Here is a 135,909-nt window from a genome sequence, read left to right as displayed (position 1 = left end):
TGTCTCCAGAAATGACAACTGAGGGTGTCCCCAGTCCTCATGATTGATGCTATGGGGGTCACATATGGCTCCTGCTTTTCCCCACCTCACCCCAAGTCACCAGTCAGTCCTGTCACCTCTGACTCTGAAATGACCCTCAATCCAGCAGCCTCCACCTCCTGACACTGCCTGGGCAGGGCCAGCATGGTCACCGGGAGCTCCTCTCCTCAGACTCCCCTGCCGCATCTCCCCTCCCCCCACTCCCCCGGCCTTTTCTCTCCCCCCTCAACCCACCCACCACCACCTCTGCTGCCCTTAGCCTCAGGTGAGGAGTGCATCCAGGCTCAGGGCCTTCGGCCTTGCTCTTCCCCTGCCTGGAGCACCTTCCTTCAGAGCTCCAGCTCTTGTCGGCCTCCTCAGCACCTGTGCACTCCTCAAGTCCTCCCAAATGGCTCTCTGGCTCCTGCCCTCACTCAGGAGCCCCTGCCACATCTGGCTTTTGTTTCAGTGCAGGTCCGTGTTAGTTTCTTGGTGGCTGAGGCTGTGTTTCTTCAGTCCACAGCTTCGTTCTGAGTCCTTGGGACAGTGAACAACACAAGCTGGGGGATCAATCCGCAGGTCATTTGTTAAGTGACAGATCACGTGGCCACAGTAGCCCCCTGCAAGCCCTCCTGTGACTTGCAGACCTCCAGTGGCTCCACTGCCCTCAGCAAGCCCCACTATGCAGCCTGGTCCCTCAACATGGCTGCCCCTACTGATATTCAAGGATGGGAGTTCTGGTGAAGACCCCAGGAGAGTCCTCCCCAGAGTTCTAAAAGGGACATGCCCTTGGGCCATGAACTCCTGGGGTCACTGCCCCTAGGAGGAGGGAAGAAGGACACATAGGCTTCAAAGGGTGAATTTGCTCCGTTGCTTGCATGTCTTTGTACATATTGTTCCCACAACTCGGAATGGCTTTCCTGTCTCTATCACATCTGGCCTATCAAGCTTTCTAGAATCCACTTAGGAATTTCCCCTAGGAAACCTCTCCTCATCTCTCCTGGTCTGGCTGAGAGACCTCATGTCCATCTCTTGCTGGCCATATGGAACCTCAATGTTTTGTTCTGAATAATGACACTCACCTCATGAGCCACCCCCAGGATTAAGTGAGAGACCCAAATAAAAGAAAGTTTATAGTGTGCATGAACTTGTCTATTACTTTATACAAAAATGGCTTGATAGTTTTTCACCACATTCAGAGGGCATAGTTAGGGTCGTGTGAGTGAAAATTAAGGCTGTGAGGCTCATACATGACTCATTCAACTGGCGCTCCTTGGGGGCTCGTCCCTGGGGCCCAGACTCCCTAGAGATGGAAAAGGGGAGGGAACAAGAGGCCCGGGTTCGCATCTGGGGAGTGGGGGGTGTGGGGCAGTACTACTCCATCTCCTGGCCCACTTGGTGATTGCTGTGAAGGCCTTTTTCTGAAAAATATCTCAAACTCATCCTGTGAAAGCTGAACTCATATCTTCCCTCAGTATCTGTTTCTTGCATCTTCCCTGGGTTGTGCACGCTCCCCTCCCCCAGCCTGGAGTCACCCTTGGTGCTCCCCCACCCCCACATCCAGTCCGACAGCTAGTCTTCTTGTACCGTGCATCTCTCATTTCCCTCCAGCCAGCAGGAGCAGAAAGCAAACCAACGTCATGACAGACACAGGTCAGTGGGGCGGGGGCGGGGGGGAGGTTAGTGCAGAGGGCCTCGTGGCCAGCAGGGCTTGGAGGCGGTCTGGCCAGTGGCAGCTTTCAGGAAGCTTCCTTGCAGACATACCCCTCTACTTCCTTCTCTTCTCCTCAGTCCTGCAGGCTAGAGCTTGCTTGGTGGCTGGAGCCACCCAATGAGGACAGGAACGTGAGGGTCACGCCCTGGTGAGGGTGAAGGGGGAGTTGGAAGGGACGAGGTGAGGTGTGGAGAGCTCCTTGGGGCTCTTACTTCAAGGGGCTCTCATTCTGTGTCTGTCCAGTCACTGCCTTATCTGATCCTGAGACTGAGAATCAGATGAAAATCTACTCATAATTAATCAAGGGTCCTTGGGTAAGTTGCTGAGCACAATAGAAAACATCAAAATTGTCTTCCTGTAGAAGCTAGATCATTGGTTAGATGACATCTTTGGTGGCGACCACATTTACATTTACTATAGGAAATGTAACATAGAATAGGGACATTTCATCTCAAGTGATGCTAGTGGCCACAGAGCCACTTCTGGTTCTCGTGACCAGCTGAGAGCACGTTGTCACTCTCTTCCTCACACTAAATCCACCACAGTGATTTAAAACAGGTATGGAAATCATCTAACAAATACATGCTCCAAAACAAGAACACTGGCTGAGCCAGAAAACGTGTGGATTCCTGGGAAGCAAGAGAAAAACTGGATCGGGTTGAAGATGAAACCCCCGCTTAGGTAGGTATGACCTAGAACATTCCACAGTGAAGGCACTCTCACTCAGGAGAGCTGTCGCCATGGAAGAAAACAACAGATTAAACTAATGTGAGAACTTTCCCTGAAGAGCCCGATTTACTAGATCAATCAGGAGAGGAATTATTTTATGATATTGGAAAATTAGTATCTTTAGAGATAAGGAAGGATAGCACTGTGAAAATAAGAATTAGCGGTTATGAAAAAGAACTAATTAGGGATTTTAGAAATGAAAATAGCTGATCACTGAATAAAGCAGGGGCTCACCCATGGGCCACACAGCAGGGTAGAGGGCACTGGAGAGCAAGTCCATCCGTGGCAGCAGGCGAGACGCCAGGTTTGGGCAAAGGCCCCAGTTTCATGCCCATTAACGGTGTCCACCTTCTGCCTTTGGTCTTGAAACATGGGTCAGCCAGGGGCCTAGCTGGTGTGCGACAAGCCAACTCCAGCAGACTAAAACAGAAAAGGAATTTATCGAAGTTCCTGGAGTAACATGTAGCCAGGTGTGGGAAGCGGGCAGACCCGAGTCTGCTTCTCCGTGAGATCCGGCCAGCTCCTCATCCCTTCCTCTTGCTCAAAGCAAAGTGGTCCTCCCCCCAGACTAAACTCTCTTTCCTCTCTCCATTAGGATGTGGGATGAGTGAGTCACTCCCTCCTGCCCTTATCTGTTCCTGTTGGCTTCTTCCTGGCAGGAGAAACACACCCCCTTCTTAACTTGCAGGTGTTACTCTCCCTGCCACAGCTCATCAGCTTGAAAGCATCACCAGAGTGGCATGGAGGGTCCATCTCCCTGTCCATCTCTAGAGGTGGCCTCCTTGGCTAGACTGAAGCCCGGGACTGAAGGGTGCCCGGAGCCCAGACTCACCTGCTTTGTAGCTCCTGCAGAGGCACATTGAGGGAAATAACGCCCCTTCCCGGGAATCCATGCACCTGCTCCTCTTATGGAATAGAGTGTCTTGAACACAGAAGAGGGAATCCCGGGGCAAAGGGTTTCCAAGTCTTATTCTGACAGATTTGACTTCCCAAGAGGCTGTACTAGTTGATGTTTAACGAGTGTTGATACATATATATTTATATATATACCCCAACACCCATCTTCGAACTTTGCACACCCAATCAGTGCAAATGTTAGACCAAGCTTCTTTCCATTTAATTTTAAAATTATCAGTGAGGTGAAACATGTTGTCATGTGTCCACTGGTTATATTTTTTATATCTTATTCAGTTGAGGATCTTAATATTTTTCAGTGAATTGTTCCTTTTCTTCACATGCACTAACCCTTGTTAACCTTAATAACGCTTTGTTGGCTTAAAGTCTGTTTTGACTGATGTAAAAATAGTTATACATAGGATCGGGTTGTAGGGGTGGAACTCAGACCTTGCAGTCCTTAAAGCTCCCAGGTGATTTCAGTGTGCAGCTGGGGAGCCCACGTCCCTTCCACCGCACTCTCGCTCCGGCTTAATGAAGCTGCTCTTTGTCCTGCCTATGTGACGGCACTGGGTAGACCTCCCCACGGCTCCCCAGGTGCATGTCAGGCTCAGCTGAGCCCCCTCATTGTCTGAGTCTTTTGATGAATGTGCATTAATCCCCGGAAGGATGCTTTCCTATTCACCAACCTCCTTCTCCGCACACCATTCCCAGACCCTGACAATGTTATCCTTCCTTCTTCCTCCCCTTCTCTGTTACAAGTTCCGTTTCCACACGAAGATGAACCCCTTCATGCATGTAGCTCCCTCCTGTCTACACATCACTTCTCATCTTTGCTTTTCTACGCCTCCCATCACGACGTAGGACCTTCATATTATTTGGTAAATGACAATGTTCACCGGGCACGTGCTCTGGGCTGAGGATTTCACAAACATCACTCACTGGATTCTCACCTTCGGAAGTAAGTACTGTCCCTCTTTTACAGATAAGGAAATTGAGAAGCCTCCCCCCACCAGAGGTAAGTTTTTTAAAGCCTCCCCCCAGCCGCACCCCGACACAGCTTGTAAAGGGAGCTTCGGCTCTGAGTCAGGCTCTGGCCCCTTCAGATCTGATGTGGTCCCCCCACCTCATTCACTGTGGCACCTGCTAAAGGCCCCCTTTTAGGCAAGGGGCAAAAGAAAGAACTTCAGGTGGGTGTGAGTTAGTCTGCTCGGGCTGCCACAATAAAATAGCAGAGACATTTATTTTCTCACGGGTCTGGAAGCTGGAAGTCCCAGACCAAGGTGCCAACATGGTTGGGTTCTCGTGAGATCTGTCCCCTTGGGCTGCAGATAGCCAGCCACCTTGTTGCTATGCCCTCACATGACCTCTTCTTTGTGCACAGGTGGGGAGGGAGTGAGTTCTCCAGCGTCTCTTCTTAGGGACCTACCCTAAGATTGAACTATGATTGAACATAGTTACTTCCTTAGAGGCCCCATCTCCAAATACAAGGGCCTAGGGCTTCCACATATGAGTTTAGGGGACAGAGACACTTGGGTCATAGCAGTGTATGCGCAAGCCTATGTGTTTCAGGACAGAAAGCCTGTTTGGCATAACTGTCGGGTGACCATGCCTCCCAGATGCTGAGAAAAAGCTCTTGGTTCCTGAGTTTCAGGGCCTATGGCACTCGCCAAATGTAGCTGAAGTGTTCAAGCAGTGAGCTCAGTCCCGGCTGACCCAGCCTAACACCCGGTTGGCCTTTGGGGGCTTTGGCTGCCCACCTGCATTAGGCTTCTGCCTAGGTGTCCCTTTCCAGCCCTCTGGGTCAGCGATGACCTGCTTTTGGCCATGACCCTGTCCTTCACCCCACCCAGGTACAAGGACCCCAAAGCCCTGACCCACTCAGGTCTCATCAGGCCCCAGGTGCATAGGCCTTTCCAGCCAGGATATGTGGCCCTGAACCCTCAGCCCCTCCCAGATGATGCTGGCCTGGCCCTGCTCCAACGGCGAGTCTCCTAGACACACCTTTGTACCACCAGCTAGTCGTGTGTCTGCCAGGTGCTTTGCCTTTCTGAGCCCCAATCTCTCCACCAGGAAGATGGGGGGTGACTCCCTCAGCCCCACAGAACTGTGCCCAGGGTTCTGAGCTTGTGCCTGAGGAGTGCTTGGGGCTGGAGCGCAAGCTCTTCCCCTCATTATCCAGGCTGGCTCTGATCTCCTGCCTCACCTCTCCCCAGAGTGAAGAGTCCCCAGGGGCCTGAGGGTTCAACCCGGCCCGCCAAGGAAGCCCAGAACAGGCCTCTGCCAGGGGAAGTTAATGACTCTGACCAAGCAATTATTTTTAATGAGTCCAACTCTCCCACAGGCAGGTCTGGGCAGGGGTCCTGCAGCCATAGGAAAGGGGGCCCACCAGGGATTCCTGAGAAGGGACCAGCACCCACTGGACTGCACCCCTCCTGCCTCTCCTGACATTTCAGAAGAAAACTATATATGACTGTTGGTAATAGAAGCACAATATCAGGTGGCGGAGCAAGATGGCGGAGGAGTAGGAGACCTGGATTTCTTCTGGTCTCAGGAATTCAGCTGAATAAGGATCAAACCGTTCTGAACACCTATGAACTCAACAGATCGAAGAGGAGAGTAGCAACAACTCTCTGAACAGAGAAGTGACGACTTACTGAAAGGTAGGACGTGCGGAGAAGTGAATCCGAGACGATATTTGGGAGGATAGATGGCGGGGGAGGGGGCCTCCGTCGGCCACTTCTGGCAAGTGCTAGAGCCGCGGAGCACAAAATCAGAACTTTTAGAAGTCGGCTCCGCAGAGGGACGTCGCTCCAGTGGCTAAGCGGGGGGTGGAACCCTCGCGGGACAGTGGGGTCTCAGGACCCTCGGGGTCACAGAAAGACCAGGGGTGCCTGAGTGCAGCAGAGCTCCCAGGTATCGGAGCAGGGAAGCCGGCTGCAGAGACGGAGCCAAGGCGCGGGCTCTGAGCTCGGGGTTGCCATAAACTGTGCTCCGCGGCCCAGTCGGGCCACTGCTCCTCCAGCAGGGACCCAACAAGCGGCAGATCCGGGGAGACTCCCCTTCCTCCACCCGGAGAAGTGGCGCAGGAGCGCACCGCAGGGATCAGCTGGGTTTGGAGACTCCACACAGGGTCAGGTGCCAGGATAGAAACGCTCGGTCACAGGCCGGGTGAGCACGGAGTGTGGCCGGAGACCGGGGAGACGGGAGTGACTGGTTTTCTCTGGGGGCGCACTGAGGAGCGGAGCCCCGAGTTCTTGCCTCCTCTGGGGCAGAGATTGGGAGGCCGCCATTTTCACTCTCATCCTCCAAAGCTGTACAGAGACCTTGCAGGGAACAAAAGTTCCTGAGAGCAAACCCGAGCAGATTGCTTAGCCCAGAACAACAAGGGCGGGGCAATTCCGCCTCCAGCAAAGACATTTGGGAACCACGGCAACAAGCCCCTCCCCCAGAAGATCAGCACCAACAGCCAGCAAGCCAAGGCCAGGATTACCGATCAAGGAGAATGGAAGAACTCCAGCGCTAGGGGAACACTGCACATAGAATTCATGGCTTTTTTACCATGATTCATTAGTTTTTCAAAGTTAATTTTTTTAACTGGTTTTTTTTAATTTTTCTTTTTCCCTTTTTCAGCCAACATCTTATCAATACCCTTTTTAAAAAATTTTTTTTTATTTTTTATTTTTAGAGTCATATTTTATCCCTTCATAGTAGTTACCCTTATTTTTGGCATATATATATAAGTCGTTCTCTCTTTAAAATTTTGAGATACAGTTTCTTCTAACACATCAAAATATACCCTAAATTACTAGTGTATGGCTTTCTTCTAGTTTCCTGCCTGATCACATTCTCTCCCCCTTTTTTTTTAAAATCTTCTTTCTTTTTTCAAACTTCTTATCGTATCAATTCCTTTTATAAAATCTTTTATAATTTTCATCTTTACAGTCATCTTCCATCCCTTCATTGTATCAACCCTTATTTTGTACATATATGTCTTTCTTCCTTTAAAATTTAGGAGGCACGTTTTTCTAACAGACCAAAATACACCCAAAATCTAGATCTACGCACTAGCCTGATCATATTTGATCATATTCGGAATTTTTTGTATTGTTCTGTTTTTGTTTTTATCTTTTTCTTTTTGTTTTTTTTCTTTCTTTCTTTTCTCTTTCTTTTTTCTTTCCTTCCCTTTCGTTTCCCCTGGTTTCAGGTCTTTTCTGATATGTATAGAGTATATTTTCTGGGGACTTGTTAACCTGTTAGCATTTTGTTCTATCATTCATCTCTTCTCCTCTGGACAAAATGACAAGACGAAAAAAATCACCTCAGCAAAAAGAACAAGAGATAGTACCGTCAGCCAGGGACCTACTCAATACGGACATTAGTACGATGTTGGGCCTAGAGTTCAGAATCATGACTTTAAAGATACTAGCTGGGCTTGAAAAAAGCATGCAAGTTATTAGAGAAAGGCTTTCTGGAGAAATAAAAGAACTAAAATCTAACCAAGTCGAAATCAAAAAGGCTATTAATGAGGTGCAATAAAAAATGGGGGCACTAACTGCTAGGATAAATGACGCAGAAGAGAGAATCAGTGATATAGAAAACCAAATGATGGAAAATAAAGAGGCTGAGAAAAAGAGAGAGAAACAACTACAGGATCACGAGGGCAGAATTCGAGAGATAAGCGATACAATAAGACAAAACAACATTAGAATATTTGGGATCCCAGAAGAAGAAGAAAGAGAGAGAGGGGCAGAAAGAATATTGGAGCAAATAATGGCAGAGAACTTCCCTAATGTGAGGAAAGAAACAGGGATCAAAATCCAGGAGGCCAGAGAACCCCTCTCAAAATCAATAAAAATAGGTCAACACCCTGACATCTAATAGTAAAACTTACAAGTCTCAGAAACAAAGAGAAAATCCTGAAAGCAGTTTGAGAGAAGAGATATGTAACCTACAATGGTAGAAACATTCGATTGGCAACAGACCTATCCACAGAGACCTGGCAGGCCAGAAAGGACTGGCATGATATCTTCAGAGCACTAAACGAGAAAAATATGCAGCCAAGAATACTATATCTGGCTAGGCTCTCATTGAAAATTGAAGGAGAGATAAAAAGCTTCCAGGACAAACAAAAACTAAAGGGATTTGCAAACATGAAAACAGCCCTCCAAGAAATATTGAAAGGGGTCCTCTAAGCAAAGAGAAAGACTAAAAGCAGCACAGATCAGAAAGGAATAGAGACAATATACAGTCACAGTCACCTTACAGGCAATACAATGGCACTAAATTCATTCCTTTCAATAGTTACCCTGAATGTAAATGGGCTAAATGCCCCAATCAAAAGACACAGGCTACCAGATTGGATTAAAAAACAAGACCCACTGATATGCTGTCTGCAAGAGACTCATTTTAGACCCAAAGACACCCCCACATTGAAAGTGAGGGGGTGGAAAATCATTTACCATGCTAATGGACACCAAAAGAAAGCTGGGGTGGCAATCCTTATATCAGACAAATTAGATTTCAAAACAAAGACTGTAATAAGAGATGAGGAAGGACACTATATCCTACTTAAAGGGTCTATCCAACAAGAAGATCTAACAATTGTAAATATCTATGTCCCGAACATGGGAGCAGCCAATTATATAAGGCAATTCATAACAAAAGCGAAGAAACACATTGACAGCAATACAATAATAGTGGGGGACTTTAACAGCCCCCTGACTGAAATGGACAGATCATCTAAGCAAAAGATCAACAAGGAAATAAAGACTTCAAATGACACACTGGACCAAATGGACTTCACAGACATAGTCAGAACATTCCATCCCAAAGCAACGAAATACACATTCTTCTCTAGTGCCCATGGAACATTCTCCAGAATTGATCATATCCTAGGTCACAAATCAGGTCTCAACTGGTACCAAAAGATTGGGGTCATTCCCTGCATATTTTCAGACCACAATGCTTTGAAACTAGAACTCAATCACAAGAGGAAAGTCGGAAAGAACTCAAATCCATGGAGGCTAAAGAACATCCTACTAAAGAATGAATGGGTCAACCAGGAAATTAAAGAAGAATGAAAAAAATTCATGGAAACCAATGAAAATGAAAACACAACTGTTCAAAATCTTTGGGATGCAGCAAAGGCAGTCCTGAGAGGAAAGTATATAGCAATACAAGCCTTTCTCAAGAAACAAGAAAGGTCTCAAATACACAACCTAACCCTACACCTAAAGGAGCTGGAGAAAGAACAGCAAATAAAGCCTAAACCCAGCAGGAGAAGAGAAATAATAAAGATCAGAGCAGAAACCAATGAACTAGAAACCAAAAGAACAGTAGAACAGATCAACGAAACTAGGAGCTGGTTCTTTGAAAGAATTAACAAGACTGATAAACCCCTGGCCAGACTTATCAAAAAGAAAAGAGAAATGACCCAAATCAACAAAACCATGAATGAAAGAGGAGAGATCACAACCAACACCAAAGAAATACAAACAATTATAAGAACGTATTATGAGCAACTCTAGGCCAGCAAATTAGATAACCTGGAAGAAATGGGTGCATTCCTAGAGATGTATCAACTACCAAAATTGAACCAGGAAGAAATAGAAAACCTGAACAGACCTATAACCACTAAGGAAATTGAAGCAGTCATCAAAAATCTCCCAAGAAACAAAAGCCCAAGGCCAGATGGCTTCCCAGGGGAATTTCATCAGACATTTAAAGAAGAATTAGTACCTATTCTCCTGAAACTGTTCCAAAAAATAGAAATGGAAGGAAAACTTCCAAACTGATTTTATGAGGCCAGCATTACCTTGATCCCAAAACCAGACAAAGACCCCATCAAAAAGGAGAACTACAGACCAATATCCTTGATGAACAGGGATGCAAAAATTCTCACCAAAATACTAGCCAATAGGATCCAACAGTACATTAAAAGGATTATTCACCATGACCAAGTGGGATTTATCCCTGGGCTGCAAGGCTGGTTCAACATCCACAAATCAATCAACGTGATACAATACATTGACAAAAGAAAGAACAAGAATCATATGATCCTCTCAATAGATGCAGAAAAAGCATTTGACAAAGTACAGCATCCTTTCTTGATCAAAACTCTTCAGAGTATAGGGAGAGAGGGTACCTACCTCAATATCATAGAAGCCATCTATGAAAAACCTACAGCGAATATCATTCTCAATGGGGAAAAGCTGAGAGCTATTCCCCTAAGGTCAGGAACGTGGCAGGGATGTCCACTCTCACCACTGCTATTCAACATAGTATTAGAAGTCCTAGCCACAGCAATCAGACAACAAAAAGAAATCAAAGGCATCCAAATCGGCAAAGAGGAAGTCAAACTCTCACTCTTTGCAGATGATATGATACTGTATGTGGAAAACCCAAAAGACTCCACCCCAAAACTGCTAGAACTCCTACAGGAATTCAGTAAAGTGGCAGGATATAAAATCAATGCACAGAAATCAGTGGCATTCCTATACACCAACAACAAGACAGAAGAGAGACAAATCAAGGAGTCGATCCCATTTACAATTGCACCCAAAACCATAAGGTACCTAGGAATAAATTTAACCAAAGAGGCAAAGGATCTGTACTCAGAAAACTATAAAATACTCAGGAAAGAAATCGAAGAAGACACAAAGAAATGGAAAAACGTTCCATGCTCATGGATTGGAAGAACCAACATTGTGAAGATGTCAATGCTACCTAGAGCAATCTACACATTCAATGCAATCCCCATCAAAATACCATCCACTTTTTTCAAAGAAATGGAACAAATAATCCTAAAATTTGTATGGAACCAGAAGAGACCCCGAATAGCCAGAGGAATGTTGAAAAAGAAAAGCAAAGCACTCGGCATCACAATTCCAGACTTCCAGCTCTATTACAAAGCTGTCATCATCAAGACAATATGGTACTGGCACAAAAACAGACACATAGATCAATGGGACAGAATAGAGAGCCCAGAAATAGACCCTCAACTCTATGGTCAACTCATCTTTGACAAAGCAGGCAAGAATGTCCAATGGAAAAAAGATAGTCTCTTCAACAAATGGTGTTGGGAACATTGGACAGCCACATGCAGAAGAATGAAACTGGACCATTTCCTTACACCACACACAAAAATAGACTCCAAATGGTTGAAAGACCTAAACATGAGACAGGAGTCCATCAACATACTAAAGGAGAACACAGGCAGGAACCTCTTCGACCTCAGCCGTAGCAACTTCTTCTTAGAAACATCACCAAAGGCACGGGAAGCCAGGGCAAAAATGAACTATTGGGATTTCATCAAGAGAAAAAGCTTTTGCACAGCAAAAGAAACAGTCCACAAAACCAAAAGACAACTGACAGAATGGGAGAAAATATTTGCAAATGACATATCAGATAAAGGGCTAGTATCCAAAATCTATAAAGAACTTCTCAAACTCAACACCCAAAGAACAAATAATCCAATCAAGAAATGGGCAGAAGACATGAACAGACATTTTTCCAAAGAAGACATCCAAATGGCCAACAGACACATGAAAAAGTGCTCAACATCGCTCGGCATCAGGGAAATCCAAATCAAAACCTCCATGAGATACCACCTCACACCCGTCAGAATGGCTAAAATTAACAAGTCAGGAAACGACAGATGTTGGCGGGGATGGGGAGAAAGGGGAACCCTCCTACACTGTTGGTGGGAATGCAAGCTGGTGCAACCCCTCTGGAAAACAATATGGAGTTTCCTCAAAAAGTTGAAAATAGAGCTACCATACAATCCAGCAATTTCACTACTGGGTATTTACCCCAAAGATACAAACGTAGGGATCCGAAGCAGTACGTGCACCCCAATGTTTATAGCAGCAATGTCCACAATAGCCAAACTGTGGAAAGAGCCAAGGTGTCCATCGACAGATGAATGGATAAAGAAGATGTGGTATATATACACAATGGAATATTATGCAACCATCAAAAGGAATGAGATCTTGCCATTTGCAACGACGTGGATGGAACTGGAGGGTGTTATGCTGAGTGAAATAAGTCAATCAGAGAAAGACATGTATCATATGACCTCACTGATTTGAGGAATTCTTAATCTCAGGAAACAAACTGAGTATTGCTGGAGTGGTTGGGGGTGGGAGGGATGGTGTGGCTGGGTGATAGACTTTGGGGAGGGTATGTGCCTAGGTGAGTGCTGTGAATTGTGCAAGACTGTTGAATCACAGATCTGTACTTCTGAAACAAATAATGCAACATATGTTAAGAAAAAAGAAAAAGAAGAAGATAGCAGGAGGGGAAGAATGAAGGGGATTAAGTCAGAGGGGGAGACGAACCATGAGAGACGATGGACTCTGAAAAACAAACTGAGGGTTCTAGAGGGGAGGAGGGTAGGGGGATGGGTTAGCCTGGTGATGGGTATTGAAGAGGGCACGTTCTGCGTGGAGCACTGGGTGTTATGCACAAATAATGAATCACTACATCAAGAACTAATGATGTAATGTATGGTGATTAACATAACAATAAAAAATTTTTTTAAAAAAGCACAATATCAACTGCCACAGGTGAAAAGCAACCCTAAAAACAGTACTAATCTTATGACAACAAAGCCCAGCTCTGGGCAGTTCGGCATTTGGGCCACACAGTGGCTGATGTCCACCCTCTCCCAGGCTCGGGACCAGAGGCCTGGGCGAGGTTTGAGGCCTCATTACCCAATTTGCTCTGAGCTTGAGATTTCCTCTCATTCCTTCTAAAGGGTGACTCACAAGTTTTAGGAGGATGGGATGGCAGCCCACTCTGCCCTGCTCCCGGATGTAACAGAAAAGCCATTTTCTCTCACAGTGAAGGTCATGGTCACTCAGTGCAGAAGCTGTGATTCCCCCTAACTTTGCTTGGTGTCTCCCTGGGGGCTTGAGCCCTACAGGGATGAGGCAGGGATACATGCATTGTGGAGGGGCTCAAGAAGCAGTAATTGCTCAGGAAGAGATAATTCTGGTGGGGAATCTGGCAGGGCTTGGAAGGTGTCACACGTGAGCTTTAGAGAACGAAGAGGATTTCTGAGCTAGTAGCCAGAGAAGCACCTCTTGGGAGAGAACACAAGTGAAGATGTAAGGCAGAGGAAGGCAGACGGCCTCCCTGGAGCTGGGTGGGGGGCCTTGGGGCCTGAAGAGGCTGCACTGGGTGCAGGTAGGGGGCTGTGCCCTCCAGGAAGTACAGCCACATCCAGAAAGGCCCCTTGATGGAGCCTGAGCAGAGTGAGTTGGTCATACTGTATCCTGGAGATGTCATGATAAATGCTGTGGGTGGAGAGCACAAGGGGCCAGGGGCACAGCGAGGGGGGCCAGGATGGAGCTGCCCTAGGGACCCCTTTTCTTTCTCTTTGCTGAAAGCTTTTGCCCGGTCCAGCTCCAAATCCTCCCTGGGGCTTCCTGGCTGTCCCAGCTGCAAACCAGCTCTCCCCCTACAGGCTCACTCCCATGCCATTAGTCTCTTTTTCCCTTCCTCCTCCTCTTTCCAGGACTTTCCTTCACAGCTGGGGCCACTGGGGAGACAGGGAGGGTGTGATGGGGCCAGGGAGAGGGTTTGGTCCCTTCTGCGAATGGTTCAGCCTCTCCAGGGGAGCTGGCCATCCACTGACTCCTGACCCAAGCCCTACACTGACACTTGATCCAGCCACATAGTGACTCCCAAACCCAGATATTCTGACCCCTAACCCTAGTTACACCCTGACTTTGACCCCCGCCACACACTGGTCTCTGGCAGTCATGCTCTGACCCTTGACCCCAACCCACATTGACAATTGAACTGACCACACCGACCCTTGACATTAGAAAGGCCATGATGGCCAAGCTTGGCCCTAAGCTAAAGCCACAGCCTGCCTGATCTGGACCTTGCTGACTCTGACTAGGCATGCGGCAGCCAGCAAACCTCTTACTCAGAGGCCTGGAGCACAGGTAGTCACTGGCAGAGGAACCATCACAGCAGAGAGGAGACTGAGGTCACTATTCCCTGCGCACCAGGCTCCCGATATAGGTGTCCAAGGACCCCAGTGCTGGAGATGGAACCTTGCTCACCACCGACTTGCTAGATGACCTTGGGCAGTCAGTGTTCCCACATTTGGAGCTCAATTTGCTCAAGTGCAAAAACCAGAGTCCCATGAATTCTAAAGACTCTTACAAGAAAATAAGTGCTAAGGGAGCTGCACAGTGCGGATCAATTGAGATAATGTGTTTAAAATGCTCAGCACAGTGCCAAGTACATCATAAGCATTCAATAAATGCTAGTTATTAATGTTACTATTAATAACTCCCGCCTGCCCACTTCACTAAGCAGACAGAGGATCAGACGAGCTGCAGAGTGCAGGAAGGCACTGCCCATGGGGCAGGAGGACATTTTAATGAAAGGAAGCAGGAGAGGAAGGTGGGGTGGGGAAGAGGTCATGTCCAAACCTGAGAGTCCAGATCATGCAGGAGGAAGGCAGATGTGGGGTCCTGGATAGGGAAGGAGAGCATATACTTACATCCAGAGTGTCAAGGCCAGGTCCTCTTAGATGAAGACGATGTAAACTCCTCCTTTCCCAAGACTGGTTACCATCAGCCATCACAGTGGCCCTCTATGGGAATAAGGACACTGGGAATTGCTGGATTTGGTAATGTGCTCGTGTGCACATGGCTAGCCCAGGGCCAGATTTGTGTTTAAGTCTGCAGGACCTTCAATGCCACACCCACTCATTCCGTCACAGTGTTGGCAATTAAGGAGGTAGGTGGGAGGGTAGAATGGCAGCCCACATGTTGGGAGAGGGACAGGTAACAAGCTCTCCCTTCCTGGCAGCCTGGCTCTGAGTAAGGGGTCAGTGAGGGACCATTAGTTGATTCCCAGTCCCTCTGTTGGCTGATGCCATTCCTGCTATTCCACACTTGAGATTTGGCCTGCACAGCAGGAGCCACCTGCCCTTCCCTACCTCCTCCTTCCCCAAATTATTCCCTGCATCCCACAGGCCTCAGTTTGGGCATCTGAAAAAAAGATAACCTCACTCAGTGTTCCTGGGAGGACTGGAGGTAGTCAATCTTTATAGATGCCAGGCAAGATACTAAGCCCTTCACATGCATCTTCTTGTTTCATTTGTGCCTTCTGTAGGTCTTTTCTAAAGGGTGGTGGAGCTACCACTTGTGGCATGTGAGATGATATTACACAGGCACGAGTCAGGGGTTGAATAACAGACCAGAACGGTAAGGTCTTAGAGAGTATGTCAGAGGCAGGATGCCCTAAAGAGGGGATGAGGCAGTAAGTGGGGCTGGAGAAGCCAGTGGAGGTCAGCTCATGCAGGTTCCTTTACAGGCCCTTCAGGAAGGACAATTGAAAACCATCAAAGACTTTTATTAAGAAACAGAGCAATTTGATATTTTATATATTTTAGAAAGTGCACTCACTTAAGAGCTGGAGAAGATTAGAAGAGGGCACAGCTATGGGAAGGAAGACAAGTTAGGGGACAGTAGCTGTAACTGGGAGGCAGATGATGGTAACCTGAATTGGGGAACATTTGGTGAATGAGCAGTAGGAAAGGAGAGAAGTGGACAAATCTAAGATTCTTTTGGGAAGTGGAATGTATTGGAGGTTGGTGACTAGAGAAGAGGAAGAGGGGAATTATGTCAAGGTTCCTGGGTGGACAGGGGAGACATTGATGGACACAGAGAATGCTACATGCAAAGGAGCTTTGTGGCAACAATGATGTGTTCATCTTTGAAGGAGTTTCTGTGTGATGTTCTGGGGAGATCTTGCATGGTCATTTGGATACATGGCTCTGAGTCAGGGGGAGGGTTGGGATGAAAGTAAGTCGAGGAATTGTCATCCTCACTGAAGTTATGTCCATGAATAAGATCACCCAGGGAAAATGGTGAAGAGGATTCTATTTATGCATTCTCCTTAAAATCAGACAAAAGACAAGAATGCTCAAAACCACCACTCTGATTCCATAATATTAACGATCTTAGACCATGAAATAAGATAAGAAAAAGTAATCGAAGCATATGAATTCTTTTTTCGTGCTGTATGACCTTTAATTAAGTATATATAATGTCTTCCAATCACATCACCTAGGGACCATTTTACCCACTGCTCTGTTTGGCAGCCAGTCTCTTGTCTCTCTCTTCAGCGATGGTGAGGCGGATACCCTTTCCACGGGAAAGAGAAATCCACGGTTTGTTGCCTTTGCTAATAACAAAAATGTTGGAGAGTCGGGTGGCAAAGCTGTTGCCATTGGCATCTTTCACGTGAACCACATCAAACGAACCAGGATGTCTCTCTCTGTTGGTGATCACACCAATTCTTCCCAGGTTGGCACCCCCAGTCACCATACACAGATTACCAGTATCAAACTTGATGAAATCAGTAATCTTTCCAGTCTCCAAATCAATCTGAATGGTATCATTCACCTTGATGAGGGGATCAGGGTAGCGGATGGTGAGTGCATCATGAGTCACCAGATGAGGGATTCCTTTTGTCCCCACAAAGATCTTTCGCACTTTGCACTACTTATACTTGGCCTCCTCAGGTGTTATCCGATGAACAGCAAAGCGACCCTTGGTGTCATAGATCAGACGGAAATTCTCCCCAGTCTTGTCAATGCTGATGACATCCATAAAACCAGCAGGGTAGGTTATATCAGTTCGGACCTTGCCATCAATCTTAATAAAACGCTGCATACAGATCTTCTTTACTTCATCTCCTGTTAGGGCATACTTAAGTCTGTTCCTTAGGAAAATGATGAGAGGGAGACATTCTCTCAACTTGTGGGGACCAGTAGATGGGCGAGGAGCAAACACACCAGTCAGTTTATCCAGCATCCAATGCTTTGGAGCTGCTACACGCTTCAGATGCTTCTTGGGACCACGAGCCATGGCTGCGCTGGGAACGAAAAGAGACCCGCCTCCTTCCGGTACCCCGAAGCATATGAATTTGAAAGGAAAAAAAGAAATGAGTCTTTTGGGGTGGGCAGATGATATGATTTTTTATTCAGAAATTCAAAATGAATCTGGAGAAAAATTACCAGCAATAATAAGAGTTTTAGCCATGTAGCTGAATGTAAAATCTATGTACAAATTACATATAGTAATTGTCAAGTGTCAATTGCATTTTTATACATCATCAGGAAACTTTAAAATGTTACTACCATTTATGTAGTGACAGAAACTACAAACATAACTGGAAATCAATCTAACAAAAGTTGTAATGACCTCTATGCAGAAATTTGTAAAATTTTCCTGAAGGATATGAAAGAAAACCTGAATAAATGAAGAGATATCCTATGTTTGTGAATTAGAAGATTTAATATTAAAATGTAATCTCCCCCAATTTAATAATTTAATACAACTCCAATCAAAACTTAACAGGATCCTTTGTGGAACTTGACAATCTGCTTCTAAAATTATAATGGAAGAACAAATGGCTAAGAACATCTAAGACAGTTCTAAAGAAGGAAGGTAGGTTTGCTCTGCCAGATATCAAGATTTATTACAGAACTTTAGGCAGGGATACTATGTAGTATTAGTGCAGCGTAAGTACATTGACCATTGGAAAAAACAAAGCATCCTCAAACAGATCCATGCACATAGGGAATTTCTATGTGTGACACAGGTCACATAGCAAACCAGCAAAGAAAGGAGTGACTTTTCAATAAATGTACTTGGAATAATTGGGTATCCATATGGAAGAAATTATACACTAAAATCCACTCCAGTCAGATTAAGAACTTGGGTCAAAGCAAATGTCTAAAGCAAAATTTTTAAAGTTTTAGAAGAAAATAAAGGTAAGAATGTCTGATTTCAAGGTAGGAAAGGATTTCTTAAAGTACAAAAAGTGTTCACATAAAAAAAATACTGGTATATTTGAATACACTGTGATTAAGAACTTCTGAAAATCAAGACAATTCAAATCAATTAAAAATAAGTCAGGGGTGCCTGGGTGGCTCAGTCATTAAGTGTCTGCCTACGGCTCAGGTCATGATCCCAGGGTCCTGGGATCGAGCCCCACATTGGGCTCTCTGCTCAGCGGGAAGCCTGCTTCTCCCTCTCCCACTCCCCCTGCTTGTATTCCCTCTCTCGCTGTCTATCTCTCTCAGTCAAAATAAATAAATAAAATCTTAAAAAAAAAGTCAAAGTATGAGAATATATTTGCAAAACATATTACTGACAAAGAATTGGTATCAAGATGAAATAGAGAGCACCTCAAGTCAGTAGGAAAAACAAGAAGGAAAACACCCAATAGAAAAGACATTTAAAAACAAAAAACAGCTTCTTCACAGAACAGAAAACACATGCTAAGGTCCTGAGTAACACTAGTAATTTAGACATGCAATACAAACTACAGCAAGATTGTTTCATTGACCAAAAATAAGAAATCTGATGATCCTGAGTATTGGAATTAGAATGTATTACCTTACACATAGCTAAGGGAGTGGAATTTAGGGCAATAACTTTGGCATAATGTTATAAATTTGAGCATTTGCATGCCCTATGACCCAGCATTTCTACTCTTTGATGCACACCCAAGACAAAAACTTGCACATATCTACCAGAAGATATGTACCAAAATGTTCATGGCAACACTCTTCATAATGGGAAAGAAAGTAGAAACAATTCAAAAGCCACCTACAGGACAATGGATAAATAAATTGAGGTATAGTCACATACTGGATATGATATAGCAATAGAAATTAATGACCTACAGCTATGCCTGTGAGTGAGTATAGAAACCATGTTGGAAGTGGATCAGTCAGTAGTCATAAACACACAACTAATGCCACATGGGTCAGAGATGAACTGTCCAGCACAATCTTTCCTGCATTCCTGACATACAAAATTGTGAGTGAAATAAAATAGTGGTTCTGAGATATTAAGTTTCAGGGCAGTTTGTTACACAGCACTAGGTAAACAAAATCTTACATTATTTCTACCTGTACAAAAACATCCAATTACTTTTTTCTTCAGACTTTTGCATGCCATTCCTTCCAATAAAGTGATTTGGTGCCCTGCACCCCACAAAATAAAGCCAGAGCCCTGAAAAGCTTTTTTTTTCCATGCAGAACGTGCCATCTTTAATACCCATCACCAGGCTAACCCATCCCCCTACGCTCCTCCCCTCTAGAACCCTCAGTTTGTTTTTCAGAGTCCATCGTCTCTCATGGTTCATCTCCCCCTCCGATTCCCCCCTTCTTCCCCTCCTATCTTCTTTTTTTTTTCTTAACATATATTGCATTACTTGTTTCAGAGGTACAGATCTGTGCTTCAACATTCTTGCACAATTCACAGCACTCACCATAGCACATACCCTCCCCAATGTCTATCACCTAGCCACCCCATCCCTCCCACCCCCCAACACTCCAGCAACACTCAGTTTGTTTCCTGAGATTAAGAATTCCTCATATCAGTGAGGTCATATGATACATGTCTTTCTCTGATTGACTTATTTCACTCAGCATAACACCCTCCAGTTCCATCCACGTCGTTGCAAATGGCAAGATCTCATTCTTTTTGATGGCTCCATAACATTCCATTGTATACATATAACACATCTTCTTTATCCAGTCATCTGTCGATGGACATCTTACCAGAGCCCTGAAAAACTTGAAGCATATCATTTATGCCATAAACAACAATCATAAAGATTAAATATTAGACACAAAGAAGCACTAAGAACCACCCTGCCCCATTTAAAAATAATAGTAGAAGATATTAGGTAATATCTTTTGGGTGTTCATTATGTCCTAGGCATAATTTCAAGTCCCTAAAATTTATTAATTCATTTGATAGTCCCATGAGGCTGGTGCTTTTCTATGTCCATGTAATTGCTGGGAAAGCTGAGACCCAAAGAGGAACTTGCCTGTAGTTACACAGCTTTTAAGTGTTGGTGCCAGGATTGGAACCTGAGTAGTCTGGCTCCAGAGGCTTTTCTTCTGTACTGCCTAAGCAGACCCATGCATGAAACAAAAGACAGGGAAGAAAAGATGATGCCCATGTGCAAGGGCTAAGAGGGAAGTGAAAGCAGAGTGGAGGGCATGTAGGCTCATGCACCAGTAGCTCTGACCAGTTAGGGACCCCACAGATTAGAGGCTTAAGTATTGCTGCACACACAGGAAAAAAAGATGAGGTATTTGGTCCATAGAAGGTAAAGAATGGAAGCTGAGAAGGCTCCAAAACGCCAGGACTCCTACAACTCCGGTGGGGGGAAAAATGAATAAACTTCATACCTGTGCCCTAAAAAAGGAAGCCTGACTCTACTATGATTGTGTGAGGGATATAATACTAAATGAAAAAAGAAAGCCCGGGGATTTCCCTTCCTGAGGGCCTGGAATCTGGCTTTTAACTCTGGCTCTTGGTGTGGTGACCAAAGGCTGAGAAATTAACACAGAATCTCTTCCTGTAGTGAGACACCCACCTACCCCCCAATACCCGGCATAAACCACAATAAAGACACCAGGAAAGGTCACTTTAACAATCCAGGTACCATAAAATTCCCACAGCAAATATAAATTTTGCTTGGGATTAGCTAACTATGTTCATACACACTCAGGTACATGGACACCCAAAAAGAAATGATTCCATTACAAGTGAAGTTACACTGGCAAAACTAAACAAAACAAAGCAAAAAAGCCAGGAAGACTTGTTCCTTGAAAAAATGCTAGTTAACTGAAAAAATCAGAAATTATAAAACACCAATATTCAAAATGATTAAAGAAATAAACTAAGCCTTATAAAAGTCAGGGCAAATAATCCTCCTCACAGTCCATTTAGAAAAGAACAAAATGGATTACTAGAAATCAATTAAATCAAAAATCAAAGAGTAGACTGAATAAGCAGAAACATAGTGAGACAAAAAACAGATCTGAGGAAATCAATCAGGAGACAATATAGTATGGTGCAGTTACAAGACACGTAGATGAGAATGACATGACCCTATATACCTACAAGGGGTTTTAGAAGGAAGGAAAAGGAAAAAAAAAGTGGTAAGAGCTTGCAATTTTCCACTTTTTTAATTTAATGTATTCTCAGATGGAAGACTCTTAATGAATGAAGAGAAAGATTTGTAAAATGTCTCTAAATGGACATCTCTGAGGGAAACTTCAGAAACTAAAGACTAAAAGGAATTTGTGAAGGAATCAGAGAAGGACAAAAGTTTACCTCCAAAGAACAACACTTGAACTATAGGAAGCTTCTGAACAGCAAGAATGGCCTAAAACAAAGAAAATATCTTCAAAGCGCTGAGAGAAAATTGGTGTCAAACTAAGGTTTTATACCCAGCTAAACTGTTATTCAAGAGTGATCACAAAATAAAGACATTTCGGACAGGCTGAGAGAACTGCTCTAGAACATCAGTGAAAATCTCTAAAGAGCGTACTTGAGGCAGAAGGAAACTGAACTCTGGGAAAAGGAGGAAAGCATGAAAAGACAGATTGGTGAAATGTGGAAAGATAATGAAACAAGTATTGACAGTAAACATTAATTGTGTTGATGATTATTTTGGTGATGGCACAGTGGAACTGAAAGTAGACAATAATATCAGGTAAAATGGAAATTGTAGCACAGTAAACGTATTTGAAGGTCCTTATAGGATTCAAGGGAAGGGTAGAGACTAACTAAATTTTGACTTTGTTAATTTAAGTGTGTGTTAAAAATTTGAGTAGCCATTACAAGAATAGTATTGCATTGAGCAATGTCCACAATAGCCAAACTGTGGAAAGAGCCAAGATGTCCATCGACAGATGAATGGATAAAGAAGATGTGGTATATACACACAATGGAATATTATGCAGCCATCAAAAGGAATGAAACCTTGCCATTTGCAACGACATGGATGGAACTGGAGGGTGTTATGCTGAGTGAAATAAGTCAATCAGAGAAAGACATGTATCATATGACCTCACTGATATGAGGAATTCTTAATCTCAGGAAACAAACTGAGTATTGCTGGAGTGGTGGGGGGTGGGAGGGATGGGGTGGCTGGGTGATAGACATTGGGGAGGGTATGTGCTATGGTGAGCGCTGTGAATTGTGCAAGACTGTTGAATCACAGATCTGTACTTCTGAAACAAATAATGCAACATATGTTAAGAAAAAAGGAAAAGAAGATAGCAGGAGGGGAAGAATGAAGCGGAGTAAGTCAGAGGGGGAGATGAACCATGAGAAACGATGGACTCTGAAAAACAAACTGAGGGTTCTAGAGGGGAGGAGGGTAGGGGGATGGGTTAGCCTGGTGATGGATATTAAAGAGGGCACATTCTGCGTGGAGCACTGGGTGTTATGCACAACAATGAATCATGGAACACTACATCAAAAACTAATGATGTAATATATGGTGATTAACATAACAATAAAAATTTTAAAAAAAGAATAGTATTGCATTGAACCATATGAAATTGCTGATGTTTGACCAACCTTGACTAACATGATAACAATTTCATGTGGTTCCACCTAATAGACTGTGTAACTTCTAAATGAGAAAAGATAGAATAGAGAAACCTCAATCATACCAACGGAAGGCAGGAAAGGTAGTGGGGACAGAAGCAAGGGAAAGTGAAGTGTTAGAAGAGTGAGCTCAGTGGTGAAGGTAGGTATTTGCACATAGATATGCATGTGTGTGTATGTATATAATCTTATAAATCTTACACAAATTAATACATCCCTGTGTGCACATATATGTGTGTGATGTTTGTATGTGCATGTATAAATGGTAATAAACATCCCAAGGTTTGTGGTTGGCCATACACATAGACATCAGTTTAAAAACTATCAGACCTCAGCTATAAAATAACACATTTTTGTTTAAAATTATTAAAGTTATACTTTTCTGCAGCATTTAGACATTCACCACATTTAAGTAAATTCCCCAAAAGAAGATGACAGAAATCAATTTAAGACTAAACCATCAAATTAAAAGACAAATTCTCAGATTAGATAAACTGTTTTTTCTTAATCTGCTAGTTATAAAAACCACATCCACAACAAAATTGACCCAAACTTTGGAAGCAAAAGGATGGAAAAAGTGGTAAACTAAGCAGATATTACATTTTGAATGTTGCTGTATTAACACAAGTCAAAATAGACTAAGCAAAAAAGTATTATTAAGGATAAAGGTAGGAAGCACATAATAATAAAAGAAAAAAAATTCACCAGGAATTAGCCAGAAAGATATAAAAAACCTGAACTTTTATGCCTCAATAACTAGCTTCTAAATTGCTAAAAAGAAAATTGACCAAAAGTGTAAAGGAAAAATGAACAAATCCCTAGTCATAGTGGGAAAATATAGTGTGCACCTCTCAGTAATGATAGATTAAAAAAATAAATTAAGAAATAAGAAATGAGTTAAGGATATAGAACATATAAATAATGCAAATAAAACCTTGATACAATGTATATACACATATAAGGTATGGCCTCATCTAAATAACAGTACCTTCTGAGAAAAGTAAAATTATTATTGCCATTTAGAGATGGTGGTATTTTGGGTAAGGAACGAGAGTGAGAATTCAAGAAGGAACAGGAAAGGAAATAATCATTTGAAGAGATGACACATCATTAGTAACTAGGGAAATGCAAAATAAATAATCTAATGGAAAAAGACTGATAACACCAAGTGTTGTGAAGGCCACGGGGAATGTGTTACTTGCTGCTGGTGGGGTGGTCAATGGGCACACCCATCTAGAAGGATAGCCTGGATGTACTTAGAAAAGCTGTAGATGCACTTTTATCACTACCAGAAATTTCACTTTTGGGGCATCCACACTACAGAAATTCTTTCCTGCTGTGCATTTTTTTTTTTTTGTTAACTTTCAAAATATACTCTTGAGATCCATAGCTGAGAATAATATTGAGTCCTAAAATACTAATTTTTGATTATCAAAATCCAGAACCCCAAAGCATTCTGGGGAGAAAGTTTTGCTACAAAGAAGAGGCATCAAAGCATCTTTGAGCATTCTGGACTACTGTCCCCACCCTGCCAGGCAAGGTGAGATCCTGTGAGCTGGAGGAGGAGGGGGAGAGGTGGTGAGGGCAGCAGGAGGATTGCGTTTGGGTGAGACTTGCCCCCCAGTGGCCAGCAGTGGGTGGAGGTGGGAGGGAAAGGACATATCCGAGAAAAACAGGAACGGTGAGTCATGAGCTAACATTCCTGCCATCTCTGAGTAGAGAGTGGAGGGAAAATGGGCTCAGTGACATTTTGGCAAGGGGATGGAAGTTGAATGTGAGTGGGGTTCCCCACCTGCCTGAGGGCAGAGGGGCGTCCATGTTTCTTCTGTGCAGACTTGAACCATCTGGACGAAGATCAGGTGGCTCAGTGACATGAATAGGCAGGAGAGAGATCCCAGAACTGGAGGTCCAGACGGCCAGGGTGTCCCAGTGTCCCTTACAGCACTGATACCATTTTGACAAGTGAACTTCCAGGTCCTGAAAGATGTCCTTGTTATCAGATGACTTTCAGGTGCAGAACAGGCTTTTTGATTCCTTGTTTAACATGAAGGTGCAAAGACGTATATACCCTGGTGATAGCAGCAAGTAGATTTTAATATAATATATATTAAATATGTATTTAATATATAGAGACAAGTGGTCTTCAAGTTTTAGGATAAACATCTCATTAATAAAAGCATAGCAACTGGGGGTGTTCTTGAAATGACCAAGAAAACAATTTCCACATTGTGCAAAGGGGCCACCTACTGCAACCGATGAAACTCTTGGGGCAGGGGGAGAAGGTGGTGAGCAGAACCCATTGCAGGAACTGAGGAGCAGCTTGGGGGCTGGGACACAGGGACGGGTGGGCTGTGGGCTGAGGCTGGACACAGGCAGACACAAGATAGCCTCAGCAAGTAAGAAGAGGAATGTTGGAATGGGAAAAATATCTGTAGGAAACACGAAAAATATCACTATTTCTAACATATAAGAAATTCCTATGAATTGATAAGAAAAAGATTTAAAACCCAATAGAAAATTATGCAAAGGCCAATAAATGCATAAAATGCAAAAAATGCATAAAAAGGTACTAAACCTTACTAGTAGTCCTGACAATTCAAATTAGAACAATAATGACATATTTTTATTCAAGAGATTAGCAAAAATTGTAGAGTGCTGACATTTATTGCTGGGAAGACTGTGGGGAAATTGGTGCCCTCATATACTGCTGGTGGGAAGTGACATTGATACAACCTAATTTGAATGTAATTTCTTAATATCTACTAAAATAAAATATGGCCGTTTGACATAGGAATCCCACTTTGAGAATTTATTTTATAAGATCAGAAGAACAGGTCCTTAAGATTGCATGTGCAAATGGTCAGCTAAGCATCTCAGTGGTAGAAACACCCTGGAATGGGATCCATCAGTGGTGGGTCGCTGTGTAACCTCAAGTTTGTGCATTTTTTGGAAAGATACCCAGCTACTGGGGAGATAGTGACACATGGGTTGACCAGAAGGGTGAAAGCTGGCAAGCTGGCACATAGGAGACATCCCAATAGCAAGGCACAAAGCAGATCCCACCACAGACATGCTCGTGGTGGTCTGTGCAGTGGTTCTATACCAAGGCACCTCTGCCCACTTCAGGTGGAGAATGGACTCCAATGAGGTGCCGACCCCCAGCCCCCACCATACCTGTGTTACCTACCTGGACCCTTTAGTCACTTCCTTGCAAACTTGGGTGGATAGTACATCCCATTTTTTAAAGTCAAACCAAAATAAAGCCTTTTAATGTACACTTATGTTTGTGTAGGCTTGTATGATTGTGGGAAAAGAACAATAGGAAAGAAGAAGAGAAGATATCTTTTCTTTGTCTTTTTGTGTGTTTCTTTTTCCAGTGATGGTAAATTCTTCTTATATTGGTAAGATGAAAACTGGAATTTTGATAAAAGAATCATACTACAATAAAAGCCAAAGAGAAGGATTTAAGAGGATGGTTGAGTACACAAGAAAAAATCGCTCATGGGAAAAATTTTCTTCATTTTTCTTGGACATTTTCTCTTACAAATGAGTCTTAAAATCAATCAGTCAAAGCCTACTTAGTAAAATACCAAATCCAATTCATAATAAACCTTTTATCAAACTCTGAGAGGTTGGGAACAATCTCAACTTGATCAAGCCTATCTATGAGAAACCTACAGGAAATGCCCTGCTTAATGATAAAACATTTAAAATATTCCCACTGAAGCCAAGAACACACAGGAGGCTGCCATCAAGTTACTTATTTCTTATTTAACATTTGAAATGTGTCATGCTTTCTCCTTGTTTCTATCAACCCCCTATGCCTTTTGTTTGATTCACCAAATTTTCTTTGATCTATTTTTTCCTCAATCTGTTTGAAATTTTGCATTCTAGTTCAGTTCATTTAGTGCTTACCAATGGGTTCACATACTTTAAATTTTTGAGTTCCATTGTTCCTTCATATTCAGCATCTATAAAATCTCCAGAAACTACACAAGAATTTTAGTAATTTTTAGCTCCTCCTGAACTTCCCCAGCCCCCACATTTCTATGCTAATGTTTTCTGGAATTTTAATTCCACGTTATTCATCTTTCTTCCAGAATCATACCTATTTAAACTTAATAATACAATTTACCATTTTCCTTGCTTACTGTTCCTTCTTGCATTCCACATATTCCTCCTGAGTTTTGTTTTTTTTTTTAATCCTGGCGGAGAAACATCTGTGCTTTCACTGCAGGTAACAGAAAACTCAACTCAAACTGGCTTTATTAGCTTGTGGACAATAGAATTCAGAGGAAGCTCATGCTTCAGGTCCAGTTTGATTAGTGTTCAGGCTCGTTTCTCATTGCTCTACCCTCCTCCCATCCCTTCACTCTCCTGAGCTGGTGAATTGGCTGCAGGAGTTCCAGAACCTCCTGTCTATGCACCACCTGGTCCTGAACTCAAGAGCATCTCTGACTGGTTATAGAACCCTAGACTCAGAGTTATTTACTCTCCAAGCTTTGAGGATGTCACCCCCATTGCTTTCTTAGATTTAATGGAGCTGCCAAGGAAAGTCTGATGTCAGACTAACTCTGTTTTCCTTGTAGGTCTCATCTCGCAGGTGATTTTTGGAACTTTCTCTGCACCATACTTCATCCAGGTGTATGTGATTGTTGCATCCTGCTCAGGATTCATGTTTTTCTTCAGTGTGGGGAAATCAGCCAAACTTCATATATTATTATTGTCTAAGTGTCCTGTGCCTCTTGATAGAACTCCTGTGTTAGACATCCCAACTTTGGGATCTACTGTTGGTGTGAAATACTTTCAAACCTTACACCTTCCTTTTGCCACATTCTGGAGGCTCTTGTCTGCCCAAACAACTAGTTTACTGATTTGTACCTCAGTCCTCTCCCTTCTGCAATTCAAATCACATAATTTTGTATTCCAACAACCTTATGCTTCATCTCAAGCATTTCTAATTGGCTTTTTATGTGAAGTGCATACTATTATGTCAGAGATAGCCTATCATCCCATATCTCTCTGAGGATATTAATTATATTCTTTAAGCCTTTTTCTGAATGTTCTATTGGTTCTTATTTCCTTGGATGTGACTTCTCCTTTTTTGCTCCTTCACTGTGTTCGTTTTCCTAAAACATTTCATGGTTATACATCTCAGGATTGGAAAAATGGTAGTTGTGGGGGCATACAATAGACTGAATGTGTCTTCCCAAAATCCATATGTTGAAATCCTAACTCCCAGTATGATGGTATTAGAAGAAGGAGCTCTCATAAATGGGATTAGTGTCCTTATAAAAGGGATCCCAGATAGCTCCCTCACCCCACCAGCCATGTGAGGACACAAGACAGCTATCTATAAACTAGAAAGGGGTTTCTCACAAAGAATCTGCTGGTGATCTGGGACTTTCAGCCTCCAGAACTGTGAGATACAAATGTCTGAGGTTTATAAACCACCCAGACCGTGCTATTTATTATAGCAGCCTGAATACACTGAGACAGAGGAGGACAAGAGGAGATTGCGGATTTATTTCAGTAAGTATTGAAGGATAAAATGCATGTACATCTTTGATAAAACAAAAGGAAGAGACAACAGAGGGGCATGGGCAGTGTACATGTGACCCTGCCAGGATCCTGGGAGGAGACTTGCAGTCTCAGTCTGGACAACATGAGATAAAGGCTAGGAATAAGACGAGTGAGTGGGGACAGAAATGGGGACTTGGGGTTGGGCTGGGAGAAACACCCAGGTCAGAACAGGGGCTGGTGGCAAGTGATGGAGGTCAGTGTGCAATGTGGGTGAAAAATTCTGGGACCCCGTACACAAAGGTACCAGAAGGGGTCTGTGTGAAGAGCAAAGTTGAGCCCTCCAAGGGTCTGAACCCTAAGCAGGGATAGATGGATGAAGTTGGGGAATTCATGAGAACCCAATACCCAGAGGCATCGGGTAGCTCCCGCAGTCCTGCCCCAGGCTGGATTGTGTGGAGGCGAGGGCCTTGCAGCCCATCTCTGTGCACTATCGCTGTTTCTGTAAGAGGGAAGGATGGGGTCCGCCTGGCTTCTGGCTCCACATGGTGGCTTGGCTCTTCACCATGGTCCGGATCCACACGAAGACCTGGTCTCAACATGCGTCTTGGCCTCACATGGAGGCCAGTGTCTCTGCGAAGGTCTGTCTCCCTAAGGTGGCTTCTTACTGCCTGCTGACTTCTTCTCCCATGGTGGCCTTGGCTTCTCTCTCCATGATGAGCTGTGAATGCTGGGGTCTCATATCTGATAGGTTTCACATAAGCAAAGGGTTTCAAGGGATGGCATGGCTTCACAGGGCCATCTGCTTTCATGGAGCCTTCACTTTCCATACCAGAGCAGTCTAGCTCCCAAGAATGCACATCTGAGGCAAAACAGAGAGGCAGAAAGTGGGAAGAAGAAATCAAAGCTTTTCCAGGAAGCTTTGGGACCAGGAGAATGCGGGGAGGATATGAGGTGGAGAGTCCCTCTGCCAAAGACCTGTTATGTGTAGCACTTTCCACTGGTCATTTCATTTGGCCCTCCCCACCACCTATCCAGAGAGGTAATTGTCATTCCCATTTTACTGGTGGGTAAACTGTCTCTAGATTCAATTTAAATTCACTAGATTAAATTTGAATCAAAGTGACAGTACCTGCCCTCACCAAGCTTAAACTTCAATAAAAAAGACCAATAAAACAAAACAAAACAAAAATGTAATGTCATTGATAGGTGATAAGTTGGAAGGTAAAGGAGTTAGGATATAACAAGGAAGGTGGTTTTGAATCCAGAGTGCCTGGAATTTTACCTTTTTTTTTTTTTAAGATTTTTATTTTTAAGTAATCTCTACACCCAACATGGGGCTCGAATTTACAACTCTGAGGATCAAGAGTTGCACACTCTGCCAACTGAGCCAGCCAGGTGCCCCATGGAATTTCATCTTAACTTACCTGTGATGGGCCTCAATTTCCTTTTTCATGAATTGATATGATACATCAACCCCTGGGGTGTTACAAAGACTTGGTTACTACAAGCAAGTGCTTAGATTAGTGTCATCTGAGCATGTACTTGGGGGCGGGAGGAGTTAACAAAATGCTGTAAGTCAGGACCTCAGGAATGAGCAGGATTTAGCAAAGCCAAGGCAGAGTGGGGAGGGAGAGGATTCCCAGGGGGGTGGAGACTGGAGTCAGGCTTCCAGAACTAAAAAAAGCCTGGACTAGCTGTAGGATAGCACAGCAGGAGGGAGAAGCTCATAAGGACCCCTTTAAGCTAAGTCAAGTTTTAGTTTATCCTAAGATCAAAGGAGAGCTATTGAAAGGTTTCAAGGAAGGGAACAAGTCATCATGTTTGGACTTTGGAAAGTGAAGGACATAGAAGGGAAGGGAGTGTGCCTAGAGGCGGGAAGGGAGTGTGCCTAGAGGCGGAAAGGCTGGGGAGAGCTGCAGCCATCTGGGGAGATGTGAAGAGTTAAGCAAAGGCAGCAGGAGCCCAGGGATACCCTGAAGGCAGGTTGGATGAAAGGGGGCGTCTGGGGTCCCAACTGACCCTGTTTGTCTGCAGGGCACTCTCCTATCTGTTAAGCACACCCCTGCTGCCATTTGCCTTCCCCCAACAGAGAGGGCATGAAACTGTTTACCCAAGGTAGAGCTCAAGATGCAAGTTTGGATGACAAAAATGTGTTCAGTATTGGACCTATGATGATGAGGTGTTTGTTTTCCAAGTGGAGATGTGAGTCTGGGGCTCAGTGGAGGGCTCTGCTGGAGCTGGATTTGAGTCTTCTACACAGAGTTGGTCATCACCACCATGGGGGCTGACAGGATCAGCATGAGAGAATGGAGGAACAGAGAACACCTCTGACAGAACCCTAAAGTCTACTGCTAACCTCTAATGGAAAGATAGAGAAAAAGTATCTTTCAGGGCCACTAATGCAGAGGAAACTGGGAAGGTGCACCCAGATCCAAGGTGGAGACAACAGATCAAGGAGCAGTGAACTGCCCACAAAGTTGGCTATGTGGGACAGAGCAGGCCTACAATGTGGCCAATCTTGTTGGCCACCTGGCATGGGTGAGAACAGCATCAGGACAGTGGTGGGGGCAGAAGTCAGCTTCCAGGGCAGTGTGGTAGGGAAGATGGCACGTGAGTGATAGTGGTGAGTAAGGGACAGCAGGGGCTTTTACCAGGGGTGCTTGAGTCACTATTGGGAGGCATTACTGGGACACAAGGACCCAAGAATTAATAGCGTCAGGAATAAAGAACAACTCCAACAGACCCACTGTAATGGAACAAATTGAGATTGTTTCAACAAATGCCCTCTTTCTCCATAATCATCATTCAAAAATTTAAAAAAACAGGATTAAATCATCTCACTGGTGAATTTTTTTCCAGTTCTTGGCTAGAAAAGCTCAAACTCATATTAATACCTTAAATTAATTTCAGAATGGTCAGAGGACCCACAGCACTGGGAAAGAGGGAGTGCATGCTCTGAGACATGGCCACAGCCCTGTTGCTGGTTCTTTTGACCCCATCTTCTCTGCATTCAGAAGTTGGCATAAACAGAAAGAAAGGAACACTATGGGAGAGTTTTGGAACTAAGGACAGATATAATAGTTAAAAACATTTGAGTTTTGGGTTTTTGAGCATCAGAAATCAAAGTCCTGGGAGATCGAGGCATATCAAGTCTATGCTTTATTCAACATTCTTAAATGACTTATGTGGGCCCTGCAAAGCTATTTATATCTGCTCTCCCAAACTCAGGCTCAGAGCTCAGTGTGACTCCAGAAGCAACCAAGAATGGCCTGGGTAAGCTATGGGAGGGCTGGTGGATGGCAGGGCCTTTGCAGATAAGACCTAGAGGGCTCAGAGTGACCTGCATGGACTGATGGCCAGACACCAATAGAAACAGAAATAAGGGGTGGCTGTGTGAACCAAGGACCAGAGCACTCTTTCCAATCATGTGATAATATGTAAACCATGTTCCTTTTGTTGACCTAGATTTGACTCCAGTATAAGTGGGGGAAGGGGGGTGGGATGAGAGATCCTTAATTGGCTAAAAAAAGTCTGAATTGATAAAGCCCCAAAATTCAAGAACACTAAAAATCAATAAGACAAACAACCAAATAGAGAAAAAGCAAAAAGCAGTCATAAGCAATCCGTAAAAGGGGAAAAGCTAACGGTCCCCATACATATAGGATGCTAAACCTCCCTTATAAGGAAGCAATGCAAATTAAAGGAAAGATTGTGCCATTGTTACGCATCTATCAGACTGGCAGAGTTAAAAAGATTTAGGACACTCAGTGTATGGAAGGAAATGTTATAGTGAACAATTTCACAATAGCTATAAAATTTTAATGCCCTCGAGAAAGAGAACATGATGGAGGTACCTGGTTTATCATAGATCATGAAGTGGCATCCAGCTACAGGAATGAAGACAGTGTGGTGTTCAAACAGAGATAAATGACTGAGTAATAGAATGGAATAGACAGCCCAGACTGAATACACATCTATGGAAATTTGGCTGAAGACAATGCTGGAATCTGAAGATTCTTTCCTGGGAAACCTGTGCAGTCTAAGAGAAAAGTCCTAAGAAACTGACACATGGGGTTCCCCAATTTGGCAGCCCAGCCATATAAATTCTGTGGAACCTACAGTTAACAGGCCCCACTCATTGGTTCAAAGCTGCCATTTAGCTTCCCAGGGTCCCCTTTTCAATATGGACAGCCAACAAGGGGTCATCAAACATTAGAGGAAGACTAACATGAGATAGGAAATTGATAATCAAACAGAAAGAAAGCAACTTGCAGGAAACAGTTCATGCCACCTGAGAAAATTTCACAAAAACATATCACTAATACCTTTTGAAAGAGATGATACCCATGAACCAATTACAAGATGCTTCTTAAAGAAACATTCAGGAAAACAAAACAAAACAAAAAAAAGCCCTTTGAAATCAAAATTATGAGAGCAGACATTAAAATCTCTATGGATATTTTGCAAGATAAAGTTGAGGAAATCTCCCAGAAAAGAGGACAAAAATGAAAAATAAGAGGCATAAAATATGAGAAAATTAGAGGCATAATATTACCAAAGCTAACTATTTTTAAAAAATTGAGTTCTGTAAAGAAAAAGATCCTAAAAACTTCCAGAGAGAGAGGGAGAGAGAGAGAGAGAAGGAGGAAGTGTCTTTAAAATTCTGAGGGAAAAGGATTTCCCCATCTAAAATTCAATACCCAACCAAACTATCACAAATCAGGAAGGGTAGAAAAAAAACACTGATGAATATGCAAGATCTCAAATAATTTTTTGTGGATGTATGTTTCCCTGGGAATGTTACTAAACCAAGAAAGACAAAATAAACCAGACTAAGAGGGTATAAAATTCCAAAGTGGGGAAGGAATTCAGATGATGGTGAAGGGAGATCCCAGGAGAGTGGCTCAGAGTTGTCTGAGAGCAGCCCGCCTGGATTGGAGCAGATTAGAAGGGTATGGCAATAATGCCACCAGAAGGTGAAATTGATAGGATACTTGATTGTGTTTGAATTTAAACAACTGGGGAAGAGTCTGAGAATGGTTTAGTGGTCAATAAGCAAATAATAGCCCAAGTATTAAGTCCTGGAAAATTCAAAAGTTATACAAGAGGGAAAGTGATCCTGATTGACTAGATGGCCCATTTTGAATAGTGAATTCTGCTGTGAGGTGGGGAGTTTGAGGTATGTGTGGGCTGGAGTGGGTGGGCAGGGGTGAGGGTGGCGAGTGGTGAGGATGGTAAGAATGCCGGAACTACAGCTAATTACTCCTCTCCCATGGAGGGAAGACCATAAATAAAGTCTAAAAGGGAAAAACAAGTTAGTGGTAGTGTAAGTATGGTATTTAGAGAACAGAGGGTAATGCTAAAAGAAACTGAACAGATGAAAATAGTTGTCTCTAAGGTGTGAGAAGTTGAGAAGGAGCAGGGGCTGCTGGTTTTCATAGTATGCCTTATGGGAATTTCTACATTACAGAAGTAAATACCAACAGTAAAATAAAAACCAGGAAAATATTAAAGAGAAAGTGACTGGCATTTGACTACCTTGATTAGGGGCCACTGAAGGAAGGCATTTGGGAAGTCCTCGCTTCTCCATGATGAATCTGCCCAAGAGATAAAATCAGGTGAGTTGGGGCTCAAACTGCACCCAATTTTCCCAAGCACCAAGCAGCAACTCAGTCTCCCTAGCACCAGTTCTGGTGGGCACTGCTGCCCTTGCACCCACCCTGCCTTCAAAGGGCCTGGCTGCCCAGGCAAAGAGCATGCTACACTGGCGGCTCAGGGGGACACAGTGTGGAGAAGGAAGTTTGGGGGGGTGGGACTGGGGAGACTCGACATATTTAAACAGCTTTCAAAGTAGAGCCAGTAGGGATTGGCCTAGAGGTGTGCTCACTAATTTATCCCAAATCCTCTAGGTAAAGGTCAAGGAAATGAAAAACTTTAGCCAAGTGGAAGAATTATCCCTCCCTTGGGGAAAAGAGAGGAGGAAGGTGGGGAGAAGAAGGGGGAATGTAGGGGCAATTTGGGAAGTTGTCCCTGGCTTTACTAGGGCACTGGAATATGCAAGAAGGAGTCTGTCCCCACCTGGACAATACAAAATCTACAGGTCCCCCAGGGGCACAGGACACATACCTGACCTCCTGCTGTTGAATTCTTGGCAGTCGGGTCTGGAAGCCTGGAGAGCAGGATCCCCTTCCAAGAAGAGAGGCCCAAGGGGTTAGGGGTCCAGAAGTGTCCACAAGTCACAACAGTAGCTCAGACCTCAGTGTTCACACGTTCTTCCTACAGGCCTCCAGGAAGCCCACTGTTGCTTTTTCATCCCAGTCCCCTTACATAAGACGGTGAGTGTCACCCTGGCATGTGATTGGATAGAAGTGGGTGGTGGGCAAAGCCAAGGTGGGTGGGTCCGGCTTGACTTGGGAGGAGTTTATTGGACTAGAGTTTTCCATTTGCCAAATGGGCCCACCATGATTAAATCGTTCATAGATGTACATGACCCATTTGTTGATCTAATCATTACAGAAAAATGCATAGTTACAGTTGTGTTAAGTGCCAGTAAAAGGAAGGTGTGATGCCATAAGAGTGACTAATGGGACTAGATTAGGTCTGGGGCTGTGTCAAAGAGAGGGATATTTGGGCTGAAATTGGAAGGACTGGTAACACATGAACCAGGTTGGGTAGGGCAGGGAGGGGAGGACAGGTGGGGAACAGTACCTGAGAGGGAGAAGGAAGCCCAGCCCATTCCAGGAATGGAGAGGAGGCTGGCCCAAACTGAAGGGGTGGTGGGAGATGCGGTGGGAAAACCCCCCGGGTGCTGCTTTTGTTCTAAGGGCAACAGAAAACCACAGGAGAGTTTTCGGCAGAGGGAGATGCCCTTGATGAGATTAACATTTCATAAGAGATCATCCTGGCTGTGAAGTGGAGAGCTCACCAAGAGTGCTAAGATTAAATCAGGAGGAGAAAGGAGGCCACTGCAGTCCTCTGTTTTGAGATAGTGTATTATTAAACTAGGGCTGTGAACAATAGAGAAGGGAGATGTTCCATGGTTAGAGAGTAATTTACAGGACAAGAACCAAAGTTGTGATTGTCTGGACACACCCTGGAGGGGAAGGAGACTGCCAAGTTGGTATTGCTGTTTATTAAGATGGAAGATGTGCCAGGAACCTGCTCTAGCAGGAAGATTGTGAGCTTGGTTTGCACATGCTGGGTTGAAGGGGCTTTTGAGCAACCAAGTGTGAGAATGTCAAGTGGCAATTTCTGGGTCTGGAGTTACAAAAGAGGTTGGGACTAGAGATCTGTGCATGAGACATAGGTCATTGGCATTTCAGCCTACAGGTATGAACACAATGGTCTAGGGAGAGAGATATGCCAGGACACAGGGGGGAAACCATAGGGTTGTTTTAAAAATTTTTCTAAAAATAGTTTATAAATAATGTAATTCCACTAAGACTCCCAATGTTATTTTTTCTTCTTTAAAAAATCAACTTTGGGGGGGAACAAGATGGTGGAGGAGTAGGAGACCTGGATTTCGTCTGGTCTCAGGAATTCAGCTGAATAGGGATCAAACCATTCTGAACACCTACGAACTCAACAGGAGATCGAAGAGGAGAGGAGCAACAACTCTCTGAACAGAAAAGCGACCACTTACTGGAAGGTAGGACGTGCGGAGAAGTGAATCTGAGGCGATATTTGGGAGTATAGACGGCGGGGGAGGGGGCCTCCGTCGGCCGCTTCTGGCAAGTGATAGAGCTGCGGAGCACAAAATTGGAACTTTTAGAAGTTGGCTCCGCTGAGGGACGTTGCTCCAGTGGCTAAGCGGGGGGTGGAACCCTCGCAGGACAGTGTGGTCTCAGGACCCTCGGGGTCACAGAAAGGGGGTGCCTGAGTGCGGCTGAGCTCCCAGGTATCGGAGCAGGGAAGCGGGCTGCAGAGACGGAGCCAAGGAGCAAGCTCTTAGCTCGGGGTTGCCATAAACTGTGATCGGTGACAGTTGGGCCACTGCTCCTCCAGCAGGGACCCAACAAGCAGGAGAGCCGGGGAGACTCCCCTTCCTCCCCCGGGAGGAGCGGCGCGGGAGCGCACTGCAGGGATCTACTGGGTTTGGAGACTCCACACGGGGTCGGGTGCCAGAGATAGAAACGCTTGGTCACAGGCCAGGTGAGCACAGAGTGCAGCCGGAGACTGGGGAGACGGGAGTGACCGACTGCTTTTCTCTGGGGGCGCACTGTGGAGCAGGGCCCCGAGTTCTCGGCTCCTCCTGGGCGGAGATTGGGAGACCGCCATTTTCACTCTCTCCTCCAAAGCTGTACCGAGAGCTTGCAGGGAACAAAAGATCCTGAGAGCAAACCCGAACAGATTACTTAGCCTGGACTGGCAAGGGCAGGGCAATTCCATCTCCGGCAAAGACATTTGGGAACAACAGCAACAGGCCCCTCCCCCAGAAGATCAGCAGGAACAGCCAGCCAAGACCAAGTTTACTGATCAATGAGAACAGGAGAACTCCAGCGCTAGGGGAATACAGCACATAGAATTCATGGTTTTTTTTAACATGATTCATTAGTCTTTCAAAGTTAATTTTTGTTAACTGTTTTTTTTTAATTTTTCTTTTTCCCTTTTTCAACCAACATCTTATCAATCCCTTTTTTTAAAAAAACATTTTTATTTTTTATTTTAGAGTCATATTCTATCGCTTCATAGTAGTTACCCTTATTTTTGGCATATATATATAAGTTGTTCTCTCTTTAAAATTTGGAGATACAGTTTCTTCTAACATATCAAAATATACCCTAAATCTCTAGTGTATGGCTTTTTTCCAGTCTCCTGCTGGAAAACATTCCCTCCCCCTTTTTTTTCTTTCTTTCCTTTTTTTTTAATTCTCTTTGTTATTTTTTCAAACATCTTCTGATCAATTCCTTTTTAAAAATATTTTATACTTTTCATCTTTACAGTCATATTCCATCCCTTCATCGTATCCACCCTTATTTTGTACATGTATAAGTCTTTCTTTCTTTAAAATTTTAGGAGGCACTTTCTTCTAAGAGACCAAAATACACCCAAAATCTACTGTGTGGCACTAATCTATGCACAAGCCTGATCATATTTGATCATATTCTGTTTTTTTGTTTTGTTCTGTTTTTGTTTGTTTTTATCTTTTTCTTTCTCTTTTTTTTTCCTCTTCCTTTTTTCTTCCTTTCCCTTTCTTTTCCCCTGGTTTCAGGTCTTTTCTGATTTGTATAGAGTATATTTTCTGGGGACGTTGTTAACCTGTTAGCATTTTGTTCTCTCATTCATCTATTCTCCTCTGGACAAAATGACAAGATGAAAAAAATCACCTCAACAAAAAGAACAAGAGGTAGTACCATCTGCCAGGGCCCTACTCAATACGAACATCAGTGCGATGTTGGACCTAGAGTTCAGAATCATGATTTTAAAGGTACTAGCTGGGCTTGAAAAAAGCATGGAACTTATGAGAAACTCTTTCTGGAGAAATGAAAGAACTAAAATCTAACCAAGTCGAAATCAAAAAGGCTATTGATGAGGTGCAATAAAAAATGGGGGCACTGACTGCTAGGATAAATGAGGCAGAAGAGAGAATCAGCGATATAGAAGACCAAATGATGGAAAATAAAGAGGCTGAGAAAAAGAGAGATAAACACCTACTGGATCATGAGGGCAAAATTCGAGAGATAAGAGATACGATAAGATGAAACAAAATTAGAATAATTGGGAACCCAGAAGAAGAAGAAAGAGAGAGAGGGGCAGAAGGTATATTGGAGCAAATAATAGCAGAGAACTTCCCTAATGTGAGGAAGGAAACAGGCACCAAAATCCAGGAGGCACAGAGAACCCCTCTCAAAATCAATAAAAATAGGTCAACACCCGACATCTAATAGTAAAACTTACGAGTCTCAGAGACAAAGAGAAAATCTTGAAAGCAGCTCAGGAGAAGAGATATATAACCTACAATGGTAGAAACATTAGATTGGCAACAGACCTATCCACAGAGACCTGGCAGGCCAGAAAGGACTGGCATGAGATCTTCAGAGCACTAAACGAGAAAAATATGCAGCCAAGAATACTATATCCAGCTAGGCTCTCACTGAAAATAAAAGGAGAGATATAAAGATTCCAGGACAAACAAAAACTAAAGGGATTTGCAAACACGAAACCAGCCCTCCAAGAAATATTGAAAGGGGTCCTCTAAGCAAAGAGAGAGCCTAAAGGCAGCATAGACCAAAAGGAACACAGACAATATACAGTCACAGTCACCTTACAGGCAATACAATGGCACTAAATTCCTATCTTTCAATAGTTACCCTGAATGTAAATGGGCTCAATGCCCCAATCAAAAGACACAGGCTATCATTGGATTAAAAAACAAGACCCATCGATATGCTGTCTGCAAGAGACTCATTTTAGACCCAAAGACACCCCCACATTGAAAGTGATGGGGTGGAAAACCATTTACCATGCTAATGGACACCAAAAGAAAGCTGGGGTGGCAATGCTTATATCAGACAAATAAGATTTTAAAACAAAGACTGTAAAAAAAGATGAGGAAAGACACTATATCCTACTTAAAGGGTCTATCCAACAAGAAGATCTAACAATTGTAAATATCTATGCCCCTAATATGGGAGCAGCCAATTATACAAGGCAAATAATAACAAAACTAATAACAAAAGCAATGAAACACATTGACAACAATACAATAGGAGTGGGGGACTTTAACAACCCCCTCAATGAAATGGACAGATCATCTAAGCAAAAGATCAACAAGGAAATAAAGACTTCAAATGACACACTGGACCAAATGGACTTCGCAGACATATTCAGAACATTCCATCCCAAAGCAACGGAATACACATTCTTCTCTAGTGCCCATAGAACATTCTCCAGAATAGATCACATCCTAGGTCACAAATCAGGTCTCAACCGGTACCAAAAGTTTGAGATTATTCCCTGCATAATTTCAGACCACAATGCTTTGAAACTAGAACTCAATCACAAGAGGAAAGTCGGAAAGAACTCAAATCCATGGAGGCTAAAGTGCATCCTACTAAGGAATGGAGGGGTCAACCAGGAAATTAAAGAAAAATTGAAAAATCCATGGAAACCAATGAAAATGAAAACACAACTGCTCAAAATCTTTGGGATACAGCAAAGGCAGTCCTGAGAGGAAAGTATATAGCAATACAAGCCTTTCTCAAGAAACAAGAAAGGTCTCAAATATACAACCTAACCCTACACGTAAAGGAGCTAGAGAAAAAACAGCAAATAAAGCCTAAACCCAGCAGGAGAAGAGAAATAATAAAGATCAGAGCAGAAACCAATGAACTAGAAACCAAAAGAACAGTAGAACAGATCAACGAAACTAGGAGCTGGTTCTTTGAAAGAATTAACAAGATTGATAAACCCCTGGCCAGACTGATCAAAAAGAAAAGAGAAATGACCCAAATCAACAAAACCATGAATGAAAGAGGAGAGATTACAACCAACACCAAAGAAATACAAACAATTATAAGAACATATTATGAGCAAATCTATGCCAGCAAATTAGATAACCTGGAAGAAATGGGTGCATTCCTAGAGATGTATCAACTACAAAAATTGAACGAGGAAGAAATAGAAAACCTGAACAGACCTATAACCACTAAGGAAATTGAAGCAGTCATCAAAAATCTCGCAAGAAACAAAAGCCCAGGGCCAGATGGCTTCCCAGGGGAATTCTATCAGATATTTAAAGAAGAATTAATACCTATTCTCCTGAAACTGTTCCAAAAAATGGAAATGGAAGGAAAAATTCCAAACTGATTTTATGAGGCCAGCATTACCTTGAACCCAAAACCAGACAAAGATCCCATCCAAAAGGAGAATTACAGACCAATATCCTTGATGAACATGGATGCAAAAATTCTCACCAAAATACTAGCCAATAGGATCCAACAGTACATTAAAAGGATTATTCACCACGACCAAGTGGGATTTATCCCTGGGCTCCAAGGCTGGTTCAACATCCGCAAATCAATCAACGTGATAAAATACATTAACAAAAGAAAGAACAAGAATCATACGATCCTTTCAATAGATGCAGAAAAAGCATTTGACAAAGTACAGCATCCTTTCTTGACCAAAACTCTTCAGAGTATAGGGAAAGAGGGTACCTACCTCAATATCATAAAAGCCATCTATGAAAAACCTACAGCGAATATCATTCTCAATGGGGAAAAGCTGAGAGCTCTTCCCCTAAGGTCGGGAACGCGGCAGGGATGTCCACTCTCACCACTGCTATTCAACATAGTATTGGAAGTCCTAGCCACAGCAATCAGACAACAAAAAGAAATCAAAGGCATCCAAATCGGCAAAGAGGAAGACAAACTCTCACTCTTTGCAGATGATATGATACTGTATGTGGAAAACCCAAAAGACTCCACCCCAAAACTGCTAGAATTCCTACAGGAATTCAGTAAAGTAGCAGGATATAAAATCAATGCACAGAAATCAGTGGCATTCCTATACACCAACAACAAGACAGAAGAGAGACAAATTAAGGAGTCGATCCCATTTACAATTGCATCCAAAACCATAAGATACCTAGGAATAAATCTAACCAAAGTGGCAAAGGATCTGTACTCAGAAAACTATAAAATACTCATGAAAGAAATTGAGGAAGACACAAAGAAATGGAAAAATGTTCCATGCCTATGGAATGGAAGAACCAACATTGTGAAGATGTCAATGCTACCTAGAGCAATCTACACATTCAATGCAATCCCCATCAAAATACCAACCACTTTTTTCAAAGAAATGGAACAAATAATCCTAAAATTTGTATGGAACCAGAAGAGACCCCGAATAGCCAGAGGAATGTTGAAAAAGAAAAGCAAAGCGCTCGTCATCACAATTTCAGACTTCCACCTCTATTACAAAGCTGTCATCATCAAGACAGTATGGTACTGGCACAAAAACAGACACAGAGGTCAATGGAACAGAATAGAGAGCCCAGAAATGGACCCTCAACTCTATGGTCAACTCATCTTTGACAAAGCAGGAAAGCATGTCCAATGGCAAAAAGACAGTCTCTTCCACAAATGGTATTGGGAACATTGGACAGCCACATGCAGAAGAATGAAACTGGACCATTTCCTTACACCACACACAAAAATAGACTCCAAATGGTTGAAAGACCTAAACGTTAGACAGGAGTCCATCAACATCCTAAAGGAGAACACAGGCAGCAACCTCTTCGACCTCAGCTGCAGTAACTTCTTCCTAGAAACAATGCCAAAGGCACAGGAAGCCAGGGCAAAAATGAACTATTGGGATTTCATCAAGAGAAAAAGCTTTTGCACAGCAAAAGAAACAGTCCACAAAACCAAAAGACAACCGACAGAATGAGTGAAAATATTGGCAAATGACATATCAGATAAAAGGCTAGTATCCAAAATCTATAAAGAACTTCTCAAACTCAACACCCAAAGAACAAATAATCCAATCAAGAAATGGGCAGAAGACATGAACAGACATTTCTCCAAAGAAGACATCCAAATGGCCAACAGATACATAAAAAAGTGCTCAACATCGCTCGGCATCAGGGAAATCCAAATCAAAACCTCCATGAGATACCACCTCACACCAGTCAGAATGGCTAAAATTAACAAGTCAGGAAATGACAGATGTTGGCGGGGATGTGGAGAAAGGGGAACCCTCCTACACTGTTGGTGGAAATTCAAGCTGGTGCAACCACTCTGGAAAACAGTGTGGAGTTTCCTCAGAAAGTTGAAAATAGAGCTACCATACGATCCAGCAATTGCACTACTGGGTATTTACCACAGAGATACAAATGTAGGAACCCGAAGGGGTACGTGCACCCCAATGTTTATAGCAGCAATGTCCACAATAGCCAAACTGTGCAAAGAGCCCAGGTGTCCATCGACAGATGAATGGATAATGCAGTGGTGGTATATACACACAATGGAATATTATGCAGCCATCAAAAGGAATGAGATCTTGCCATTTGCAAAAATGTGGATGGAACTGGAGGGTATGTTATGCTGAGTGAAATAAGTCAATCAGAGAAAGACATGTATCATATGACCTCACTGATATGAGGAATTCTTAATCTCAGGAAGCAAACTGAGGGAATGCTGGAGTGGGGGTGGGGTGGGAGGGACGGGGAGGCTGGCTGATAGACACTGGGGAGGGTATGTGCTACGGTGAGCGCTGTGAATTGTGCAAGACTGTTGAATCACAGATTTGTACCTCTGAAACAAATAATGCAATATATGTTAAGAAAAAAAGAAGAAGATAGCAGGAGGGGAAGAATGAGGGGGGGTAAGTCAGAGGGGGAGACGAACCATGAGAGACGATGGACTCTGAAAAACAAACTGAGGGTCTAGATGGGAGGGGGGTGGGGGGATGTGTTAGCCTGGTGATGGGTATTAAAGAGGGCACGTTCTGCGTGGAGCACTGGGTGTTATGCACAAACAATGAATCATGGAACACTACATCAAAAACTAATGATGTAATGTATGGTGATTAACATAACAATAAAAAAATTTAAAGAAAATAAAATAAACTTTATTGAGGTATAATCAACACATAATAAAACACACCCATTTTAAGCACACAGTTCAATGAGTTTTGATAAATGCATACACTTTGGGTAACCACCACCTCAGAAAGTTCCCTTGGACATTTTGTAGTCAATCCCCCTTCCCCAACCTCACCCCAGGTAAGCAATGATCTGCTTCCTATCACTGCAGATTAATTTTGCCTATTCTAGAATTTCATATTAATGGAATCATACATATGTATTTTTTAAAAGATTTTATTTCAAAGAGAGGAGGAAGGGGCAGAGGGAGAAGGAGGGAGAATATCTCAAGCAGACTTCCTGCTGAGCACAGAGCCTGACACAGGGCTCCATCCCAGGACCCTGTGATCACGACCTCAGCCGAAATCAAGAGTTGGATGCTCAACCCACTGAGCTACCCAGGCGCCCCATACATATGTATGTTTATGTCTGGTTTCTTTTACTCAGCATAATGTTGTTGAGTTCCCTCTATGTTGTAGGATATATAGGTAATCCTTCCCTCTCTACTGCTGCATAGTAATCCCATGGCCTGAATATACCACAGTATGTTTATCCATTCGCGGTTGATGGACATTTGGGTTGTTTCCAGTTTGGGGTTATTATGAATAAAGCTGATGTGAAGATCCATGTGCAAATCTTTCGGTGGATATATGTTTTAATTTTATTTGGTTAAATATTTAGAAGGGGGACTTCTGGGTCAAATATCAAGTGTTTGTTTAACTTTATAAAACCTTTTGAAACATGCCTGTTCTGAAGTGGTTGTACCATCTTATATTCCCTCCAGCAATGTGTAAAGGGTCTACTTCAACATCCTTGCAGCCTTTGGTAGTGTCCGTCTTGTTAATTTTAGCTAGTCTAGTGTCAGTGGAATGGGGTCTTATTGTAGCTCTGATTTACATTTCCTTGATGACTAGGGATGTACTTATTTTTTTAAGTAAATGTTTTTGTTTTAGAATAGTTTAAACTTACAGAAAAAGTGTGGAGATAGTACAGAGCTCCCATGTACCCCACATCCACTTTCCCCTCTTATTAACATTTTACACTGTATTACATTTATCACAATTAATAGACTGATATTCATACATTATTATTTTTTTTTATTTTATATTGTTATGTTACTCACCATATATTACAGCATTTGTTTTGGAGTAGTGTTCCATGATTCATTGTTTGTTCATAACATCCAGTGCTCCATGCAGAATGTGCCCTCTTTAATACCCATCACCAGGCTAACCCATCCCCCCTACCCTCCTCCCCTCTAGAACCCTCAGTTTATTTTTCAGAGTCCATCATCTCTCCTGGTTCGTCTCCCCCTCTCACTTACTCCCCTCCATTCTTCCTCTCCTGCTATATTCTTCTTTTTCTTTTTCCTTAAAATATGTTGCGTTATTTGTTTCAGAAGTACAGATCTGTGATTCAACAGTCTTGCACAATTCACAGCGCTCACCGTAGCACATACCCTCCCCAATCTCTTTCACCCAGCCACCCCATCCCTCCAACCCCCCACCACTCCAGTAACACTCAGTTTGTTCCTAAGATTAAGAATTCCTCATATCAGTGAGGTCATATGATACATGTCTTTCTCTGATTGACTTATTTCACTCAGCATAACACCCTCCAGTTCCATCCACGTCGTTGCAAATGACAAGATCTCATTCCTTTTGATGGCTGCATAATATTCCATTGTGTATATATACCGCTCCTTCTTTATCCATTCATCTGTCGATGGATATCTTGGCTCTTTCCACAGTTTGCCTATTGTGGACATTGCTGCTATAAACATTGGGGTGCACGTACCCCTTCGGATCCCTACGTTTGTATCTTTGTGGTAAATACCCAGTAGTGCAATTGCTGGATCGTATGGTAGCTCTATTTTCAACTGTTTCAGGAACCCCCATACTGTTTTCCAGAGTGGTTGCACCAGCTTGCATTCCCACCAACAGTGTTTGAGGGTTCCCCTTTCTCCACATCCCTGCCAATATCTGTCGTTCCCTGACTTGTTAATTTTAGCCATTCTGACGGGTGTGAGGTGGTATCTCATGGAGGTTTTGATTTGGATTTCCCTGATGCCGAGCGATGTTGAGCACTTTTTCATGTGTCTGTTGGCCATTTGGATGTCTTCTTTAGAAAAATGTCTGTTCGTGTTTTCTGCCCATTTCTTGATTGGATTATTTGTTCTTTGGGTGCTGAGTTTGATAAGTTCTTTATAGATTTTGGATACTAGCCCTTTATCTGATATGTCATTTGCAAATATTTTCTCCCATTCTGTCAGTTGTCTTTTGGTTTTGTGGACTGTTTCTTTTGCTGTGCAAAAGCTTTTTATCTTGATGAAATCCCAATAGTTCATTTTTGCCCTGGCTTCCTGTGCCTTTGGTGATGTTTCTAGGAAGAAGTTGCTGCGGCTGAGGTCGAAGAGGTTGCTACCTGTGTTCTCCTTTAGGATTTTGATGGACTCCTGTCTAACGTTTAGGTCTTTCAACCATTTGGAATCTATTTTTGTGTGTGGTGTAAGGAAATGGTCCAGTTTCATTCTTCTGCATGTGGCTGTCCAGTGTTCCCAACACCATTTGTTGAAGAGACTGTCTTTTTTCCATTGGACATTCTTTCCTGCTTTGTCAAAGATAAGTTGATCATAGAGTTGAGGGTCCATTTCTGGGCTCTCTATTCTGTTCCATTGATCTATGTGTCTGTTTTTGTACCAGTACCATACTGTCTTGATGATGACAGCTTTGTAATAGAGCTGGAAGTCTGGAATTCTGATGCCGCCAGCTTTGCTTTTCTTTTTCGATATTCCTCTGGCTATTCGGGGTCTCTTCTCGTTCCATACAAATTTTAGGATCATTTGTTTCATTTCTTTGAAAAAAGTGGATGGTATTTTGATGGGGATTGCATTGAATGTGTAGATTGCTCTAGGTAGCATTGACATCTTCACAATGTTGGTTCTCCCAGTCCATGAGCATGGAACGTTTTTCCATTTCTTTGTGTCTTCTTCAATTTCTTTCCTGAGTATTTTATAGTTTTCTGAGTACAGATCCTTTGCCTCTTTGGTTAAATTTATTCCTAGGTATCTTATGGTTTTGGGTGCAATTGTGAATGGGATCGACTCCTTGATTTGTCTCTCGTCTGTCTTGTTGTTGGTGTATAGGAATGCCACTGATTTCTGTGCATTGATTTTATAGCCTGCTACTTGACTGAATTCCTGTATGAGTTCTAGCAGTTTTGGGGTGGAGTCTTTTGGGTTTTCCACATAAAGTATCATATCATCTGCAAAGAGTGAGAGTTTGACTTTGCCGATTTGGATGCCTTTGATTTCTTTTTGTTGTCTGATTGCTGTGGCTAGGACTTCCAATACTATGTTGAATAGCAGTGGTGAGAGTGGACATCCCTGCCACGTTACTGACCTTAGGGGAAAAGCTATCAGCTTTTCCCCATTGAGAATGATATTCGCTGTAGTTTTTCGTAGATGGCTTTTATGATATTGAGGTATGTACCCTCTATCCCTACACTCTGAAGAGTTTTGATCAAGAAAGGATGCTGTACTTTGTCAAATGCTTTTTCTGCATCTATTGAGAGGATCATATGATTCTTGTTCTTTCTTTCGTTAATGTATTGTATCACGTTGATTGATTTGCGGATGTTGAACCAGCCTTGGAGCCCAGGGATAAATCCCACTTGGTCGTGGTGAATAATCCTTTTAATGTACTGTTGGATCCTATTGGCTAGTATTTTGGTGAGAATTTTTGCATCCATGTTCATCAAGGATATTGGTCTATAATTCTCCTTTTTGATGGGGTCTTTGTCTGGTTTTGGGATCAAGGTAATGCTGGCCTCATAAAATCAGTTTGGAAGTTTTCCTTCCATTTCTATTTTTTGGAACAGTTTCAGGAGAATAGGTACTAATTCTTCTTTAAATGTTTGGTAGAATTCCCCTGGGAAGCCATCTGACCCGGGCTTTTGTTTCTTGGAGATTTTTGATGACTGCTTCAATTTCCTTAGTGGTTATAGGTCTGTTCAGGTTTTCTATTTCTTCCTGGTTCAGTTTTGGTAGTTGATACATCTCTAGGAATGCACCCATTTCTTCCAGGTTATCTAATTTGCTGGCATAGAGTTGCTCATAATATGTTCTTATAATTGTTTGTATTTCTTTGGTGTTGGTTGTGATCTCTCCTCTTTCATTCATGATTTTGTTGATTTGGGTCATTTCTCTTTTCTTTTTGATCAGTCTGGCCAGAGGTTTATCAATCTTGTTAATTCTTTCAAAGAACCAGCTCCTAGTTTCGTTGATCTGTTCTACTGTTCTTTTGGTTTCTAGTTCATTGATTTCTGCTCTGATCTTTATTATTTCTCTTCTCCTACTGGGTTTAGGCTTTATTTGCTGTTCTTTCTCCAGCTCCTTTAGGTGTAGGGTTAGGTTGTGTATTTGAGACCTTTCTTGTTTCTTGAGAAAGGCTTGTATTGCTATATACTTTCCTCTCAGGACTGCCTTTGCTGTATCCCAAAGCTTTTGAACAGTTGTGTTTTCATTTTCATTGGTTTCCATGAATTTTTTTAATTCTTCTTTAATTTCCTGGTTGACCCATTCATTCTTTAGTAGGATGCTCTTTAGCCTCCATGTATTTGAGTTCTTTCTGACTTTCCTCTTGTGATTGTGTTCTAGTTTCAAAGCATTGTGGTCTGAAAATGTGCAGGGAATGATCCCAATCTTTTGGTACCGGTTGAGACCTGATTTGTGACCTAGGATGTGATCAATTCTGGAGAATGTTCCATGGGCACTAGAGAAGAATGTGTATTCCGTTGCTTTGGGATGGAATATTCTGAATATGTCTTTGAAGCCCATTTGGTCCAGTGTGTCATTTGACGTCTTTATTTCCTTGTTGATCTTTTGCTTAGATGATCTGTCCATTTCATTGAGGGGGGTGTTAAAGTCCCCCACTACTATTGTATTGTTGTCAATGTGTTTCTTTGCTTTTGTTATTAATTGCCTTATATAATTGGCTGCTCCCATGTTCGGGGCATAGATATTTACAATTGTTAGATCTTCTTGTTGGATAGACCCTTTAAGTAGGATATAGTGTCCTTCCTCATCTCTTATTACAGTCTTTGTTTTAAAATCTAGTTTGTCTGATATAAGGATTGCCACCCCAGCTTTCTTTTGGTGTCCATTAGCATGGTAAATGGTTTTCCACCCCCTCACTTTCAATGTGGGCGTGTGTTTGGGTCTAAAATGAGTCTCTTGCAGACAGCATATCGATGGGTCTTGTTTTTTAATCCAATCTGATAGCCTGTGACTTTTGATTGGGGCCTTTAGCCCATTCACATTCAGGGTAACTATTGAAAGGTATGAATTTAGTGCCATTGTATTGCCTGTAAGGTGACTGTTACTGTATGTTGTCTGTGTTCCTTTCTGATCTTTGCTGCTTTTAGGCTCTCTCTTTGCTTAGAGGACCCCTTTCAATATTTCTTGGAGGGCTGGTTTCGTGTTTGCAAATTCCTTTAGTTTTTGTTTGTTCTGGAAGCTTTTTATCTCTCCTTCTATTTTCAATGACAACCTAGCTGGATATAGTATTCTTGGCTGCATATTTTTCTCGTTTAGTCCTCTGAAAATATCTTGCCAGTCCTTTCTGGCCTGCCAGGTCTCTGTGGATAGGTCTGTTGCCAATCTAATATTTTTACCATTGTAGGTTACATATCTCTTCTCCCGAGCTGCTTTCAGGATTTTCTCTTTGTCTCTGAGACTCGTAAATTTTACTATTAGATGTCGGGGTGTTGACCTATTATTATTGATTTTGAGAGGGATTCTCTGTGCCTCCTGGATTTTGATGCCTGTTTCCTTCCTCACATTAGGGAAGTTCTCTGCTATTATTTGCTCCAATATACCTTCTGCCCCTCTCTCTCTCTCTTCTTCTTCTGGGATCCCAATTATTCTAATGTTGTTTCATCTTATCGTATCACTTATCTCTCGAATTCTGCCCTCGTGATCCTGTAGTTGTTTCTCCCTCTTTTTCTCAGCCTCTTTATTTTCCATCATTTGGTCTGCTATATCGCTGATTCTCTCTTCTGCCTCATTTATCCTCGCAGTTAGTGCCCCCATTTTTTATTGCACCTCATCAATAGCCTTTTTGATTTCGACTTGGTTAGATTTTAGTTCTTTTATTTCTCCAGAAAGGGTTTCTCTAATAACTTCCACGCTTTTTTCAAGCCCAGCTAGTATCTTTAAAGTCATGATTCTGAACTCTAGGTCCGACATCGTACTAATGTCCATATTGAGTAGGTCCCTGGCTGACGGTACTACCTCTTGTTCTTTTTGCTGAGGTGATTTTTTTCGTCTTGTCATTTTGTCCAGAGGAGAATAGATGAATGAGAGAACAAAATGCTAACAGGTTTACAATGTCCCCAGGAAATATACCATATACAACTCAGAAAAGACCTGCAACGAGGGGAAAAGAAAGGGAAAGAAAGAAAATAGAAAGAGAAAAAAGAAAAGAAAAAGAAAAGGATAAAAACAAAAACAGAACAATACATAAAAGCAGAATGTGATCAAATATGATCAGGCTAGTGCATAGATCAGTGCCACACACTAGATTTTGGGCGTATTTTGGTCTGTTAGAAAAAAGTGCCTCCTAAAATTTTAAAGGAAGAAAGACATATATGTACAAAATAAGGGTTGATACAATGAAGGGATAGAAGATGACTGTAAAGATTAAAATTATAAAAGATTTATATAAGAAGTTCTTTGAAAAAAAAAGAAGATTTTAAAAAAAAAAAGAAAAAAGGGAGAGAATGTGATCAGAAAAGAGCCATACACTAGTGATTTAGGGTATATTTTGATCTGTTAGAAGAAACTGTATCTCAAAATTTTAAAGAGAGAACAACTTATATATATATGCCAAAAATAAAGGTAACTACTATGAAGGGATAAAATATGACTCTAAAAATGAAAAATAAAAAATGTTTTTTTTTAAAGCGATTGATAAGATGTGGGTTGAAAAAGGGAAAAAGAAAAAAAAAGTTAACAAAAATTAACTTTGATGAACTAATAAATCATGGTAAAAAAAAAAGCCATGAATTCTATGTGCAGTATTCCCCTAGCACTGGAGTCCTCCCATTCTCCTTGATCGGTAAACTTGGTCTTGGCTTGCTGGCTGTTCTGGCTGATCTTCTGGGGGAGGGGCCTGTTGTTGTGGTTTCCAAATGTCTTTGCAGGAGGGGGAATTGCCCCGCCCTTGTCGGTCCGGGCTAAGCAAGCTGCTCAGGTTTGATCTCAGGAGCTTTTGTTCCCTGCAAGCTCTCCGTACAGCCTTGGAGGACCAGGGCAAAAATGGTGGCCTCCCAATCTCCACCCGGAGGAGCTGAGAACTCGGGGCCCCGCTCCTCAGTGCGCCCACAGAGAAAAGCAGTCACTCCCTTGTCCCCGGTCTCTGGCCACTCTCCGTGCTCACCCAGCCTGTGACCGAGTGTTGCTATCTCTGACACCCGACCCCGTGTGGAGTCTCCAAACCCAGCAGATCCCTGCGGTGCGTTCCCGCGCTGCTCCTCCCCGGGAAGGAAGGGGAGTCTCCCCGGATCTGCTGTCTGTTGGGTCCCTGCTGGAGGAGCAGTGGCCCGACTGGGCCGCGGATCACAGTTTATGGCAACCCCAAGCTGAGAGCCCGCGCCTCAGCTCCGTCTCTGCAGCTGGCTTCCCCGCTCCCATACCTGGGAGCTCTGGCGCACTCAGTCTCCCCCGGTCTTTCTGTGACCCCGAGGGTCCTGAGACCACACTGTCCTGGGAGGATTCCACCCCCTGCTTAGCCACTGGACCGATGTCCCTCAGTGGAGCCAACTTCTAAAAGTTCCGATTTTGTGCTCCACGGCTCTATCACTTGCCATAAGTGGTCGACGGAGGCCCCCTCCCCCGCCGTCTATCCTCCCGAATATCGCCTCGGATTCACTTCTCCGCACGTCCTACCTTCCAGTAAGTGGTCGCTTCTCTGTTCAGATAGTTGTTGCTACTCTCCTCTTTGATCTCCTGTTGAGTTCGTAGGTGTTCAGAATGGTTTGATCCCTATTCAGATGAATTCCTGAGACCAGATGAAATCTAGGTCTCCTACTCCTCCGCCATCTTGCTCCGCCCCCCCATACATTATTATTAACTGAAGTCCATATTTGATTCAATTTTCCCTAATTTTTACCCAATGTACTTTTTCTATCTGAAGATCCCATCCAGGATACCTTTGCAATTAGTCCTGTCCCCACTTGGCTGTGACAGGTTCTCACACTTCCTCTGTTCTTGCTGACTTTGACAATTTTGATATACATTTATATATTTTTAAGGATTTTATTTTATTTATTTATTTGTCAGAGAGAAAGAGCATGCTCACAGGCAGGGAGAGCAGCAGGCAGAGGGAGAAGCAGGCTCCCTGCTGGAGCCCAATGCAGGACTCGATCCCAGGACCCTGGGATCATGACCTGAACCAAAGGCAGATGCTTAACTGACTGAGCCACCCAGGTGTCCCCGACTTTGACAATTTTGAAGAGTAGTAGTCAGGTATACTGACACGTGTCCTCTATTGGAATTGTCTAATGTTTTTCTCATGATTAAACTGTGATTACATACTTTTGTGAGAAGACGACAGAGGTGAAGTATCATTCTCATAACATCATATGGAGGGGTGTAAACACTATCAACAGGTTTGTCACTGTTGGTGTTGACCTTGACCCTGGCTGAGGTCATGTTTGTCAGGTCTCTCCACTGTGAGGTTTCTCTTTTCCTCCTTTCCACGCTATCCTATTTGGAAGAAAGTCACTGTATACAACCCACACTTAAGGAGAAATGAGTTATGCTTCATTTCTTTGGGGCAGGGGAGTATCTACATAAATGATTTGACCTTCTTTATGGGAGATTTGTCTATTCTCATCTAGTTATTCAATCACTTATTTATACTGATATGAACTTATGGGAGTTTATCTGCTACTTTAAGTTATAATGCAATACTACATTAATTATTTTGTTACCGTGAGGTTTCAGCTTTGGTCATTGGGAGCTTTCAGTTGGCACCTGGGTCTTTTGGATATGCCTTCATCATTGTGGTTTTTGTTTGGTTTTGTTTCATTTTGGTTTTGAATGCCTCCTTACTTTTTTTTGCACCACAAGATGTTCCACACTCATATATTCCCCATCCTTATTGGGTTTTCATGTGCTTATTGACCATATCTAGAAATCCTTTTGTGAAGTACCTATTCAAAAATTTTACCGTTTTATTTTTGAGTTGACTTTCTATTATTGAGTTGTAAGAATTCTCTATGTGCTATGGATACAAGTCCTTTGGTGGATATATGTATGGTGAGTATATTCTCCCAGTCTGTGGCTTACCTTTTCGTTGTCTTAACAGTGTCTACCAAACAACAGAATATTTTAATTTTAATGAAGCCCAATGTCTCAGGTTGATATTTCCAGGGGGCTAAATCTGAAGGAAATTAGGGCTCAGGAGGTTGATGAGGGGTGCCTTTTAGGGGTGTGGTAGGGAAAGAAGCAGGACAAGGCGGTCTCAACATTATGCTTCCACTGACCTGTGGGAGCCCACAGCTGTCTGTGGGGGCTGAGAGCCAGCTGCCCGGTGCAACTCTAGCAGCTGGGTTCATAAATCCTCTATTTCTGAGGAAGTCTCTGGGCAGCAAATCACAGTGCCCACCACATAAAATGTATCAATATTTTCTTGTATAATTCATGGTTTTTTGGTGTCCCATCTAGGAGATATTTGCCCACGCCAAGGTGATGAAGAGTTTTTCCTATATTTTCATCTATAAGTTTTATGGTTTTAGCTTTTGCCTTTAGGTCAATGACCCATTTGTGCTCATTTTTGTTCAGGGCATGAGGTAAAGGTTAAGTTTTGCACAATTACATATGAATATCCGGTTTGCTCCAACACCATTGTTAAAATCAATGCTGTTTTTTTTTTCTTTTATGAAACTGGATGAAATAGTTTTAAATTTTATATGGAGAATTAAGTTCAGGGGGAAAAAGTCATGAATATTTATGAGAAAGAACCGTTCCCAACTATCAGAATAGTGTGGTATGATCAGGCAAATTAGTGGATGGAATAGATCAGAAATACGTAACAGCTAATGATGGCAACTAACATTTATTGTTAGCACTTCTCATATATTCATACATTCAGCTCTCCCAAAAATGTTAGCATGTAGGTGCTACTGTCTTTTTAAAAGATTTATTTATTTATTTTTATAGAGAAAGAGAATGGGGGAGGGGCGAGGGAGAGAATCCCAGGCATACTCCCCACTGAGCATGGAGCCCATCGCAGGACTCTATACCCCAACCCTGAGATCTTGACCTGAACTAAAATCAAGAGTCAGATGCTTAACCAGCTGAGCCACCTAGGCACCCCTGTAGGTGCTACTGTTATTCTCATCTTACAATGAAGAAACTGAGGCACAGGAAAATTAAGTAGCTTGTCTAATGTGGATGGATCAGGATTTGAACCTGACTCTCTTGTTCAAGGGCCCAAAGTCTTAACCTCTTCATTATATTGTTGACATCTGTAAGGGAAATTAATATCAAACCAAGATCATATTTTGATTTGATTGGAAATGTGCGTATTGGTTTCCAGTTGCTGCTGTAACAAATTACTACAAACTTAGAGACTTAAAATAACACAAATATATTGTCTTTGTGCTGTTGTGAAATTTTATTTTATATGCTCACATACCCTCTATAATTCTGCCCACTTTGGGTTGTGGTGCCTGTGTATCTGCCTGTCTGGTCTCCAGTTGGTAGAATTTTACCTTCTGTATATTCCTAATTCTGAGCATCTTTGAACTTTGCATAATGTGGCTTCATTCCAGCTTTTGTTGTAGGTCTATAATTTGTTGATTGTATTTAACTAAAAAGTTCTGTTGTGATGCTTACTGTATTATGAAGCCCCTAGGTCATATGATGGGTGTGCTATAAATCAATAAATAATGACTTAGAGGCTGGGACAAAATGATCTGGGGGCCAGAAGTCCAAAATAGGTCTCTGGGGGCCAGAAGTCCAAAATAGATCTCTTTGAGTTGAAATCAAGGTGTCGATGGGGCTTCATTCCCTCTGGAGGCTCTATGGGAGAATCTGTTTCCCTGCATTTTCCAGCTTCTAGAAGTTGTCTGCATTCCCTGACTCATGGCCATGCCCTCCATCTTAAAAGCCAGCAGTGTAACAAAAAACATTCTAGGGGTCCCCCATGCTGATTAACTGGGGAGCAGGTGAAATGAAGAGGAATTGGAGGATATGTCTTTCACCAGTTGCAAAAAACATATTTTCTTCTCCCATTTTTGAAAAATAATTTCATAAAAGGTTTTTTCTTCTTTTATGAATTTTTGTGAACCACTTTAAGGAAAATTGTATATAATGAAAATTTCCAATTATATCTACAGAAAAATAGATAGGCAAATATGTTGACTCCCTTATATGCCCATCACCCAGCATTAGTAGTTACCAACACATGGCCAATCCTACTTCATCTCTACCCAACTACTCCTTCAACACTAGGTTATTTTGAAGCAACTCCCAGGCACCATACCTTTTAAACCATAAATATTTCATTATGTATTTCTAAAAGGTAAGAGCTCTTTTCATAAAACATAGCCATGGTAAGGGTGTTTCAATAAAATAAAAGAAATGAAGAGGATCCAGTTAAGAGAAGGGGATTAAAGATATAAGAGACAGAGGAAATAATCAGAATCTGAGATTGAGGTGAGTGTGTGTATTTGTCACTGGAACTGTCACCTAGTGGTTTCTATTTTCTCTGTACAGGTAGGAGGGGAATGCTGGGAAAGAAATATATTAGGGTAATTAGCGTGAGCTGTCACAACAGAAATCCCCCTCCTCAAATCCAGTTTTATTCAATTTTATTCAGTTCAGTTTTATTCAGTCAAGGTTTATTTCTCATGTGAAAGCCAGTGTGAGTTGGGGAGCCTTCCCACCTGAAACACGTGGGCTCCATTTAACTTCCAGTTCCATATCACTGACCACCTCCAGTCACATGGCTAAACTAAGTGCCCATGATAGGGAGGAGGACCTGGATATTAGGTGTGGACCAACTTGTTATCCCACAGGAGATCTGTAGTGAAAGATCAATTTGGAACTTTTAGCCACTTCAATAACACACACACAAACACACTTTTTAAACAAATGTATCCTTTAGAGAGGTGCTATAGGGCAGAGGTTAACTGGAGTGTTTATACCTGGGTTGCAGTTCCAACTCTACTACATATGACCCTTGGTGAATCATCTAACTTCTCTAAGCCTTAATGTATCCATTTGCACAATAGAGATTAGTAATGGTATCCACATTACAGAGATTTTTCCCAGGATTATTTGAAATAATGGATGAAATAATGAAACAATAATGGATAATATTGTTTGTAGGCAAACAAATATTAATTATTATTTTTATTAACATGTTCAAGTGATATTGTCTATCTGGGAAACCCAAGAAGAAAATTAAGAAAAGTCTTTAGTTACAAATTTAAATGTAAGAAGCTCAATTATCTTCTATATACCATTAATAACCAACAACATGGCAGAACAAAACAATGTGGACACTGCCCTTCATAGACATACACACAAAATACAAATGTTAGAAAATGTATAAATATAGAACTGGCATTGAAAGACCAAACAGGGAATCCCCATGTGTCATTAATAAAATAGTTAATGTCATTGTGGCCTTCATAAGTATTGGTTCAGAAATAAATTTTCAGGGACAGAGGTAGAGCGTTTTAATTCTCTCTCCGGAATGGAGATTTGCTCTTGCACCTCCATGTTTGAGAGCCAGAGAAGAGAATTCAGTTGAGAACTGGGATCCTGGCAATACTGTCCTTTGGTGATGGGGAACTAAAGTAAATCTTCCAGCAGCCCAAAGAAGCAACAAGGAAGCTTAGGTCTACTCAGGCTTTAGATAAATTCTAGGGTCCTAATCATGGTGCGAGGTCTCAATTTATACTAAACAAATGTTACAGAAATCCCAAAGACAAGATATCAATTTAAAAAAAATCTTACCCAGTAGTCCTGAAATTAATGAGGCTAATTAGCTGAAGAAAACAAACATTTGCTTTATAGTAATACTTCCGCAACACAGAACATGAGAATTCCCAAAAGAAAAAAATAATAAATCTTGGTCAAGATGAGCTCTTAAGTGAAAACTACAAATCTCAAGGCCAATCTTACTTGTGTATCCGTGCTCACTTCCTCAACACTGGACTCCCATGAAGTAAACCCTAGACATCATTTCAATCATAAATATTCCAATATATATCTCTAAAAGATAAGAACTCTATCTAAAAGGTAGTGGAGTGGGTCTCTGAGTGGAAGATTCAGGAAGAAAAAAAAAAAGAAAGACTAGCATACCAAGAAATTGAAATAACAAATTGGTCAGAAGTATAAAGTAATATGCTTAAAATTATTAATAAGATAAAATAAGGAATAGAAGGCTTGAACAAAAACAGGGAAATATGAAAGAAACAAAAACATGGAGTTTTAAAAATGAAGCAAACACAATTTCAAGAAATAAATATAGTCATTGAAATTTAAAATTAGGTGGATATGACAGAGTTTAAAGGTACAGAAATTCAAGCACATGCCAGATGGAGAGGTGGAGAAGTGGGAAAAATGAAAGAGGTTAAGAGACATGCAGGAGGAATGGAAAGCATCCAACATACACCTGAGAGGAGGGAGAACAGGCAACATTCAGAGAGAACAGAGCCAAAGATTCTCTGGAATGGAGTAAGACTGGAATGCTCAGAGCAAAGAATCAGAAATTGCAAGCAGGATAAAAAAATAAGAAATTTACATCCAAACATTACTTGAGCAAAACTGCCAAAAACAAAAGGCAAAGAGAAAAAGCAGAAAAGTAACCAGATCAAGAAAAAGGAAACATATTATCTAAAAACAACTAATCGACTGACAAAGATTTCTTACTGGCAGCAGGGGAGAAAGGAAGGCAATGTAATAATACCTTCAGAGCACTGAGAAGATAACTGTCAATTTAGACTCCCCTACCCAGCCAAACCATCCGTTGAGAAGCTAAAATAAAGAATTTTAAAGAAAAAATATGCACAAAATTTATAGCTACATCCAGACTCTTGCTAAAAGAAGTTCTAAAGGATGCTGTCACGAAAAAAAAAAAAAACCCTCCAAAGGAAGGCATAAGACTCAAGAAGCAATGATGAATAAGTAATTGATAAATAAATGAAAAACCCACATAAGCCATAAGCATAAAAAATAAATAATAATGAGACTGGGAGGGGCACTTATAAATCAGAGTTAAACTCCTGAGCACAGTGACATGGCAGATGTGACAACGGTGGAAAAAGCTAAAGCACTGGAAGGCAGGATTTTTTTAAATGTTGCTGCACATTCAAATCACTTGAGAAGTATTTTAAATGCCTGGTGCCCAGACTGTGTTCCATACAACTAGGAACTTCTGGAAGTGGAAGCCAGGACACACAATCTTTTATAATCTCCCGGGTGATGCAATGTGCAACTTGCCTGAGTTGGTACTGCTTGCCAACCTTGGCTGTCCTGGAAATCACCTGAAGACTTTCTAAACCACTGAAGCCTGGGTCCCACCCTCAAAGATCGGGATGGAACATGGCCAAAGGGAAACCCTCACAAGGAAGTCACAAGCTTCACTTCCTAGCGGAGGGGTCTTTTTCACAAAAATAATGAGCCACAGGAACACCCCAGACATGGGAGATAGAGTTTGGGTTATTTCTCAACCATTCAGATTTCAGTCTCTCAATTCCACAGCCCATGGTGCAAAAGCAATGAAGTTGTTGCTGTGACACCGGGTTCTGTTTAATGTTACAGGCATCATGCAAGGGCTGCTGAGTAGTAATTTGGTCTGCCACCAACCAAGAAAATGATAAGGACTTGGAGAAAACAAGAAGAGCAGCTTTCAGCTGCTAGATGTGGCAAACACAATAATTATATGTTTTCCCTAAAAAAAAAAACAACACTTTAATATACTTTCAATACACATATATAAAAAGTACTTAAATGTTTTTCTCCCAATTTTTTTTCTCTCTCTGAAATTGGCATGTGGCACACTGTCTTCTGGCTCTAGAAAAGATGTCAAATTAACATGGGGCCACTGTTCCCAAAAATAGCCTTGGAGATGCCACCAAAGGCAGATGGGAGGTCAATGGATTTGTCAAGCCAATGCTAAAACAGTGAGAACCCCCCACCCGCACTCAGAGCAACTAGCTGTGACTCATCCTAGTGAATGGGTGGGGAGATTGAGCACTAGAAGTCCTGAGAGAAAGAGGGCTGCCCTCCTTGATAGAGAGAGGTGGGGAGGGGTACTGGTGGCTAACTCTAGTCCCACCACATTATCCTGAATAAACCATAGCCTGCTGATCCCCACAGTAAGGCAGAAAGACAGCACTCAGCCAAATGGGCTAATCTGGAATATACATGAGACTCTTGCAAATCAGAGAGAAAAAGACAGGAAATCCAAGAGAACAATGAACCAAAAATATGAAGAACCATCCATTGAAGGGGAACAGAGAACAAGAGGGAGTGGTACTCAATGCTTCCAGTTCTTAAATTAAAACATCACATTAATGAGATGCAACCACATACCCATCAGATTGCAAAACTGAGAAAATTCGATAATAAGAATGCTGGAGAGAAGAACAAGCTGGAAGAATTTGGTAAAATAAGGTATGAGTAGCTCTGTGACACTGCAACCCACCCTCCAGTGTATTAATCCTGGTGAAAATCATGCATGGATAAGAAACAGGAAAGAGAAGGTTCTTCTACCACAGTATTAGAGATAGGGCTGGGAGGGTTGAGGCAACCTATACACTCCTAGCTGGGGAAGTGGATAAATAAACATAGTGCTGTGAACTATGGAACACTACGGAGCAGTCCAACACATTAGACTACAAGTGTGGAGGGTGATATGGACAGATCTTAAAACACATCCTGTTGGGTTAAAAAAGGGGAGGAATACAATTAGACCTGTTGGACATTACCATTGATGTAAGTCGAAAATGCAATACCACCTGTTTTTCAAAAGTACTTGCATTTCTCCACACATAAACCAGACACATTGCATTGGGTGCCTCTAGGGGAGGCAAGGAGGGGAAAGTAATCAAGGATGAAGGGAAAGCAAAATCATGCCAGACAGAGCCTTGCAGGGAATGATGACCAGAGCAAGCCACGATCTGAGGAATGTGACTACCTTAACCTCTGTTCCTGTCTTTCATCCACATTGCTTTGTGATCAATTTTTCACTTTGGAAAAAAATCCTATTGGGGATTTTGAATTATGTTAAAATTAGTAAATTGGCTAAGGAAGAGTTGACATACATATATATATTTTTATTTTTTATTGTTATGTTAATCACCATACATTACATCATTACTTTTCATGTAGTGTTCCATGATTCATTGTTTGTGCATAACACCCAGTGCTCCACGCAGAACGTGCCCTCTTTAATACCCATCACCAGGCTAACCCATCCCCCCACCCCCTTCCCTCTAGAAAGCTCAGTTTGTTTTTCAGAGTCCATCGTCTCTCATGTTTCGTCTCCCCCTCCTACTTACTCCCCTTCATTCTTCCCCTCCCGCTATCTTCTTCTTCTTCTTTTTTTTCTTAACATATATTGCATCATTTGTTTCAGAAGTACAGATCTGTGATTCAACAGTCTTGCACAATTCACAGCCCTCACCATAGCACATACCCTCCCCAATGTCTATCACCCAGCCACTCCATCCCTCCCACCCCCTACCATTCCAGAAACCCTCAGTTTGTCTCCTGAGGTTAAAAATTCCTCATATTAGCGAGGTCATATGATACATGTCTTTCTCTGATTGACTTATTTCACTCAGCATAACACCCTCCAGTTCCATCCATGTCATTGCAAATGGCAAGATCTCATTCCTTTTGATGGCTGCATAATATTCCATTGTGTATATATACCACTCCTTCTTTATCCATTCATCTGTCGATGGACACCTTGGCTCTTTGCACAGTTTGGCTATTGTGGACATTGCTGCTATAAACATTGGGGTGCACGTACCCCTTCGGATCCCTACGTTTGTATCTTTGGGGTAAATACCTAGTAGTGAAATTGCTGGATTGTATGGTAGCTCTATTTTCAACTTTTTGAGGAACCTCCATACTGTTTTCCAGAGTGGTTGCACCAGCTTGCATTCCCACCAACAGTGTAGGAGGGTTCCCCTTTCTCCACATCCCCGCCAACATCTGTCCTTTCCTGACTTGTTACTTTTAGCCATTCTGACGGGTGTGAGGTGGTATCTCATTGAGGTTTTGATTTGGATTTCCCTGATGCCGAGCGATGTTGAGCACTTTTTCATGTGTCTGTTGGCCATTTGGATGTCTTCTTTGGAAAAATATCTGTTCATGTCTTCTGCCCATTTCTTGATTGGATTATTTGTTCTTTGGGTGTTGAGTTTGGTAAGTTCTTTATAGATTTTGGATACTAGCCCTTTATCTGATATGTCATTTGCAAATATTTTCTCCCATTCTGTCAGTTGTTTTTGGTTTTGTGGACTGTTTCTTTTGCTGTGCAAAAGCCTTTTATCTTCATGAAATCCCAATAGTTCATTTTTGCCCTTGCTTCCCTTGCCTTTGGCGATGTTTCTAGGAAGAAGTTGCTGCGGCTGAGGTCGAAGAGGTTGCTACCTGTGCTCTCCTTTAGGATGTTGATGGACTCCTGTCTCACGTTTAGGTCTTTCAACCATTTGGAGTCTATTTTTGTGTGTGGTGTAAGGAAATGGTCCAGTTTCATTCTTCTGCATGTGGCTGCCCAATGTTCCCAACACCATTTGTGGAAGAGACTGTCTTTATTCCATTAGGCATTCCTTCCTGCTTTGTCAAAGATGAGTTGACCATAGAGTAGAGGGTCCATTTCTGGCCTCTCTATTCTGTTCCATTGATCGATGTGTCTGTTTTTGTGCCATTACCATACTGTCTTGATGATGACAGCATTGTAATACAGCTGGAAGTCTGGAATTGTGATGCCGCCAGCTTTGCTTTTCTTTTTCAACATTCCTCTGGCTATTCGGGGTCTCTTCTGGTTCCATACAAATTTTAGGATGATTTGTTCCATTTCTTTGAAAAAAGTGGATGGTATTTCGATGGGGATTGCATTGAATGCGTAGATTGCTCTAGGTAGCATTGACATCTTCACAATGCTGGTTCTTCCAATCCATGAGCATGGAACGTTTTTCCATTTCTTTGTGTCTTCCTCAATTACTTTCATGAGTATTTTATAGTTGTCTGACTACAGATCCTTTGCCTCTTTGGTTAAATTTATTCCTAGGTATCTTATGGTTTTGGGTGCAATTGTGAATGGGATCGACTCCTTGATTTGTCTCTCTTCTGTCTTGTTGTTGGTGTATAGGAATGCCACTGATTTCTGTGCATTGATTTTATATCCTGCTACTTGACTGAATTCCTGTATGAGTTCTAGCAGTTTTGGGGTGGAGTCTATTGGGTTTTCCACATACAGTATCATATCATCTGCAAAGAGTGAGACATTGAGGGGGCGGACCAAGATGGCGGAGGAGTAGGAGACCTAGATTTCGTCTGGTCTCAGGAATTCAACTGAATAGGGATCAAACCATTCTGAACACCTACGAACTCAACAGGAGATCAAAGAGGAGAGTAGCAACAACTATCTGAACAGAGAAGAGACCACTTACTGGAAGAGTCATATTTAATCCCTTCATATTAGTTACCCTTATTTTTGGCATATATATATAAGTTGTTCTCTCTTTAAAATTTTGAGATACAGTTTCTTCTAACAGATCAAAATATACCCTAAATCACTAGTGTATGGCTCTGTTCTAGTCTCCAGCCTAATCACATTCTCTCCCTTTTTCTTTTTTTTAAACCTTCTTTATTTTTTCGAACAACTCCTTACCTTATCAAGTCCTTTTATAAAATCTTTTATAATTTTCATCTTTACAATCGTCTTCTATCTCTTCATTGTATCAAACCTTATTTTGTACATATATGTCTTTCTTCCTTTAAAATTTTAGGAGGCACTTTATTCTAACAGACCAAAATACGCCCAAAATCTAGTGTGTGGCACTGATCTATGCACTAGCCTGATCATATTTGATCACATTCTGCTTTTTTTGTATTGTTCTGTTTTTGTTTTTATCCTTTTCTTTTTCTTTTTTTTTTCTCTTTCTATTTTCTTTCTTTCCCTTTCTTTTCCCCTCGTTTCAGGTCTTTTCTGATTTGTATACGGTATATTTCCTGGGGACGTTGTAAACCTGTTAGCATTTTGTTCTCTCATTCATCTATTCTCCTCTAGACAAAATGACAAGACGAAAAAAATCACCTCAGCGAAAAGAACAAGAGGTAGTACCGTCAGCCAGGGACCTACTCAATACGGACATTAGTACGATGTCGGACATAGAGTTCAGAATCATGACTTTAAAGATACTAGCTGGACTTGAAAAAAGCGTGGAAGTTATTAGAGAAACCCTTTCTGGAGAAATAAAAGAACTAAAATCTAACCAAGTCGAAATCAATAAGGCTATTGATGAGGTGCAATAAAAAATGGGGGCACTAACTGCGAGGATAAATGAGGCAGAAGAGAGAATCAGCGATATAGAAGACCAAACGATGGAAAATAAAGAGGCTGAGAAAAAGAGGGAGAAACAACTACAGGATCACGAGGGCAAAATTCGAGAGATAAGTGATACGATAAGATGAAACAACATTAGAATAATTGGGATCCCAGAAGAAGAAGAGAGAGAGAGAGGGGGGCAGAAGGTATATTGGAGCAAATAATAGCAGAGAACTTCCCTAATGTGAGGAAGGAAACAGGCATCAAAATCCAGGAGGCCAGAGAACCCCTCTCAAAATCAATAATAATAGGTCAACACCCCGACATCTAATAGTAAAACTTACGAGTCTCAGAGACAAAGAGAAAATCCTGAAAGCAGCTCGGGAGAAGAGATATGTAACCTACAATGGTAAAAATATTAGATTGGCAACAGACCTATCCACAGAGACCTGGCAGGCCAGAAAGAACTGGCAAGATATCTTCAGAGGACTAAACGAGAAAAATATGCAGCCAAGAATACTATATCCAGCTAGGATATCATTGAAAATAGAAGGAGAGATAAAAAGCTTCCAGAACAAACAAAAACTAAAGGAATTTGCAAACATGAAACCAGCCCTCCAAGAAATATTGAAAGGGGTCCTCTAAGCAAAGAGAGAACCTAAAAGCAGCAAAGATCAGAAAGGAACACAGACAACATACAGTAACAGTCACCTTACAGGCAATACAATGGCACTAAATTCATACTTTTCAATAGTTACCCTGAATGTAAATGGGCTAAATGCCCCAATCAAAAGACACAGGCTATCAGATTGGATTAAAAAACAAGACCCATCAATATGCTGTCTGCAAGAGACTCATTTTAGACCCAAAGACACCCCCACATTGAAAGTGAGGGGGTGGAAAACCATTTACCATGCTAATGGACACCAAAAGAAAGCTGGGGTGGCAATCCTTATATCAGACAAACTAGATTTTAAAACAAAGACTGTAATAAGAGATGAGGAAGGACACCATATCCTACTTAAAGGGTCTATCCAACAAGAAGATCTAACAATTGTAAATATCTATGCCCCGAACATGGGAGCAGCAAATTATATAAGGCAATTCATAACAAAAGCAAAGAAACACATAGACAACAATACAATAATAGTGGGGGACTTTAACACCCCCCTCCCTGAAATGGACAGATCAGCTAAGCAAAAGATCAACAAGGAAATAAAGACTTCAAATGACACACTGGACCAAATGGGCTTCACAGACATATTCAGAACATTCCATCCCAAAGCAACGGAATACACATTCTTCTCTAGTGCCCATGGAACATTCTCCAGAATTGATCACATCCTAGGTCACAAATCAGGTCTCAACCGGTACCAAAATTGGGATCATTCCCTGCATATTTTCAGACCACAATGCTTTGTAACTAGAACTCACTCACAAGAGGAAAGTCAGACAACAATACAATAATAGTGGGGAACTTTAACACCCCTCTGACTGAAATGGACAGATCAGCTAAGCAAAAGATCAACAAGGAAATAGAGACTTTAAATGACACACTGGACCAAATGGACTTCACAGACATATTCAGAACATTCCATCCCAAAGCAAAGGAATACACATTCTTCTCTAGTGCCCATGGAACATTCTCCAGAATTGATCACATCCTAGGTCACAAATCAGGTCTCAATCGGTACCAAAAGATTGGGATCATTCCCTGCTTATTTTCAGACCACAATGCTTTGAAACTAGAACTCAACCACAAGAGGAAAGTCGGAAAGAACTCAAATACATGGAGGCTAAAGAGCATCCTACTAAAGAATGAATGGGTCAACCAAGAAATTAAAGAAGAATTAAAAAAATTCATGGAAACCAATGAAAATGAAAACACAACTGTTCAAAATCTTTGGGATACAGCAAAGGCAGTCCTGAGAGGAAAGTATATAGCAATACAAGCCTTTCTCAAGAAACAAGAAAGGTCTCAAATACACAACCTAACCCTACACCTAAAGGAGCTAGAGAAAGAACAGCAAATAAAGCCTAAACCCAGCAGGAGAAGAGAAATCATAAAGATCAGAGCAGAAATCAATGAACTAGAAACCAAAAGAACAGTAGAACAGATCAACGAAACTAGGAGCTGGTTCTTTGAAAGAATTAACAAGATTGATAAACCCCTGGCCAGACTGATCAAAAAGAAAAGAGAAATGACCCAAATCAACAAAATCATGAATGAAAGAGGAGAGATCACAAGCAACACCAAAGAAATACAAACAATTATGAGAACATATTATGAGCAAATCTATGCCAGCAAATTAGATAACCTGGAAGTAATGGGTGCATTCCTAGAGATGTATCAAATACCAAAATTGAACCAGGAAGAAATAGAAAACCTGAACAGACCTATAGCCACTAAGGAAATTGAAACAGTCATCAAAATCTCCCAAGAAACAAAAGCCCAGGGCCAGATGGCTTCCCAGGGGAATTCTATCAGACATTTCAAGAAGAATTAATACCTATTCTCCTGAAACTGTTCCAAAAAATAGAAATGGAAGGGAAACTTCCAAACTGATTTTATGAGGCCAGCATTACCTTGATCCCAAAACCAGACAAAGACCCCTTCAAAAAAGAGAATTACAGACCAATATCCTTGATGAACATGGATGCAAAAATTCTCACCAAAATACTAGCCAATAGGATCCAACAGTACATTAAAAGGATTATTCACCACGACCGAGTGGGATTTATCCCTGGGCTGCAAGGCTGGTTCAACATCCGCAAATCAATCAACGTGATACAATACATTAACAAAAGAAAGAACAAGAATCATATGATCCTCTCAATAGATGCAGAAAAAGCATTTGACAAAGTACAGCATCCTTTCTTGATCAAAACTCTTCAGAGTATAGGGATAGAGGGTACATACCTCAATATCATAAAAGCCATCTATGAAAAACCTACAGCGAATATCATTCTCAATGGGGAAAGGCTGAGAGCTTTTACCCTAAGGTCAGGAACGCGGCAGGGATGTCAAATCTCACCACTGCTATTCAACATAGTATTAGAAGTCCTAGCCACAGCAATTAGACAACAAAAAGAAATCAAAGACATCCAAATCGGCAAAGAGGAAGTCAAACTCTCACTCTTTGCAGATGATATGATACTGTATGTGGAAAACCCAAAAGACTCCACCCCAAAACTGCTAGAACTCATACAGGAATTCAGTCAAGTAGCAGGATATAAAATCAATGCACAGAAATCAGTGGCATTCCTATACACCAACAACAAGACAGAAGAGAGACAAATCAAGGAGTCTATCCCATTTACAATTGCACCCAAAACCATTAGATACCTAGGAATAAATCTAACCAAAGAGGCAAAGGATCTGTACTCAGAAAACTATAAAATACTCATGAAAGAAATTGAAGAAGACACAAAGAAATGGAAAAACGTTCCATGCTCATGGATTGGGAGAATCAACATTGTGAAGATGTCAATGCTACCTAGAGCAATCTACACATTCAATGCAATCCCCATCAAAATACCATCCACTTTTTTCAAAGAAATGGAACAAATAATCCTAAAATTTGTATGGAACCAGAAGAGACCCAGAATAGCCAGAGGAATACTGAAAAAGAAAAGCAAAGCTGGCGGCATCACAATTCCGGACTTCCAGCTCTATTACAAAGCTGTCATCATCAAGACAGTATGGTACTGGTACAAAAACAGACACATCGATCAATGGAACAGAATCGAGAGCCCAGAAATGGACCCTCAACTCTATGGTCAACTTATCTTTGACAAAGCAGGAAAGAATGTCCAATGGAAAAGAGACAGTCTCTTCAACAAATGGTGTTGGGAAAATTGGACAGCCACATGCAGAAGAATGAAACTGGACCATTTCCTTACACCACACACAAAAATAGACTCCAAATGGTTGAAAGACCTAAACGTGAGACAGGAGTCCATCAAAATCCTAAAGGAGAACACAGGTAGCAACCTTTTCGACCTTAGCCGCAGCAACTTCTTCCTAGAAACATCGCCAAAGGCACGGGAAGCCAGGGCAAAAATGAACTATTGGGATTTCATCAAGATAAAAAGCTTTTGCACAGCAAAAGAAACAGTCCACAAAACCAAAAGACAACCGACAGAATGGGAGAAAATATTTGCAAATGACATATCAGATAAAGGGCTAGTATCCAAAATCTATAAAGAACTTATCAAACTCAACACCCAAAGAACAAATAATCCAATGAAGAAATGGGCAGAAGACATGAACAGACATTTCTCCAAAGAAGACATCCAAATGGCCAACAGGCACATGAAAAAGTGCTCAACATCGCTCGGCATCAGGGAAATCCAAATCAAAACCTCAATGAGATACCACCTCACACCCGTCAGAATGGCTAAAATTAACAAGTCAGGGAACGACAGATGTTGGCGGGGATGTGGAGAAAGGGGAACCCTCCTACACTGTTGGTGGGAATGCAAGCTGGTGCAACCCCTCTGGAAAACAGTATGGAGGTTCCTCAAACAGTTGAAATTAGAGCTACCGTTCGATCCAGCAATTGCACTACTGGGTATTTACCACAAAGATACAAATGTAGGGACCCGAAGGGGTACGTGTACCCCAATGTTTATAGCAGCAATGTCCACCATAGCCAAACTGTGGAAAGAGCCAAGATGCCCATCGACAGATGAATGGATAAAGAAGAGGTGGTATATATACACAATGGAATATTATGCAGCCATCAAAAGGAATGAGATCTTGTCATTTGCAACGACGTGGATGGAACTGGAGGGTGTTATGCTGAGTGAAATAAGTCAATCAGAGAAAGACATGTATCACATGACCTCACTGATATGAGGAATTCTTAATCTCAGGAAAGAAACTGAGTGTTACTGGAGTGGTTGGGGGTGGGAGGGATGGGGTGGCTGGGTGATAGACATTGGGGAGGGTATGTGCTACGGTGAGCTCTGTGAATTGTGCAAGACTGTTGAATCACAGTTCTGTACTTCTGAAACAAATAACGCAACATATTTTAAGAAAAAAGAAAAAGAAGAAGATAACAGGAGAGGAAGAAAAGGGGAGTAAGTGAGAGGGGGAGACGAACCATGAGAGATGATGGACTCTGAAAAACAAACTGAGGGTTCTAGAGGGGAGGGGGGAGGGGGATGGGTTAGCCTGGTGATGGGTATTGAGGAGGGCACGTTCTGCATGGAGCACTGGGTGTTATGAACAAACAATGAATCATGGAACACTGCACCAAAAACTAATGATGTAATATATGGTGATTAACATAACAATAAAAAATTAAAAAAAGAAAGAGGAAAGTCAGAAAGAACTCAAATACATGGAGGCTAAAGAACATCCTACTAAAGAATGAATGGGTCAACCAGGAAATTAAAGAAGAATTTAAAAAAATCATGGAAACCAATAAAAATGAAAACACAACTGCTCAAAATCTTTGGGATACAGCAAAGGCAGTCCTGAGAGGAAAGTATATAGCAATACAAGCCTTTCTCAAGAAACAAGAAAGGTCTCAAATACACAACCTAACCCTACACCTAAAGGAGCTGGGGAAAGAACAGCAAATAAAGCCTAAACCCAGCAGGAGAAGAGAAATAATAAAGATCAGAGCAGAAATCAATGAACTAGAAACCAAAGAACAGTAGAACAGATCAACGAAACTAGGAGTTGGTTCTTTGAAAGAATTAACAAGATTGATAAACCCCTGGCCAGACTGATCAAAAAGAAAAGAGAAATGACCCAAATCAACAAAATCATGAATGAAAGAGGAGAGATCACAACCAACACCAAAGACATACAAACAATTATGAGCAACTCTATGCCAGCAAATTAGATAACCTGGAAGAAATGGGTGCATTCCTAGAGATGTATCAACTACCAAAACTGAACCAGGAAGAAATAGAAAACCTGAACAGACCTATAACCACTAAGGAAATTGAAGCAGTCATCAAAAATCTCCCAAGAAACAAAAGCCCAGGGCCAGATGGCTTCCCAGGGGAATTCTATCAGACATTTAAAGAAGAATTAATACCTATTCTCCTGAAACTGTTCCAAAAAATAGAAATGGAAGGGAAACTTCCAAATTCATTTTATGAGGCCAGCATTACCTTGATCCCAAAACCAGACAAAGACCCCATCCAAAAGGAGAATTACAGACCAATATCCTTGATGAACATGGATGCAAAAATTCTCACCAAAATACTAGCCAATAAGATCCAACAATACATTAAAAGGATTATTCACCACGACCAAGTGGGATTTATCCCTGGGCTGCAAGGCTGGTTCAACATCCACAAATCAATCAACGTGATACAATACATTAACGAAAGAAAGAACAAGAATCATATGATCCTCTCAATAGATGCAGAAAAAGCATTTGACAAAGTACAGCATCCTTTCTTGATCAAAACTCTTCAGAGTATCGGGATAGAGGGTACATACCTCAATATCATAAAGCCATCTACGAAAAACCTACAGCGAATATCATTCTCAATGGGGAAAAGCTGATAGCTTTTCCCCTAAGGTCAGTAATGCGGCAGGGATGTCCACTCTCACCACTGCTATTCAACATAGTATTGGAAGTCCTAGCCACAGCAGTCAGACAACAAAAAGAAATCAAAGGCATCCAAATCAGCAAAGAGGAAGTCAAACTCTCACTCTTTGCAGATGATATGATACTGTATGTGGAAAACCCAAAAGACTCCACCCCAAAACTGCTAGAACTCATACAGGAATTCAGTCAAGTAGCAGGCTATAAAATCAATGCACAGAAATCAGTGGCATTCCTATACACCAACAACAAAACAGAAGAGAGACAAATCAAGGAGTCGATCCCATTCACAATTGCACCCAAAACCATAAGATACCTAGGAATAAATTTAACCAAAGAGGCAAAGGATCTGTACTCAGAAAACTATAAAATACTCAGGAAAGAAATTGAAGAAGACACAAAGAAATTGAAAAACATTCCATGCTCATGGACTGGGAGAACCAACATTGTGAAGATGTCAATGCTACCTAGAGCAATCTACACATTCAATGCAATCCCCATCAAAATACCGTCCACCTTTTTCAAAGAAATGGAACAAATAATGCTAAAATTTATATGGAACCAGAAGAGACCCCGAATAGCCAGAGGAATATTGAAAAAGAAAAGCAAAGCTGGCGGCATCACAATTCCGGACTTCCAGCTCTATTACAAAGCTGTCATCATCAAGACAGTATGGTACTGGTACAAAAACAGACACATAGATCAATGGAAGAGAATCGAGAGCCCAGAAATGGACCCTCAACTCTATGGTCAACTTATCATTGACCAAGCAGGAAAGAATGTTCAATGGAAAAAAGATAGTCTCTTCAACAAATGGTGTTGGGAACACTGGACAGCCACATGCAGAAGAATGAAACTGGACCATTTCCTTACACCACACACAAAAATAGACTCCAAATGGTTGAAAGACCTAAACGTGAGACAGGAGTCCATCAAAATCCTAAAGGAGAACACAGGTAGCAACCTTTTCGACCTTAGCCGCAGCAACTTCTTCCTAGAAACATCGCCAAAGGCACGGGAAGCCAGGGCAAAAATGAACTATTGGGATTTCATCAAGATAAAAGGCTTTTGCACAGCAAAAGAAACAGTCCACAAAACCAAAAGACAACCGACAGAATGGGAGAAAATATTTGCAAATGACATATCAGATAAAGGGCTAGTATCCAAAATCCATAAAGAACTTCTCAAACTCAACACCCAAAGAACAAATAATCCAATGAAGAAATGGGCAGAAGACATGAACAGACATTTTTCCAAAGAAGACATCCAAATGGCCAACAGGCACATGAAAAAGTGCTCAACATCGCTCGGCATCAGGGAAATCCAAATCAAAACCTCAATGAGATACCACCTCACACCCGTCAGAATGGCTAAAATTAACAAGTCAGGGAACGACAGATGTTGGCGGGGATGTGGAGAAAGGGGAACCCTCCTACACTGTTGGTGGGAATGCAAGCTGGTGCAACCCCTCTGGAAAACAGTATGGAGGTTCCTCAAACAGTTGAAATTAGAGCTACCATTCGATCTAGCAATTGCACTACTGGGTATTTACCCCAAAGATACAAATGTAGGGACCCGAAGGGGTACGTGCACCCCAATGTTTATAGCAGCAATGTCCACAATAGGCAAACTGTGGAAAGTGCCAAGGTGTCCATCGACAGATGAATGGATAAAGAAGGAGTGGTATATATACACAATGGAATATTATGCAGCCATCAAAAGGAATGAGATCTTGCCATTTGCAACGACGTGGGTGGAACTGGAGGGTGTTATGCTTAGCGAAATAAGTCAATCAGAGAAAGACATGTATCATATGACCTCACTGATATGAGGAATTCTTAATCTCAGGAACAAACTGAGTGTTACTGGAGTGGTGGGGGGTGGGAGGGATGGGGTGGCTGGGTGATAGACATTGGGGAAGGTATGTGCTACGGTGAGCGCTGTGAATTGTGCAAGACTGTTGAATCACAGATCTGTACTTCTGAATCAAATAACGCAACATATTTTAAGAAAAAAGAAAAAGAAGAAGATAGCAGGAGAGGAAGAATGAAGGGGAGTAAGTCAGAGGGGGAGACGAACCAGGAGAGAGGATGGACTCTGAAAAACAAACTGAGGGTTCTAGAGGGGAGGAGGGTAGGGGGATGGGTTAGCCTGGTGATGGGTATTAAAGAGGGCACATTCTGCATGGAGCACTGGGTATTATGAACAAACAATGAATCATGGAACACTGCACCAAAACAAATGATGTAATATATGGTGATTAACATAACAATAAAAAATTAAAAAAAAAAAAGAGTGAGACATTGACTTCCTCTTTGCCGATTTGGATGCCTTTGATTTCTTTTTGTTGTCTGATTGCTGTGGCTAGGACTTCTAATACTGTGTTGAATAGCAGTGGTGATAGTGGACATCCCTGCCGCGTTCCTCACCTTAGGGGAAAAGGTCTCAGCTTTTCCCCATTGAGAATGATATTCGCTGTAGGCTTTTCATAGATGGCTTTTATGATATTGAGGTAGGTACCCTCTATCCCGATACTCTGAAGAGTTTTGATCAAGAAAGAATGCTGTACTTTGTCAAATGCTTTTTCTGCATCTATTGAGAGGATTGTATGATTCTTGTTCTTTCTTTCATTAATGTATTGTATCACGTTGATTGATTTGTGGATGTTGAACCAACCTTGCAGCCCAGGGATAAATCCCACTTGGTCATGGTGAATAATCTTTTTTAATGTACTGTTGTATCCTATTGGCTAGTATTTTGGTGAGAATTTTTGCATCCATGTTCATCAAGGATATCGGTCTGTAATTCTCCTTTTGGATGGGATCCTTGTCTGGTTTTGGGATCAAGGTAATGCTGGCCTCAGAAAATGAGTTTGGAAGTTTTCCTTCCATTTCTATTTTTTGGAAGTGTTTCAGGAGAATAGGTATTAATTCTTCTTTAAATGTTTGGTAGAATTCCCCTGGGAAGCCTCTGGCCCTGGGCTTTTGTTTCTTGGGAGATTTTTGATGACTGCTTCAATTTCCTTAGTGGTTATAGGTCTGTTCAGGTTTTCTATTTCTTCGTGGTTCAATTTTGGTAGTTGATACATCTCTAGGAATGCACCCATTTCTTCCAGGTTATCTAATTTGCTGGCATAGTGTTGCTTATAATATGTTCTTATAATTGTTTGTATGTCTTTGGTGTTGGTTGTGATCTCTCCTCTTTCATTCATGGTTTTGTTGATTTGGGTCATTTCTCTTTTCTTTTTGATCAGTCTGGCCAGGGGTTTATCAATCTTGTTAATTCTTTGAAAGAATCAGCTCCTAGTTTCATTGATCTGTTCTACTGTTCTTTTGGTTTCTAGTACATTGATTTCTGCTCTGATCTTTATTATTTCTCTTCTCCTGCTGGGTTTAGGCTTTATTTGCTGTTCTTTCCCCAGCTCCATTAGGTGTAGGGTTAGGTTGTGTATTTGAGACCTTTCTTGTTTCTTGAGAAAGGCTTGTATTGCTATATACTTTCCTCTCAGGGCTGCTTTTGCTGTATCCCAAAGATTTTGAGCAGTTGTGTTTTCATTTTCATTGGTTTCCATGGATTTTTTTCATTCTTCTTTAATTTCCTGGTTGACCCATTCATTCTTTAGTAGGATGCTCTTTAGCCTCCATGGATTTGAGTTCTTTCCAACTTTCCTCTTGTGATTGAGTTCTAGTTTCAAAGCATTGTGGTCTGAAAATATGCAGGGAATAATATCAATCTTTTGGTATCCGTTGAGCCTGATTTGTACCTAAGATGTGATCTATTCTGGAGAATGTTCCATGGGCACTAGAGAAGAATGTGTATTCCATTGCTTTGGGATGGAATGTTCTGAATATGTCTGTGAAGTCCATTTGGTCCAGTGTGTCACTTAAAGTCTTTACTTCCTTGTTGATCTTTTGCTTAGATGATCTGTCCATTTCATTCAGGGGGGTGTTAAAGTCCCCCACTATTATTGTATTGTTGTCAATGTGTTTCTTTGCTTTTGTTATGAATTGCCTTATATAATTGGCTGCTCCCATGTTAGGGGCATAGATATTTACAATTGTTAGATCTTCTTGTTGGATAGACCCTTTAAGTAAGATATGGTGTCCTTCTTCATCTCTTATTACAGTCTTTGTTTTAAAATCTAATTTGTCTGATATAAGAATTGCCATCCCAGCTTTCTTTTGGTGTTCATTAGCATGGTAAATGGTTTTCCACCCCTTCACTTTCAATCTGGGTGTGTCTTTGCGTCTAAAATGAGTCCTTGCAGACAGTATATCGATGGGTCTTATTTTTTAATCCAATCTGATAGCCTGTGTCTTTTGATTGGGGCATTGAGCCCATTTACATTCAGGATAACTATTGAAAGATAGGAATTTAGTGCCATTGTATTGCTTGTAAGGTGACTGTGACTGTATATTGTCCATGTTCCTTTCTGGTCTATGCTGCTTTTAGGCTCTCTCTTTGCTTAGAGGACCCCTTCAATATTTCTTGGAGGGCTGGTTTTGTGTTTGCCAAGTCCTTTAGTTTTTGTTTGTCCTGGAAGCTTTTTACCTCTCCTTCTATTTTCAATGAGAGCCTGGCTGGATGTAGTATTCTTGGCTGCATATTTTTCTCGTTTAGTGCTCTGAAGATATCATGCCAGTCCTTTCTGGCCTGCCAGCTCTCTGTGGATAAGTCTATTGCCAATCTAATGTTTCTACCATTGTGTGTTACATATCTCTTCTCCCGAGCTGCTTTCAGGATTTTCTCTTTGTCTCTGAGACTCGTAAGTTTTACTATTAGATGTCAGGGTGTTGACCTAATTTTATTGATTTTGAGAGGGGTTCTCTGTGCCTCCTGGATTTTGATGCCTGTTTCCTTCCCCACATTAGGGAAGTTCTCTGCTATAATTTGCTCCAATAGAGCTTCTGCCCCCCTCTCTCTCTTCTTCGTCTTCTTCTGGGATCCCAATTACTCTAATGTTGTTTCATCTTATTGTATCACTTATCTCTCAAATTCTGCCCTCGTGATCCTGTATTTGTTTCTCTCTCTTTTTCTCAGCCTCTTTATTTTCCATCATTTGGTCTTCTATATTGCTGATTCTCTCTTCTGCCTCATTTATCCTAGCAGTCAGTGCCCCCATTTTTGATTGCACCTCGTTAATAGCCTTTTTGATTTCGACTTGGTTAGATTTTAGTTCTTTTATTTCTCCAGAAAGCCTTTCTCTAATAACTTCCACCCTTTTTTCAAGCCTAGCTAGGATCTTTAAAGTCATGATTCTGAACTCTAGGTCCGACATCATACTAATGTCCGTATTGAGTAGGTCCCTGGGTGATGGTACTACCTCTTGTTCTTTTTGCTGAGGTGATTTTTTTTGTCTTGTCATTTTGTCCAGAGGAGAATAGATGAATGAGAGAACAAAATGCTAACAGGTTAACAACGTCCCCAGGAAATATACTCTATACAAATCAGAAAAGGCCTGAAACCAGGGGAAAAGAAAGGGAAAGAAAGACAAAAGAAAGAGAAAAAAAAGAAAAAGATAAAAAACAAACAAAAACAGAACAAAACAAAAAAAATCCACAATATGATCAAATATGATCAGGCTGGTGCATAGATCAGTGCCACACACTAGATTTTGGGTGTATTTTGGTCTGTTAGAAGAAATTGCCTCCTATATTTTCAAAGGAAGAAAGACTTATATATGTAAAAAATAAGGGTTGATATAATGAAGGGATGGAGGATGTCTGTAAAGATGAAAATTATAAAAGGTTTCATAAGCGGAATTGATAAGAAGTTGTTTGAAAGAAGAAAGAAGATTTTAAAAAAAAGAAAAAAAAAAGGGAAAGACTGTGATCAGGCAGGAGACTAGAACAAAGCCATACACTAGTGATTTAGGGTATATTTTGATATGTTAGAAGAAACTGTATCTCAAAATTTTAAAGAGAGAACTTATATATATATGCCAAAAATAAGGGTAACTACTATGAAGGGATAAAATATGACTCTAAAAAAGAAAAATAAAAAATGTTTTTTTTTTTAAAAAAACGATTGATAAAATGTTGGTTGAAAAGGGAAAAAGAAAAATTCAAAAAAGAACAGTTAAAAAAATAACTTTGAAAAACTAATGAATCATGGTAAAAAAGCCATGAATTCTATGTGCAGTATTCCCCTAGCGCTGGAGTTCTCCCGTTCTCCTTGATCGGTAAACTTGGTCTTGGCTTGCTGGCTGTTTGTGCTGATCTTCTGGGGGAGGGGCCTGTTGCCGTGGTTCCCAAATGTCTTTGCCGAAGGAGGAATTTCTCCCCCCCTTGTCGGTTCAGGCTAAGCAAGCTGCTCGGGTTTGCTCTCAGGAGCTTTTGTTCCCTGCAAGGTCTCGATTCAGCTTTGGAGGACCAGGGTGAAAATGATGGCCTCCCACTCTCTGCCTGGAGGAGCTGAGAACTCGGGGCCCTCCTCCTCAGTGCGCCCCCAGAGAAAAGCAGTCAATCACTCCCATCTCCCTGGTCTCCGGATGCACTCCGTGCTCACCCAGCCTGTGACCGAGCGTTTGTATCTCTGGCACCCAACCCCATGTGGAGTCTCCAAACCCAGCAGATCCCTGCGGTGTGCTCCCGCGCCACTCCTCCCCAGGGAGGAAGGGGAGTCTCCCCGGCTCTGCTGCTTGTTGGGTCCCTACTGGAGGCGCAGTGGCCCAATTGGGCCACGGATCACAGTTTATGGCAATCCTGAGCTGAGAACCCGCGCCTCGGCTCCGTCTCTGCAGCCGGCTTCCCCGCTCCGATACCTGGGAGCTCTGCCACACTCAGGCACCCCCGGTCTTTCTGTGACCCCGAGGGTCCTGAGTCCACACTGTCCCGCGAGGTTTCCACCTCCCGCTTAGCCACTGGACTGACGTCCCTCAGTGGAGACGACTTCTAAAAGTTCAGATTTTGTGCTCCGCAGCTCTATCGCTTGCCAGAAGCGGCCGACGGAGGCCCCCTCCCCCGCTGTCTATCCTCCCAAATATTGCCTCGGATTCACTTCTCCACACGTCCTACCTTCCAGAAAGTGGTCGCTTCTCTGTTCAGAGAGTTGTTGCTACTCTCTTCTTCGATCTCCTGTTGAGTTCCTAGGTGTTCAGAATGGTTTGATCCATATTCAGCTGAATTCCTGAGACCAGACGAAATCCAGGTCTCCTACTCCTCCGCCATCTTGCTCCGCCGACATATATTTTTAAATAAACTTTTTACTCTAGAGCAGTTTTAGGTTTACAAAAAAATTACAAAGATAGTACCGATAGTTCTCCTATGCCCCACACCCAGTTCCCCATTACTAACCTCTTACCTTAGTTACAGTGAATGCACATTTGTTACAATGAGTATAACAATATCAATACATTATTATTAACTAATGTCCATACTTCATTGGAATTTCCTTAGTTTTTATGTAGTGAAATTTCCTGTCCCAGGATCTCATGTTAACAGATAGTTGTCAGGTTTCCTCAGGCTCCTCTTCTTGGCTGGCACTTTCTCTCAGACTTCCCTTATTTTTATGACCTTGACAGTTTGGAGGAACACTGGTCAGTGATTTTATAGAATGTCCCTCAACTGAGATTTGTCTAATGTTTTTCTCATGATTAAACTGGGGTTATGTGTTTTTGTAAGGATGACCCGAGAGGTAAAGTGCCACTTTTATCATGTCTTATCAAGGGTGCCTGCAATCAACATGATATATCACTGGTGAACTGGTTACCTTGATCACCTGGCTAAGGTTGTGTTTCAGATTTTAGCCATTCTGATACGTCTGTAATGATATCTTGTTTTAATTTGCATTTCCCTAATGAGAGAGGATGTTCAGCATCTTTTTATATGCCTATTAATCACAACATTAAAGAAATATGTTAGATGCTCTTATCTAGAAATAGAGTTCTCCATTGATTTTTTTTGGCAAAATATAGTAAATTTATTTATAACATTCTTCAATTTTTTTAGTAAATGTTATTTTCAAACATTTTTAAAAATCCTTAAACACTTTAGTATTTACTATCCCTATAGTGAATGGGATCTCTTTGATGGCACTTATCCAACAGGTCTCTTCATTTATGAGAATCACACCTCTTATTTATGGTTCATATGTAATTGCAGTAGCTAGAAACTGCAGGAAAATGTTAAATAAAAATGATGAAAGCTAGTATCTACATTTTATTCCTAACTTCTATTAGACTTTATTGTGATGGTGCTGATTTGAGATTGAGTTTCTAAGGGCTGGATAAAAAAGAATCCTTCCAAAGACCCAGTTTCTACTAGGGAATTAAATAAATTACTCAATCAGGCATTGACAATGAAATTGCAGAAATATTTATATGGAAAAATGTCCACAATGTGTTTGGTCAAATGCAAGATCCAAAAACCAGGTAGGATACAATCTGATCCCGTGAGGAGGAGGGATATGCACGCCCAGTATACCGTGGACCTGCACTCACTCCACCAGCCACTGTAGGGGACAGCTCCATCACTCGCCCATCACTGCCCATCATGTGGTCTTCAGGTCTCGCTCCCCACCCCCTGGCCACATCTGGTCACTTTCAGGAATGAGAAAAGTCTCATCTTCAAGTAGGAAAAACCCAGCCAGTCTAAATCAAGACTTTCATCTCGTTTACAACTTAAAGCTCCTTCCTTCCCCACTCCCTTGGGCATAATGCTCTGCCCAGGACCTGTGACAGGGCAGAAGGAGGGCATAGTCTGTGCTTTTACTCCCCTCCCCAACACTCCCTCCTTTTCTCTGGACCCCCTAGGGACAAATGGAAAGGTGGCAAAGACCTTGTCATTTGCTGGTGATGCTCGTGACTGTCTAAGGCAACTCCTTTGTGGGGTCTTCTGAGACACCCTATACGGACCTTCCCATTGCTTCATTCCCTGGAATGAGCAATGCACATCCCCCTTGCCTCACCTCTGCTCTCAGCTCCTGTCCTCCAGGGACACGCCCACAGTTCCTGGCAGGCAGTTTTCTGGGTAGGGTGTCTCTGAGGAGGCTCATGACCAGATCTACTCCCTAGTGACCACTGACATGGAAGACATCAAATGTCCTTGCCTTGACAAGCTGCACCTGAAAGCTGCTTTCATAGTTCTCTGCACCTACCCACTTTTGGAAGCATCACAGTCAGCATTCTGGCCAATAAGGTGCCCAAGAATCATTAGATCCTTCAATCTAAGAGCTGTTGCAAGCTTCCACGATCAGGCAAACATCCAGCCATGGAGGAAGCTCGTCTCCCCTTTTGCACACCACCTCAATTTCTATATTGTGGCTATATGTGGCTATATGTGGCTATATAGTGAGGCCCCCCTCACACCTGGCCTCCTTGGCTATGGAGAGTGGAGAGATAGACAATGCCGTGCCCTCTACACCTAAGCATTTCCTGCAAATCACCTTTTATTCGACTGAACCACTAGCCCTCAACCAAGCGGAGTTGCTGGATGACCATGATGGACCCAGCTGGGCCATTATTAAACCCTATGTGGACAGGTCTTGCACCAATCTTTTGAATAAGGGAGCACGTCTCCAAAACAACAGAAAGTATCATCACAATCCTGTAATCAGATCACAAGGACCACACACAAAAGTGATATCTCCGAGAAGCAGAATACAAATGACTTTTATTTTATTCTTTATGCCTATCCCTTATCTGGTGGTCTGCCACAATTGGGAATGCCTTCCCTCTCTGACAGCAAAGTGCTCTGATTCTTCCCTTTGCCGTGAAACAGAAATCACAGACACCGAGAGGCAGAAACCAGCCAGAGGAGTGCACTCCCTGTTGCTGTCTTTGATATTTCAAATCGTGTCACTAAGCAAGCTTGACTCTGAAAGGGGCAGATAGAAGGCAAGATCATCCTTTCACACCTCTACCTTTATCCTCTCCTCCATGAAATCACGGGCAGGTTTCACAGCCTTTCTTGTCCCAAACAAAGAAGGAAAGATCTGGTCCTGCGTGATACGAGAACTCCAGGCTCTCATCTTATTTAAAACGTGTGCTCCTCCAACTTTAATCTCAGTTGGGCCTTTGGAGGTGGAAGGAAGGGTGGTTACGCTGTCCTCTCTTTCTCCTCCTCTCTACATGCTAGGTCCTGTGGCTGCAGAAGTCCCTGCAGTTGAGGAAGGCAGTGGGGCAAGGGTGCCTCCCTCCCATAGGCCTCCATCTGCAGCTTCCTGAACCAGCTAGTTTATCTGCAGGGGTCTCTCCATCCTCAACATCTCCTCCCTCCTGACCTCCCACCTCACTCAAACTGTCAGGCCACCCACCTCTGCATGTGGGACCTTTGGACAGAATCTCTCTCAAGGTGACCCAGCTTGGCTTCTTCCCATAGGGCCTTTTCCTGGCCTTCTGGATACACCGTCATGATGAGAGATGAGGTGGGAGGATGCTCAGTCCCAGGTGGCTGAGGAGCCAGGTGTCTTGGCTCTGCCTCTGGGGCCACCAGCGCATCCTGCCTCTCCCCTGGAGATGTCTCAGGTGTGTCAGGTATGAGTCAGTTCCGTCCCTGTCCCCCAGTTTGGGGTGGGGAGGCTCACCAGTCTCTCCGAGTTGTTCCCTTGGAGCTCCTCACTGGATGAAGGTGTGACACAATCCAGTGCACAGCCAAACTCATCACGGAGACGTGGAGTCTGCAGCAAGAAAAAGTTTATTCGAGAGGCAGGCAAATGAGGAGATAGGACCCTGGCTGAAATCTGTCTCGCCAACTGAGATTAGAACAAGTTTGTACAATCCTAGGGGTTGGGATTACATACATACATACTGATGAAAAAGGAGGGGAAACATGACTATCCATGCAAAAAGTTGGAGCATGTGCATTGAGCAAACATCTACAGAACCTACATCCGGTGTTCACTTTGGGGTGGAGACAGCATTAAGATGAGGCAGAATTCAACCCCTGACACCAGGAGATCATCTGTAGGACAAGGAGAGGGCTTGAAACTGGATGAGGTATTGGGCTCATTATCTCGGGCAAGGAATGCAGGGCCTGGCTTGTTCGCAGACTGGAGCCCCATCAGTGACCGTCAGTCCAGGTCTCTGCAGAGATGGCTGGTGGTTAGCGGGTTCGCTGGTGGGCTCTGAAAAGATACAAGAGCTGATTGAAGAGAAACTGGTCGCTGAAAAACCAGCTTTAAATGTCCTGTGAATCCACCGCATTAACCCTGTGGGACATGGCTTCCTGGGGAGAGAAAGCAGCCATGTGCCCACCCACACCCCCCCTGCCTCCCCCACCCTCCAGGGTCGCATCTGAGGGCCCAGCTACAGCCTTTGCAAGTCCAGCACAGATGTTGTATTTTCTAAGAAATGTTCTTTGTCTGTATTTCTGCCCAAACAGTGGCGTGGATAAATTACAAAGTTATTTTGCTTTCACCCAATAAAAGCCAGAGGACAGGAATTCGGGGCTGTCTGGTACCTTCATAAGATTCCCCCTCTGCCTCTCCCTAGCTCTGACCCACGCTCCCACATCCGCAAGACTGTGGCCAGAACGCTGGCTTTCATACCTGTATTTCCAGCAGGAAAAGGAGGAAAGGGACAGACTGGTAGGATCAGCCTCCCCACCCTCCCTTTAGGGTTGATCGTGTGGCATGTCAGGAAGTGCTTTCAGAGCGGGTTCCATCAGCGCTCCAGATCAAGGGGGCAGAAAGGACAGGGAACATCTGGAAGGGACTGTGTGTCTCTTCCACAGACGACCTAGCAACTGGCCTGAGGGTGGCACAGAGCACTGTGGCCCCGGGTTTGGGACCTCAGCCAAGATTGCAATGTCAGTGTAAGTCCACCTTCTTGTCCTGTTTTAACACCAAACCTGATACTTGCCACACAAATGCCAGTCACTCTCTGAAAGGTGGACTCCTCCAAGCCCTCAACTCAAGCAGCCCACTTGAGTGAGTCGGGGATAGCGATGTCTTTTCTAGACTCATGGCTGAGACTTCATACGCTCCAGCAGAGATTGAGGGATGACATCTATGGGGCAACAGGAGTGGCCAGTGTTGCCACGTTCAATCCCTTTTTATGTTTTCTCTTGAGACATAAAATAAAGACCCAAGCCAACATCTAATCAAAATATATTTTGACACCTTTATTGGGATCCCAATAACCAAAATTTCCCATAATTTTTATGTACACCAAACAAAAAAGCAAGAAAAATTAGATAAAAATTACTGAGATACAGCACAATGATAAAACAAAGAAATAAGCCCTTTGCACAAAGCTCTTTGGTCTCTGAAGACCCTTCTTTCTTCCCCACAGAAAGCCAAGTGGGTCCAGCTGACCCTGTTCCACAGAACGCAGTCCTGCCTATCCATTCCAGGCAACTCCCATGGAAAGGGCAGCTCCTTGGAAAGAAGAAACTTGTCTCCAGACACTTTTTCTCTCTTTTTTTCCCCTTTTCTTTTTAAAGATTTTATTTATTTATTTGACAGAGAGGGACACAGCGAGAGAGGGAACACAAGAAGGGGGAATGGGAGAGGGAGAAGCACGCTTCCCGCTGAGCAGGGAGCCCGATGCAGGGCTTGATCCCAGGACCCTGGGATCATGACCTGAGTTGAAGGCAGACGCTTAACGATTGAGCCACCCAGGTGCCCTTTTCCCCATTTTTTTTAAATCAAGATTTATTCTGATTTCTAAGCATACATCTTTTGTCTTCTAGAAGTAAAAATGTTTTGTCAAAATAAAGTTATTTCCTAGAGTATATGAATTTAATAAAGGTTTAAAAATTTTTGAATGTTCTCATGAACTTTAATATTCTTTTTTATTATTATTACTGTGTTAAGAACACTTAATATGAGGTCTACCCTCTTGACAGATTTTTAAGCACACGGTATTATTGACCATAGGTGCCATTTATACAGCAGATCTCTGGAACTGGCACTTTCATGGCTCCCCCCATCTTCTCATCCTGATAGTGCCTTCCTTGTGTATTTACACGTTTTTAGAAGAACTGGTTTATAAGGATTCCATTATGAAAAGTTTGCACTCAAAGCCAGTCTGCTCTCCAACGAAGAGCATGGCTCCACTGGGGAGACCCAACCAGCCCAACAGCCCTGCCCAGAACAGAAGAGAAATCAATAGAGTCTGGACAACAAACGATGATAAACCCAGACTAAACAAGGAAAGAAATAATTCTTGCAGCCAGCCTCGATGAGAGATTTTACTGGAAATTTATACAACTGAGAATTTACCCATTCTCTCAAAGTTTGGGGGGGAAAAAAATCTTCATACATATCAAACTTCAGAGCTGTCATGGAAGGTCATTTTTTTTCTTTTATTGGAATTTATCATCTTTGTTCACGGTTCCTGGTGTATTCCATCTTTCTGCCTTGTATTGGGTCAGTTTTGATCATTTGTAATTTTTTAATGAAATCTTCCAGTTTTTCAAGGTTTCAAATCTATCAGCCTAGAGTTTGATGTGGTGTGCATTTATGACACATGGATTGCCTCTGTTGGTTGAAATAATGTCTCTCTCATTCCAATGTAAAAATTCTCTCTCTCATGGCTTAATTATCTATAGCGTTAGCAGGCCACAGTCAGTAATTTAGGGGCCTCCATTTCCGTTGTATTGATCACTGGTCTCGCAGGGGTTTCTCCACCAGCTGAGCTTCTTACAGGCCACCATATCAGTGTTTCCTTGACTCCTTACATCCACTGCCATTCCTACTCAATGTTTTTTTAGATCCACTTACTTTTCTTTAAAACTTTACAAACTTGCTATTTTTAACTTGTGCTGTGTTTCTGCCCCAAGTGGGTGTACGTATTCAATATGATCCTGACACTAACTACCCTGAGTTAGCAGGCCCCACAGGGTAAAGGCAATGTCCTGCACAAGACTGACCCACTTCACATGCCACCTGCACCTCTGGTCCATCTTCTACAAATTCAGGGGTTCCCATGAACCCCTCAGTTTCAATAATTTGTTAGGACAACTCAGTAATTCATTGAAAATGCTCTACTTGGGGTCATGTCTTCATTATAAAAGGGGACAGACCAGGAGCAGCCAAATGAAGAGAGACATAGGTCAAGGCAGAGGGAAGAATAGGGGACACAGAGCTTCTGTGTCTTCTCCTCTTGGAACCCTCCCAGCACATTCCATCAGTTCAGCAACCAGGAAGACCCATCTAGCCACAGTGCAGAGTTTTTATTAAAGTCTCATTATGCAGGCACTAGTGATTAAATCATTGGCCACATGATTGAACTACCTCTCCAGTCCCTTTCCCTTCCCAGAGGTTGGGCAGGGAAGGTCCAACCCTCTAATTGAGTGCTTGGACTTTCTCATGACCAGCCCCCATCTGGAAGCTATCAAGGGCCCAAGAGGAATCACTCATTAGCATAACAAAGAAACTCCTTATCACTCAGAAAACTGGAAGGGATTTTTTTATTGTTATGTTAATCACCATATATTACATCATTAGATTTTGATGCAGTGTTCCATGATTCATTGTTTGTTCATAACACCCAGTGCTCCATGCAGAACGTGCCCTCCTCAATACCCATCACCAGGCTAACCCATCCCCCTACCCCCCTCCCCTCTAGAACCCTCAGTTTGTTTTTCAGAGTCCATCATCTCTCATGGTTCGTCTCCCCCTCTGACATACTCCCCTTTTCTTCCTCTCCTGTTATCTTCTTCTTTTTCTTTTTTCTTAAAATATGTTGCGTTATTTGTTTCAGAAGTACAGATCTGTGATTCAACAGTCTTGCACAATTCACAGCACTCACCGTAGCACATACCCTCCCCAATGTCTATCACCCAGCCACACCATCCCTCCCACCCCCAACCACTCCAGTAACACTCAGTTTGTTTCCTGAGATTAAGAATTCCTCATATCAGTGAGGTCATGTGATACATGTCTTTCTCTGATTGACTTATTTCACTCAGCATAACACCCTCCAGTTCCATCCATGTCATTGCAAATGGCAAGATCTCATTCCTTTTGATGGCTGCATAATATTCCATTGTGTATATATACCGCTCCTTCTTTATCCATTCATCTGTCGATGGGCATCTTGGCTCTTTCCACAGTTTGGCTATTGTGGACATTGCTGCTATAAACATTGGGGTACACGTACCCCTTCGGGTCCCTACATTTGTATCTTTGTGGTAAATACCCAGTAGTGCAATTGCTGGATCGAATGGTAGCTCTAATTTCAACTGTTTGAGGAAACTCCATACTGTTTTCCAGAGTGGTTGCAACTGGAAGGGATTTTGAAACTGTGCCAGAAACTGGGGATAAAGACTAGATATATTTATTATACCACAACTTAACTTCTCATCCTAAGCAACTCATTTATTTATCATTAACAAATATTTATTGAGTACCTACTACATACCAGGCATTTTTCTAGGCATTGAGAATCCACCAGGGAACAAAACCAACAAGAATCCTTGCTTTTGTGGAGTTTATGTTCTAATGTGGAGAGCCAGGGAACAGAGACATGCAAGTAAAAACATAGAATATGCTAAGTACTACAAAGACAAATAAAGCACATAAATCTTCACAGGGAGTTACTGAACTTTTAGAAAGTGTGGTTTAGGAAGACCATGAAATCTTAAGATGATGACATGGGGGAGGGGAGAGGCAATCTGACTGCCTTTGTGATTTTTGTGATTTTTAAAGTCATAACAATATGATAAAATGGGACAGCAATGTGTAAACGATTATGTTCCATGATAGGTGGTGAGGGCAAAAGGAATGGTGTAATTTTGAGCAAAAGCCGTTATAAAAAATAACTTTATCAGTGACACATAGGTATTTATAATTACCCACTCACACCTGTTAAAAATACCCTTATTTTTAAAATTTTTGTCAGAAAAATAATTTTGTCACTGTGAATTTGTAAGTCTCTAAGCTCCACCCACTTTTCACCTACTGGGAGGGGGCAACTCTTCCTAAAATCAAGTTTTCTCAAATTGCACAGTGACGTTCTCATGTTAATTTCTTTTTAATTTTTTGTTCTGTTTTGTTTCAATTTGGTGTGGTCAGAGGTTTGAATTATTTTTCTGGTATATTTAAATAACTAGGTCTTGCCCAACTAAATGCTGCCTGTACGAAATTTACATTAAATATAAAGACATAGGATAAAAGCAAAAGGATGGAAAGGATATATACCATGAAAGCAAAGTACTAATCAAAAGCTGGCATGGCTACACTAACATAAGACAAAGTAGGCTTCAAAAAAACCAAAAAAGGAATATTATTAGTAGAAAAAGGGACATTCTGCAAGATAAAGGTGTTACCTCTCCAAGAAGACATTAACAATCCTAAACACATATGCACCTAACAACAGAGCTTTAAAACACACAGAGCAGAAGCTCTTGGACTGAAAGAAGAAACACATGAGTCTACTATTATTGTTTGGATTTGTTCATCAATTCTATTTTTTAAATCCTGGGAGAATTTAAATTTAAATTTCTGTTTTTTAAATTCTGCTTTCATTGCTATTATTTCCTTCCTTTTACTTTCTTTAGCTATTTTTTTTTTAAACTTGAAATTGAATTCTTAGTTTCAGTTCTGGGTGTTTTTTTTTTTTTTTCCTTACTCTTGTTAGTATTTAAGAATATTCCTCTGAGTATAGCTTTAGTTCCTTCCATTTGTTTAAATATGAGGTGCTTTCATTATTGTTGCTTTGGAAACAAATTTTAAAGTCTTACTTTTCTTTGGAAAAACACTTTTTTTCCCCAGAAGATTGCAGATACTAGTCAAAGGAAAAAGTTTTTAAGGTACTGATAGACATTTAGAAAGGTAAGCATGTGAAGAAACACCCATGCCCTGAACACAAAGCCTAAGTAGTTCAAATATACTAATTCTTCTTAAGTTGTTGTAATATTTAATTCAAATCTGACAGAGTAGCTCCAAAGCTTATATGAAATAATACATGTAGAGGAATGATAAGGGCAAGTTTATGCTCCTAGATAAAAGAAAAACATTGAAAGACATAATCAAATGGTGATTTCTGACACCAGCACAGCTGAACAGATAAACAGCAAAGGACAACTGTCCCAGAAACTGACCCCTGCAAGAATAATAATTTTATGGATGATATAAGTGACATGGAATTGAGGAACAAAGAAAATTCAGAGAAATGCTAAGACGTCAGAGAAAAAGTTAGGATTTTTCAGTAAATGCTACTGGGACATAGACTTGGGCCAAAGTAAATTACAGATGGATTAAAGATTTCAATGAATAAGGCAAACCTTTGAAAGAAGAAATAAAAATTATAATTTACCTTAAAGCAGTATGGAAAGGGACTTCTAAAAGGAATTTTATTGTTTTAATCAAAGTAATACATATTCTATGTAAAAATTATAACATATGCATAATTAAAATAAAAATTACCCAGTTTCAGAAAACAAATATTAACGTTTTAATGTAAATCTTTTTAAATATCATATGTAAGTATTTATATGCTATTCTATTTTATATCCCTTTTTTACATTAGTCCATGTACAGTGTAGGAGGGTCATTCTGCATGCATTTTTGAACCCATTTCCGTCCTTCATCCCTACCCATTCTGGAAGGGGTAGGACTTCACAAACTAGAGCCACTAAGCTAGCTCTGGGTCTATTTTCAGTTGTCCCGTGTGCCATAGAACCCAGGCTGTGGGGCCAGCAAGCCATTGGTCCCTTTTTTAGATCTACCTTCAGGCATGGTGGGGCTCAAGAGCACAGATTTTTCCAAAGTAATCCCATTCAGTGTGTTTTTCAAAAGCCAATTATTATCCCTCTTATAGCACAAATATAGATGGGGTTAAGAGTCATATAAATGTATTTTACACTTTCACTACAAACTGCTCATAGTTGAATGTGTATTTGAACCACCTGGGGGTCTTGTTAGAATGCAGACTCTGAGTTTCTGTGTTTTAGCAGTTCCTTGGTCACACTCATTGCTTTGGGCCACACTGCACAGCAAAGGGCCCTGGGCGCTGGTTTTCAAGCTCTTTGGGGAGATTGAACCAGCCCCAGAGCTCAGAGCCAGCCTGGCAGTCTGGCGTCATTGGTCCAGATGTGGATGGGCTTTAGGAATTTTGAAAGTCCTCAGGTGACTCTGCTGCAACAGCCAGAGTCAGGAGCATGGTGTGCGCGCGCGCACACCACACACACACACACACACACACACACACACACACACACACACACACACACACACACATGCACGTACCTCCAGGGTAAGGAATGGGACCTAGTCTTCTTCGGGCCTTTACAGAGCTGCATCCTACCTGGGCTGTCGGGAACCCGTCTGTGGTTTGCCGCATTGGCTTCCTATCCTGAGGCTTCTAGGGTTTTGCTTTTGAGAAAAAGAAAAGAAAGAAATTTAGAAGCAGAAAGGATCTGATTTTAAATCTCAAGTGACTGACTTTCCCTGGAAATGACTAGATCAAAGTGACGGCCACCCTAAGAAGGAGCAAATTAAGGTAGAATTCAGTACAGACTGTACTCTACCTTGTCTACCTGAATACTCAAAATACCACATCTTCTGGAATTATGTCACTAAAGTGATAGACACGTGTCACAGCCATAATATATCAGGTAGGCTTTAAAAATGCGCTTCTAAAGAGTATGTGGTAATGTGTCAGGGAAATGTTAAGTAAAACTGTGTATATTAAAAACTTTATAAATAATGTAGTTCCAAGTTTGTTTATGATATGTGTGCGCATATTTGTAGAAAGAAAGGCTGCAAGAAAATACCCCAAGATATTAATAGCTGTGATGGGCTTATGAATGATTTTAATTTTGTTCTTTCCACTTTTCTGTGTGTTTGGGGATTTTTTTCTTTATTTCTTTGCCATGAACATATATTATTCTGTAATCAGAAAATAATATCAACTGGAAAACAAAACAAGAAAAAGAGATGAAGGAAGCACCATGGTGGCCGGGGGTTGCCTCTGGGGCTGAGGTCTGGGACTCAGCTCTCACAGAAGACAGACTTCCCTTATGAAGCGGGTGGGAAGAAGGAGGGGTGAAGGAGAAGTGACCACCATGACCTTAATAACGATATTGATCCTTGCTGGGAAAGGCAGCTCTGTGCAGGTTGCTCGAACCTTGCACAGTGGCATTGGGTAGCTGAGCTGGGCACGTCTCTTATTCTGGGAGTGTCTCTCTATTCTGGGCTTGATGTGTACTTCTTTGTTCTGCTTAAGTGCGTGTGTCATATGACCCCTGGCCAACCCCAGTGCTGTCTCTGTTCCCGATGTGGAGGAAGCAGCGTCCCTTGCTTGCAGCACAAGATGGGTGCATGCGGACCATGGCCCTGTGTCAGTTGCAGGGCAAGACCTGTTGCCCATGGTGGATGGACGCCCACTACCACAGCTGATCTTGCCCTGTCTCTTCGTGGGTAAAATGTTGTTCCATCTAGTGCCCCCGTAAGCCATGTCTTTATTGGTGACCCTGACACTTGCGAACCATGCTGTGGGTTGACAGCCCAGGACTGCTGCTCCTAGGGAGGCAGCCGTGTCACTTGCTCAACAATACCAATGGCCATGTTAGCGCCTTCTGGCCGAATGCAGTGCGAAATAGCTAATCATCTATGTGCCCTGATGTGGCCACGCTCATTTATCCCTATTTCACGGTTGAGGAAACAGGCTTCTCAGGGTTAAGGAACCTGCCCAAGACCACGCTGCTCGTAAGTGCAATGCCGAGACTCAAACTCATTTTTGTCTTATTTTAGATCCCCAAACGGAGAGAATCCAGACTGGGTCAGGCTGACTCGCTTTCCCTCAAGGACGAGTAGAGACATCCAGGGTCAATTGCATAAACTTCCCCATCACATCACCCAGGTTTGGGTGGAGCTGTATGTTTGGAAGGCTCTGGGGGAGGGTAAAGCTGTGTGTTCAAGATTCTGGATAAATCAGTTCCTGACAGATTGCTTCCCTCCTGCCCCTTGATGCTAGTTATTCATCTCCTGAATTTCAGACATTTTGCTCTCCAAGGAAGCCTGAAGTCGGAGCTTACCTACTCCTTCCTTTTTGTCTGGTTTTCCTACTCATTCATTCATGAATTTGTTCACCAATTCATCGAACAGGTAGTGAATCCTATTTTGTGCTGGACATCATGAAGGTTCACAGTCTTGACTAGTACCCAAGTGGTTAACCAGCCAGGAGTTAAAAATGAGACTCGCTGTCAAATGGTGGACACTCACCTTCTCCCCTGTATACCTCCCCAAAGTGTGGAGGTACTCAAATACTTTCTTAAGTTTTAAGAACCTAGGTACACTTTAAAGCAAAACCTGGAACTTTTCGGTGGTAGATGCAGAGACAATTCAGTGCAAGTGAGTAAAATCAAAACCTGATGGACCTGGGCTGCAGGGATGGGGGTTTACAGCCCAGCAAGATCTGAGAGAAAGAAGGAGAGTGGGGGAAGGAGGGAGAGAGAGAGAGCAGCTTCTGTCTGGGGCAGGATCAAACGTGATCCCTGAGCCTAGAGCCAGGCACTTGTGTCTCTCCGTGAACAAATATTATGCGTTGGGTTTACAAGTTGTGTCACAGTCATTCTGTTGTGCTTGCAGATGTATTTTACATGGAAATGTTCCAACAGTAAGGAACTCAGCACTATCTGATACATCCTGAGTTGACTGCGGTTTGCTGGATTAGTGAGAGAAATAGTGGGTTAATTACCATCAAGGTAAATACATAACTTTGCATGAATGCTTTCCTTGTACAAATGTGGTTTTTCTCCTAATAAACATTTTTAATCTCAATATTACAAGTCAACACTTTTTGAAGCTATTATGACAAAATTTCCAATATTACAGGAAAATGGATCTTCTTAGCAAACAGATGTAGACAGAAACTCTGAAGACAAGACATAAAATAAGTATAGATTGAACTTAAATTTTATGGTAATTGGTATGCAAATATTCCCCAGCCTTGTCTTAATCCATCTAACAAGATGTAATGGTTAGCTTATTGCTTGTCTTCTCTGAGCATCTGTGTCAACAGATTCCCATTTTTTTCAAGGTTCTTCATTAACTGCTAAGCAAAGCCCTTAGCTTCTGCTTCAGTTACATTTTCTAGCCAAGGGTGAATTAAAGAATGTGAGCTAACACATTTCTGCTTGCACAACTGGGATCTGACTATTTCTGCCCACAGGCTGTGGGAGTTCCCTGCACCCGCACCTATGGGCCCCAGCTAACCCTCCCTCTAGCATCCTTCTTACCTTTGGCCCCCTTTATGCCTCAGATGCTGGCACTGCTGGTGACTCAGATGCTGGCTCAAACATCGTGGCCATGACCCCACTGCGGGCCTTTGCCCCTGGTCTGACCACCTCTCTGAAGTACACTGTCTTTGTGCACCACTGGACCCCTCATCCAGGCCATTCCACCCCTGCTCATTCTTGCAGCCCCTCCCCAAAGTTCACCAGAAACTCCAGGGCTCCCCAACAGCAGGTCCCTCCAAGGGTCATTCCCTTCCTTTTTCAGGCTGCCCCACTCCACATCCCAACAGAAGGTGGGTCCATTCACCCATATCCTAGACCAGAGCCAAAGCCTGGGTTAATTTTGTCCCATGTCATTTCTGAGTCTTATGTCTAAATCCCACCTCAACAAATACACTGAGTTCTTTGCAGGTAGGAATCACAGCCCCGGGCCCCCTGCATCCTCTTGCTGGGCTAAGCACAGAGCTGGGCACTTGGGGGCTCTGCCTGTGTATGCTAGTGGCTGACTCTAACCAGGTATGTGGGCTTGAGTAGGTGCTGCTGTCCCCTCCATTGTCTCCCCCCACCCCACCCCCAGGCTAGGGAGACCCTATCTGTTTTTGGCATAGCTCCTGCACTGCCCGGGTGTATAAGCTAAGGGATAATACTGCTGCAGAAGCATAAGCCCTCAATGATGGGGAATGTGTTTGTCTGCTAAGAAGCAATTTCAGCGAAAATTAACTCCATTTCAATGGAAAGAGTGAGGCTTGGCATAAGCTGGCCAATCCCAGAGGACAATAAAATTACTTCGTCAAAGCTCTGCTTGCTCAAATTAACCAAGCGAGCACTCCAGGATCCTGGCTAGAGACAGCGAGTAACTAGGTTTTAATGAACAAAAATAGCTTCTTGGATAAATAAGAAAAATAAACCACAGCCTACCTCTAGCATAAGCACATATGGTGCCTATCTCAAGTACAACTGTCTCCCAACCACACAATAGTCATGAGTATCCTGCGCAGCTGTCTACACTGTTGGCATTGGCTGTGTGTTCCCAAGACATGTTCTTGGCCAGTGATGTTCTGTCTACACAGTCTTCGTTGGCTTTGCCCTCAAGGACTATGTTCTTGTCCATGACATGTTGGACAGCAAGTTTCCTCTGGCTTTGTCTTCATGACTATGGACTGGTCACACAGGTCCTGGGAAACTATGGACACTGACCGTTTCCTCCGTGAACACCTTCTTTTGTCCATTTACACCTCAGCTTCTACGCTGTGCCCTTGCCCATCCTGTGCTGGTCAACTGTGTTCTAGACAACTATTATACTGATTGTGCCATCTAGATCTATGACCTTGGCCATTTTGCTTGAGGCACAGATACTTAGATATCCAGCTCTACCCCGATCAGGACCTTGGTGATTGTGTCCTGACAAAGCATGTCGTGGGAAATTGTCTAAACCAAATGGAGTAAATTGTATTCACAGCCCCCTCTCCAAGTTAAATTTTTTTTAAGGATTTTATTTATTTCTTTGAGAGAGAAAGAGAGCGCACAAGGAGGGAGAGGGACAGAGAAAGAGAGACAAGCAGACTCCCCTGATGAGTAGGGAGCCCGATTCAGGGCTCAACTCCAAGACCCCAAGATCATGACCTGAGCCAAAGTCAGATGCTCAACCAACTGAGCTGGCACCCAGGTGCCCCTTAATTTTTTTTTTTTTTATTATTCATCTGCATCAGTTACAGTTCTACCAGAGAAACAGAACCAGCAGGAGAGATTAGGCAGAGAGATGTAGATAGAGATAGATACATAGATAGATGTGATTGATAGAGCTAGATAAACAAATGATAGTCCAGTCCAATAAAGGCCCTATGACATGGAGCAGACAGCAGTGTAGACACACACGTTCACCAAGTAAAAGGGAAGTGGATTGTTTTCTCTGTTCCATCAGGAATAGCGCTGGCCAGAATATCAAACCCAGACCCATGCTCCCCCTAAAGCCACTGTTATCCCTGGCTATGCTTTCTCTGATCCCCTACAATAGCCTTTGCCTTCTGAGAAGTACCTTCTCCAAGTCAGACCCTCTGGCTCTCTGACTCCCCCCAAAATTCTATAGAATATGGGAGCCATCCACCCTATGTCCTACTGTGCCATATACAGAGAGAGACGGAGAGATTTACTGCAAGGAACTGGCTTCCATGGTTGTGGGAGCGGGCCAAGCATATCTAAGATCCGTAGGGCAGAATAAGAGAAAGCACAGGCTGGAAACTCTCTTATTCCTCAGGGAAATCTCAGTTCTGTTGTGGGAGCTTTTGGCGGATTAGATCAGGCCCACTCAGGTCATCCAGGATAATCTCCTCTACTAGAGTCAATTTATTGTAGATGTTACCTACATCTATAAAATACCTCCACAGCACAGCTAGATGAGCATTTGAAAGGCTGGGCACTAATGAGAGAGGGTCTGCCAACTGCAGGCATCTCCCTTTAAATAACAAAGGTGGGTTCTCTGTACCTTGCTGCTCATCTGGAAGAGGTAAGAATCTGCTTCTCAGGTGTGGTCAGCCACGGCACGAAGGAGGGACCTGGGAGGGTGGTCAGTCCCGTCTCCCCAGCTCCCACACACTAGCTGAACAAATTTATCTGTGAATGGTTTCTCGTATGCTCAGTGTAGCTGCCTGGCCCGTGCCCTGGTCTGAACGTCTGATTGTCTGTTAGTCTGAACTTTTATTCCAGGTGTACTGCATGGCTTTGTCCTTAATGAGTCCTCCTCAAAGAGCCTGGCCTGCCTTCCAGGCATGGCTCCCTTTGCATAGGGGCTCTTGATGCAGCAAATTCCTGGGCTGCAGAAGAATCTGAGTCTATTCACTGCCTGCTGTGCCCTCTGTTTGCTCATTCATTCATTCATTCATTCATTCATTCATTCATCAGCAGGCATTGTGGAGAGCTTGCAGTGAGCCAGGCCCAGTGCCGGGCACCTGGGACCTGGGGATGAATGCAGGAGACAAAGATGCCTGCCCTCATCAAGCTTCTGACCTCCTGGGGAGAGAGGATCTGAAAAATGTTGAGCTACGTCTGGTGGTGATAATCACTGTGGACAATCACCAAGTGGGGCTTGGAGAACAGGGATACTTGGGAGAACAATTTCCATTCTCAGTAAGGTGGTCAGGATACGTCTCCTTGAGAAGAAGATTTTCCAACACTCAGGGGATGGAAGAGGGCAAGGAATGGAGCCATGCCCTTATGGGGTTGAGTGACGGGACACTCTGGCCAGAGCTCAAGGCAGGAAAATGTTTGGCACTTTCCAGGAAGGACAAGGGGACAGTTTCAATTAAGTGAAGTGGAAAAGAGCAAACAGGAAGAGCAGAGGCCAAGGATGCAGCCCCAGCAAGATCTGTTGGCTCGAAAGCTGCTAAGACTCAGGCTCTGCTCTGAGTGAGATAGGACCCACTGGAGTGTGTCCCCAACAGACTGAGGCTCCCAGTCCCCAGCTGTCAGGAGAGCGAGCTGCTGAGCCGCCTCCAGGAGCCGCCTCTGCCAAGCCTGCCCTTCCCCTGGGCAATGCAGGGATGAAAAGGCCCAGCCCTCTTGCCTCAGCTGGGGACAAAGCTGAAGCCCAGTCCGGCCCCAGAGCTCTGGGGGTTCAGCAAGGCTGCACTGCCTGCAACCCAACTGCTCCCCCTACCCAAGTGTCCCCCTCCAGGCGCTGCCCTCAGAGGAGCCTCCCAGCCACACCAGCTGCTGATTCCTGCCTGAGTCTGGTTCCTGAGAGGAAGAGCAGTGAGCAAGAGTCTCTACCCCTCAAAAGGTTGCACAGCCTTCCCTATGTGGAATCCAGGGAGGTTCCTCTGTGTGAGCTGGAGCTCCCTTCCTTGCTGGGAGGCAGCACCCCAGTGCTCTTGGAGAGCCTCCCAACAGGATCTGTGGTGTCCCCTCACTCTGCACTGCCTCCCCTCCACCCAGCACCCATTCTCGAGGTGGATTCCCCTTCGCCCGGTATGAAGAGATACTGTGTCTGCCATCCTACATGTTTCTGAGTTTTGGTGCTGGATTCCCAACTCACAGAACCAGCCACCTCCGGAGGCTGCCTGAGGAGTGATGATTCTCTCCAATAGGAAATCCATTTATAGGTGAGACTCAAAACAGGAAATGACTGTTTCCTCCAGTGAGGACCCGCTACGTCCCCCACCTCCACCGTGACCATAGCTTGCACCATACCCGGTTCTCCGTGGAGAAGGTCAGTCAAAATGACCAGAGGTTGCAATGATGTCCCATACAGCATGGTGACCGTCGCTAACGCTGCTGTAGGATATATTTAAATGCTGTTAGGAGAGTAGATCTTAAGAGCTCTCATCACAAGGAAAAAAACACATTTTTTTTCTTTTGTAACTATAGGAGCTGCTGATGTCAACTAAACTTATTATGGAAATCATTTCATAATATATGTAAGCCAAACCATTACGCTGTATGCCTTATACTTATACAGTGCTGGATGTCAATTACATCTCAAAACTGGAAGAAAAAAAAAGACCACAGAGGTTCTGGTTAATGACGAGCCAGCAGCCCCACACAGCCAGTGCCGTTCACCGGTCTCACAGGCCTCCAGCAGGCTGCTCTCCACAGAGAAATCTATCCTGGAGTGTCGAGAATATATAAACAACACATCACGTTAATAAGAAAAGATAAGCAACCAAATAGGAAAATGGCCAAAGGATATGAATTCACTGAAGAGGAAATAGATAGGCCAACTGACAGAAGAAAAGATGCTCTGCCTTACTAGTAAGCAGGGAAATGCAAATCAAATCACCCACGAGATAGTGTCTCATTCACCCTCGTAACCGGCAAAAATTGGTTTGATGATATGTGCTATTGAAGGAATGCGTTACCCCGGGCCCCATGAAAACGTGTGTGTCTCAGGAGCAACAGTGCCACTTCTGGGGTGACTGTGGGGCCCGGAGCCCCCTCCAGATGCATAAGACGCACGTCCCAGGATGCTACACAAGGACGTTAGGAACAACCATGTGTCATCACCCAGGGAGTAGCTCAGATGCTGCGTAATCGCACGATGAATATTGCTCAACAATTCAGACACTAAATCCAGATCTACATGGATCAACACGGAGGAACATCTCTAACAGTCTGGAAGGAAAACCATTAGCTCCATAGGTGTAATTAGTTTGGGGAGTGCTTGGCGGAAAAAGGTTGGTCACAGGGGACTTTGGGTTTATCTGGAATCTTGTTATTGTTTTTAAAATAGAGAGCATATGGATGCATTTCTTGTTTCACTAGAGAACAATGTCTTGGGGAAGGGGCCTTTCTTTCCCACCACTGCACCTGTGAGCTAATCCAAGTCCACAGCTGGCTGACAGACAGATTTCCCCAGGACCCCGGTGAGCCCCCACTGTTACAGGGCCCCCAGGGGCCTTCAGTCCACATCTTTTTCCGCTCCGCTAACCACCACACAGACCAACTTGCAAAGGCACAGGCAGGAGGTAGGGTTCCTGGCAGGAGTGAAGGAGGCAGCCATTTGTTTTAGCCCATGTCTAGCAGGCTGTCCTCCCTGCCTGTGTAGCGGGCCATGTACAGCAAGCACACACTTGGCCCACCCATGGGTCCAGAATATGCCATCCAGTGGCCACTTTGGCCCCCACCTCTGCAATCTCCTTGCACTCCTCCCACCCCCAGTGCCACTGACATCCTGATGGGCCAGCAGGACGCAAAGGGGCTGTAGGCCACGGAGAAAGACGCAGCAGAATGCTCTCGGGGGGGGGGGGGCAGAAAATTATGGAACTATGCAGACCTCACAGGAGGTTCTTCCAGCAGATGTTTGCTTGCCCCTCCCCCGCCCCCCCACCAACCCTCCCAGGCTGAAGGCCAGAGGTTTCTCCAGAGCAATGGGGGACCCTTCTGGTGATACAGGCCTCAATATCATGCCAGGTGGCCCCAGCACCCCTCTGCCGTGTTTGTTGCTCCTCATCTCCCACTCCTGCAGTGCCCGGTGCACAGGCTGAACCCCAGCCCTCCACCCGGGGAGGTGGGGGGACTAGACAGGTGGTACGGGAGGGCTGGCTTGCAGTGTTGCCTTGGCCAGCTGCTACTCCAGGAGTACCTGGGCTGAATTGCAGTGGCGGGAACCAAGTTCATCCTGGACAGCTGGGGACTGCTACCAGCGAAGTCTAAGCTGCAGGTCCAAGGGGGGGCGGGGTTGGCCACACTACAGGCGTCTCTGAAGAGCCCATACCCAGCTCCGGTTCTCATGTCCTGAGCTTCCCCAGCCCGTCCCGCCACCATCCATGTCAGCTGGACCGCCTGCCCCCTGAACTCCAGTTCAACCTTCCCTCTTTTCCTTTGCCCTCCCACCCAACTTTATCCCACTTACTAAAGCATCATTTCTCACCATCCACAGACTGGTCCCTAACCCTTTGTCCCACCTAGATCAGCCACGGAATTTGAACAGGAGTCTTAGTCCAGCCCAGCAAGAGAACATCAAGTGCTACCTCTCAGCCTTTCTGGGTACAAGCTCTGACAACCACTCTAAGAGGACCCTGGAAGTCAGATCTGAGAGGGAGCACCAGGGTCCCTCTGGATTAGCCAGGAAGAACGCCCAGGTCTGGAAGCCCCACCTGCTCTGTCTCTGCCACCCATCCTCCAGGAGTCCCGGTTTGATGCTCACAGGTGAGAACACTGTGGCCTTGCAGACACTCCCTTTGGCCGAGGCAGTGGTCCTGAGCACAGAAAGCCTGAGCCCTGTGCCTAGAGCCGGAGCTTAGGTTCAAATCCCAGCTCTACTGCTTAGCTGTGTGCCATTGAGCAACTGTCTTTACCTCTCTGAACCTGATAGGATTGCTGTGAATATTTCCTACCTCTGAAAGTAACTGTAAAGTTTCCATTTGTCATGATTTTTTTAAAAAAACCAAGTTTCCATGACTTCCAAAAGTTTGGGAATCCCTGGTGTAATCCCATAGCTTTTTTTATACGTTCTTGGCCTGCTTACTGTTCAAAACATGAATTGCAGAAAGGAGAGGTGAGAAGAGAAATAGCCCAGAGGACAAAAAAAAATCTGCAGAGTTAGGGCAAACTGCTGGCTGACAGCTTTGGAATGAAGCCACAGGGCTGTTAATTGCGTTCTCTTTGCCCCCGGATGTGTGCTCGTCTCTCTTCTCTGGTGCGGGATCAATGTGAGGGATGGTGAGCAGGATTAAGGAAGGCCGACTTTGATTAGACCATCAGACAGGTAAAAAGGTATTGAGGCAAGTCCTGGTGACTTGTCACTGGATACAATTAATTGGTGCAAGTGTGTGTGTGTGTATGTGTGTGTTCTTTGTCTCTCTCTGTCTCTGCTTCTCCAACCCCTCTCTCCCTCTCTCCTTTATCCCTTTATCTCTTTTACCCCCACTTTATCCCATTTAGTAAAGTACGTGCATTCATACCTAAGAGTCCTGTGACTCCCTGTAGGAATCCAACTTACAACGAGTAACCAAAGGTTCATAGTGGTGGGCTGTCTGGGGTCTTGGTTCACTTAACACATATTTGCTGAAGACCTACTATGTGCCAGTGACTCTTGCAGGTGGTGGGGACAGAACAGAGAAAAAACAGATGGTGGGGTTGTCCTTGTGGTGCTTACATTCCTTCCGATCCAAACAAGTGGTAAATATTTCCCATGCCCTAGCGACAGGCACTGCAATGAAACAAAGAGGGGAAGCTGAGGAGTGAAAAGGAGACTCTCTTGGATAAGGTGGTCCTAAAGCCTACGGAGTGCTCGGCTGATAGGACGCTCAGAACCACCTGTAGTATGCCTAGCACTGGGATGGAGAAAAAAACCATGGGCCTTGTTCTCCCTCTGAGCCAGGAAGCAACACTCAAGAATTGGGAGTGGCAACACTCGGTCAGATGGTGTGCATTAGGTGCGGGCATTCCAGTAGAGGCGGGGGAGGAAAGCCAAGAGCCCACCTGCTAGAGTCGAGAACTGGGGAACGGAAAACGCTGATAGGCTAAGGCAGTTGGAAAGATGGAGTCCTGGGCCGGGGGCAGTGGTAAACTCCAGTGTGAACATGCTGAGCTGGGGTTTGCTGCACAACCCTCAATGTGCTGAACTGCTCAGACTCTGGCCCAATCTTGGGGGCTTATAGGCATCTTGTTACGTTCAGCTTGCTCACGTCTGCAGAAACCTGGGACTGAATCAAGCAATGGTTAGGGACAAGCATTTTAAAGTAAGCAGTTATGCACAGAAGTACCCCTGAGGGTTGCATTTCTTTCTGTCTTGCTCTAAATAGTGACAACCATTCATTCCCGCCTCATGTAGGGCCAAGCAAGCCTTGTGTCAGGCACTTTACATGCATGATGTCTTTTAATCCTTGTCATAACAGCTGAAGAAATACTGGGATTATTATCCCCATGTTTTAGAGAAGGAATCAGAAGTTAGGAGAGATGATGTAATTTGCCCATGTTCTGTCCCTTAATTAAATAAGCTATGGAAGACTTAATGACACAGCTAAAACACAGAACCAGAATTCAAATCCAGGTCTTTCTGACTCTGAAAACCTTAATCTGATCTGATCTATGGTGTTTAACTGTTTTCCATAAATAGGCTTCATTCTTTTTTAACACAGTAAAAGTTTATATTAAGCTATTCTCACAGAGTCTTACTTTGTTTCAAAATAAGCAAAAACACAAAGAAAAGTGTTCCATAACTCAGAGTCAGAGGTCCAGGGGCACAGGGCCCGTGGCAGGTGATCTATCCTGCAATAACACACCACCTTCACCTCCCACCCCCACCCCCAGCTCGCCTGAGCTGGCAGTGTTCCTGGTGGCTTGTGACCCGGTGGCTTGCTCAAGAGGGGGCCGCAGAGGCGAGCCAAGCTGAACTGGGGTAAAGATACTAAAATGAAGCAAGATCACAGAATCTCCTACCCCAGTACCTAGTGAAACAAATAAAAAATAGTAAAACCAAAACGGGAAAAAAAAATTTTTTTGAGAGAGAGAAAGAGAGAATTTTAAATAGGCTCCACGCCCAGTACGGAGCCTAACATAGGGCTTGATCTCACGACCCTGAGATAATGACTTGAGCTGAAATCAAGAGTCAGATGCTTAACCAACTGAGCCACCCAGGCACCCCATGGGAAGAACTATTAAAAAAAAAAAAGTCAAAATTGGATAAGAAGATAGAAAAACCTTATACCACTTTTAAAAATAATCACCATAAAAAGAAATGCTTAGGTCAGGGGATGTCCTGACCTTGTCCTGGTGCCAGAGAAGTAGCCCAGAAGGAAGACGGTCCGGGAGAATGAGGAATGGGGTTGGGGGTTGCCGAAGTGTCCACACTGTGCTGTGTGGGGGGGAAGAAGAAGCTGGAGACCACTGACCCAACTGCTGGGCTCACAGCCCAGGCCAGAGTGGCCCTGATCTCAATATTTACTGGAATCCCTATTAAGAAATAGGTTCTAGGCCTCCCCGTGACCAAATAAGCTTCCTACACCCATTCTCATGCCCTCGGGTTACAGAAAAGCAGACCAAAGAGAACACCAGCCCCCTCAGAGGAGAATGGAAATGAGGACAGAGACAAATGAGAAGGAGAGCTGCAGACAGAGAACTGGGTGTTGGCACCTGGTCAATGGCTCCCTGCCCATCTTATGTATATCACTTGGGTTGCCTTTCTGGTTGCAAGGAGCAGAAAACCAAATAGAAGTGGCTCAGATATTATCTGAGATATTATCAGATATATTACCCAAACAGAAGCCCCAGGACCCAGAGCCTTCCATCTTTCTGCTTTGTCATTCTCAGCACATTTCCCTTAGACTAATGTTCCTCATGAGGCTAAGATGGCTGCCAAAATTCCAGGCATTGCAGAGGCAACCTCACATTTCCATGGCCAGAACTGGGCCACCTGCTTCTTCCTAAGCCAATCACTGGCTAGGGAAATGGAACTACTGTGATTGGCTTAGACTAATTAAGACCCACCTCTGCCCAGGGCTTCCTGGGGGAGAGTGAGCACCCAGACAGGTCTGGGGCTCTAACAACACAAAACACAACAGGGGGACATGGAAGGGATGGCTTTGATGAGTAACCAACAGGTTTACTCCATCCTGGTTAGATTAGCCACCCCAGGACCTTTGTCTAAGCACCCAAAACAGTCCTGATTAACCCAGGCATGAGGGAAGGCAGGCAGAACGGGGGAGAGTCTGGAAAAAGTCTATATTTAGGAGGGTGATAGGCAGTTCTTCATAATTATCAAGATTCTGACTGAGGGAGTGGGCTGGGCAAGAGGTGGGCAGTGTTCCAGGACCTCAGCAAGCACCCTAGGATTTGGAAAAAACGGATACTTCCCCCCAGAGTCAGCATTTGGCCCACCCATCCTCAGGCCATGGCAGGTGCATGCAGCTTAGAGGTCCCAGAAGCCAACATCCACATCTTGACCATCCAGCTGAAGTGTGTCCCCACACAGGGAAGGGTTGAGCCAAGAAGCCATGAGGACCAGCTGCGGTGGGCTGGCTGGCACCCTGGGCATGGCCCCACGGTACCCAGCCGCTCTCCTGACTGCATGAGGAAGCAGCGTGCTGGTCTGTAGTTGCCCATGTCCTCCTGATTTCAGCACCCGCAACACAACTCCTGTCACCATCACTCCCATTTCAGACTCTCAAATACTAGTTAATTTTAACTTATGCCTAAAATTTATTTTTCTATTTCTTTCACATCTATTTAGAGTATACCTAACAGGAAGCTTTCACGTCATAAATGAGAAGGAGTTTTATTTTCCATACTATGAGTACAAGAAAACACAATGAAGTCAAAATAATGTTATTAAACCCTAATATGATACCACTGCCTGGCAAGATGCTTCTTCGTTAGAAGAAGAGGGATTAGCAAGTATGGTGAAGGTGTTAACACACTCTAGCACCAAATCAAGGCATTCTCCTTAAAGCCATTAGAAGGCTTGCAAGATTACTTGTAGGCAAATAACTTTCTCACTGTGGAATCTGAGAGTATTCGATGCTGGGCCCAAGGCTCTTCAACACAACTTTTGAGTGCCACCACACTCTAGGGACACCAGAGGTGTGTAAGAGCCTTGTCTCAGAGTCAGAGGGGCTGTGCTCAGCCCATGAGCTTGGACTGGGGCAAGTCACATGGCCTCACTTTCCTTAGCTGTCAGAGAGGGTCCATGGTCTCCGTCAGAGTGGTGGGAGGGTGCAGGCGGATACCGTGCAGAAGGCACTTGCAGCTCTCTCCCAAGCACGCTGCGATGGCTAGGGCAGGGGTGGAAGGGCCCCTTCCAGGGGGGCTTCTGGCTGAGAGAGCCCCCAACCCCCCCAACCTTGCCACCATGCACCCTGTTGCTGGCTCTGCAGCCACATGGCAGGAGGCCCAGACATACCCACCCAGCCAGGGCAGGGGCGAGGACCAGCCAGCAGCCACTGCAGGGGTGGGAAGTGATAGGCCCTGAGGCTGGAACCACCACCAACACCGCCTTATGCTCCCTCATGCGCGGATGTGCAGTGACTTCATGGGAGCTCCTGGACAGCGCACTGCTCTTGAGACGCCTGCACCCGTCCTCCCGTGGGGCCGGCCGGTCAGCGCCACATGTTTGCTGGGCGTCTGTGGGCACTACTGCCCACAAGTCGGAGCTCCTCGTGTCTGATTCTGGTGGGCACAGACAACAAGAATATACCCAGAGGTCAGATCTGGGGGGGCTTGCCCCACATCGGGGGTCCAGGTCTGCCCTGGGAGAAGTAGGCACTCTGGTCAGACAGCCTGGGTCACGTCCCCTCTGCCATGGTGGGGTTGGCAGGACTATGAAGAAGGCAGTCCCAACAGATGAAACAGGACAGTTCCCACTGCCTGACCTGTGGATCTCAACCCACTGATGGGTTGTTAAACCAAAGAGCGAGTTGCTGGAGAGGGGGAAGGACATTGGGTGGAGGTGGGGGGGACCACAGTAGCCATACCCTACAAAAAGCTCTAGAGGACAACTGTCCTGACAGGAGTGGGTAGGCTAGAGACCCCATGACCAAGGATGAGAGCAGGAAAGCAGATACAGAGAAAACAGTGTGACATCACAGCTTGGAATATGGGCAGCGGGGCAGCAGGCTGGGCGCATGGGAGTATCTGGAAACACAATGGACAGCTCCCCATTCTGCATCCTTTATACAAAGACGTCCCGGGCACATGGTCTGACCATCTTTCTAGTTATTTCCTTCTGGGAATCAGGGCATATCTCCCTCTGGTCTTTTCCACAGATACTTCACACACACACACACACACACACACACACACACACACACATTACTATGCCTTTAGATATATCCTGAGTCTCAATACAAATTTACCTCTGTCTGTGGGTCATAAAGGGAAAAACATTGCTCCAAACCATTCTCACTGAAGCTGGTGGAAATGTAAAATGAGCTCTGATTTTAGATTCCAGACCTGGTCCCGAACCTTACCAGCCATAGGATCCCAAGCAGGGGACCTCTGTTCTCTGACTCCAACTGCAAAATAGGGTAAATCCACTGTTCTCAACCACAGGTAATGCACAGTGAGAATTAAGCACCATACTAATGGAAGTGATTTCTCAACAGCTCAGCTCTGTACAAATTCATGATAGTAAGACAGTTAATATTAGGTCCTAGCCAAGAACCCATCTTAAGCCACAGTCCAGAAAACCAAGTCTTGTTCTTCGATTGCATCTACTTAGCCAGCTGTTCGATTCCCATATGTTCCTTTCTCTTCCAAAGCCTCCACCGCCAATTGGAATACAAGATAAAAAACACCATCTGGGCTCTGAGTCCTCCAGCTCCCTGCCCAGGACGTCTTGGGGCCGGGAGATGAATTCCAGTTCCTTCTGGCACTCTCATCTCCCCTGGCTGACTGTGTTGGCGAGGGCTTACGTGTGGGCAGGCTCTCAGCCATGTTCCGCATGGCTCTCTACCACCCATCAGAAGGTTTCATAGCTCCTGGACCCTGCCCCTGCTGTCCTGCTGGGAGCTTCACTATTGATGCCCCTTCACCGCATCGGTCACAGCAGTCCTGACCTCCACGTGGGGTGAAATGTACCTCCTACCATGGAGACTGCATTGACAGAGGGCCCCACCAATGGCAGAGAAGCAATGGCCTCTGGCCTTGACCAAGGCTCCACTGGAGGTTTTCACAGGCACTTCTGCTTATTGGTTGCTAGATGTAATAAATGGAAGCAAACCTGGCCTCTATTCTTCATTCATGCCTGTGTCCATGCCTTTGCAATGTGGCTTTGTAGCTCTTCCCATCGAGATGCAGGGTCCATTTCCCCACCCCTACTGGGTGGTCTGTGACTTGCTTTGGCCAAGAGAAGAGTGGAAAGGACATCGTGCCAGTTTTGAGCTTGGGCCTCAAGAAATCTTACAGTTTCCACGTGACTTTCAGAACATTAAGCCTGCTCCATGAGCAAGCTCTTGTCTAACCTTCTGGAAGACCCAGAAGAGAAAGAGGTCCATCCTAGCCTACCAGCAGCCAACCCTCCAGCATGTGAGAGACCTCCACCTAGACCGGCAGAACTCCCCTCTGACCTTCACTGGCCCCGGATGCATGAGTAAGCCGACCCGAGGTCAGCAGAATGACCCAGCCAACATGTAGCCTCATAAGAAATAACGTTTGTTATTTAAAGCCACTAGGTTATGGTATAATTTGTTACAAGAGCTCACTGACATATTAAGAGCATGCCTTCCTTCCCTTAGAGGAATCGAGAAAGTAAAGACTCTGGTAGGTTGTTCCATCGATGTGCTTCCCTGGCCCCAATCAGACGGTCTGGACGGAGCGTGAGAACCCTGGGGTGAGGTTAGAATTTAGCCGTCATCCTGAAGCCTGGGTGTCAAGCAATGAACGAAAAGGTGTACACAGCAAGTAGCTTAACACTAGTCACTAGATATCCCTGTCCCTGCTCAGTTCTCCCTCCCTCCTGCCCATTCTGGGAGTCCCCATCCCTACTCCTTCCTGGTCTGCCAGAGAAGGCACAACAACTTTCTCACTTAATTGCATTGAGCAACATAGCTGTCTCTGTCCTAGCCACCCAAGGCATGCTCTGGGATACACTTTTTTTAAAGATTTTATTTATTTATTTGACAGAGAGAGACACAGTGAAAGAGGGAACACAAGCAGGGGGAGTGGGAGAGGGAGAAGCAGGCTTCCCGCGGAGCAGGGAGCCCGATGCGGGGCTCGATCCCAGGACCCTGGGATCATGACCTGAGCCGAAGGCAGACGCTTAACCACCTGAGCCCCCCAGGCGCCCTCTGGGGTACACTTTTTACACAAAGACTCACGTGGTGTTCTGCTAACACGGTGGTTCTCAAAGGATGGTGCTGTCACCAGTGACACCGACAACAGTTTTCACATCTTTGATGATAATATTCCAGTGTATTTATATTCAGGTATATGCAGCTAAGATATATCAGCTCGAGAAATCTACAGTGGCATGTTTCCATTTAAAATAAATTTAAGTGCAACTGGATGCTAAATGGGGGATTTCAGGGGAGACCTCCCAGCCCCACAGATGCTGCTCCATGAAGGTGATGAAAGTCTGGAGGCAGAATTCACAGAGGGGATGACCCAAAACTGGAGTCAAAGCTGAGCTTGGAGGGTCGGAGAGTGGGGAAAGATGGTTTCTGGAGAGAGATGTTGGGGAGCGAGTGGCTCATGTGCCAGAGGTGACAAGGGGCTTGACATGGTGCAGGTGTGCCATTCACCTCTTAGTGAGTGGCAGTTCAGGAAGAACCCTCGGGAGAGCCTGGTGCATGTTGCTGAGTCTGCAGCACCTGGAGACTGATCTGTGAAACATACCTGAGCAGCGTGGAGGCAGGTGGTCGTGGCCACAGACCTCAGGGCAGAGAGAAAAAGTCCCACACTAAAACACAGGTGGTCTGGCTTCCATGGAGCACACTTTACAAGGCCTTGTTTATGGAAGGGAAATCAGATTCCCTTGAGGAGCTCCTTGCTGGGACCCCTCCCGAGTCTTGAAAGCACCTAAACAAGGGGTGGTTTTGAGGCTGAAGCTTCATGCCACCTGTCTTTTGCTGGGTGGTAGTCGCACTGGCAACAACACGGGAGCAAGAATGAGTAAGTGTCTCCCGTGAGCCAGATGTGGGTCACGTGGGAGAGAGAAACAGCGAGAAGCTGTTTTAAATCCTGCCCAACAGGGGTGAGAAGGTGCATCCCGAGAGGAGAATGGCCTGGCCACAGAAAGGGCCAGAAGGAACCCATAAAAGGCCCAATGGGACCTTTTAACACTGGCCTGCCCAGACAGTGCAATGATGCACCTGTCACCTGATATCTCCTCTACCCAAACGGGGCTAAAAAGAAACAAACATCACCCAAAGGACTGTACTGCCTGTCCTGACACAAGCCACTCGCCCTCAGAGAGGCTCCATGGGGAGCGGCCTGGACGCTCTTGCTGAAATGTGACCTAAAGTGATCACAGGACATTTTTTAAATGGCCTAAAGCAGAGCAGAGAAGACACAGTACAAACACAGGTTTTCAGAATCACAGCCTCTAAATTATACCTGCTGTCCCAATGACTCAGTGAATCAATTTTTTAAAAATATATTGTAGTAAGTGGAATATTATTCAGCCATGATAAAAAGGAAAGCCTGCCATTTGTGACATGGATGGACCTCAAGGGCATGACGTTAAGTGAAATAAGTCAGACAGAGGAAGACAAATACTGTATGATTTCACTTATATGTCTAAAAAATCCAAATCTAAAAAAGCTGGAAGCCAGAGAAACAGAGAGTAGAGTGACAGTCACCAGGGGCTGGGGTCTGGGGGAAGTTGGCAGATGTTGGTCGAAGCCTGTAAACTTCCAGCCGCGAGATCAACAAGTCCTGGAGCGCTAGCGTACAGCATGGCGACCACAGCTAATAACACCGTATTATATACTTGAAGTTTGCTAAGGGAGTAGATCCTAAGTGTTCCCACCACAAAAAGGAAATGCTGATCATGTGATGGCACAGAGGCGTTAGTCCACCTGTGCACGTAGTCATTTTGCAATATGAATATGTGTCAAATCAACACGCTGTATGCCTTAAATGTACATAATTGTATTTCTCCATTATGTCTCAATAAAGCCAGGAGGAAAAAAGAAAATGAACTTTGAAAAGGTAAAAATATGCTGTATTAGTCAGCCTGGGCTGCCATAACAAGTACCCCAGACTGGGGGGTAGGTGGAGGGTTCAACAACAGACATAATCTCACCATTGTGGAGGCCAGAACTGCAAGATCTAGGTGTCGCGGGGTTGGTTCCTTGTTGGGCCTCTCTCCTCGGCGTGCAGAGGGCCACCTTCTCCCTGTGTCCTCACGTGGTCACCCCTCTGTGCATGTCTGTGTCCTAATCTCCTCTTCTTAGAAGGACACCAGTCAGATTGATGGTGACCCATATGACTTCATTTTACCTGAATCACTTCTTTAGAGAGCCTATCTCCAAAGAGTTACATTCTGAAATACTGAGCTTCAACATAGGAATTTGGGGTGAGGGGGGATACAATTCAGCGTGTTACGTCTATGAATTAAATAAAAGGTATTCAGACTTCAGGATAGGAAGCTAAACTAAAAACACTAATACCATGATCATGGCCAAGAAATTTGATGTTTAAACACTAATATAACCTAGTACGTGGTGCATATTCAAATCTCCCAGCTGTCCCCTAGATTTCCTTCATGTATTGTTTTTTGACCCAAGATCTAAACAAGAATGTATGTGATTGAAGTTCAGTTTCTTTTATTCTAGAACATTTCTCCTGGTTTTTCTTTTGTCTGTCATGACATTGACGGTTTTGATCAGATCCAGGTTAGACACTTGGATGGAGGGATATCACGGGTGATGGTGTGAGCACTTGAAGACTCTGACTTGCCAGCTCCCCGACAAACTTTCACCTGTTTCCCCATTCTTCATGATCCTCGTCTGCATCAACTAATAGGTTGGAAATGGCGAAATGAAGTGTGTAACATCTCTGGAATGGACACTGGAAAGGCATCACTGGAAAGTGTTATCAAAGAAGATGGGCAAATAAGGACATGGAAAAGCAAGATCTGAAACTACAGATGCAAGATAATGTATTTGCTACCACAAATATTGGGGTATGGATATGTCTCGGAGCTTCGAGTGGCTAATATGTAAGGGCACTTTTGGCAGATCCACACTCCGTCTCCTGGGACCTGCCCTGAGAAACAGAATACCAGCAGGGAGGCAGGTGTGGGGTGTCACCATAAGGGACAGGTCTCCTCTTACCTGTTTGGGGACCCCAAGTTTGTGACTCAGAATTCAACACTGACTCCTGGTTAAATGTGGCTGATTGAAAATGGGTAGGGACTTCTGCTTCAATCTGAATTCCCACTAAAATTGGAATAAAAGGATTTTAGCGTGGGGGAATCAAAAGCTCAGAAAGACAAGGAGAGCAGGAGAGGAGAGAACAGCAAATGTCAGACTCAGGAAGGGATCTGGGCGACTGGTAACTCAGTCAGTGGATGGAAGAGTGCTGACCTCCTAGCCCAGCAGCAGGGAGGCCTGATACACAGAACCTGTGAAAGTCTCAGGAATTGAAAGCCCTGGAGAACAGAAACAGAGGGTTGGTTGAAAGCTTTTTGATAAGCAGTCAGATCCCCCAGATCTCCTCCACTCGACAGCATCACCTAGTCCCAGCACAAGACCAAAGGCTAATTCTCTAGAAACCACAATGGGGGCTCTGAACTGGGGAATACCAGTGAGAAGACACAAGGGAAATAAGTAAACTTGACACATTGAATGCCAAGACCTCCAGCCCTCTTCCCCATCAATGTCCCGGCCTGGTACCAGGCTTCTCTCTCTAGGTAGATACTCCAGGGAGCCTGACCAAATCAGGAAGAAAGACCTTGAGGTTTCCCCCAGGAGACACCCAGGTAGATCATTGTGCAATGAAGCCCACAGCCAACAAGCCATCCCTCTCCCATAACACACACACACACACACACACACACACACACACACACGTACATGCACACGCACACACGCACACATACAGACACAGAACTTTCCGTCAAGATTTTAGTGCCCTGCTCTTAAATATAAATAGACAATCAAGGACCATCAGACATCCAAGGAAACCTTTGAGATGAGGGACAGAGGTCAAAGCAAACAAATTAATGACAAAAGCAACTTAAAGGAAACAGCTGTTATGCAGGGAGAAAAAATTTCAAAATGATGGTCATTCATCAATATATTCAGAGACATACGAGACAATATTCTGAGCATGAAACAAGAACAGAGTCATATTCAACGAAAGGAACAAAAAAAAAAAAAGAAAGAGCTCTTGGAAATTCAAAACTATGCCCCCAGAAGCGAAAAACCTAAGAGTTTGGAGGATACAGTTGAGCAGGGCCATAAAGTAGAACAAAGAAAGAGAAAGGGCCAGAAAGTTAAAGGACCCATCAGGAAACCCGACATCTGAACAATAGGGGTTCCAGTGGAGAGAAGAGAAAACAGGGAAAACCACCCACAGAAGTCCCTCAGAGTGGAGAGTCTGGGCATTCTAGGTTGGAAACAACCACGAACTGGAGGGAGACAGACCTACGTCAAGAGGCAGGTGGGAAACCTGATGGCACGGAAGATAAGAAAGAAGGCCCCAAAAGCTTCCGGGGAGAGAGAATAAACAAAACAAATATAAAAATTATACAAGACTCTAAGGTCCTATTGGCACTGACTTCCTAAAGCAGCCCTGGAAGCTGGAAGCCCAAGGGAGTGATGTCTGCAACACTCCCGGGAAACGAGGAGCTGGGGCTCCAATCTGACAGAAGAGAAAGGCGGCCAGGATGGGGTGAAGGAGGCGCTGAGCATGAGGACAGGAGGGCAGGGGTCAGGCCAGACACGGAGGAGGTCCGGGAAAATGTGTCAGGGGACGTATGGGCAGAATAGCCAATGATTCGAAGGTAGAGAGAGGAGATTGATTGGCTCACCTGGAGACTGTTTGGACATGAATCTGTGACAAGTGAATAGAAAATTAATAGATTATTAACAGACTGTAGAAAATTAAGCAAGCAAAGACAATCATTAACGCTGGGGAGTAGAGAGCAACAGATCATCCCAGATATGCATGGGTTGCTAAGTTACAACCTTCCAGAAAACTCAGTTGTGAAATATATTCTACCCGTTTAAGATTCAGGAATGGGGAAGTTAAGGTAGAAAGGGATTCTAAGTATGGACAGTTATTCTTGAAAAAGGAGATGCAGGGATGCCTGGGTGGCTCAGACAGTTAAGCGTCTGCCTTCGGCTCAGGTCATGATCCCAGGGTCCTGGGATCGAGCCCTGCATCGGGCTCCCTGCTCCGCAGGAAGCCTGCTTCTCCCTCTGCCCACTCCCCCTGCCCCCACCCGGCTCGTGCTCTCTCGCTCTCAAATAAATAAATAAAATCTTTTTAAAAAAAAGAAGACACATAATGATAAAATAAATGAACAAATTAAACACGAAAATTGGACCTAAGACTCTGGATCATACTTGCAAACACTGTGAGGAGGAAATAGGTGAAATAGGCGAATTTCTTTCTACACAGAGGGGAATCAAGAGTTATAAATTTAGTCTTGAGGTCCATTTTTACAACATATATCCATTTTAAATAAAATAAAAGTATACCAGCAAAATTAAGCACATGATGTATACCTTCCCAGTCAAAGAAAGTGAAGTCAAAATGGCAAAAAGCCAGAAAGCACAGAACCGCGCCAGAAGTTAAGACCAAGTGGTTAAGCCCCTTTTAAAAAGATAAAACTCAAAATAAAATCCAAAGATAATGCTATTTTTAAGCAAAAACATCGAAAACAAAATTACACGGAAAGTTTAAAAATATAGAGATGCTAGTGCAGTCTGGTCAGACCAAAGAGAGAACGTGGAATAAAAAATAAAAGTCAGGGAACAGAAGGAGAGACGCAGGGGTGGCGCCCGCTCAGGAGTCAGGTTGTGCTCTGAGCAGAGAGCAGGAGCACCGCCTTTCAAGAGAGGGCTCGAGCTGGGTGCTGGTGAGGGTGGAAACCTCTGTCCCCTGGGCCACGCTGTCCCATCATGCGATGAGGGAGCCAAGGCCCAGTGAAGCCCTCCAGTTGGCATGACAAGTCAGTGGTAGGATTGGGAAAAGAAAGCCGGTCTGGCTTTTTCCTTTCACCCCACCAGCCTGTGGCCCTCATTAAGGGAAGAAGTTCCCAAGAAAAGCAGCCTCATTTGTCAGGAGGCTGGGGGCCCCTGCTCCTGACTCACACTTTGAAGTCCAGAGGGCTCCTGATGCTGGGGCAGGGCTGGGGTGGAGAGTCCTCCGGCCAGGGTCCCCAGCAGCCCACCTTTGGGAGTCCAAGTCCATCCCACTGGTCTTGGGGCAGCAGCCTCCCTGCCTCAACAGAAAGTGTCCCTCTGTCTCCCCATGCCCACAATGGGGGCCCGACATCAGCCCCTCCATGCTTGCTCAGCCCCGCACTGCAAGGGAGGCAGGAGGAGGTCCTCGAAGGGGACCACCCACCTAAAGGACCAGAAGATATTGTCATTGTGAAGGCAAATGTGCTGCATGTGACCTGTTTCCTACCAGGATGACAAGTGCAGGGCCTTCCCACCTCTGAGCCACGTGCCAAAAAGGCTCTGGTCTTGGGAAGGGCAAGGCTCCAGAGAAAGCCTAGGAGAATTCCATCCCACCCTGGTGCTACCTGCAGGGTGGGAGAAAGCAGACTGCTCCAAGGAGAGGAGCATAGCCAGCAGCCCTGCAGGAAACACGGGGCCCTCTCTCACTATCTCTCTTGCTATCTCTTTTATCTCTATCGCTCTTTTTATCTCTGTCTCTGTCTCCCTCCCCTATGGTCTCCTGTCAAGTGCCAAGGGCTGCAAGTAGCTGCGCATCCATCCAGACGCGCACATGAAGAGTTCTGGTGGCCTCGGGACCCTCCCTTGTGGCCCAGCCATCTCATGTGAGGGTACCTCCTGTTGGGAGACCCCCCACATGCCCATGAGGGACTTGCTCTGCCCAACTCTGGCATGAAAGAGAGCTAGTCCGCAGGGCCCTGCAGGTTCCCATCTGCCAGCTGAGTGGTCAGCAAGAGGCACATGTCAGTCGACTCTGCAAACCCAGCCTCCCCAAAGCTCTCTTCAGCAAACACTGGGGGCCTCATCAACATGGGGGGACGCAGGCACCACCAGACTGGAAGCCCCCACTCCTGACTGATCTCTTCTGCTCCCCCGTCTCACTCTCTGTTAAGCCCAGGACTGACCCTGACTGGTCGGGCCTCACAGCCTGCTCCTTCTCTCTGCCCTGCACTGACCCCACCCCCACCCCACTGTTTCTCAAAGAAGCTGGGCAAGCCCCACCTCGTGACCTTTGCACTTGCTGTTCTCTCTGTCTCAGAGAGATGCTCTCACTGGACACCCACAGGGCTCCCTGACCTCTTGTTGCACCATCAAGCATCACCTCCGTGGTGAGGTCACCTGACCATGTTACTTACTATCACAACCCCTCCCGGCCCACACACACACACACACACACACAGCACTCCCATTTCCAGACGTCGGCTTCACTTACTGCCTCACCAGACCTAAGTTCCATGAGAACAGGGGTTTTGTCTACTATCTCCCAGCACTTGGAAAAGAGCCTTGCACACAGCAGGCGCTCAATAAATACTTGTCGAATGAATAAATGAACATGCCTGCCTTTTCTCTCCCTGAGCCCACCCTCTCCTTGGCACACGCTTGGTCTCTGTCTGGCAGATTTCTTTCTTTTTCTCCTTTTAATGAAGTATAGGGATACACAGTGTTACAATAGTGCTCCCCACAAGTGTGCATCAGCGCTGTTACAGTACCACCAGCTGTTCCCTGCGCTGTGCCTCTCATCCCCATGACTGATTCATCCCATGACTGGAAGCCTGTCCCTCCCACTCACCTTCCCCCCTTCTGCCCGTCCCCACCCTCTCCCCTCTGGCGACCACCAGTTTGTTCTCTGTATTTATGATTCTGTTTCTCCATTTTTTTGTTTGTTTGGTTTGGTTTTTAGATTTTACATATAAGTGAAATCATATGGTATTTGTCTTTTTCTGTCTTATCTCACTTAGCACATTACCCTCAAGGTCCACCCATGTTGTCGTGAATGGTGGGATGTCCTTCTTTTTTAAGGCTGACTAGTATTCTTCTGTGTGTGTGTGTGTGTGTGTGTGTGTGTGTGTGTGTATGAATCACATCTTCCTTACCCATACGTCCTCTGATGGACACTTAGGTTGTTTCCATATCTTGACAACTGTAAATAATGGGGGTACAGATATCTTTTCAAAATAAGGATTTCATTTCCTTCAGATAAATATCCAGGAGTGGAACCACTGCTGATCATATGGCAGTTTTATTTTAAATATTTTTGAGGAAAGTCCATGCTGTTTTCCACAGTGGCTGCACCAGTTTGCATGTCCACGTCTGGCTTCTCTGTTGTCTTCCCAGCCTTTTCTGAACCTAGGATGGCTTTCCTCTTCTGCCTCCTGCCCGCCGCTGCTGGAGTCCGGCACAGGGGCAGACTAGTGCCCTAGTGTCAAGCGACAGCAAAGCCAGGGCCTTGCCCTGCAGAGAGGCTGCTTCCTCTCCCGCCCTCCCCAGGGAGCTCCTCGGAGGGCTGCACCAGAGACTAAGTCGCAAACTTCCATCCCACCTGGGAAGGAAGCTGCGGGAAGGGGTATTCGCCTCAACAAAACTTAGAGCCTTGGCAGCTAAATTCAAATCAGGTGCAATTTTGATATCACTCCAAATAGTCTAGGCAAGAGCGCTAAGGGATTTTCTTCTTGAAATCATAAAAGGAATGGAGAAGGCCTGTGAATTCTAACAGCTTCGAATTAGTGAGCTGAGGAGAGATTTGGGGGATCACGAAGACGCTACCTGGAGCAGGCCTCAGGTGCCTGACGGTGAAGGCAGAGCCAGCCACTGCTGCCACAGTGACAGGTGCACTGAGCCAGGCACAGGGAGGAGCCAGGTGCTGCCTCCCGTAAACACACCGGGCCACTGTTCTCCCAGGAGCAGGATCAGAGCGCTGTGGACAGGAATGGAAAAATAAAGCCAGGACTCCGCCTAGAAATGTGCCACGTCAGCCCTGCCCAGTGCAGGAGCCACGAGCCACATGTGGCCACTGAGCCCTTGAAATGTGGCTGATGCAAATGAGGAACTTTTATTTCACTGAAATTCACTTTTGTCTAAACACAGAAAGCCACATGTGGCTAATAGCTACCACATCAGACAGTGCAGATTTGGAAGTAGGTGTCTCAGGCAATAAACTAAAACCATCTCTTAAAGGAATGAGGAGCAGCGTGCGGAGAACAGCCAGCCTGAAACCCATCTCCCCCAGTGCCGGTCTGGTTGGCAGGAAGGAGGGAGGGAGAAGTTCAATACTAAGTTCTGTTAGAGCGAATAGTAACTTAGTTACCACTCTTCCGAGGACTTAGTACAATTAAACAAGTGAACAAAAGAAGGTGTAGACAGATTGGAAAGGAGGAGAAAAATTTATCATTGAAAACAGCAGTACGGTATCATGGACTGAAGGTATAAGTTACTAGAAGCAGTAAGTGAATTCACTTAGGTAGTCAGCTATAAAATTATCATATCAAGATCAATACTTTTTTTATATAAAACTTAAACAGCTAAAAATGTAATGAAAGAAAAGAACTCGTTCTCAATAGCAACTGGCTTTACAAAATTAAGAAATGTGAAGGACTTATGTGAAGAAAACTATAAAGCTCCACTAAAAGACATAAAACAAGATAGGATAATTGGCGAGTCTCACCTTTGTATTCAATAGGAAGACAAAGTTGTGAAGATGTCAATCCTTTCTAAATCAAAATTCTAATTGAATTTTTTGACCAAAAGAAAAAAAAAACCTCAATTGAACTTGACAAAAGTATTCAAAATATGAACAGATACATCAGCGGAAGAGAATAGAGAATCCAGAAATAGAGTCATGAATATACGAGTATTTAGGAGCTGATAAAAATGGCCCTTGATGGAGCAGTTTTGGGGTGGTGAGGGGAGAATTCAGGCTGACATGGATTAAATATGTGATAAATGAGTGACCGATGGAATTCATCTGAATGCAGAAACACTTTCTAGAAGTTTGCCTGGTGGCACCAAGGTTTGCGAATGTTATAGCCGTACCGTAATCTCCAACATCCCCCCACCAGCCTCCTCAACTGAACATCCAAGTTAAATAAAAAAGGCGCATTCTGGAAGCCCTCACCACCTCACCCCTTGCCACCCCTAAGCTTCTCCAAAGAGAAATTTCAGAGAAGCCACTAGCCGGGAAGGATAGAATGTGAGCAAACAGGAGCTACAGGGGGAAATGGGATGCAGTAGGAGGTGGGAAGCGGGCAGGGGCTGTGGGAGCGACAGTTCCAGAACCCCGTCTGCCCCACCAGCATGCTCCCCCGCTGTGCGCCCTCTGTGTCCAGCCTGGCCCCGGACACCCTGCCCCAACCCAAGCCCCACGTCTGCCCAAGGCTACCACTGAGTGGGTCTGACAGTCCAGTTGGCACACTGGGAAGGCGTGCACCAGCTCTTTACCCGGGCCATGCTGCGCCGCAGGAGACGAGCAGAGGCTGGGTCCCCGGGGCCTCCTGCCCACCACCATCTTGCTGTGGGTGGACAGGACAGGCCACCACCATGCCGGGAGCCTGGGAGAGTGGGAGAGGGTGGCAGGAAGGCTTCCTGGAGATGGTGGCCTTTAAGCTGGTCCTCGGCCAACAGGAATTCAACCGCATAAAAATGTGGGTGCATTAACATCTATCTTTGAGACTATCTGTATGTTTTCAGCACATGCCTGTTCATCCTTCCTTCAGTTAAAAAAAAAATGAACAAGAAACTGATTTTCTTCTGGGAACCATGTGGGCTCAGGCCACATGCTCAATAAGAGCCAAGGTCATATTCAACTTCTGGGGGAAAACTGCATTCTCTTTCTTCTGCTGACCTTAGCGGTGGGGGAGCTGCTGCAGGAGGGGAGCCCCTCCCGGCCGTGGAGTATGGCCATGATAACACAGACCTCGGAGTTACTGTTCAAGCTTCGGGATCCCATCTCTGCAGAGGAGCCCGCTAGATGTTTTGGTTCATGAGCCTCCATCCCTTCCTTTGTCACTCACGTGAATTCGGGCTGGGTTTACTGCAGCTGGTGGCAAGTGTGGCGTGGTGTGCTGGTGTCCCCGGGCTGTGCAGAGTACATGGAGCCTGTGGGCGCACATGGGGGGGCTGCCTTGCAGAGCGGGTGACATTGCAGTTGAGCTTTGAAGCCCATAAAAAAAAGGACCCTATAGTGTGTCTATACATTTTGAACTCTTAATTTCTACTAAGACAAAAATCGTTTTATTCATTGGCTTTATTAAGAAAAGACAATGTAATTTAAAAAAAGAAGACAAGTAGACCTAAGTATCACATCTGGTACACCCTACTGTCATTGGGCATTTGGCAAGAGGAAGTTGATGCTAAGGAAAACGTGACAGTGATGGATGCAGCTGCCGAGCTGTGCAGTGAAGGTACGCTGAGGACCAGTGCCCCTTCCTCCTTCCAACTAACAGATTTCGTGTGCCCACTCCACGCCAGGCAAACCCCATGCTGAGGACCAGGAACACAGAGAGAGAGCAGACCTGGGGACCTCTTTCCTATTTGTAAAATGTCTCAGAGGCAGCCAGGAGAAATGACAAAGCCCCTGTGACAGCTGAGAAGGTGGGCAAAGACTCAGCAGAAGACCTGTACGGAGCAGCCCTGCAGAGCGAGCGCCCTCACTGCCTCTCCCTGCCTCTTCACCCTGACCTTGCCCTCTTTCCTAGAGGAGTTTATTAGAAATGCCAGCCTGCTTTAGCTCCTCCCTAGGGTCTTCCAAGCTCAATATCTGATTTTGGAGAGAGGAGTGGGTGCCGTGACTCACTGCCCAGAACTCCCTTCAGGAGTGAAGGACAAACTCCCCCAGATCCCACAGTGCAGTGAGCAGAATGGCCTCAGTGGTCAGCCTCCCCAGGGGTCTCCCTCAGCTGCAAACACTGCCACCCCAGGAGAAGCACCCAGGCAGGTAAATAAAGGATTGGACCACCTCCTCACCCAGTGACAGCTCTGGGGGCTCAGCCTTAGGGGCTGAGCTCGGTGTCCCCCTCAGCCTGCTCCTGCTTCCTCCCTCCCTTGCACTGACCCCAACACCCTCCTCAATGGACATCTGCTCATGGAGCTGGGTTTCAACCTCCCTTTCCCAGGGGTGGATTAAGTGCCTTGTCCAAGTCATGTACAGGGTGCAGGAATTCAGGGCTCTCTGATTCCAAGCTGGTGGGGACCTGTTTGAGGAGCCTTTGCCAGTCTGACCACCACATGCTCACCCCAATGCAGATGAACCAGCATCATCTTCTTTTCTGTGTCTCCAGCCAGTCATGTCCCGGCCCAGGATGTCAGGAAGCCCTTGGCCGCACAGACAGCTCTCCATGCTGGCAAGCATGCTGGGGTGGCTCCCCCCACCCCACCCCCAGAAGGTGCAAGCAGATTTCTCACCGTCTGCCACTGCTTATTGTTGAAGGAAAACTCCACATCCCAAACATTTGTTTGGAGGGAATTAGATCATCACCTCCCCACTAATGAAGCCAGGCTGTGCAAACAGAGGGAAGCAAGACGGCAGGTTGTCTGTCTCTCGGGGCAGCGGCCCAGAAGTTGGCACCCCAGGTGTCTCTGAGCCTCCGTGCACATGTTTCAAAAGCAGCCTATGCCAAGCTGGTTTGGAACATCCCCAGGTGATGCTTGCCTTAGTGGCTGGGAATCCCGGCCCTAAACTGGAGACTCTGCAGCTCTCCAGGGCCAGAGCAGACCTCTGCAGTATTCTGAAGGCAGCAGGTGCCTGCCCTCCCAGGTCTCTGAGCTACCTCTGTCTCTGTTCCCTTCTGACCTTGCGCTGCCAGGGGCTTCTCTGCTGAGGAAGAAGATGCTACTCTTTCAGATGGAACACATCCTCCTTACCTTTCCAACCGGGGCCTCTGCAGCTGTGTGACTCTTTTATTATTATTTTAAATGAAGATGTTGTTCATATAACAAAATTCGCCATTTACAGGTGGACCCTTTAGTGGTTCTTAGTAGACCACTTTGTATAATAGCACTGTGCAACCATCACCACGGTCTGATTCCAAAACCCCTACCCACTCCCAATTTCCCCTCTCCCTTCATAACCTTGGTCACCTCTATTCTACTTCTGTCTCTGTGGATTTGCCTATTCTGGACACTTCATATGAATGGAATCATACAATATATGGCCTTTTGTGTCTGCCCTCTTTCCATGAGCATAATGTTTTCAGGATTCATCCATATTGTAGCCTGTGTCAGTTCCATTCTTTTTTATGGTGAATAATATTCCATTATATGGATATGCCACATTTTATTTGTCCATTCAACAGTTGATGGACACTTGGACTGTTTCCATTTTGGGGCTATTATATGAATAAGTCTTTGCTATGGGCATATCATTTCAATTCTCTTGGGTATATAACAGAATTGCTGGGTCAAATGCTAATTCTGTGTTTCATTTTTTGAGGAATCACCAAACTGTTTTCCATAGTGGCTGCACCATTTTGCATTCCCACCAGAAATGTACCAGGGTTCTAATTTCCCCGTATCTTTGCCAATATCTGTTATCCCCTGCCCCTTTTCTTTTCTTATTGTAGCCCTCCTTGTGGGTGTGAAGTCATGTCTCCTTGTGATTATGATTTACATTTCCTTATCTGCTAATGACACTGAGCATCTTTTCATGTGTTTATTAGCCTTTTGTATAACTTCCTTGGAGAAATGTCTATACAAATACTTTGTCCAATTTTAAATCAAGCTATTCATCTTTTTATTATTGAATTGTAAGAGTTCTTTATATATTCTGGGTATTAAACCCTTATCAGATACATGATTTGAAAATATTTTCTCCATTCTGTGGGCTGTCTTTTGACTTTCTTGATAGCGTCCTTTGATGCACAAAAGTTTTTACTTTGATGAAGTCCAATTTATCTTTTTTTTCTTTTTTGGTTGCATGTGTTTTTGGTGTCATGTCTAAGAAACCATTGCCAAACCCAAACTCATGCAAATTTTCTCCTATTTTCCTTCTAAGAGCTTCATAGTTTTAGCTCTCCCATTTAGGTCTTTGATCCATCTCGAGTTTAGTTTTGTATATGGTGTGAGTAGGGAACCAAATTCATTCTTTTGTGTGCAACTATTCATTTGCCCCAACACCATTATCTGAAAAGACTATTCTTGGGTGGCTCAGTCATGATCTCAGGGTCGTGAGATCAAGTCCGGCATTGGGCTCCAAGCTGAGCGTGGAGCTTGCCTGAAATTCTCTCTCTCTGCCCCTCCTCCCCCCCATTCATGAGTGTTCCCTCTCTCTCTAAAAGAAAGGAAGGAAGGAAAGAAGGAAGGAAGGAAGGAAGGAAGGAAGGAAGGAAGGAAGGAAGGAAGGAAGGAAGGAAGGAAGGAAGAAAAAGAAAGAAAGAAAGAAAGAAAGAAAGAAAGAAAGAAAGAAAGAAAGAAAGAAAGAAAGAAAAAAGAAAAAAAGAAAGAAAGAGAAAGAAAGAAAGAAAGAAAGAAAGAAAGAAAGAAAGAAAGAAAGAAAGAAAGAAAGAAAGAAAGAAAGAAAGAAAGAAAGAAAGAAAGAAAGAAAGTATTCTTTCTGCACTGAGTAGACTTGGCTCTCTTGTCAAAAAATCAATGGACCCTAAGTTATTTCTGGACTCTCAGTTCTAGTCCATTGGCCTATGTCACTACCAAATAGTTTTCATTGCTCTAGCTTTGTGGTACATTTTGAAATTGATCATTGCATTCCTCCAACTTTGTTCTTTTCTAAGACTGTTTCAGCTATTCTGTGACCTCTGTAATTCTATAATGTGCCTGGCTTTAGGCATCTGGGGTCAGACATGGTATGGTAAGTAAGCAAAACTGGCTGGCTTCAAACAGCACCTGAGGTCTGTTCTTTTGACACACACAACTTGTTTTCATCCTAAACAAACATAAATGTGTGCTTTCTTTACTTTTCCTTGCAACACTCAAGGATACCCCCCTCCCAGACTCCTTTGCCATCAGGAATGGCCATGAGACAGGCCTTGAGACATAAGCAGATGTCCACTGAGGGAGCTTCTGGGATAGATATTAGGTAATACCATAAAAGAAGGGCAGGAGAATTTCCAGCTCTGCAGCAGGCCTGGCATTGGATGAGGCCGGAGAGGTGCCCCATGTGCCAGACTTAAGGAGGCCCAGGCTCTCAGGACCACCCAAGGGCACTGCAGCATCTGACAACACACTCCTCCTTAAATGTGCACACTTCTCTTGCCTCACACCAGTCCCAGCTCTGTTCTGTCAGCCCCTTGCTCTTCTTTCTGCTCTGAACCCCAGACGGGCCTTATGCCCAGAACCAGGCAGCTATCTGGTGATACAAGACAGCAAGATTGAGGGCAAAGGTCACTATGCTACAGAGATGGGGAGAGCCTGGGACCCTGGTGGGATGCCTTTTTGAGGGTTCTTATTCTGTGGGATAATCGCCTGTTTGTTAAGATAATGCCTGAAACCCCTGACAGGTTTTCTATTACTTTCTGCCAAAAGCATTTCTAATATACAGATTTGTGGCAAGTAATGTGGGTTTTCCATTTAAAGCTGTAAGGCATTTTTAAGTTTTAAAAGTGAGTTGAGGACTTCATCAAAATTAAATATTCTTGCTCTTTGAAAGCCACTGTTGAGGGAACGAACAAGCAGCCAAGGACTGTGAAAATACATTTGCTGAACATATATCTGGCAAAAGGCTAAAATCTAGAATAGAAAATGAAGTCTTCCAACTCAATAATAAGAAAACAAACAAACCCCCCCCCCAACATGGGCAAAAGATCTAAACAGATACTTCACCAAAAAAGGATACAGATGGCAAATAAGCATCTGAGATGATGCACAACATCATTAGTCATTAGCGAAATGCAAATTAAAACCACAGCCAGCGAGCTACCACTTCACATCTAAAGTATGTTACATTTTAGCTAAAATGTAAAAGCGCACAATAGCAAGTGCTAATAAAAAACACAGAGCAACTGGAACTCTCACACATGCAGGTGGAGACGCAAACTAGCACAGCCTCACTGGGAAAGAATGTGGCCACTTCTTATAAAGTTACACATACATTTACCTTAACTACCTAGCAATTCCACTCCTGGGTGAGAGAATGAACACATACGGTCAAAGACCTATGCATACACAGTTTACAGCAGCTTTAATCATCATAGGCTCACACTGGAAGCAACCCAAATGTCCATTAGCTGAAGGCTGAATCAAGAAACAGTGGCACAGGGGTGCCTGGGTGGCTCAGATGGTTAAAGGTCTGCCTTCGGCTCAGGTCATGATCCCAGGGTCCTGGAATTAAGCCCCACGTCGGGCTCCTTGCTCAACGGGGAGCCTGCTTCTCCCTCTCTTTCGCCTCGCCCCCGTTCATGCTTTCTCTCTCTCTGTATCTCTGTGTCTCAAATGAATAAATAAAAAATCTTAAAAAAAAAAAACAGTGGCACATTCATGCGGTAGAAGACTACTCAGCAATAAAAAAGAATAAAACATTAATACATGTAATGCCGTGGATGGATCTCAAAAACATGCCCAGTGAAAGAAGCCAGACCTAAAAGGCTATATTTACTACATGACTCTGTTTATATGAAATTCTGGCAAAGACAAAGCTACAGGGATACAAGCCAGTGGCTGCAGGGGTTGGGGGTAGGAAAAGTGATGAACGAGAACAGAGGAAGTTTTTGGGGTGACGGCACTGTTCTGTATCTTCTTTGTGATGCTGGTTGTACAAATGTATGTACTTGTCGAAACCCCTAGAACCACGCGCTCAAAGCGGCAAATTTACTCTATGGAAATTAGACCTCGGTAAACCCGACTTTTAAAAAAACTCTAAAATATGATTAAGGCCACTGATTTGTTCAATTACTGCACCCAAACACAGTATGTAAAAACATGAGTGTTGGGGTGCTGGGTGGCTCAGTGGGTTAAGAGTATGCCTTCAGCTCAGGTCATAATCCCAGGGTCCTGGGATCGAGCCCCGCTTCGGGCTTCCTGCTCAGCGGGAAGCCTGCTTCTCCCTCTCCCACTCCTCTGCTTGTGTTCCTGCTCTCGCTATGTCTCTCTTTGTCAAATAAATAAATAAAATCTTCAAAAAACTGAATGTTGGACAGTAAAGTGAATAAATTTTAGTTTTTGGTTTAAGCTTAATTAAAAAAAAAAAGGTAACATTTTACTAAGTGGAAGAAGCCAAACACAAAAGGCCACATACTATATGATTCCATTGATATGACATTCTGGAAAAGGTAAAATCATAGGAACAGGAGTTAGATTAGTGGCTGCCAAGGGCTGGGGGTGGGAGACAGTGCTGATGACAGAAGGACGCGGGGACATTTGGGGGTGAGAACACTGTTCTGTATCTTGATGGTGTTGGTAGTTACATGACTGGACACATTTGTCAAAACTTACTGAACTGCACAGTTAAAAAGGCTAAATTTTACTGTATGTAAATTCTATCTCCAATTATGTAAATTATATACACCTGAGTTTTTCAGAAAGTAAGCTGAGTGAAAGGAAATTATTAGAGAAATAATCATACAGGTGGTATGCATATATAGCAAAAATTGTGGAGGTGGGGTAAGAATGAATATATTTTGAGAAACAGTCTCAATTATATCACACTCTAAAAAGAAAAAAACTAGCTGAAGAAGGTGAATGGGGGTGTCTGTGTTCTCCCATCTGATCTGTCTGATTTAGCATTTTTGTGGTTGGCCCTGAGATAGCTTAGTTGACATATCAATGGAACAGCCATCTGGGGAGGAAGGCAGAGACCCACTTCTGACAAGCCCCGGTCACCCAGGTCATTCAGCTCCCGCCCACCGGCTGAAGAGTGTCTCACTAGGGACAACTGACAAAGTGTGAGCAGGGTCAAGCAGGGAACAGTGGCGAAGCACTTGAGGAAGCCATGGAGAGGCTTGAGGGGCAAGTGGAGAAAGCAAATTCTAGAATTCAGAGAAAGGGCCCAAACAGGAGAAGGGTGCCAGATAGGAGCTGTGCCCTTTGCGGACGAGCTCCGGGAACCCACCGCCCCGTGGGATTGGGGGAGACAGGGAAGAAACGCCCCCATTCACTCTCCCTTAGTGGCCTGCTGGTGCATCTGGCCTGCAGGGGCCATCCATCCGCAGGGACAGGCTCCCAGGGCACAGAGCAGGTGAAGAAGGAGGAGAGGGTGTGCAGCTGCATGGAGAAGGGCCAGCACACCGCCTCTGTCTGAAAATGGGAGTTTTATTATTATTCAGGTTTCATGAGGCCACCACATCAGATGACCGCAGTTAGAAAGAGAACTGGTTATACTCACAGATCCCTAGAAACAGGAGCCACACAGAGAAACATCATAATCAGCCATGATGAGGGGCGGTTTCCTCAGGAAGGAAAGGTGAGGCAGGGGCAAACAAGCTGAGGACTGGCTGGTTTGAATCATTTCAGCCAGGTCAGGGGCATAAGGGCTGTCTCTGGTTGTCTGGTGCGTCCCCTTGGGGTGATTAGGGCAGGGGGCTCATCGGCTCTGTGGGTCAGAGCTCAGTAAAGGCAGTAGAAGGTGGGCTCTGGATTGGTTGGTTTGCAGATGAAAGGTGCACCAGCAGGGGACCCATTTGACCTCTCTAGGAATTGCCTAACCCCTGGGCAGGGCAGTCCCTCCGGGGCCAGCAAGGCCCAGAGGTCAGAGCATCAGATACAGAAACTGGAAAACGAGGTTATTACAAGGTTATTCCTTGTGTGGTCATGGTGGATGGAGACGTAACAGTACTGTCACTCTAGAATACATAAATCTCTGCAGAAGTGTCTCCTACAACATAGGCCAGCACCCCAGACCCCAGGGTAGGGGGCCTCCAGATGCCCCCAGAAGCCATTAGCGGCATCAGCCCTAATCACATTATTCCAGGAACCAGGGGTCTGGGTCTTAGTTGCTAAAGGTCCTCAGGAATTGGTCATCTCCCTCCTGTCCACCTTTCAAGGCCCCCCACAGGCCACACACCTCTTCAGTGGATGGAGCCCTCCTGACACCGTGGCCCACCCTCTCCCTTCCACCCAGCTGCAGCCTTCACAGATGGCTTAGCCCTGGCCCATACATTTCTCCCACTCTTGTCTCCGGCCCTGATTCCCTCCCGCTTCTGACAGTGAGCTCTTCAGGGCCACAACCACATCTCCCTTCACACCGAATCGGTGGTGACCCAGCCCTCCACAGATCCCTGGGTATCATGGGAAACAGAACTGAGACCCATGCGCAGCGTCAGCTGGCACTTGGAACCCCTAGGCACCAGGGCTTGATGAGGGGAGAGTGGCTTCCACCTTGGGAAGAAGAGATCACATGGGGCCAGACAGACTCCAGACACGGCAGTGACATTGTCCCACCATCCAAGCCCACCCTCCCCCGCCCCTACCTGCACTGACACCACCATGGGCCAGGCTTGGGCAAGATGATAGGGAGATATGGGGTCAAAGCAAATGGGGAAAGAGGGCCCAAAGAAAAGTCTCAGGGTGCAGAGAAGGAGGAGGGAGGGTGGGATGGTTGCCTAAAGAAGCCATTTGTAAACACCTATCTGGGCTCCTGAAATGAGCTGGCTTCCCTGCAGGCCTTATGGAAGCAGATGGCTAGGGCAGAATCTCTAACATGGTGAGCCCTGAACTGTGGTGGGGGAGGGGGAGTGCTCATCTGCCAGGGGCCCGCCTCCGCCTCTGCTCTCACACCGTTCCGCAGCCTGGCGCGCCCTCCCCTCTGAGCCCATTCACTCACCACCCACCCCGTAATGCCTGCTCAGCTCAGAGGCCCGCTGGGGAACCTTCCCTGCTCTCCCTTCCATCATGGGGTGGGGGGTCCGTCTCTTTATCGCTGGCCTCCTGTATTTCCCTCAATCACTGCACTTCTAATACTGTACTGGAGTTGCTGAATTTCTCAACGTCTTCACCTGTAAGTTGGGATTAATAACAGTACTTACCTCAAAGGTTTGCTGTGCAGACTAAATGGATAAAAGGCATATAAAGAGTTTAGAAAAGTACTCTAGTTAGCAATGCCTCCTTGTTAGGATGGCTACTAAGTAATTGCTTTTTTGCTAACCACGCACCCGTATCCCTGCACAAGTCCGAGTCTTGCTTACGGTGTACGAGAAAGCAAATGTTCACACAACAACGATGACCCCAGAAGCAGATGGTCAAGTCTAGTCCAAACTCGCAGGATTCCCGGCCTAGCAACTCGCAGCAGGGGCTGGTGTGCTGGGTGCTGCTCAGGCATCATCCCTATTGATCCCCATGACAACCAAATCGGGGCTGGGCCAGAGGGGAGCGGAGGGATGCTTTGGTGGAGCTGCCTGGAGAGACCTGGGCTGGGTGCGTGGTCTTGAATGACCAGAGCTTGGCCTCTTCTGCCCACCTCTAGCCCTGGGCCCCCAGCCCCAGCTAAAAAGACAAGCAGGAGCCCTGATGTCATATGTGCAGCCACAAAGACTCATCTTGTGCCTGGCTGTGATGCTCTAAGCGGAGGGGGGACTGAAATCTCCCCGAGGGCTAAGCAGCTGGAACCACGGTGCTGCCAGCCCCCAGTGCCTGGCAAATGGCTCCAGGCCCTCTAATCTCCCACTCCTAGAATCTGGCCATTAACTCCCTCCAGGCACAGAAGGGGGAGCTGCACCCTCCCTGCCTGCCTTTTAGTCCAACACAATTAGGACCCATTATTTCTGTCGTGTTGATTCTTGAAAAATCATTTTAAATTGTCGCCCTTTTTTTATGCTTTGGAAGAGGAAAGAGCCAAAGAAGATGAAAACAGAAAAGCACGCCCGCATTCCCCGCCTGGCTCCTGGTCCCCCCCCCCCCGATCCCCCCATTTCTCCTGACCTGTTCCCTTGGCAACCATCAACTCGCTCCTGCAATATTCAAAGGGAATCTCAAAACTGCACATCAAATGGGACACAGGGGGTGTTTTCAGTTGCCTGAGACCTACTGTCGGACAGACACACAGACAGACACCCAGGGAAGACATGGACACAGAGAGACAGAGAGGGACAGAGACAGAGAGAGACAAGGAGAAAGACCCGGCACAAAGAGACAAAGACCCCCTGACAGCACGGAAACCAGAGATACCCGAGCTTACAGGCAGAATGAGACAGAGACAGACAGACAGACTCTCAGAGGGACAGAGGGAGAGAAACAGATGTAGGAAGAGATGGGTCCAGAGAGACAGAGAGAAAAGGAGGACCCCTGTGAGATGGGAAGGAGGCGGGAAGGAGGCAGAGAGGCAGGGCTGGGTGGGGGCAGGGGGAGAAGGAGAGAGAAAAGAGGGGCCCAGGGACAGAGGAGAAGAGGGGCCGGAAGGACAGTGGTGGAGGCCGAAGAAGGTGCTGGAAGCGCTAGGTCCTAAGTACAGTGGCCTGACCCCACCCCATCCCTCCCAGCACGTCCGTCCCCTTCCCCCCCCCCCCCCGCCCCTCCTCAGTTCTTGCTTGTCTCCTGACCGGCCTCCTCTCCTCAGCCTCAGCCCCACTGGCTCCCACGCACCCTCTGCCCCTCTCACCTTGGTCAACGCGGCCTCACAACCTGGCCTGGGGCCAGGGATGGGACACACCCCTGTCAGTGTCTTCCCCGCCCCTCCCTGGCTCCGGCACACCTTCCTAAAAGTGACCAGGAGTTTGCTATAGATGCTGATGGTGGAATTTTAGACACTGTGGCAGACCGTAGGGAAAAGGGTCCCAAAACACCCCTCAAAGCACATGGTGGGGGCCCCTGCAGGCCACACAGGGGGACTCTGAGGAGGGTCCCAGGAATTCCCCCTTAGGGGTAAGGATTGGGGGGAAGCACATTAGCTCCCTCAGCAGACACCTAGAGGGGAAGGGGGGAGGGAAGGAGGGAGGGAGAGAGGGAGGATGCCTCGGCCAGCAGGTCTGCCCTTGTGCCCTTTACCCAACACCTGACCCCCTCACCTCTGCTCTGGCCCCTGCACCCTTCCTCATCAGACCCAAGACCCCATGGCCCTCAACATCTGGCACAAGCCCAGACGCAGGACGGCTGTCAGCTACAAGGCCAGGAGAAGGGACCAGAGAAGTAAGGATGCTGCGGTCAGAAGTCAGGGGGCAGAGTACAAGAGCAAAGCCGGGGTCCCCTCGAAGGGAGCACCTCAGACAAACCTAGATCAAACACCAGTTGGCCACTGACCAGTGGACCACTATGGGCCAGTTATTCAACCACTCCGAGCCTCAGTTTCCCCATCTATCAAATGGGTAAATGACCCAGAGAGATTCACAGAGTGAGGCATCAAGAACATATATGTAACGAGCTCTGATTAAAACTAGCATCCATAAGCAATAACCATAAGACAGAAACATAGCTGGACACGGCTGGGCTCCACAGGCTCAGAGGTCTACCAGGGCCGGCAGCAGAGGGCATAAGAAGCAAAGTGGGAAGGGGGGGCAGCGGGCCAGGTCGGTGTAGCTTAGGGGCCGTCTACCACGTGGCCCAGCACTGCCGACTCTGCCAAGTTTTCAGAAGGAGCCAGAAATAGGGATTTTTTTTTTTTAATACCAAATCTTTGAGTGTTACGTATTGGTCACCAGTTCCATCTGTAAAGCATCCTGCGGGGGACAAATAAAGCATCCCTGAGCTAAATTGGTGGTGAGCCCTCGCGATGCCCCACCACACGGTTAACTGCACAACTGCTCGGCACAGGAGCCCAATCCACCCGCAGGGGGTGCTTTGGTTGGGGCTGCTGGTAGCTCCGCCCCGGGGCTCAGCAGAGCAGGCCCAACTACAAATGTGCATGCCTTAGGGGCCTGGGGAGGCTGCTCCCAGAACAAACCGCAGTCCCCAGGCCCGGCGGGTCCTGATGGGGCATGTAGGGCCCAGGGCCTCAGAGGGGCAGCTGGGGGCTTGCAGCACAGAGAAGGGCAGGCCCTCCCCACAGAGCCACAGAGAGAAGGCCCCAAAGACTGGGGCTCGGGATGTGGGCTCTGCGAAAGGGAGAGTCAAAGATCACAGTTCTCCCATTGGGCGGGAGGATCTTCACCCTGCAGTACTTGATTCAAGTTCAGCCTCTTGGGGCCTGGCCCTGTAGAGTATGGTTTGGTGGGTCTGGGTGGGCCTGGAATGAGCATTTTAAGAAGCATCGCAGGGGATTCCAATAGATGCACTGGGCTGGGATGATGTTGGTGTCCTGCCCACTCTGGGCCAGCCCCATGGCCCTGAGGAGCTGCCGTGTTCCCCCACCAGAGACCTGACCCCCCCCCCCACCACCACAGCCAGCCAGCAAGAAGCCCACCGCTCCTAGGGCCCCCATGCTGCTGAATCTGAGGAGAATGTGTCCTCTGTTGCTTGATGACTCACAGGGAGGCCTATGCCTGAACCAGCCCTCATAAAGGTTTCCAGAGATCCCTTCCCTCTGTAGGAACCCCAAAGAGCAAGGGGGCTTTTCCTGGGGAAGCAGCCAGGGGCTGCACTTGAGGCCAGCTGGGAAGTGTTGGTCTCTTGCTTCTGCATGGTAAATACCAGTAGACTCTAGCAGTGCCTTCTCTGGACCCACCCAGTCCTCGGGGGAGCCCTCTGCACCCCCGTCTCCCAACACCCACACAGCCGGTCTCAGAACCCAACGCCATAGCCACAGCTGCGGGGATGCACCCAGTCCCAGAGGAGAGCACGTCACTCCCTGCAGATGGGGGAAGCCCTGGGCAGGTGTGAGAGCTGCCCCCCAGCCTTCCTGCAGTTACAGGACGAGCCCCTGTGCCCTCACCGTCAATTCCCCCTTTGCCTAAGTGAGTTGGCTTTCTGTAACTTGCAACCAAATATATCACCCCAAACCTACTGACTCAGAAGTTTTGTATTTTTAACAAGGTCCCAGGTGATTCACGGGCCGAGCTGCACTTGAGAACCCCTGATGTACAGCACTGCCAATGAGGCTGCCGGTGTTCTCGGGACCGGGCCGGCGCCTCCACGCCGGAATCTGTCCGCTCCAATTCAAACCTGCCCTCCCCTATGCCAACAGCTGCACGTCAAACTCCTGTTATAGAATCCTGCGCGGGGTCGGGGGGGGGGGGGTCTGGGCCTCGGCGCCCAATCACTGAGCAGCCTGGAACAAGGGAAGCCCCCAGAGGGAGAGCCCCCAGAGGCCTTCTCTCGAGATCATAAAAGGTGCCGAATGTGGGGGAAGGTGCTTTCTCTCACAAAGACTTTACCAGAGGAGAACAAAGGGAGGGAGTCCATGATGAGTTTTATTCACCTGTTCAACAAATCTTTCCGGTGCGCTACTTACCATCTGCCAGACAGTGTGTGAGGCATGGGGGCTCAAAGGTGAGCAAGGCAGGGCTCCCCCGTTCTCCAGAAGACTTCTACTTAGGGGAGAAGTTATGGGTTCATCAGGTCACCACTAAATGAGCAAATGATTCAGACTGTGCAGGGAAAGAACAGGGTCTTGGCACACATTGTTTCTGAGCCCCAACACATGTTCTCTCCTTCTTTCTCCACTGGGTACATGGCCATCCTGATAGGTTCCCCAGCCTCTGCAGCTGTGTGTGGTCACATGATGATGTTCTTACCAGCGGGGGTGTGCACAGAAGTGTGTGACTTCCTTAGGATTCTTGTGTCTTGTGGTTGGAGAGATGAGCCTCCCCTTGCTCTTTCTCCCTTGTTCTCATTGGAAAGGGGGTGTGTGATGGCCAGTGCTGGAGCAGGCTGCTTGGTCTATGAGGGGTATGCTATATGTCAAGAACCATGGAACAAGCCAGAAGAAGCCCAATTTCCTGAAAATTGTGGAGCCACCACAGAAATCCAGAGCTGCTCACCTCTAGGCCTCATTTCTAAGAGAGAAAGAAGTCCCGATACAATGATCCCAAACACACAATGCACACAGACGGGGGGACAGAAGCCCTGGGAGAGGCCAGGCCTGGCCAAGACTATCTGTGCAGACCAAGGATGGGGACAGGTCATGCTGTTTCTCAGGACAGGCCAGCAGGGGCTAGGGAGTTAGTCTGTAAAATTGTCTCCTTGTTTAAACCCAGACAGCTGGCCCTGGCTTCCCGCAGACAAGCATCGTCCTTAGCCAGACCCCACAGGGTTACCTTAACATCCAGCATCCCTTCTCCCCTCACCCACATCATCCCAGAATCGTACAGCCAAACTCAGATTTGCAGAAGATGCTATTACCTAGGAGAGAACAAGAGGGGCTGAACTCTCTCTTCGTTGCACACCTAGTAGGGCTCACCAGTATTGCTTACTGAACACCTGTGAATAGGAACCCCTAAGAGAGAAAGTGAGGGTCCAGCTGTCCCTCCTTGTCCACTCTCCTGGCAGTAGGGAAAATATATCCACAGCGAACTGTAAATTAGAAGATGTTCAGCTAATATGGAGACTGGATATAATTAGGTATAGCAAGAGTTGGTTCCTTCATGCTTTGGATATAGAAAATGTTCTCTGTCCCCCCCCCCCCCCCCCCGCATATCTTATCCGTGACAGAATTCATATCATTATCAAGTCATCCCTTCAATTAGAGTATTGTCCATTTTGAATCTCTTTTGGGAAATGCAAATCCCTGTTAAGAACAATAAAACATTATCTAACTAATCGTTTACACTTTAGTATAAATGAGTTTTTACCTATCTTTTCTCTGAAGGGGAGGCTTGAGCAGGAAAGGGAGGTTTATTAGAGAAAAGATGACGAGAAGGGATAATTATGGGACTAAGGACAGATTTGCTGGGATTTCACTTCCAGAAGGTGTGATTAGCCTGGACGCAGCTGAGAGCATTGGCCTCGTAAGGCCTGGGAGTAGAGGAAGACCAAGGAGGCACCCAGAGGAGGAGGTTGGCTGCCTAGTGGTGATATAGCCTTTCTTTACTCTCTCTCCCCTCCACTACCTCACAACCTGCAAATACACTCAAGATTCTCCCACCCAGAAGTCTCACTACCCCTCCTTTGATGTCCCTGCACATCCAAAAAGACAGAATGAGGGTTTTAGAATCAAATAGTCTTGAGTTCCATGCTTGACTCTGCCATTTCCCCTCAAAATGGCTGCAAAAAGCCAGTTTTATTTATCTCTGTACCTCCAGATTAAAGCCAGAGCTTGGCACAAAAAAGCAGTCTCCAAAAATATTTTTGAGCTGGAATTTCTGAGCCTTCGTATCCTCACTTGCTTTTCACCAAAGAAAAGCACAGTAAAAATTATTTATTTATACTAAAGTGTAAGTGACTGATAAGATTTTGCATTTTAAAGAGGGGCAAGCAAATAAGCATCTGAAAATATACACAGCATCATTAGTCAAAAGGACCAATGATAAGGCTTTGCTCACAAGGCAATGATAAGGACTAAATGAGATCATTTACCCATTAATATAGTAAATATATAGTGAGCATCTAATGTGTGCCAGACACCGTTCTAGGCACCAAGGATAAAGCAATGAACAACAAAAAAAGTCCCTGCATTCATTTAGTCTCTCCTGACATTTAGGGTGGAGGACAGAATAAACTAACAAATAAATAATAGCTCAAAATGTATTATAAAGTCAGTTGTGATCGGTCCCTTGAAGAAGATTAAAATGGAGTAAGGGGGGACACCTGGGTGGCTCAGTTGGTTAAGCGTCTGTCTTCAGTTCAGGTCATGATCTCAGGGTCCTGGGATCAAGTCCCGCATCAGGCTCCTTGCTCAGCAGGGAGCCTGCTTCTCCCTCTGCCTGCCGCTCCCACTGCTTATGCTCTCTCTGTCTCTCTTTGACAAATAAATAAAATCTTTTTTAAAAAATGGAGTAAGGGAACGGTGCATGATGGGGTATTATCATTTTAAATAAGGTGGTCTGGAAAGACCTCTCTGAGGAGGTGACATTTGAACAGAGACATGAATGAAAATGAGCTTTGTGAATATCTGGGGAAAGGAGAATCTAAGAGAATAACCTCATTACCTAGGGACAGGCAAAGGTGGCTTGGACAATTATACAGAAAAGCTTCCAACATAAAGAACATAATTGGCAACTTGGACCACGTTAAAATAAAGACTTTCTGTCCATCAGAAGGCAACATCCAGAGACAGAAAATGCAAGCCACCGAGTGAGAGAGGATACCCACAATATGTACATCTGTCAAATGACCCATATCCAAAATAGAAAAAAAATCCTATAAAGCAATAAGCAACAGACACACCACTCAATGCAAAAATGGGTAAGACTTGGGATAGAACTTCAAACACAGAATAGCTCAATGGCCAGTAAACACATGAAAAGATGCTTGACTTCATTAATCATCAGAGAAATGCAAGTTAAAACCTCAATGAATTACTACCACAAACCTTTCCTAATGATCATAATGAAAATGACAGAAATACCATGCATGGAAAATATTGACACACCTTTACACTACTGGTGGGGTGGGGGGTAGATTGGCACAACCACTTTGGAACGTAGATTTATAGTTCTTACTAAAGCTGAACACATGCCCCTGCTATGACCAAGAAGTTCCATTCCCAGGTCTAATCCTGATTAAAAGACATCCACATGTTCACCAAAAGAAGTATCAAGAACATTCACAGCAGTATTATTTGCGAGAACCAATAAGAGACTGTCAAATGTCTAGTGATGTTAGAATAAGTGAATGTGAAATAGGGAAGGTTAGGGCAAGCAGGAAACCACAGGAAGAATGCACCCTGTGTTCTTCTCTCACCACCTCCCAGCCTTCGAATTTACTGTTGGGATGAGCTAGCCCAAGAGTTGGAGAAGGTGATAAACTTGACTGATACGTCATCTAATGGGGAAGGGGAAGAGTTGTTAAAATCAAAAGTGACTATAGCCACTTCTGCTTTCCAAGCTATGTGGCACAATCCAAAATAGTGAGGAAATAAATATTTTTTCTGTGCCCTGAAAATCTATTAAAGAATGAGGGTCTGGAAAAGGTGGCCCTTGTTTAGCGTAACACATAACAGGTCTCTGAATATGCAAATGAGGGTCTGTACTGAGATGATAGGGAAACCAAATGCACCTGCCTAATTTAGGGAAATGAAATTGGGGGTCCTGAGGGAAGAGGTCCCAGAAAAGAAAGATGTGGCCAGTCTATGGGGGAGGGAGAGTGTAGGCACCATCGTGGGGGCCCTCCGAGGGAAGGCCAAAGGCATCTTGAGGACAGAGGGTGTCTCCTGTTTACTTTTGTGTTATTTGCTGGGAGATGCTGTGACATCTCTCTCTTCAATCTTCTTAAATCTTCAGCCAATTTTGTAACACATCCATCTGCCTGGTGTACAGAAAAGAGAATGTGTCATACATCAGAAGCAATAGAAAGCAGAACAGAGACAGCCCATATGGGGGAGAAAGACAACCCAAAAATGGAACCATTTCAGCTGCAACAGAAGTCAGAGCTGAAAGTGAAGTGGGAAAGTGTATACTACCTCCTCCAGAACACTCAGAGAGTCTGGGATGGAACCATGTTACCTAAACTATTTCAGAATACAGGAATCAAGGGAACTTGCTCAACCTCATTCTGTAATACTTGACAAAACACACACCCGCGACTAACGTTTACTTTATTTTATAAAGTACAAAAATCCTGAATAACATATTAGCAGAATGAATCTAGTAGGCTAAGAAGAGAATTATACACCAATACAATGCAAGAATATAGGAATGCAAGGCTGGTTCAATATTAGTAGATCTATTGGTGTTATTTACAACATTAATAGGCTAAAAGAGAGAAGATTTGGTTATGCCCATGAGTACACTAACCAGGAATTTAATAATTTCAATATCCATTCCTGATTTTTTAAAAAAGCTTTCAATAAACAAAGTATAAAAGGAAACTTTTTTCCTTTGATAGGGTATTTATCAGAAACCAAATAGCAAGGATCAGATTTCATGATGAAAGACAAAGAGTGTTCTATTGGGGAAGTTCTTCAGGGAAGACTTCTCTTGCTCTCTAGGGTACAGCTAAGTCCGGTTTCTTTGGTATACACTTTCACTCCTCTCCTATTTCTCTTCAAAACCTTCTGATGCACTTGGTCACATCTACGTTTCCAGGGCCCAGAGCAGTTTCTGCCACACATCAAATATTGAATAAATAATGGGTGAATGAAAAACAGAAATCAAAGATGCCCATTATTAACATTATTATTCAACATTATCCTGGGGATTATTAGACACAGCAATAAAATAAGAAAAAGACATGAGGTATAAATATCGGAAAGAAAAAGATAAAGCTACAAGTCTTTGCATCTGATATAAGATTTTTCTTGAAACATTTCAAGAAAAGAATTCAGAATATATTCAGATGATGAGGTATAAAACTACTATATGATGAGAGATGATCCATGATGATGGAATAAGAAAACCCTCAACTCACCTCCTCCCCTGTACACACCAAATCAGCAGCCACAGATAGCAAAATTGCAGCTGAAAAATAAACTAAAAACTAGCTGAATAGCTCCCTCCACAACAAGGAATAAAAGGACCACATGCAGATGGGTAGGAGATACAGAGACACAGTCTCACCAAAAACCCCACCTTGGTACAGCAACACATACAAGAAAGGATCTCATAGATCCAGAATTTCCCCCTAAGGAGTGAGGGGTTTGTACCCCACATGGTACATCCCAATGCTTGGGACCTACACCACAGAGATAAGACTCCAAAAATGTCTGGTTTTGGAAGCCAATAGGGCATACATCCAGGGACCCTGGGGAGCCATGGGGACCTGAGATACTCTTTTTGAGGAGTTTGTATATAAACTCCCTTGCCCTGGAACCCAGTGTAAAAGCAGCAGTTTGAAAGGTGACTGGGTTGGGTGCCTGGGTGGCTCAGCGGTTAAGCGTCTGCCTTCAGCTCAGGTCATGATCCCAGGGTCCTGGGATCAAGCCCCGCATCAGCTCACTGCTCAGCGGGAAGCCTGCTTCTCCCTCTCCCTCTGCCTGCTTGTGCTCTCTCTCTGTCCAATAAATAAATAAAATCTTTTAAACATTTTTTAAAAAAAAGAAAGAAAAGAAAGGTGACTGGGTTATATGTGAGAGAGATTCATATGCTAAAATTAAAGGGTCTGCTGGAAGGGCAGGGGCCAGAAGGGACTTTCTTCAGAGGTGGAGGCACTGGTGAGCTCCATCTTTACACTTTCCATCTACCTTGGTAACAGAGGTGGGTGCACATGGACACAGCCTCACTAAGCCATGGGCATGTCCTTCTACCTGCACTCTTCCCCTGCTGTCCTAAAGTTGTGGATATGCCCTACCCTTAACACACTCCTGCAGATTGGCTATAGCCAGTGGATGCATGTAGTCCACTTTTGATCACCTGGCTCTGGTGGCCCAAAGGGGCTTACATTCCTGGGCCCCATGGGGCTGTAACAATCAGACAGTTCTGGGCAGGCTACCACACCGTGAGTACTACACAGACAGGAAACTCAAACACACCCCAGTTTGCTGTGACAAAGGTCCTTTCCTGGTCCCAGAGTTTCAACATGAAAGACAGGCTTCAGTTTTGCCACATATCTGGAGACTACAGAGGCACTCTTGGAGACATATGCTGAGAGACACCATCTTTGGGCCCTCCCTTGGCCTCGCCACAGCTCACTGGTGTGTCCTAGAAAGGGGCTCATACACTTGATTGAATCCTTAATTCCTACAACTGTCTCCTAGGGGAAATGTCCAGATCTCCTGGTCTGGAGGTCAACAGGCCTCAGTTGTGGCCTCATAGGGTTATATATATCTGCATACTTTAAAAGGTGCTGCTGGAGAAACTGGCTTGCAATCAGCCTGAAACCAGGTGCCGAATGAGATCATTCTTTTGGGAACACTGACATGTCTTGGCACACCCTCAACAAGAATAAATCAGAGACCTATCAAGAATAAATCAGGCTCCTTAGACAATCACAAAGGCTTGAGAGACAACCAAGAGCTGAGGCAAGTTTGAACAATGAGATTCATCTCCTACACAAGGCCATTTCTTCAAGACTGGGAAAGATAGCTCTTTCACATAATACATGGAGAAAACACAGCGTATCAAGCATAATGAGGAAACAGAGGAATATGCTACAAATGAAAGAACAAAATAAAACCTCAGAAAAAGACCTTAATAAATGGAGATAAGTAGTGTACTTGATAAAAAGTTTGAAGTAGGGCGCCTGGATGGCTCAGATGGTTAAGCATCTGCTTTCGGCTCAGGTCATGATTCCAGAGTCCTGGGATCGAGTCCCACATCGGGCTCCCTGCTCCTTGGGAGTCTGCTTCTCCCTCTGCCTCTTCTCTCTCTCTCTGTCTCTCATGAATAAATAAATAAAAATCTTTAAAAAAAAAAGTTTGAAGTAATGGTCATAAAGATGCTTACCAAACTCTGGAAAAGAATAGATCAACACAGTAGAATTTCAATAGAGATTAAAAATATATAAGCAAGTACCGAAAACAAGTCACAGAGCTGAAGAATACAATAACTGAATTTAAAAATACACTAAAGGGGTTCAGTAGCAGATTAGATGAGGCAGAATGAATCAGTAACTTGAAAGACAGGCCAGTGGAACTCATCCAAACAGAACAGCAAAAAGAAAAAATAAATAAAAAGTGAAAATAGCTGAAGACACCTATGGACATTAAGCATACTAACACTCACATTATAGGGTTCCCAGAAGGAGAAGAGAGAGAGAAGGAGGCAGAAAACTTCCCAAGCCTGGAGAAGGAAACAGACATCCAGGTCCAGGAAACACAGAGAGCTCCAAATAAGATGAACCCAGAGAGAC

General features: G+C 44.3%; 1 protein-coding gene and 1 pseudogene across 2 annotated transcripts; both read right to left on the bottom strand.

Annotated features, from left to right (window-relative positions):
• Window positions 1-16,394: 16,394 nt before the first annotated feature.
• LOC113918436 lies at window positions 16,395-17,295 on the bottom strand (annotated as a pseudogene). The gene has a single exon (XR_003518558.1). The product of XR_003518558.1 is annotated as a 40S ribosomal protein S4, X isoform-like (transcript).
• An 11,300-nt stretch (window positions 17,296-28,595) lies between these two features.
• On the bottom strand, window positions 28,596-103,081 carry LOC113916034 (proline-rich protein 20E-like). Its single transcript, XM_027581884.2, has 2 exons — window positions 103,060-103,081; window positions 28,596-29,200 (listed from the first exon to the last, which is right to left on the bottom strand). The coding sequence occupies exons 1-2, from the start codon at window positions 103,079-103,081 to the stop codon at window positions 28,596-28,598; spliced, it is 627 nt and encodes a 208-aa protein (XP_027437685.2).
• Window positions 103,082-135,909: the final 32,828 nt, after the last annotated feature.

Source organism: Zalophus californianus, chromosome 1 (assembly GCF_009762305.2).
Source record: "Zalophus californianus isolate mZalCal1 chromosome 1, mZalCal1.pri.v2, whole genome shotgun sequence".
NCBI classification, from domain to species: Eukaryota; Metazoa; Chordata; class Mammalia; order Carnivora; family Otariidae; genus Zalophus; species Zalophus californianus.
This window is presented reverse-complemented; position numbering and strand designations above follow the sequence as displayed.

Excerpts from the sequence above, each read along its gene's own strand:
- LOC113916034 (XM_027581884.2), bottom strand. The coding sequence starts at position 103,081 with ATGGCTGAGAGCCTGCCCACAC. Across the intron at positions 29,201-103,059 it reads GGCTGAGAGCCTGCCCACAC|ATGTGCATTCTTGGGAGCTA; the intron begins GTAAGCCCTCGC and ends GTTTTGCCTCAG.